Below are 116930 nucleotides of genomic sequence, written 5' to 3' on the forward strand. Positions count from 1 at the left end.
TACAATATTGCTTTACCTCAACTTTTAAAATAAAGTAACTGGTCAATCGTATCGTGACCAATAAGAGGCAGCGACATGAGAAAAAACAAAAAAACATTGGGGGGGGGGGGTGTAAAGTTTTCAGTGTTCCCGTAAAAAACGGGACTCAAGCATGCACACAGGATGGAGGGTGCGTTGCACTGTTTTTTAATTAATAACTGGGGAACTCTCTGCCCCTCACAAAATTTATTATACATATGTTTGTTTGGGTTTCGGAACCACAAAGGTTCCACATACATGAACTAAAAGAATGGAAACCTCAGTACTATAGTCCTATGGCATAAATACCGAATATTATGAGAAGTCAAAATTACACGGAAAAAAAAATTTTTCAGGAATGATTCCAGTACGAAACCAGCGTTGATATATTTTGTGCGGACAAGGTCAATTAATCGCATTCTTATCAAGATTATGTCACCAAAGTATCTGTTTAGCATTAAAGTTTATTTACAAGGATCCGAGAAATTATTTGGTAATGCGATTAGTGAACAAAGAAAAGTCTTCGACATTCCGGAATTGAACTTTAATTTATAATTTACTTTGTAAAATTTTGTTTATTGTAATAGGAGATTATATATGTGATGTAACCGGAAATTAACTACAATGTAGCGTTCAAAAGACAGTAACAATGTACTTTTATTATATTCATTAATTTCATCTTAATTTATAAATTATAATCTAGGCCATCTTTGAAAATACAGATCCTCACTAGCAAGGAAGAAAAAAATGGAAATGATTCCGTACATCATAACACTCTTAACATCCCATAAAAACAGCCCGATGTCAACCATGATAACCGATGGTTAATGATGTTAATTTTTTGTTGTTTATCTCTATGATTTATAGTTCGAGTAAGTTGAGTTTAAAATGAAACGTAAAATTTTCTTCCCGGTGAATCAATATGAAGTATATATCACAACTTTCTTTTTTCGTTGCGATTAAAGGGCTCCAGTTTTGGGCTTTAGTGGCTGATTGTAGATAGATACTACATTTTAAAAACAAAGAAAGGGAAAAAAGAAAGGAAAGTAGAGTTGGTGAGGAAGAATGAGAAAGAAACAAGGAGAGAAATAACACTTTTGGCGGTCGGTCTTGTTGACTACATACGGGAGAAGAAGGGGGTTGTTTCTCTCTCGACTGTAATTCATCACCATTAATCATAACTGCCAGATAAAAATAAATAAATAAATAAATAAAACAACGACATAGAAGTTGGGGGGGATGCGAAAGGGATACGAAATAAAATGAGGCTAAATCACTCCTTTGCCCTCGGCAGTCGCAAAACAACCATCAAGAAGCATATTATGCAGTTCTGTGAAAGAAGAACTGGTCTTACTGCTGCTGCCATTCGGTCTGTATCAGTCAGTCTCCTGATCAGAAAAGGGATCATCTGCAAAATTATTATTTTATGAAAAAGAAAACCTTTTTTTCATTTGAAGTTAAAATAGGAATAGTAATATTGAATTTTGCGAAATGAGTAAATATTTCTAGTGGAAAAAAATGACTTGCATGTCGAGGAAAAACTTATTATTTCAAACATTCATCGAATACGATATTTATATGCAGGGTGATTCATAAAGAAGTACAGTGAGACCTCACTACAACGATACTCTATATAACGATAAATCCCACTACAACGCTATTTCTTCTTGGTACGCAGAATATCGTTATATCGAGGTTTCACTGTATATAAAAACAGCAACAATTGAAAATACAGACCACAACTGTGATCCTTTAGGCAGATTATTCAAAAAGTTTGTGTCCCGCTATTGTGGGAAGTGGTGTGAGGCGGTAGACTAGTTAGTCGTTAGTCAAAATGACTGTGTCTGAAGTGGAGAAAACGTTTTGCTCTCTTGAGCTGAGCAAAACGAAATCTGTAACTGTTGTGTCGCGACATTTTCCATCCAACTGTAGAGTTGCCATGGTCGTCCTTCAACTGTGACATTAAACAAAGACTTAACATATTCAGAAAAGAGACTCCAGCGATAGGTGAAGTCAGGACGAAGTTTAAAGAGTATGCATACTTTTCGGGCTGTTGTGCAGTGTTCGAGGCTTTTTATCAGCAGACGTTTCGTCTACTACTGCGGTGGACATCATCGGTGCTGAAGATCTACTGATTCTTGAGCGTCAGTAGATCACGGTCGTCCGAGGAGGTCGTTTAGTTTCCTTACTTGTCACCTGCATCGATGATCTCCATTGCAGTAGTGGACGAAATTTCTGCTGATGAAAAGCGTCGAACATGGCATAACAGCACAAAAGTATGGATACTCCTTCCAGCGGGAGTTTTCTTTTGAAAAAGAAGAGCTGCACACTTTTTTATGGACACAGCACTATAACAGACTAGTGTTGTCTCTTGTGTTTGTCGCGTGTTTGCCTTTGGCACTTCCTTCAGTAGCGGAACACAAACTTTATACATACATCTACCCAAAGGATCGCAGTTGTGGCCCGAGTCTTCAACTGTTTCTGTTTTACAGCATTTGAAAACTATACACTTTATTAATCATTCTTTACGTTGAATTAATGTATCGAATGTGGTTGTGATTTTCACCGGCATAGAATCCTTTTTGTTCGCTAAAGTTAGATTTTTCGTCCTTTTGCTTCCTTACAAAAGAAATTCAAGAATTTCAAAATGATTAGATACTACTCCCCAACTCGAGATCATGAAATTTCATAAAAGCCCTTGACATTTTAAATATTTTAGAATAAAAAATACTAATAAAATATTAGTTCGACACTCAACACATTTATTAGAAAAAATTAAATTTACAGTATAGTAGTGACTGATTGAAATTACAATCAAAACAACTGTACAAGTTAACTAAAAATACATGAAGAAAGGAAAAAGAGTACGAAGAGTGATTTGCTCTCATATTTGAAATACTGTAGGCCTACTTAAAATTGATATCTGCTTTTTTATTCATTTCTGCATTATAAAACATATTCTCCAAGATATTGCCAATTAAAATGAAAGAGAGGATGATGTTACTCTCCGCTATATATACAAGGTTTTTAACAACTGGCTGTTGCGAAGATGAATTTTTGGAAAGAGAGAAAATTCAACTGCCTTTGCGGGGAATCGAACCCACGTCCTTTCACTTTCCGGGCGTTTCTAGGGCGTTCACCCGGAAAGTGAAAGGACGTGGGTTCGATTCCCCGCAAAAGAAGGTGAATTTTCTCTCTTTTCAAAAATTCATCTTCGCAACAGCCAGTTGTTAAAAATCTTGTAGAATGAAAGCGATGCAAAAATATCGTGTTCATAACTTTCACATGCATTTCTCCTAATTCTGTGCTTTTGGAACTTTTAAAATTATGAAGAAATCACAAGAATTAAAAGTAAGGTACGCCAAAAAAGAAGTTGTGCATATGCAAAAAAAAGAAAAGAGAAAAGAATCGAAAATCTTACTGTGAATCCATCTTAGGTTTCCAAGAGATGTTATTCAAAGAGAGATTTTCTTCACAATATTTTCTCCTAATGTTTTTTTATTAGTAATATATATTTTTTTAATTGAAAGAATTCCTTTTGTTGCTTTTTTTTTCTTTCGAGATATATTTAGATTCGCACAGTGTTCACAAATGGGCAAAATCGAATTAATTAATGAAGCTGCATTCATTCAAATGTGTATTATAAAAGACTGGATATATGAAAGACTGGAACGTTCAAATAGTATATTTGAACGTTCCAATCTTTCATATCAAAATATGAGAAAAGCGTTGTTCAGTATCAACTACAACATTTTTTTTAAATTAAAGCATTGTAAAAAAACACTGAAATCACTGCTCAACCATTTTCTGCGTATGCCAATCAATTACAGTATTCTGGAATGAAATTTGAATTTAAAAAAGACTATTGTCAACAAAGGAGAACAGAACATTTGAAACTATTTATAAAACGAAAAACTAAGCAGACATCTAATGGGGATCTTAGGTATTTTGTATCTTAAAATCCTGATGTATAATTTTTGTTTTTCATACCTTGGGTATTTCATGCACTCTAATGAGCTGAAGAGTCAATCGCAATACACATGGATAAATACATTCATGTTAAAAATCAGGACTTGCATCATACCTGTTAAATATATGACATCCATATTTGTTATGGGCATCTTTTTCTTAGCTACCTCGTTGGATATTTTGCCTGTTGTGGCCTTGTATTTGTATTTGTGAACTGGACTTTTAAATATTTGTATATTTATGATACTTTTAGCAAACATACAGTTTAGTCTGATTGCTTAACTTCGCTTTTTTTTTTGGATTTTATTTTTGTATCTGAAATGTTTCTGAAAAATTGTTAAAAGTCTTTTTTTTTAACCACGAGCAGTAAAATAAACTTGATCTGCAAAATATTCATTGTTCTGATTGAATCGTGACAACACAATACAACCAGTTCACGTTTTCCTCTGATACATGTGCATACTTTTTTTTTAGGAACTGAAAATTCTTACTTGCCTGTGAGAAAATTGGGGCTGATTTGTTCTCAAGTTTAAAGTTATCATTTATTTGCATTACGACACATGACAGCCGAGAAAGATCATCAACCTTTGTTCGGCAAATCTGGGTATACATACCGGTTTTATACCATGCAACTTCAAATTCAGGTCTACTTACTCTCGAATGCATAAAAAATAATAGCTACTTGATTATACAGTATTATTTAAGCTCTATTAGCAATATGTATTTTAAAATTATTTCTTGCAACTACAATATATATTACCCTTGCTACTTCCTCTTTCATTTATATTAACACTAGCAAAAATACCCGGCACTTCCCGAGTTTTCTTCAATTACTGGGAGGTTCGAAAAAAGTGAAAAACCATTGTAAAGGCATGTGCATGTCTGAAACGCATTGTTAGGGAATTCACGGTAATCAAAGTAAACATTCCGAAAGTGATTGCTATGGCCCAAGAACCATTGTTGCCCGACGGTTTTGCCCATTTCGGGCATATTTGCCCTGCTCTGACGAACTTTTAATGTAGCCTATGGTTCAATTCCGGTCCTGTTTGGTATATATGCAAAATTTGGCGACGATCGGTCTAAAATTATAGATTTGTATAAATAACAAACATACATACTTTTACATTTATATATAAGATTGTAAAATTTTATAGTGTACGTGTTTGCTTTATTATGCGCGTGCTGAATTTATTTAATGCGCGTGCTGAATTTATTTAATTCTCGCGCTATATATATTTTTGTTTCTTACCCAGTTTGATTTTTTTGATCTTATCAAAATGATGTGTGTCTTACTCTGAGAGCTAAAATTCTTTTGACTCCTCGTTTCTAATTGGTGCTGAATCGTATCATCACAAGTAAGAATTTGTAACAATTGTAGAAGTAAGACCAGAGGAAGATGACTAAACAAGGGGTTCAGTTAGCCAATGAGCACCTGCCTTTTTGTAGCTTGTTACTTGTGCAACACATTTCTGTCACAATCTTGCTTTCAACTATAGAAAATCGAAAGTATTAAATTGCCTCATTGGCAATAGACAGGGTTACGGTCGGAATAGAAAAAAAAGTAGCATGAGCAGCCGATATTAATGGTCCTTTGCTTCGCCTTTTCTTTTCAAAGTTGCCACAAAAGTTTAATATTGGAAAAAAGTTTTTTAATTTAAAAAAAAAGTAATTCTGATTATATCAATTATCATTTACCTGAATCACACATGCCCAAAAAATCTAATAAAATCATATGTGATGCGATAGTTTAGTGTATAGCTAAATAACATAGCGTATTCAATATGAACAATTAATTCTGTTGTCAAATGTCATGATAGACTTATAAGTTAAAATAATGATGGATTAACTTGACTCTTTGAATTCCGTGGGAACAAAAAGTATCTGTTATTTTTTCCTTCGTAAGTTTAGGATGAACATTCAAAAATAGACGTTTTATACAAACTTCAATAGATTGAATATTTTAACGTGACACGAAACCATCATTATGGACCATATCTTATTTTGCAGGATGTTATTACAAAATCAACGAGTGTTTCATATTACATGTGTTTCGATTTCGGAAAGATATAAAAGCTGTTATATAGTAGATTGTTTTGGTCTCTGCCAAGAAAAAAAAATTCTCCGAATGTTTCTAAAATCTTTGTTAAAATTATTAGAAATTTTTATTATTTGAGAAGGATGCTTCATTGTCCTAGAAAGAAAATAAGAGTTTTATATAATTCGATTGATTATATAAAATGTTTTATATAATGAATTTCGTTGAGTGAAATTTATTGATTTTTCACGTAATGTATCTAGATTTACGTCTACCACAATAAAAATGAATCGTAAATAAATTGCTAAATGAATGATGATATGGGATTTTTAAAATTTCTGTATATACGGCTTCTCGTAAGGACTTGAGATATGAATATTAATTTTTCCTCTTCGTTGTCCTTCCGTTGATTGGACGATTTAAGATACATTTTTCTTGCTGTCTTCTGAAAGAATCAATACTGAGAGTTTTTTTAAAGATTTGAAACTGCTATTACAAAAGACAGTAGGCTACCATATCATTAAAATAATAAAATACCTCTTATTAATTAACCAAAGGTATTCACAGATTAGCTATGTCCTAAATAAAAGAAAACACGGTTGGCACCTATAGTTTTTTTCGGCATATTTAAACACATAGGAACCAACTCTCGGTGAAATTTGGTTTCATTTTCAATTTTCATGTAAAAAAATGGAACATGTTTTTCTTTTGGAAAAATCTTAGCATCCAGAAAAAATATATTTTAAACCAAAAATAGCAATTGAAAATTATCGATCTCTGCTGCACACTCGTCATCTTTATTTCGAAAAAATAAATTTTAAATTTCGTATATGTTTTAAACTAGTTATGTTTGAAGCAGAAAGAGGGAATTTTATGAATCATAAGGAGAGAAGGCAGGGTTGTGTTTCCATTAAAGTAGATGGTAGCATGCTTTCCCGGTTTGCAAGAGGGTCTAGGTTCGAGTCCCGGCGGAGACATGGTGACTTTTCTTTCCGAGTTCAATTCAGCATAATATGCAGAAACTATCTGTTTCCCTGATTTATGAATTTAATTCACATGGATTTTAGGACAGCTAGCTTTTCGAGTGAACTAACTTTAAAAATTTCATAATATGTTCGGGATTTCCAATTTCTTCTGATATTATAAGCATAATTATCTCAAGTAATTTCTCGTTTCGCATTTTGTTCATATCGGGAATAGAGCTTTATTGTTCACGAAATATCAAACATGTTTATGATGAAAGCGTTGAGTTTCATTTTGTGTTTGTTCCCCACTATTGAAAATACCTTGTCCTTTGCCACCAGAAGCGTTTAGAATGCACAACAAGCAAACCTTGCTCTTACTCTCCCCTACACTCTGCTAGTAAATTACCGAAAAGAGAGTTGGTCAGTCCTTTGAAACTAACATTCTTTTTAATACATATAACGTGTAATACATATATTTTATCATTCCGTTTAGTTTCTCGTTCTCTTAGGTCACTGTTACAACAGATCTAAAAACACGTATTTCACATTTGAAGCCAGTTATGTTGGAGAAAACTGTCGGCTCATTATTGAAATTGCAATAATCACCGTTCTAACTTGTCATATCACGGGGAGGGGTCTGTTTCCTCTCTCTCTCTCTCTCTCTCTCTTCTGAACGTTATCCATAATCTTCCTTCATTTCTTGTTTTCTTTCTTTCTTTGGCTTGTCTTGTCTTCGGGTTTTAAATGCTTTTTTTAAGTGTTGTGTGTGTTTCCCCTCCCTCTATTCCAAAATGAATCTTATTGCTGGTTTCTACCCCCCCCCCCCCGACAGTTGCTTTGTTTGTCAGCAGCTGTGAGAGATTGGGCGGATGGCGTGGAAAGGGAATCACGAAATGATAGTCCAGACGAAGCGGGTTAATTGAAGAGATGGCATCCTTTTGGCCAACCGTATGATGATTACGGCTCAATTTGCACGTCTATGATTGCTTGCTGGGCAATAAAAGGCCTTGTCGCGACTCGCACGATTGCAGTAGTGTTCCATACACAACGCAACGCACTGTAAGATCCGAACGAAAGAATTGGAAGACCAGAGAGGAAAAAAACAAAAAACAAAAACCCGACGATAAAAAAATATTATTTGTGATTTAACGGAAGTGCCCATTTAAAAGCGACTGCTGAGCAAAAAGGATATTTTATTACACATTCCATCGAACAAGAATCGGCGATTTGATTAGAGATGCGTTTTTTTTTGCATCCGCTTTTGTCAAGTGAGAGAAGCCTCGATGTTTTAGAATTATCAATGGAAGTGTCAATCGATGGTGAATAGTGTGTCTATGAATAGGGCTTCTTACGGAGGTAGTTCAAACTGATTCAATACTGGATTTGTCTTAGTAGGTTAATCCCATTATTTTTTAAACCGATTCAATGGTTTATAAAGCTTTCGTCGATCTCAACAAAAAAATTATAGAAACTCCTTCACTATATTGATGCCTTGCAAAGTGTTATTGTAAGTTTGAAGTACGTTTTGCCGCATCCGATGTTCCGGTAGCTTTTGTGACATCGAAAGAAAATATGGACCACGTGGATGGAAGGCTGTGTCAGTTGCCTAAGTATAAGCTATTTTTTTTTTCATAATTAAACAGATAGTTCGAAGTTCTATTTTTCCACATCGCACACCTTAATGGATTTAAGGCTTTAAAGTTTGTCTTTTTTATAGTAGGTTGTCAATAGAGAATGTTAATTCAAGTCCAACGTATTGATCAGGTATTAGATAAAGCAAAACTGGGAAATGGAATAATAATTGATACCCTAATACCTCGACGACCATCATTCTGCTATATATAAGAATAGATAATGTTTCAATATAAACTAAAAATAACATTTCAAGTTCAAGCCTGTGTGCCCTGCTTTTTAATTGACTTTGAGTGCAAAAATAGAAAATGGCCAATTTGTAATTGTATTCATTATTAACTGATTTAATTCCCGTTGATTGGTTTAATGTGGAATACACTTAGAGAGGTATCTGATTTCGCTTTTAACGAATCCAGATTCTTCTCGTATCAAGGAAGTTGGAAAAAGTTGATTTTCATGACATTTTTTCAATCATAATCGAAATTTTTGGAAAAAAGTAAATATCACCAGCAGTAAATGATTATCGCTTGAATGTTTATCCCATTATTTACCAATGTCCCTTTTTTGGGACGTTTGCTTTCATTTCTTTGAGCAGTGGAACTTTTAGTTTAGATTGTTGTTCCTAAATTTTGAACTGACTGCTATAAAAGTTACAAACTCGATAAAAATATTTAAAAATTTTTAATAAATAATAATTAATTAATATATATATATATATTAACTGATAAGTTTTTTTAACTTAATATGAAATTTTGGCATCTAGTTTGTAGCTATTCGTTTTTCACAAATTTCCGTGCACAAACATTTTTTGTGAAGCAGTATAATCAGTAATTTTATTTGAAATAAGAGATTCCTATCAATTTTTGAAAACGATTTATTCAACAAATTGGATTCATATCTACCACCAAGGCGTAATATAATACAGAAAATTAGGTTTTTAGACTTTATTCGTTTATACGAAGAAAGTAAAAGAAGTACGAGAATTACCAAAACAGAATTTATGTATAAAAGTATAAAACGGAAGCTGTTATTACTCGGATTATTATAAAAAAGAGAAACATTTGAGATCATTCATTTTTTTTATCTATCTTTTTTTATTTATTTTAAATCAAAGTACATTGATTTTTATCAGTGGGAAATCAAGTAGGGAAAGCTTTAAAATTCTCAAAAATAATTTTTTCGATTCCCATCAAGTTTTTTTTCAATCAATTATTATTAAGTTTAAAACTCGTTATTAAACTTTATTAGTTATGGTAAATTCATTTAAAATATCTACCACCATCTTGAGAGTTTAATGATGAATAGTAATTATTTTTCTGGTAATATATATATATTGCTTCATTCATTTCCATCCGGTCACTCCAAAAAATTCTCCATCGACATTTTTGAGTGTTTCAACTGCTTTAATTTATGTTTTTGTGTAAATGTCGTTGAAATCAGTGAACAAATATGTAATTTTTCCTAGATTAGGCTTACTTATGCGTAATATAATTAGTAATACTTACACGTATTTCATAATTTATAATATGCATTTTTAATATTTCTATGTACATGGATTTAATCAGTACAAAGAAATAGATTAATCTCTCGCAGATTTCTTCTGTAAGATTTTAATTTCAAGAAAGAGGAGAATAATAATGTTAGTATGGTTATGAAATATTTCAAAATATCGTACTGAAACCAGTAAGAGTAACGTTTCATATAAATTAATCAAATTTGTCTACATTGATGAACATGGATTATGAAAACAGAATAAATGTTGAAAGTTGATTATTGAATGCTTTATTTCATTTATAATGAAGCTTAAATAATACATTTTTATGATTATTCCACAAGTAAAAAATTAATTATCAAATTTTTCAAAGTGAAAATAATATTAAGAAGAAATGAATGAATCTATATAAAAAATACATTGTCTTCCTTTTCATGTGAAATGGAGTTATTGTAGTAGCAGCGATGTATGAGCAAGAGAAATGAGCACATATAACACTACAAAGGATGTTACCTCACAGGATGTGTCAGTTAAGATCTATTAAGGAAGGCATTCAAAAGAGAAGCACTACTTGCTGTAGGAGGGAATCTGATGCTCTTGCATGTGAGTCATTCCCTAAATTAGAAAAGTGCCAAACGGGGCCTCTGTGAAACAATAATAAAATAAATAAAATAAATAAAAAAAATAGAGGAGCCACATTACAAGGACGAATGTTACATGCATTTCCCTTAAAAAAATAAATGAACAAAAAAAAACAACAACTTCTGTTTTTGAGTTTTAACCAGTTGCATTTTAATAAAATTCACTTATTTTGGTTGATTTCGTCCGTCAAGAATGCGAGTATACGTATGTTCATATTCACGCGAATAGTCAATCATATGATACTATTCACCGTAGGATAACTTTTATTTCTGTCTTTCAAAAATTTAGAAATCTAATTCAAGCAAATACGAATGGAGGAGAAAAAAGGAGAATTGTCTAAGCTCTGAGGAAATAGAAATTATGAGCACTTTAAAAAAATTGCGACTTTTGAGCTACCATAAAAAAATTGAACGTTTTTTAATAGTTTATCTCTATGATTGATTATTTCCCTAATACATTTCACTGAGCGAATTTTTTTTTATTGGACAGATCACGTAACAAAGTACATAAGAAAGACAGATAACAAAGCAAAAATGCACAAAAATAAATAAACAAAAATGCACAAAAATAAATAAACAAAAATGCACAAAAATAAATAAACAAAAATGCACAAAAATAAATAAACAAAAATGGACATATACATACACCCACTGTGTAGCCTTCAAGGGACTTCTCGTCCTTCCAGAAGGTGAATAATAATATACGATCTTTGTTTTCTTTTCTTCAATTATTTTGTTTTCATCAAGACTTACGATATAGTGTCGATGGCTTGTGGATGATGGTAGCAGTTTTATAGTGTTAAAACCTCGGGCACAGTTTTTTTGATTTGTTTTCATTGAGTATAATACTTTTAAATATGTCAGTTGTGGTGGAATTTATACGTATTCGGAAGGGGGGGGGGGTAAGCTTTGTTTATTTTTTATATTTTTTTAGCTACAATTTCTACAACTCGAGCACATCACAAGAAGCAATTTACGGCCTCCTACCCCCCCCCCCCAGATAGAAAACTGGAAACTGTTTCTTAAAGCTAAAGTAAACAGATCTATTGATAAAAAAAATTCGTATGAAGTTCCATGATCTTGATCTAATTTTGAACTATCGCAATTGAGAGAGACAGAGAGGTGTCGTAATATATCAAAACATGGAATCACAGAGAAAATTGCTTGTGTATCATAACACCAACTATCTAGTTGGTTTTTGTTTCTTTTTGTACTGAAAATTTTGCAAACTTCGATCCTACCTTGCCTAGATTTGCGATTTCACAAAAAAAGAAATCCAAAATTTAAAATCTTTCACTATAGTTTGAAAGTAATATGTGTATCGTCAAGTGCTTTAGTATCGCTTCTCTAAATATCTTTAATCAAGAATTTTCTGCTTTTAAACTGTACGGCAGGTTCCCCTCCCACTTCCTGGAACCGGTGTCGTAAGCTGTGACCTTTGGTGGATCCCGGGCCAGGACTTTTTACTCTAATTTATAATGTTCATCCCGGGTTGGAGCTCTGCCAGCCTTCTCTATGAAAGCCATTCAGCATTGCGTAGGCTAGAACAAACTTGGCCGCAAATAAAGTGAAATCTTTTATTGTTATTTGTAAATGCCGAACATTCAGCATTTAACACGATTTTGTCATTTATTTATATTATTAAATGATTAGCCTTCCAGTGTATTTGATTTTTTAACAATTATAAAATTTTGCATTCTATTATTTCTTTTAACAACTCAGCTACCATGTTCTGAAAATCTGAGCGAAAAAGATACTAGGTCTCAATGCTATAGCAAAGAGAACTTTTGAATCAAGAAAACTACTTCCCCTCTGAAATAACATTGCCATTTAGCCGCTGTGGTGGTCGAGTGGTTATAGTGACGGACTCGCGATGCAAGGTTCCGGGTTCGAACCCCACAGTGGTGGTCGGCTGAAGTTGGTTTTCTGTGGTTCCCAACTTCAAGGCACAAATGCGAGCCGATCTCCCCGTTAAAAAGTCTCGCCACAGAGAGCAACAGTCCTACAACGATAAATCATTCAATCATAACACTTCACTCATAGTTAGAAAAACTGGTGGCAGATAGCAGCACTACACATAACAAGCATTACAGAGAAACAAAAAATAACTTCACGTCAGGTTTCACTACACGTACACGCACATTCCCGCATGTACCGATTCATTGGGGGTTCGGCGGGGTGTGTAGCAGTAGTAGGTAGGGCCTCCAAAAAATGGCTCGGGGATCCATGATGTTCTTAAGTCAGCCACCTCGTTGGGCAATTTGCCTGTTGTGGCGTTGTATTTGTTTGTTTGTTTGTATAATCATATTATTTCAGCTATGACCTATGAAACTGTTTATTAAATTGAAATCTATCTAATATGTAACATCACATTCAACACCTTTGAACGTCTTTTTCCTTTTTACTTATAATGCGAAAGTCGAAATCGTAATAATTTCTTGATTCTTAGGTTTTGAACTACTGATATGAATATATATCTCCTACTGATAAATAAATAAAAAACATCATGAAGTATATGTTCCGCTTCTTGAAAAACTTTAATCGAATGAAAAGATCTCATATAATACGTTGAATTCAGTTTTACTTTTTATGTTTAATTTTCATTCTCATTCTAGTGAAAACTCGATTTTTGTCATCACATGTTATACACTTCGTGGTTATTTTAAATTAAATTTTGACCACAAAAGTAAAAATTTCAATCATCCAACATTGAATCCACATTTGGACTTCACTTGAAGAAAATGGCAGTTCGTGTGTGTGTGTAGCTACTTTTGTTTTGATCTAACCGGTAATTTCTAATCCTTTTGAGTGCATCTGAATTTTTTGTTATATTTCAATAATATTATGACATAATTAGGTGGGTTCTAATGGATTAGAAATTATGTCATTAGTCTGAATAAAATAAATACATATATATGTGGCTGATATATTGATTTATGAGATGGGATAAATTTTTATGAAATCTAAATTTTTTAAAAATAATGATAAATTACTTTCTTTAAAAAAAATTTCAGTAGGTTTTTTGTGTATTTATAGTATTTTTTTGTATAAAATATATTATTATATAGTTCACGCATACATGAATAATTGCATAATGCATACAAACTGATGGTGTAATAAGTTTCACAAATTGTGATGAGTAGCCTATTGACATAAAGAAGCGTTTCTCAACCTGTGGTCCATGAAAATTAGATAGGTGGTCCGCAGGCTGATTTGAAAATTTAATTTTGAGGAAATGAAAGTTGTTAAATTGCATGCAATGAGAGAATATATATATATATATTAATGATATTCTCTCATACAGGCTCGAACAATAAATTCAGCCCACATCCTGTAAATTAGTGTTAGTTAGTTCATCGAATTATTTCAGAAATTTTAGTAATCCTTGGGTTCAGAAAGGTGGAGAAACGCTGACCTAGGGAAATTCTAAAAGTACGTGTAACATCGAGAAAGGGGTTAGTCAGATATTCTCATTGAATATGAATTTACCGATGACTGAAATATTATTTTAAGATGAAATGATAAGATTTCGATTTTACATTAACTGAATTACGAATTCAAAAAAATAATAATAATAAAAGAAATAAATAAAAATTTTAGTTTAGTGTCGGGATGTACGACCAAACCTCAGTGCATGCGAGAATCAAAATTGGTTTGGTTAACTCGTAAATGTACCCAGTACCACTCCCATTAACGGATACACGTTCAAAGTGCTTTCTAGATGAACTGATAATAGCACAGACCTTAATTTCTCGTCAAAACGATTCAGGTTGCCTCGCATCTGCGGATGAAAGAGAGAGAGAGTTCTACACTGGTCAAGATGAGAGTTCAGCTTGTTCATCATATATGTTCACGTTATTCTGCTGCAGTAAAATATAGCCCGTAATTGCCGAGAGAATTTTCTTTTGGAAAGTCATTCATCAACCGCTCCCCAACAGACGTGCTCACCGAATTATCTGCCCTTCTATCCATATTTTTTCCCGACAGTGGTAGGGAAAAAAACTTAAAAAAAAAATCTATATACGTATTTATAAGAAAAAAAAAAAAGAACGCAATCCCACAATGAAAATAAGGCTCTATCAGCCCCTTTGCCTGTATCATTAATTTTTTTCCACTTGTGTTGCGCGCTGTATCGCCTCTTCCGCTCCTGCCCTCGTTGTTTCTCTCTCACTTTCTAAAATACATTTGATCCACGACAGGACCTACTAGTGCAGCATCATCATGTGCTTTAGGGCAAGAAAAGAAAAAAGAAATTCTGCTTCTCGTGCTCTCTGAAATACCCTATCCACCTCTCTGCAACAACAGCCATCAGTATAGATGTAGTAGGGAAAATATTTCAGTAAAAACTTACATAAACGAAACGAGGCAAGGCTCTTTCTTCTTCTCTCTCTTTTTGTCTTTTTATTATTATTATTATTACGGTAACAACCAACAAATACAACAGCTTGGCCTAACTACAACTCAAGAAAGTGGGCTTGGCGCAAAGCAAGTCTTTCATTCGAATTTCACCTTATGATCATATTCAGCAATTATCATCTTATATTCGCGAAGGGGGTGATGCCCAAATTTTTACGTAATTATGAGACGAAATTGCTTTCGCGACCTGATTTGCAAGACAAAGAGCTTAATGGGTAGCGACAAAGTTAAAGGAAAGATATAAAAGACGGGTAAGAAGACCCTAAGAGCAAGTTTTCTTCTCCCCTCCCCCCTCTAGTTTTCTGAGTCGAAAATTTCATTTTTGATGTGGAAAAAAAATTAATTCCAAAAGAAAAGGTGAGGCGGGGGAATGAAATGAATACTTTTAGGAAGCGACGCAACCATGTCATTATTTGAAAAAATATATATTTAATAGATAAAAATTTTATATGTAGCTTTTACACAGACAAACTTTTCCTTGAATCTTAAAAACTTTTCTTCTTTGAACACTCGATGCCTAAAAAAAAGAGCTTTAAATTAATATATAAAAAACAATTTGTTCACCAGTATTTTCAGTGGATACCGCTTATAACGTTTTTTGAGAAAAATCTATGATAAAAACCGCTATAAGCGGGGAAACGTTTCAAACGGGAAATTTCAACGAGTATTAGTGAAAGTTAGAACCACGAAAATAAGTCGTGCTAAGAGGGAAAACGTTCTAAGTGGGAAAATTATAAGCGGGATTCACTGTAATAATATATTTTTGGATATAGAAAATTGAAAATACAAAATATATTTCGTAGAGAAAGTGAAAATGAATATGTAAGGTGCCATTTATACGTTAGCCGAAAACTCTTCTAAACTGTAGGTTGGTCTATCCTTTGCTGATTCAAGAATGGTATATGAAGTCTATGCATTGCAAATAAAAATATTTTTGATAATTCAGAGACACCTAGATTCTACATGGTTAACGATATGAAATAAACATAGAAATGAATTGTAACTTACGTTATAGTAAGATGGTGAATAATATAGATATGCCATCGATACAACTTTAAACCAGAGAAAAAACCATTGAGATCGGTTTTTCATCCTGAAAAGATTTTTTGCAATCAATCAATGGTAATAATAATAAAAAATAATGATTTCATAGAGATAAAGTATTTATAAAAACCTTTCAAAAATTATCAATCAGTACTACAAATAATAACTGAAAAACTTTTTCTCGATCAAATTAATTTAACTAGCATTCTATTTTGGGATTATATTATTATTTTTTCGTTATTTTATTTTTTTTTAATTTAACAAGTTTGTCATAATATAAATATAAATAAATAAATGTAATACTAAGCATTTAGAGAAGAAAATATTTGAAAGCATAAGGCTACTTACAAGGTTTTAAAACTCACAAAATCGTAGAAATCGACTATAACCCGAAGTACTATTGCATTTCTACTGTAGGCCTATTTCTTTCCAAAAATCGACACTTTGATATGGAACAGATACCACTTTACCTAATACATTTTCGATGAACACCGAGAAAGAGGAACTCTTATTAAAAATAGCGTAGTTATGGGAAAGAAAATAAACAAGGAATTATGTATATATATGCGCTAAATTATACTTTCCAGTCCATAAGCTACTGTGTAATTAATTGTCTTATAGCAAGTTCAGTGAAATTTGTTCAAAACGTTGTTAAAAAGTGTTTTTTCCTGCACATCATTTGTTTTTCATGCATGACAGCAATTCATTTTTTTCAGCAGATGTATTTCCAATGTAACCCGCATTTAGTGCCCATTAATTACGTATTGCCAAACAGTGTGCTTGAAGACTAAGCTAGAAATCCCTAGGATCGGTTTCCGCGAGAGATTTATACAATTACAGTTAAATTTTCTTTTTTCTTTGGAGGAATTTACAGTCATTCCAAGTGTAGGTGACCCGATTGATATCCAACATGTGTTTCATATCTATAAAGGATACGTTCAGTAAATTTGACGGTTATTAACAAGCCAAGTAGTTTGAGAGCTACCTTTTCTAAATACGAGGCTTGTGAATTTACGTATCATTTTATGAAGAGGTATGAAGATTCATTTATATGCAAACTAGAGTCTTGGAAGAAGTAGTTTTAACATGGTAGAGGGGTTACTAATCTAATCAATCAAATATAATACAATAAAAATTTGATGTTGACAGAATTAGAGTTTTCTCTGACTTGGCCCCACGGGTCAATGGTTAATTGGGGAATTTCGATAAAGAGAGAAAATCATGTTCGGTTTGAGAGAGAAAAAAAGGAATTTGAATACGATGTAGGCTAGAAAAAAAAAGACGTATAAATATACTGTATTAAATTACACTGTGTTATATTGGCTGATTGAAATTAATGTACGAAACGGATAGGCCTACTGCGTGATATGTGCTCTGAAAATTGTTTGTGGTTTACAGTAAGTACCTACTATACTTATGCGTGCATAATTGCATTGATATTAAACTAAACGGTAGGAAAGAGGAAAAAATACAGAACTTCAAAATTAAATATAAGCTCTCAAATGAAATATACTTTCTTTCAATTTCATTTTTTAGAAGTTTCAGTCATTGAGTGATATTGATTAGTGGGCTACTAACCTCCACCTCTATGATGTTATCACGTTCAATATAGCACAACTTATTTTATCGAAGATCCAATTTGACCAATGAAACAAATTTTTTGTATTTTACTTCTCTATCCCGTTTCGATCGTGGGGAGCGTTGTAAGGATGAAGAATACAGTGATTATAAAAATAAAATAATTTAATCAAATTTTACAATTTTTTTGGATGATTCTATAAGTTTTTTTTTGTACTACGATAATTTTATGCACTCCAATAGGATGACTATAGATATAAATTTAGAGCCAATTCCGAATGGCTGGACAAAGACAACCATATCCAGCTTTGAACCCAGTAACGCACTAACATACTGCGACTAGTTGGTACACACGTAGCGGATTGTCAGAAGCAAAAGGTATTTTTTAATGTTTGCTTTCAGATAAGCTCGTGAATCTACTGTAAAAAAAGATGTGTATGATATATTTTAATTATATAGTGTATCAATGGCACAGTGTTCATACTATGTTCACATCTGAGGACTATTTAAGCATATAGAATGTATAGTTTGAAGCTGTGTCAGTTTCCACAGCTGAAACAATGGTCAATTCAGTAATATTCATTCTAAAACCAAGGTAATTAAGAAGTAATGAAATAGAGATTGGTGGGCAAAGTTCTTGGTTTTCAAGAAATTTGGAATTTTATTTTTCACAACATAAGGCAAGTTGATTTCAACTTGTATTCTATTTTTGCTAATAAAAATTCAGATATTTTATGATGATTATATAAGATCTTTTATGAATATTTTCATGTGTTTGATTCGTCAATATTTGTGTAATAAGTTCAGTATTTACATCTATTTTGCATTTTGGTAGTTTTCAGTAATTGATTTTTTAGCAAAACAGTAATTAGATTAATATGTTTATAACTCGATATTTTTGTAATAATGAACTTGAGAAAATTTGATGCTTTGTTCAGGGCCGTAACTGGGGAAGGGGGGGGGGGCATATATAAAAACTTTCACTTGAAAAGGATGGAAGGTTAATTTTATTCTACGTTACGTTGTGATAATTATTATTATTATTCTGTAGTAGACCTTCATATGACTTCAAGTTACAATATGTCCATACAAAAAAAATTCCGAATGCGTGACAAATTGACAAACACTTTTAAAACACACACAAATAAACAGTTTAACAAATCAAAATATTTTCTCTGAACAAATTCGAAACTGCAATTTGATAAAACAGTTACACTCGGGAAATATTTTTAAATGAAAAAAAATTATATATTTTTGAAAATTTTTAGTTTTTTCTTAGCATTTGTTAATTTCATAAAATAAAATTTAGTCCACTTGACAAACTTATGCAAGTTTTTGAATAATTTTTAAAAGGAAAACTAGTCATGTTAGTTTTTAACAGCTATATCTAATATAGTAATTACAACGCGAATAGATTAATTGTTGCGACTTAAAGTCGAAACACAAAATTTTATTTCACAGTAGGCCTAATGAATTCCTTTATGATATTGGCCTACTAAAGCTAGGTGTGTTTATCATAGAAATTTAATACACGGAAAACTTTCTTTTATCATCGTCTTTTAATAGAAACATTTTTTTTTTAATATATCAGATCACACATATAATACTAGTTCAAATATCGCGTGAATTTTGAAAAAAAATAGTGATAACGAAGTTACTATTTAAATAATTTTGTAAAATTTTCATATACGAACGTAATCTATGTTGGTCTTACTGGAAATATTAAATTAAAATACATGAAGAACAGGCGAAAAATGTTATTGAAAAAAAATTACTTTAATTCAAACTGCAAAATATATTTAAAGCCAATGCATAGATTTAATTTTCCTAGAAGTTACTTATATTCATTAAAAAAATTCAAAAAATTGTTGGTTAAAAAAATATTTTACGGATGTTCACTTACGATGTTTTTTTCTCCTTCAAAAATGTTTTTCCAATTAACTTAATATTGACTTGTACATTATAAATTTTGTATAGAAGGGCCCGTAAAAATCCTGGTCTTGGAGCTCCAGGATGTAGGGGGCCAGGACTAGATGTAACAAATATAATTTCTTAGAGGACATATGGCCTCGCTGTCCATAATGTTACAGTTTGTTCATCTACTTGAAGGTAGGCTTTTCATTCCTATTGATCTACTTCGGACACTTTCGTACGTTTTTAGAAAGATTTTCTGAACTTTAATTAAATAATTTTTTTATTGTTCTTTGTTTTCTTTTATTTCAATATGACATGCCTATAATAATAGACTTTGTCAAGTGGACTAAATTTTATTTTATGAAATTAACAAATGCTAAGAAAACTAAAAATTTTCAAAAACATATAACTTCTTTTTCATTTAAAAATATTTCCCGAGTGTAACTGTTTTATCAAATTGCAGTTTCGAATTTGTTCAGAGAAAATATTTTGATTTGTTAAACTGTTTGTTTATTTGTGTGTGTTTTAAAAGTGTTTGCCAATTTGTTTAAACACGCATTCGGAATTTTTTTTGTATGGACATATTGTAACTTGAAGTCATGTGAAGGCCTACTACAGAATACTAATAATAATTATCACACGTAACGGGGAATAAAATTTGTGAAAATTTATAAATAGATTAATTCTCTCTCTCTCTCTCTCTCTCTCTCAAACCCGGGATGCTTTTTTTTTGTTTCGAACATTTATGAAAGCGGAATTAATCCAAAAGGATATTTCTAGACTTAAAGAAAAAGTTTCATCAAAAATTTAGTATTAAAGGATTTGCAGTTGGTATTAAAGTTATATCCTCGAATCCAAGTTTTTTTAACAATAGAAAAACTTTCTGTTGCATACATTTTTTTGGAGGGGAGGGGTTTGGCATTTAATTCAGTTTTATGACAACCTGTGATTTATCAGAAAAAAAAGTCATTAAATTGATTAATGGTTCTCATACCTTTTTATATGCCTAGAAAGCCTGAAACCTATGATCTAGTAGAAATACCAGTAAAAATGTTAGTTGACCAAAATTGTCACAGATATTTTTTAAATGTCTAAGGCATTGTATCTTTTTTAAATAACTTTATGTCTTCACTAATTTGTTTAAAATGTTTTCCAAATACCAAACAAAATTGTAGACCCACTGTAAAAAATTACATAAACACCTTACGCGCATAATAAAATGATATGACATTAATGTAACTACACCATATTGAATTTAAAAGAAAGAAAAATAATTCATTTCATATAAAATCAGAAAAAAGATTAAAACTACATAGATTCATTCTTATTTAAAATTTAATTTAAAATTTGAGTTTTCAAAACTAAAAAAAAAAATAATTTGTTTATGGATCTGATATCCGTACATAATTTGATTTAATTGTTCTGTTAGTGCAAATAAAACTGCCAATTTTTTTTTAATCGCTTAATTATTTTTTGAGTTATCATGTGCTTGAAGTTGAAAATCGTGGTTTGAGAAATAGCAAAAAACATAAACTTTCACTATTCTGGATTATCTTATATTATTGGTTATTGTAATTTTTAAACATAACTCGCTTTCCAGGTGAAATTTTTGCATGCGGTTTTCAGTGGGTAATGAAAGCCAAAGTTTCCGATACGCAAATAAAAAAAATAGTTTCTTTTGATGGTTTTGAAACAGAGATGGTGTTGGTGGCAACACGCCGATGTAGGTGATTGCATGATTAGCAGCTCCTAGTCTTTATTTTTTCGAAGCCTTATATTTCTTAATCATTTTGAATTACGTTTTGTTAATAAATTTGCCTGTTAACCAGACTTTGCAGAATTTTTCAACCGGTGCGCCCTGAGAGGGTGGGCCTGACGCGAAAAATTCCATAGGACATTATATATGACCACAATTTTTTTCTACTGAAATCCGAAACATAACGAGTTCAAATTCTATAATAGGAGGTGTTAAAAGCTAAACTAGGACATTTATATATGATATCGGTGAATCAAGTATTTAACTGAAAATGTAGAATTCCAAGTAATATCTCACCTGAAAGGTCGAAACACGCTAGCAACATAGATGAATAGCCTAACTTTTAGAATTCAGCAAATCTTTTTGCAAAGATATCATAAAATATTTTTTTACTTTATCGACTAAACAACAGAGAATAAGCAAGATGTTTTCAATTTTATTTATAATTGCTTCGATTTTGATCACTTCCGTCTAGAGATTCTCAATATTGATTATAAAAACGCAATGTTTTTCTGTTCTCAACTTCACATTTGTGCAGAGGCGTTAACTTTTATCCGGCCCAATGAGCCCGAGCTCCCAATGTTTGTCACCATCTACGGAAATACAAAAATAATATCTATAGAAATATCGAACTTGAGCCTTCCCCCCCCCCCCCCGATCGGCAATGTTTCCAATAACTTTATGCCTATGCATTCGAGCGAATTTTTTGTTTTTGTTTTGGATTCACATTATACAATAGTAAAAGATAAAAACCAAAACCGATCATAGCTGGAATACTTGGAGAAGACCAGGGATGTACAGCCAGTCCGTGGACCAAATATGCATGTCGCTCTCGGGTCAGAAACTTGCATACACTCACAAGATGAATCCATATCACCTCTTGTTTACGGTACATTCCCGTAATTTCGCGCGGTAGTCCCAACTTTTTTTATATATATATAAAAAAAGCTCCTTTCTATTCCATTATTTTCAACGATTCAACGAGGATTTGGCCTTCTCGAATTTTTGAAATCAAGGATCAAAATTATTTTCATCACCAATAAATTATATTATGATAATGAAGACAGCCGTAATTAATTATAGTCACATTAATTTATTTATCTCACATATTTTTTAAACATATAGGCCCACCTTTTTTGGTGAATTACACTTTTACCCGTTACGAGAGAGAGAATTTTTGCAGTAACTTTCTATTTCCCACCGTTAGTGATTTTTTGGTAATTTTAGCGATAGTTGGCAACTTTACTTGCCTTTGTCAATTTTTTGCCGATAATATGTGATGTCACGTATCAATCCAGATTTCCCATATTTTTATGAAGGAAATATGATCAGTCTCCAGGTATTTATCGTTTTGTGTGCACTGATACTTTTTACCGGACCACCTTTCGTGGGCTGCATTTGACTTTGCATAAAAGAGGATACTGTACAAAATTATCTTTTAATCACAAAAATAAACATTTAATTGCAATAAATAAAATAAAATTGTGTGTGTAATATTGATTACACTAATAAGATAGATAAATAAAACAGCTCACAACCCCGGACTGATGCAAAGCAACTTACTTTTTCCACTAATAAGATAAATAACGATAATAAGGTGACTTGCTATATTAACTGATTCATTTGTTATTTGATATTAAAAAAAATTAAGTAAAATCAATTCCACATAAATCCATAAGTTAACTAATTTTTGAAAAATGTAAACTTTTGAAAGACGTTTTCCATTTCACTAACAGATAATAGGCTGTTCTTATAGACTTGCTGCAAGGACGCCCAAGTCCAGGAATACTTAACCTTTTTTGCCGTGACCCAAAGTAAACAACGAGATCAGTTTCGTGATCCAGGGAACTGTGAATTAGAGAAATTAGAACTTTTTGCGAAATTAGAGAAATTAGTGATGCAATAAGTGGGTTTATAAAACTACTGTAAGTGGATTTGAGCCACCCATCTGGGAAGGTCCTGCGAATCAAGTTTGGTCGGGATCTATAGCTCGAGCCCCTGGCTGTTAATTTGAACGACCCATCTTGGAAGCCCTGCGACCTAAGTTTGGGTCGCAACCAATAGGTTAAGAACCCCTGCCCTAGTCCGTTGAGGTCACAGAGTGAATGTTCCTAATTTATGTGTATTTTTTGCTGGGGATTTTTTTTTTTTGTGGTTACTGCTTTTTGCTTTTGATCTGACCAGTTTGTCATGGTTTGTGGCGAAATACAAAAATAATAATAAATATATCAAAATAAATAAATTTTAATAATTAAATCGTTAAAACTGTACTTAAAAAAATCTCGATTTAAGTGTGCCGAAGGAAAGTTCAACTGTATGTTCAATTACCGCGAGATAAAAAGTTTCAAAAACATTGCTTTAAAAGGTACATATATGAGGCCCACTTAAAAAAAAATAAATTAAATGCACACGTGTGTTTCGCGGGAAAAGTTTCATTGAGTGTAATATGGGCGATAGTCTCGCAGCATTTCGGTACCTGTGACCTGACTAAGATTAATGGCCGATAAAGAGCTATCAGTGGCAACATTTGGACGTCGCCATGGCGTCTGCTTTTTTCACGTGGTCTGTCAAAGGTCAAGAAGGAAACTCCGCCTTCCAGGTGATATGTAGCCAATGAGGTTCGAGTTTTATGTTTCCACTCTCTTCCTCTACTTTCGCGCAAAGCCACACCTTTCGCAATAACTCAGCCATTGCTCAGGTTGTGGTTTACGGGGAGGGAAGTAATACCGAAAGAGGCGCGGTTCTCTGGTTTACTCTCGTACCTCTGGCAAAGCATCCTACCAATGCCGAAACGCTATGATTGGCGAGCCTAAAAAATGATGTCGGTCGGAACCGCCATCTCACGGATGAAAGCCGTAACGCTATCAGCAAGCGTACGGGAGGGGGGGGGGGGGTAAATGCACATTGAATAGTTTAGCCACTGGTCTCACGTGCCTCAAGTACATGCTGTTGTAGATCACGAACCGTATCAGAAAGGTGACAGACAATACCGTTATCATAGGTTAGTTTCTGTTTGACGTGATCCCTAGAAGCAGCTTGGTGATTGATACATCTAAGCAATCCTTGCGTTCTCAACTAAATGGATATATACAGTGGATTCCGCTTATATTATAATGCTTATCAAAAAACCGTCATGAAAAAACGTTGTAAGTGGCAAAACGCTTTAAACGGGATATATTTATGAGAATCACACTTAGAGTTGAGACCACAGAAATAAGTCGTACTAAGCGGGAAAACGTTATAAGTATAAGTGAGAATGTTATAGGCGGGTAAGCGAGATCGACCGTGTGTATATATATATATATAGGCCCTATAACATTAAAAAAAACAAACGAAACCACTCGAATAAAATATAGCAAAATAGGGAAATAGTCATGATTGTTCAGAAAATGTTACAGCACTGGTTCTCACACTTTTGTCACCCGCAGCTCCCTTACCCAATTCATGTTCATTTTCGGCACACACACACGCACACACACACACACACACTTCTTATAACAGAACCACTTCAGAGCATAAATAGGCACACAAATCAATAACTCCAGCTCGCCATGGCGCCAAAAGGTGACGACGCCCCTAGGAGCTGCGACGCACACTTCGAGAAACACAGCTACGTCATTATTTTGGCTTGATATTTTATTGACCTATCAGTCTTACCATTAACTGAGCAGTGTGATTTGTGCAGCAATTTCCAGCTTAACGGATCTTTGGTCTCAAATCCCGTGAGGGACTTGAATGTTCAAAATCAGATTGAGGCGCTGTATTGCCTTATCTAATCAATCCATTTGAAAACAGAAAATACATTTGATTTGACAAAATGACTAACAACGAAATGACTTGAAAATCAGATATCTCATTTGAAGTTTATCGGCAACATGACTTTAAAACAACTTCACAAGCAGATTCTTTCTATGGGAAAAGTTAAAACAAAATCTAATCGTTTAGATCAGGAGTCGTCAATCTTTCAGACACAGCGGGCCGAAGTTGAAACTTTCCACGAAGCCCGTGGGCTACCAACTCATGTAATTTAGTGTCATCTCAACCCTTTCAGCGGCAATGACAAGATATCTCGCCTCAATAAAAGCCTCTTATTTTAGCATTGACAAGCCCAGATATTTTGTGAAGTTGATTTCTCAACGGAAAACTTTTCCCTATGCGCCTACCCCTTATTTTGCACCTGCTGAAAATCCGAAGAAAGCCTACTTCATTAAAAAACATGACATTTTGAAGGGGTATTTAGTGATTTCTAATTGCCGCTTATATAAAGTGGTTAATAGGCCAACAGATCCCTGAGGACAAAATTGATCGAGACTTTTTTGTTCTGAAATTATTTTTAGTTCTTATCAACAATTTTTATTAGTTCTGATATTATTTTTTTTCATGGAAAAAGTTATTCATTAATTTCTAATTAAATTAATTAATTTCGAGGTTAATTTCAATCTGAAATCACTTTAAATGGTTCTGTAATTATTTATTGCGGTAATTCTGATGTTATTTTCCTTATCAATATATCTTGAAGTCATTTGTTTCAATAATCAAGTAATTATTATTTTATTGATTGTGAAATAGTTTCTACCAGAAATTACGGAATTATTTCTTTCATTGATTTATAAGTTATTTTTCCACTAATTCTGAAATTATTTCTTTCATTGATTTATAAGTTATTTTTCCACTAATTCTGAAATTATTTCTTTCATTAATTCGGAATTTTCATCAATTTTTCCTGGAATTATTTCTTTCATTTATTCTGGAAATATACAGTTAAACCCCTCTGAACGGACGATCCTCAGATGCAGTCACATCTCTTTTACAGTCAAATTATAATTTTTCCCATTGTATAATAAAAGTATGCACTGCAAACCCCCATTTACGGTCACCCTTCTTTAACGGAAAATTTTTTGTCCCATCGGTGTCCGCAAAAGAGAGGTTTTCCGTATTTCTTTCATTTGTTCTAGAATTATTTCTTTTATTAATTCTGAAGTTATTTCTTTTATTAATTCTGAAGTTATTTCTTTTATTAATTCTGAAGTTATTTCTTTAACTAATTCTGAAGTTATTTCTTTAACTAATTCTGAAGTTATTTCTTTAACTAATTCTGAAGTTATTTCTTTAACTAATTCTGAAGTTATTTCTTTAACTAATTCTGAAGTTATTTCTTTAACTAATTCTGAAGTTATTTCTTTAACTAATTCTAAAATTATTTCTTCCATTAATTTTTAAATTATTTCTTTCATTAATTTTTAAATTATTTCTTTCATTAATTCCGAAATTATTTCTTTCATTAATTCCGAAGTTATTTCTTTAAATTAATTCTAGAATTAATAATTTTTCAATGTTTTGAACTATTTTCTGAAAATTACCAACGGGCAGGAAAAAATCTCTTAGGGCCAAATGTGGCCCGCGGGCCATACGTTGAAGATCTCTGGTTTAGATTCACGAAGATTTCATTAAAATATTGCAATCTACAGTATCTCTTGCGAATATTATCGCGACGTTCTGCGATAAAATGGGTCTATAAATTATAGAGAAATGATGATGTTTTGTCGGCTGGAAATATATTCTTAGGCATAGATTTTTGTGTTTGTTATGTCGATTCAAACTTTTGGAAAGAAAAGCCAGTTGTCTCCTCCGGGAATCGGACCCAGGTTCTCTTGCAACCGGACAAATGAGCTCACCTATAGCCTACACCAGAGACACTACCTTTCTTTCCATATAGCACGCATTACTAGAGTGATGTGCTGAGTGAAAACATTGTAGTCTCCCTCATCTACAGCAATTCCGCCCCAGGCAATTTCCGACAGTGTAGACACTTCCCGGAGGAAACAACTGCCTTTTCTTTCCCAAGGCTCAAAAAATCTCGGCATGACAACCAGAAAAATGTATTCTTAAGGTCTATAAATTATAAAAAAAATTTTGTCAAGAATTCAATTTATTTTTTTTCACTTTTATCTTGAACAGTTGAAAATATTTTAATTAATTCAAATCCATGTATTTGATTCTTTTCAATAAAAACTCTGTTGTTGAATTTAAACATTGTTTTAAGAAAAAAGAAGCCTACTCTGTATTATTAGTTATAGTTCCCATTTTACATGATTCTGAACACGTTTACAAGTTGAAGTGTAAAATATGACGTCAGTTGAAAGATTTCGAGTTTTCCCCCCATTTAGCTTTATATATAACGATTTTCCCTTGTATAGCCCTATAGTAGTACCTACATACCGCGGATAAATACATGTACATAGATATATCGACAAAAATTGAATCATTCAGTAAATAATCTGATATTCATATAGTCTACTGTTAAAAATAATCGAAAGCTTACCCTAGGGGAACTGATAAAATCATCGTGAAGTGGGTAGGGGACACAATCGTATTTTTGCAATATGACATTGTCAGTGGGTTGATGTAAACAAAAAGCAAACAAAAGAATGATTTTATAAAAACGTTCGACTGTAGCCTATTTGAAAATTTTGCTATTCAGCTAATACAGCTGAAGATTTTTCAGCTGTTTCAGTTGTTATTTTTAATATTGTAGCATAAACATTGTGTATCTGGTAAGACCCGGCAGTCCTTCAATAAATAAAAAAATTTCATCAATACAACTGCGCCAGAATCAATAAAGTAAAAATCTCTCGCTTATAATAAATAGTACTTTTTTTTTTATCACTATTCATGCTTGTAATGCAAAGAAAAGGTAAATTTTTAAAACAGATTAAAAAACAAACAATTTCTCACTAACAAATGTATGACTAACAAATGCAAACTAATATAAATGAATGACTTCAGTGGTCTCTGTGTGTGAGTCTGATATTTTTTACGCCTACTTCGAATTGGGACTATTTCATCTCCAGTCACATAAATATTTTTGTTCAATTCGAATACACAAACAGCCCTACCGATGATAATAATAATAATGAAGAAGGTCTTGCTTCGGTTTTTTAAGCAAAGAAGAAAGAAATAAAGGAAACCCAAACTTGAAATATTGCTAGCCTGAAAAAGCCGGCAGGAAGTTCTGGAATAAAAACTATTACATACACTTCGCATCTCTTTCACTGTTGGCAGGTATTAAATGTAGGAAAAATAGATGGAAGTAGATCACGTGCGATGACGTGACAAGAGGCCTCACACACACACACATACACAAATATATACGAACATGATAGTGTGTGTTGTGTGCGGTTTTTGTTGTAATGAGCGAGACGGTTGGATGTGGGTGGATGTGGAGACCAGAAAAGATCGGGAAAAGGATAAAAATTCTTTTTTAGTCGCTCGTGCACTAATTAAAATAAACGTGCCGGAGAAATCTCGAGACGTGATTTCACGCATAACAATTAGCAGTCATCTATCTTAGGGGAGTCCGGGTTCATTTATCAGGGCTTTTCTTACCGGTTTCTTGTACAACCAGCCACACATGCAGCAGCTATGGGTCAACCCCTTTTTGCTGGAGTTGTATTCATTTTGAGTAACCCCCCCCCTTCCCTCCTCCTGGGATGGTTAATTGCGGTGAAGGGATCTCCACCCCTCGCATGCGAATTCACCTATAACTAGAGAGAATGTCACGGCAAAGGGCTGGCCTTTTGCAGCTGTTTATCATGGAAAAAACAACAACAACAACAATAACAGAAGCAACGAGATTATGAAAGGCAAGCCTAGTTTCCATAAGAGAGACTCTTTTAACTCTAGTTCCTAAAGTAAAAGAACCCGTGCTCTCATATATAAATGCAGATGAACCCACACCGTGAATGAAGAAAAGAGTAAATTCATTTCGAAGTACATATTCTTTGGCCGTTAAAAAGTTCACTGCTTATGAAAACGGGAAGAACAATTTTTAGTCTCTCATTACCATTTTTTCCCCAAAATTCACAAGAAAAGGTATGTTTGTATTTATGAAACATTTAAGAAAAGAAAGATTTTGCGGTTTTGTTCTTATAAGTGAGATGGGAAATGCATAAATGAATTACAGTAGGCTACATTAAAACAAAACGAAAATAAATATGCTCGCATTTAATATATTTACTTGGCATAATACTTTTTCCTACATTATTTAAAATTGTATAACTTTGAGTTGAGCTCCTATATTTGGGAACATTGAAAAAGGTTTGAAGTATTCTTCGAAAATACAATTATTTACGGTAGGTCTCTGAAGAGCAAGAGTTAATCAAGTCTTTTGTACTGGACCAGAAAGTAGATACATTTGAAAAATGCATTAAGGAAAACCACAAAAAGTTTCGAGAATATTTTCTCCTTGAAAAAATAGCCTACCCCAAGCAAGCCATATTGTATAAATGGGAAAAAATGCTTTTACTCTCATCTAGGCCATCAAGTTTATCTTAAAATGATTTAACTTTGAATCCCTATTTATTTTTCTTTTTATATAGTAGGTCTATTGTCTGATGGATAATATTACAAACTGATAGAGTTGATATGGCAAGGAATATCTCAAAAAGAAAAAAAAGACCCTATACAAATAATATAGTTAAATAAAAATTTACGTCGAATGAAATCTCCTTCACGATAGCAAGCATTATTTATTTCGTGATATTTGGTTGCTGTATTTTGGCTGTATTCGACATCCATATTTTTTAAGGGCATCTTTTCTCAGCCACCTTGGACAATTTGTCTGTTGTAGCTTTGTTTGTATTTGTATTTGCATTATATAATCACCCGGAAAACCATCTGAACGACACACAGTATTTCGAAACATTTTGCATTATTTTACCATTACTTACCATTGGAAGTAAAAAAACACAATACCAGAAAAATTACAATATTAGTGAATTTAACCAATGAATGTACAAACTACTCCTGGGAAAATTTGAAACGTTACAGTTTTTCTAAATTTTGTTTCAACAGCATCTGTATGAGTAGGCTACACTCCCGATCGAATTCCTTTACGGAATATTCAAAATCTTGTATAAAGAAATATATCTTTCGTTTCTAGAAATATGATCCAGCACATGCCCATGACCGTCATTTAAATTTATTCGATATTTCTCTATCAAACGAAATTTCTTTGCCTCACCAATCAGGGCCGTCTTATGAGCATTCATTCGGGGCCCCGGGCTAAGTGATTTTTCTGAGGTCCCAATCGGTGAGACATGTTAACGTTCGAAAATTTTAGCCAGATCTCATTTTCATGAGCCTCCCCCCCCCCCCCCCAGCACTTGAGGCCCTCCGGCCGTGCTCGGGTGGGCCCATGCGTTAAGACGATACTGTCACCACATCACTTAATGAATACATGTATAAGAGAGAATTCATGGTCTGATGAGAAACAGTTGCGCTATACGTTACGGAAAATGAAAATTGAAAAGAATTTCAGTTGCACACACACCAAAGACCGTTCGGCATCAAGAACTAAGTGCTCTTACTTTTTTCCTCGTACCCAAAAAATAAAAAAGGTCTTTGTTTCAGACGCAAAACTAGAGTTCACACAGTTTCAGACAAAGCCTTAGAAAACTCACAGGAAAATTATTTGAATAAAACTCGGATCGAGGTGTTTCCAGCTTTTATCATGCCAGGCTTTCATCATTCAATCTATAAGCATATAAGTTGGAAATAACAGTAGTACAATACTATTCTATATAATAGCAATATTATATAGTATATGCATTTTTTTCGAATCGATAAAGTGAAATCAGGAAAAAAAAAACAAATTTGTTATACATTGAAGTGAAATTCTATTGATGAAAGCAGACTCGGCTGTCAAATCAAAACCAGTCCCAGGTTCAGAATCAGAACAGAATAGGCCTATTATCCAACATCCGATCTTAGTATTCGGTGGCTTTTATTTGACACCCTAAATCAGTGGATCCCAACCTTTCATGCTTCATGGACCATCTGTGACTTGCGTATATTTTAAAATAATTGAAGTTTGCATTTTTAGTTACACTTCACTTGTTTTTCTGCCATCCTGACAACACAAGTCTGCAAAATCAAGTCCTGACGAAATATCAGGAAACTATTAAATATTCTTGATGCGTTTTAGGTCACTGATAAGGATTTTTCACAAAAACGATTTGATTTGAATATTGCTGGGAAACCACTTTAAATTGTAACGAAATTAACCCTTTAAATCCTGGATCAACATATATGTTTGTAACATTGGATATTTTATGACATCGAATTTAGATAATATAAAAAAGAAAAATTAATTTCATAACACACACAATGTAATAGATAAAAATTTCAATAGAACTTGAGTTTTCAAAAATTAACAAAAAATGATAACGAAAAAATCAATGAGAATAATAAACATAGTTATGGAAAATATAGTAAAAATATTCATTAATAAACAAATAAAAATAACTGTCAAAAAATTTTGAGCGAGCCAAAAGTTGTTTTTGGTTACACGCGTGTCGGGTTCTTGGCTTCCGCCTGTCACTAGGGAAAACAAAACGCTTCATAACACAATTAAAATAAAAAACTGGTAAGCATTTTCTTAAAGTTTTCGGGTGTCGTAGTACTTAATTTTATGTACCCCAACAATAACCACCGGATATCGTTGCTACATTCATGTACAAATGCGAATATGGATACAAATTCAAAGGTCACAACAGTCAAAACGCCCAGACTGTTAAAAAAATGCAATAATAAATATAAATAAATATAAACAATAAATGAATAAATAAATAAACAAAAAAAAAAAGAACCCCATAAAAAATGTGGCTGTCAAATACAGTATGTATGATGTATCATGTTGAGATACATGCCAGAGTAGAACATCGAGAGATAACTCGACGAGCGGGTAACTCTACTTCCTCACACACACACACACACACAGTAACTCGTCATTTATTATTCTCATTCATGGTTGGAGCAATACTAAACTCAATGGGGGTGAAACCTCTCCAACTCGACATAAGATGGCTAAACGCCCGCTTAAGTCAACTAAAGTTCGAACTAATTTTCCGAAATTATTCAGTCGTTGGCCAGTTAAAAAATTTTTCCGACATTGTCATAACGACGTGTATTTCAACATTGTTTCGTTGGTCGATGTGTCTCCCTCACACCTTAGGAAAGAGTCAGTTCCCACTGTTTGGAACTGGAAAACTCGATCCGGGAACTACAAAAATCATAGATAGCTGCAATATATCCGTGAATTAATCCGTCTGATTGATGTCTGCAATTTTGAGAGAGTGATGGTTGAATAAGCTGGATTGAATTTTACAAGTTAGAAAATAATTAGAAAATTAGAAAATTTTCTTTCTTTTCGAAAATTGCACACTGCTCATTCACAGCCTGCCCTCAATCCTCAAAAACCCAATCAGAAAGTTGTTGCACTGTCTCTTTTCAGGCCAACAAAAAAATACACTTTTCTAAGCGTGATATTCGCTGGGATATTTGAATTCAAAATCGGAGAAAAGTTGGAGGGGGGAACAACATAAACTAGTAGACAAAGCTTCTTGACCTCATCTATGCTGTTCTTTCCCCAACTTTTCTCCGATTTTTTAATACAAATATCTCAGCACTAGAAACGTGAAATCTTTTTGCTGGCCTCAGGAGAGACAGTGAAACAACTTTCTAATTGCGTTTTTGAGAACAGAGTGTCCGTATAAAATGTCAGTTTTTGTATTTCGATAACTATATACCGTATATACTCGTGTATAAGACGACTCGTATATAAGCCGACCCCCCTACTTCAGGACCACCAAAACCGCAATAAATTGAAAACCCGTGTATAAGCCGACCCCAAAAAATCCGTGCATTTCAGAGTAAAAAAATTCTTATATTTTCATGCAAAATGAATAGCTTACGGAAATTTACAACAGAAAACGATTCAAACTTTTTAAACCGTTTCTTCTGAGTCTCCAAGCTCATCGTAATCCATCAGATCATCATAGGGGGTGTGGCATCGCCCCTATGATGGGTACGCTGTCATCGCCATTGTCACTTTCAAAGAGGATATCATCTTCAGTTCTGTCCATCGCATTGCTGATGCAACATTTTTTGAAGGATCGGATGATAATTTCGGTGGAGACAGAATTCCACGCCTCATGTACCCATTGGCACACTAGGCCAATGTCAGGTTTCTTCAAGGCACCACCTTTTGTGGTTTCTTTATTATCGGAACTCATCCATTCGATCCACAAATTCCTCAAACAGTCTTTGAAAGGCTTGTTGATGCTTACATAAAGCTTTACAATCGACGTTAGCCCACCTGGTATCAAAGTCAATGATGTTTTCGATTTCTTTGCCTCGACTTTGACATTTTCGGGGGTTTCAACATATCCCATACTAATAATGCCGGTTTCTCAAACACTGCTACAAAAATAACTACTGATTGTGCGGGGTCGATATTTTCTCATCAAAAACTGACCCGAGTATAAGCCGACCCTCCCCCCCCCCCCCCACTTGAGGAACGAATTTTTCCACAAAAAAAAACTCGGCTTATACACGAGTATATACGGTATATAACCCTTTGTAACATGGATGACACATCTGAGTGCTATACGTTATTTGGATAGTTTTTTTAATTGGAAGTATGTATGTAGAATCAACGGTTCGTCAGGTAGAGGACAGGTGGGCCGTGTGAAAAATTAAGTTTAGTGTGTCAGTACATTTTTTGAGGACTTTATTAGAAGAATTGACATCTAAATTATGCACGTTATTTGGATACTTTTTCGAATTGAAGGTTTGTTTCTGCCACTAATGGTTCAAAAGATAAAGACTGTATAAAGGTATGACATTATACCCTGCCTAGAAATGTAATCGTTAATAGTCAAAGTTCAATTGAGGTATAAAGAAAACATTATTATGAATGAGACAACAGCAAGTATGTGTTACCTCGGCAAATCATGTTCAAACTATCCACCTGTATGTTTACCTGCGTTCCATTGCCAGCATAAGCTGTCTACTGTTGCGTCAGTCACTGGTCATCTATCTCTCCTTATCTGTTCCTCCCCATCTTTAGAATGAGAAGTTTCGTAAAAGTATATTTACTATAACAATTCCCTTCGATAATATTTATCCCATTAGAACTATAAATAATAAACACATAAATCATAGAGACTAAAAATAAATGCTGTACCTATGTGCTGAATTTCGATCTAAATAAAAAAAAGTATTACACAGCTGATATGCAAAAAGTTCAATTATTTGCTACTGCCTAAATTCGTAATTACGACCAGGTAATGATTATGTGAGACAAAAAATGCAACGTAGTAGGCCTACTTTATAAATATGTTCACTAGGTATTTTTCATCCGTTTATACTGCCAAACGAACGAACTCGACTTCTTAAATTCCTGTTGGTTTTTTTTATATATCAGATTAGAAGCCGTGTCACTCAAGATTTTCTGTATCGGAAAGAGCCTATTTTAATGAAAATTGAGTACGAATGTGGTAAATATGAAAATCTGTCTTACGCTATTGACATAACAGTGGTAATAAAATGAAATCTTACAATTTTCCCCGAAATAATCTTGAATGATTTGAAATTAAACTGAGACAATTTTCCAAAAAAAAAAAAAATATAGGCCTATATGAAATTGTTTTTTTTTTAATTTACAGTGATATCACACCACTGTTATATTAAATTTGAAAAAATGAGGCCATCTATCTTTCATCATTCTATCACGACAGAATAAGAAAAATTTGCTCAACGGCTGGAAATAATATCAACATGGTTTATCATGCTCAGTCTCGTGTCGTAGTCCAATGATTTTCTACTATAGTTAGATACTTATCGGTTCCTTGTAGTATCAACGCATTTAAAATTATTTTTTTTTTTTTTTGGCCTCTAACACTTTTAGAAGATGTCATCTTCATAGTCAAGAGAGTCACTTTTCCTAAAGACGTAGATTTTTTTAAATGACTAACGTCTGCAGATATGATGGATCTGTTATCAGCAAAGTCATTTTATGTCATCGAACTCACCACTAAAGCTTCGCTATTTTGATTTTGTTTGTCAAACAATACATGCTAAACTTTCAAATTTACATTCTGAGTCAAGCTTGAGGTTGCGCACATTTTTAGATAACATTTATTTAGAAATGAACAATGATACAAAAAAATTGCGTGAAATGATTGAGCTGGATTTTTTTACGATGTATACATATATATACCATGTATAATCTACTAGAACTAATCTTCACTTGTCATTAAAAAAGAAAAAAAAAACAGAAGTAATATTGTGTGTTACTTCAACAAAATGTAAGAAATTAATAGTAGATATGATATATAGTATTCATCTCTCGGTTTTTCTCTGATTCAGAACATTTTGAGCGTCATCAGTTTAGTCACTTGAAACCAGTTTGGTATTTACAACTGTATTTACCGGTCTAATTAGACAGTTTTGATGCATAAAATAACAAAAACAGATTGTCATAGAGGACAGAAAAGTTCAAAAGTTAATATACCAAATACTCTTGATTTATGTACAGGAGTATTGCGATTAAGCTAGAGTTTATTTTGTTTATATAGCACCAAATTAAATGAATATCAAACAACATAGGTTTTTTTAATCAAAGAAACATACATTTTTTTTTCATTCCGTGGAAAGGCATAAACTAATAAATAATTAGTAGCCTAATGCATAATAAGTAATGCTAAATAATTTTCTCAATTTTTCAAAATTCAAATATCTCAGTGAATTGTGCACTTAAAAACGTGTATTATTTTTGTTGGCATCAGGAGATCAGCGCAACAACTTTCTAATTGGGTTTTTGAGAACAGGGTGTCCGTATAAAAAGTCATCATGCTTTCTGAAGTTGCTATTATATTTTAACACGTTATCTTAAGTAACCTATGCTGATTTAATATTCTTATATCTTTTATGATGATGATGAGGTCATCAGTTTAGATCTATTGTTAGATCTAATCTGGTCTAACAGGCCTATTGTTAGATTAAGAACGATGCACTTCATGTTAAAACGCTTCATCTCAAGGTAAGTTAGCAATAGTTAATTTATACCACTTCATCTGAACACATTTTTTTCGTAAGTAAGTAAGCATTTACGATTTCTTTGTATCACGACATTGTGCTTCTCTTCTCCAGAGGTAAACGCATTCATTGTACATAGTAACTTCTTATTGAATCGGATCTTGTCAAATATGAATTTGACGTCAAACACACTGAATGCATCTTACTGAAAGGAATGGACATTTTTCTCAATTTTTTCTTCGAAGATAAAAAAAAGAAAACGGATAATTTTGCATAACATCCATTATCTTTTAAGCAATCCATTCATGATGATAATCTTTCATTATGTTACTATTGCAGATTAAGAAAATGGTCTGCGTGAAAAATAGGTAGTCCGTCTAATTATAAATCGGTTACAAATAATGATCCTATCACGTCTGAAAACTGCAATGATTTAATAGTGTGCGTAGAATATGGGTATAACAGAATTGGATTTATTTTATATCAATTTACGTATATGGTTTGAAGTCTGTATTGATTACCGTTACGGGGTAAGTAAGTGACTGAAATTATTTCGCTGACTTCGAATCTGCTATCAATAAATTATTTAATATAGCCTACCCTTCCCATCATTTCGTTCATACTGAAGGGGCAGATTTCCATCGTATTTTACTCCCTTCCCCCTTTTGTTTTTTGTAAAAGTAAAACCCAACCCTTAAAATAGACTTTCTTACAAGTAGGGCAAATGTGAGGGGAAAATCAGAAAGCAATTATTTTGAAAGGTTTCTACATTATTTTTATAGACCTGTTGGATTTTATCAGAGTTGCTAGCATCTTTCGATGACTGCTAACACAAAATTCTCTTCTCATCCTGCCTCAATTCTATTTATTGAGATTGACTATTTTATTGAGATACTATTTGTTGAGCTCGTACGTGCGCAATACTGGAAAATAAACGAGTCAATTCAATTTGTATTTTTTATTTTATTATGCTATGTAATAGTCTTTGGTAGACACACTGAATAGAAATACACTGCTGGCCATTTTAAAAATGCATTAGTAGCCCTGAAATTGGAAGCATGTAATAACCCTGAAATTTGCACTATGCAGATACCGTGGAAAGAAATGCAGATCATTATCATTGCAGGATTTTCTCAAGGTGGAGTGGTTCATCATTTTTTTCTTCCGGGGAGTGGAAGGTCGCTTTTCGCTGCAAAAAAACATTAACACCTCTCCGATCCTTTCGTACGCCAGTGACTATAGTTAATGCGGTTCTTGTTCGTCAGTCACACTTTCTGTAAGAAAATAGGGCCTACTGTGGTATAAAAGAACAGATACAAAGAGCCAGTTTTAATAATCGTTTTGTGTTTTTACCTAGTCCAAAACTATGATAGTCATACGCGTATGGTTATGAATTTGGCAGAGCAAGAATTGAGGATTATCGACTCAGCGGATATTGTGAGAATTCGTTGCTAGTGTTGGGTACAATCAAGTCACACTAATGAGTACATGTAATTGTTGGTTATAATGAGACGACCGATAGCAGCAGCCTCGTTACGTGATCGAACGAGAGGGCAGACATTTTGTGTGCATCATTATTATAAATCCTACTGCAATCATCGGGAACCGTAGCCCAACAGTTTCGGTTTGTGCACAACCTCTGTCAGCAAGTGAAACTCGATGTCGTCTGAAGCCACGGGGAATCTTTTCATTGTGTCCATTGCCATGAACAACGTTGAGTCAACACCACCATTGCAATGGTACATAGAAAATTCCTCGTGTATCTACAAATGGCCTGACATCGTCTTTTCAGATTCCTAATCTGTCTATAGTGTTCCAAAAATGGGCAATATCGCTTTCTGGGAGGCGATCAAATGGTTCAGGAAGGGGAAAGGGATAGAACATATGTGCATAGTATAGGAACTTATGAATTGGCTTGAGTTGAGGGACAATGAGAGGAAAACAGTTTTGAAGAAAGGGGGGGGGGAAAACAAAAATTTTGGGAATCTGATCTATAGCACCACGATGGTCACAACCGAGTATTTCGGGATCTTGTCGACAGAGAATACTTGTTTCTTGCATTATGTGTCACCCCCAAAGTAGAATATGCCGAAATCTGCGACGTACGTTGCAGAACAATAAGTGCTAAAGTAGAACAATCAGGAAAAATTTTAAGAAAAGTGTAGAAAACAGTATTAGGGGGAATTTTTACTGCAGAAAAGTAAGCCGAGGGCTCGTTACAGAATAATGCAAAACATTCTGCTTCGGGGTGTGCCACCATACCAGTCCGTCACCTGACGTTAAGGTATGGAACGTTATTGGATTTTACTCTCGCTTTAGTACGCATTTCTGCATGGCTCCCCATAAAGGTGGGGCTGACAGGGCTTCAGCCAGGGGGCCCCGGGTTGATTCATGTAATTTTTTGGTTTCACATTATATATTCACTATATAAGGACCAGTGAAAATCTGTTCTGGAGGCCTACTAAAGGTAACAGCCCTAGAGCCCCGCTACAGGATGTGGGGGGGGGGGGCATGTATTGCTAGCCACTCAACAGCCACGGGTGTAGTTCGTAAGATTTTACAAATACAAATACAAGTACCTTTTGTCCTCTCTAAATTAAAGGACTTGCTAAAATCCAGTTTCTGATATGAAAATGCACGACAGCACGTGATACTCAACAATATCCAATGCTCACTAGATTTCATTTCCTATAAGGCCGTACATTCACTAGATTTTTCTCCCTTCCTTCATTGATAATTTTTGTCGCACTACGGCCATTTTCTGCACACGAGGGCTAATTAGACCGGGACCTACAATTTATTGCCGATTCCGAACGGCAGGCTTGTTTTTTACACTCATCGAGAGGTTGGTGCGCTAACCCCTCGATGGGGACTCCCTGTGGTAGCAATTTTTTCTGCGGTCATGTCGCCGTTTCTGTTGTGCCCATGTGTCAGGAAAGTTTTCTGACAAGGACGAATCGGGTATCGAATTCGCGGCACCCCTAAACATCCTTTGATACTTTAGACGAGTATCTTGTCGACCTGGACTACCGCGCCCTTCTCCCTTCCAACACGCTTGGTCGATGATCGTCAATAGACTTGCCCATGCCCACCATGGATCAAATGCGACTACGATATAAGAGGAATAAGCTTATGAACTAGGCAACGTGTGGAAGTATATAGACACAAACATCCATATCATTTTTCCCACTTCAACAGCAATTGTTCTCCTTTCCCCGGTGGCTACACAAAATATTGATTTCATCGTTTGATAAGTCGGTCAGAGCAGTAGTATGAATCATTGCATTTTTATGCAATTTTTGTTTTAATTTTATTCTTTTTTACCCATAGCAAGCAGCTGAGGATTTTCACGTGCTTTTTAAGATCCGAATTTTTATGAAAAAATTAAAAGATTAGATACTCTGTAAAAGAGTTTCTCTCAACCTTTCTGAAAACAAGGACCAGTAAAATGTCTAAAACAATTTGACGGACAACTTGTGTCTGGTATTACGGGACATACCTGTAAAATTTTCGTTGTTCTAATTTTTTTATACATTTTATAATTATAAAAATTATTAATTAATTTGCAATAATAATTACTAAAGTCGTAACTAACACATACACGCAGTGTTTTCATAATCGAAATTATATTATGATAATTATGGCAAAATTATAAAATATTCATCTCACATATTTGTCAGGTTTAAAGTTTTTTCCACAATTTTTCAGCAATTTTAATTGCGGTTGGTTGATTGTACCTACTTTTGGCAATGTTTTTTGATGACTATTGGGGATATCCCGTATTTTACGAATTATTATTTAAGATCCCAATTTACCATATTTTTTTTAATGAAATATAGTCATCGTATCATTTGAATATTTCTCGAGAAATATTGTACATTTTTGTTAACTGCGATTTGTAGCAGCCCTTTATTTTTACTCTTGAGCAATTTTAGTAGCAATTCGCAAATTGCATTTAACCCTTTCCGGCACGCTATCCTGTAAAGTTCGAATTAAAAAAAAATTGTAGGCAGCCTATTCAGGCCTAGAGGAGTACGCAGGTATAGTTTTGTAAAGATTGCATTTACCGTTTTCATTTTGTTGTTGTGCCCAAAGAGGGCACACCTTGGATTCGGGACTCAATTTTAGGCAAGCTTGCAATGTATAAAGTTAAAACTTATACAGAATAAACAGATCAGTGTACAGCCAACAAAATAAGTTTTTTTTCCAGAGAAATCCTTTTTATATCCAAAAAACCTTTGAAATTTGAATCCATTTCTTTAAAAAATAAGGGTTTTCAAAAAATAAACGCAGGCCAAAAGTATGGGTGAAGGTTCAAAGTAATCTCTAAACTAATTTTTATTTTATTTATCGTTTATTTTCCGTGCTTGAAAAAGAATTTTTAGGTGTTCCCAGACTGGGCACACTGAGTTGGAATTCTGTTAAAAAGCAATAAATTGTAATTTTTGACAAAATTTAGGGATATCCAGTATTTAATATCGCAATTTACTGCAATCCCCTCGATGATGTCTAGTGAAGGTAAGTACGAAGGTGTGTTATTTTATTTGAACTCATGTGGAAAAGAATAATAACACAATCAATTACAACGGGTGAATAATTTTATCAAGTCTGCCTACGGACCACCTATGCTATCGTCGTGAACCAGAGGTGGTCCGCGGACTATAGGTTGAGAAACGCTGCTCTGTATTAATGTACTTATGCATCTTTATTAATTGCACATAAGCTAACGACAAAATACGAACATTATTTTTGCTTATATATATTATGATCTGGAATTCGCCCAGTTTGTGTGTTCGAATATTATTTTTCTCTTATAATTTCCTTTGGCTTCTCAAAATTCTTTAAAATATTTCGTCCATTGAAACGACACTTTAAAGTAGGCTACATTAGTATCACATTTGTGAGACAATTTATCATTTGTTTGATTTTTCAGAACTTAAGTTTAATGCTTTCAATTTCCAGTATCCGTGGCTCTAAGATTTCCGTAGGCCTACATGCTTTGAGAAACTAATATTTTTCTACCTCTCCGAGGTTCAGTGAATATTCCTCATAATCTTGAATAAAAATTAAATATTAATGCGTGTATAAATTTCACGTTTAATTGTTCTATGGGTGAGTTACCGGATAGTTTTGCTTCTGGAAATGAAATTCGGTAGGAAAAAGTAACAGAACTCTTGACATATTTTATTACTTATACTTCATTATTATAGGCTGAATAAGAAATAAAAAATTCGTGAATATATATAATAATAATCGGAATAAAAATCTTTTTCGTGTTATTTTATCATTTCAGGTAATGTTCACATTGTTTTCTTCCATTCAAATAAGGAAAGACTAAATGAACAGATGAGCAGATTTTCACCCATGACCTTTTGCGATGGTTTAATAAGTTGTTCTGAATTGTGGTGAGGACAGATATGTTTAGTTCATGCTCTGAGTTATTCTGACTTTATATTGGATAAAATAAAACTGTCGAAATCAAATTTGTGATTTTTTCATGTGTGTTTTTTCATATTATTTTTCAAATTATAGAAATCAAAATTAGAAGAACTTTAAAAATTATTCATCCAAAATATAAATATGCTAAAGAAGGAAAAAAAACTTTTTTTAAATGTTTTAATCGATGTATTGAATCACTAAGTAATAACAAAAAGTTTTCTTTGCAGTTTGTAAAACGCATCGGGTTTACGTTTAAATTAGACTCATTAAATCTTGTTTTTTTTATCAATATTCGAATTAATTTTCTTCATTTTGAACCCGATTCATATTACCCGATGAAAATGATTTCTTAAATGCCTTTGTTCTCAGATATAACATTCATTTTTAAATACGATACATTCGATATGCGTACAGGGTGTACAGTTATATTCTTAAACACCCTTTACCTTTCGAACTGTCAGTGATAGAGACATACTTTCAATTAGAAAAAGTATAAAAATAACGTGCCCGTTTTAGATGGACAAACATTTCACCAGAGACCCATAAAAAGACTGAGATACAAAATTTAATTCTTTATATGCTTTTTTCTGTGTCCTCTGGCTACTATTAAGGAAGTTGCTGCCCTGTCTCTCTTGAACTCTCCCCCCCCCCCCAAAAAAAAATAAAAACCCGTTTCCAAGTGCAATATGTGTTGAGATATTTCTGATTGAAAGTTAAGGTTTTAATCTCAGAATTTAGAAAAGTTTTAATATACTGCAACTGGCCAACTGCAAAAGAATATTTCGAATTTTTTCTCGTTTGTTCTTTACTGTATGCGATTCTTTTCATCGTTTTCAGTGATTTTTCAACTCAAATAACTTGAATAATATTGCACTTATACACATTAATTTTTTTGTTGAGCTCAGACAAAACAAGACAATAACTTTTTAACTAAAAGTTAAAGGACAAATAGGCCATTTAAAATTTTAAGCCGTGCATGTTAGTACATGTACGGCCACGTTATTTGAAAACTTTCTCTAATTGAAAGTTTGTTTCTATCAATAACGGTTTAAAAGATGGAATCCGACTACCTTTCTTGTCACTTTTTTATAAAATGGTACTGGAATGTACATTAATAACATTTCTAGATAGAAAATTTTGAAAAATAATGAAAACAATAATAAATTTTGGACTACCTATGTCCTTTTCTATGAAAAGTCATTTTTATTCAAATTTTAAGCAAAATTCATGTAATATTCGAAACATGATTGCCAAAAATTCTATGAATGAATTTTTTTTTCACAGTAAATTTAGCTTGTAATGATGCAGATTTGGTACCAAAATTTGAAGGAATATGGTATGTTCTTTAGTTACACCCAAATCTGTTGATGTACGAGTGAATTTTTTGAAACTTCTTTCCACATATCGTGTATATAAAAACTGTAATTAGACAAATACTATTATATAATATATGATAGACGTTAGATTTTGGTGCGAAACCTTAGGAATATATGCCAAAATATCATTATTAAAATTTTTTTAATGATACAATTAACTGATTTTTAGAAATCATGTTTCAAACTCAAGTAAAATGTAAAAAAAAAACTTTTTCTTAAACACGTTCAAAGTGATTATTCACAGATTACTTGTATGTAAAAACGGAACACTAAAAGGCCGCTGTGGTGGTCGAGTGGTTATAGTGCCGGACTCGTGATGCGAGGATCCGGGTTCGAACCCCACAGTGGTGGTCGGCTGAAGTTGGTTTTCTGTGGTTCCCAACTTCAAGGCGCAAATGCGAGCCGATCTCCCCGTTAAAAAGTCTCGCCACAGAGAGCAACAGTCCTACAACGGTAAATCATTCAACCATAACACTTCACTCATAGTTAGTAAAACTGGGGGCAGATGACAGCACTACACATAACAAGTATTACACAGAAACAAACTTTACGTCAGGTTGCACTACACGTACACGCACATTCCCGCATGTACCGATTCGTTGGGGGGTTCCGCGGGGGGGGGGGGTGCATGTGTGGTGTAGCAGTAGTAGGTAGGGGCTCGGGGATCCATGATGTTCTTAAGTCAGCCACCTCGTTGGGCAATTTGCCTGTTGTGGCGTTGTATTTGTATTTGTATTTGTAACTTGGGTTCTAAACGCCATAGAAAACAAAACAAGGCCTGTCTTGGAATCACAACAAATAGGGCTTTCATAAAAAATGAAAAGGGAAAAAAGAATAAAAATGGATATTTTCTTTCAAAATGGCGTTTTAAACGTAGTCCGATGCCTGAAAAAAGATGTCCTAAAGAAACCTATACGTTTTATTTATTTACTTTTTTCAATAAAAATTTGGTATTTCTTTGAGAGATGACAACAGCCGTTACTTGTTAGCTATACTTTATGACACTTAAGATAGAGAAAGGAAAAAATTCAGTCCAGTGAATTTAGTCTGTAACAGAGGTTTACTATATGATGGCCCTGGGAAGACAGCGACACGCGTGAGAGAAAAAAAATTAAAGGAAATCGCATAATCATACGCAATGATAGCAAATTGATATTTTTAGTAGTTTGGATAATTTTCTTGAAACATTCACGACGGTCACTATTTGATAATTTATCCTACGAAACCAAAAATGAATGAAAGAATAGAATAGTTTATTTAAGGATTCATAAATATTTGATCAACCTGGGAACAGTGATTTCGTATAGGCCCCAGAAACAAAAATTTGATTTTTATGCACGTACATACGTATATGAAACGGCGAATGTGTGTGTTTTCAATGTGATCCAGGAAACGTATATCTCTAGCAACAAATATTTCAAACCAAGTAAATCGTTAATGGTTGCGCTGTCAGTTCTGACTTTAGAAAAGGTTCAAAGTTATTTCGTTCAAGGATGAGAGAGTACGTAATGGAGAGGAACCTTTTTCTTTAAGACGAAACTCCCTTGAGTAGCCTGAAGAAGCCTTCCGCCACCGTCCAACGTATTTAACTGCTGTTTTTTTTATTCCCCCCCCCCCCCATCTGCTCGAATGTATTATTGTTATGACCATTTGATGATCTGTGCGGCTGATGCAGATACATTCTGGTAGGAAAAAAAACGTTTTTCTTCGTTTTTTTCTTCTAGTTCGTACCTTTTTTATGCTTAATGACCTGTGGCAAATAACATTCTTCTGATGACACGAAATATCGGATGGATCTATCGACAAGTGGGAGTACCTTGAAGGACTGGTCTCAGACATGATACCTAAAATTTTCCGTTCGATGGCTCTGTATGTTTGCTGATATGAAATGTGGTGTAAACTAAAACACACATCATTGGGTCTATCTATACAATTTCGTGCTAATTTATTTTTATTATTATAACTTTGAATTATTGTTTTACCGTATACAGGGTGCATAAGTAACAGCAGCACAGCATTTTACTGCGAACCGTTGATCCTAGAGACATACTTCTAATTAGAAAAAGTATTCAAATAACGTGTAGAACTCAGATACGTCATTCACGTTGCAAGTGGTTAAATAGTTATTTAAATTTTAAAAATTAACCTTTTTTATGGATACCCTGTGTCCAAAAACTCCCAATTAGAAAGTTGTCGCGCTGTCTCTTCTGATGCCAACAAAAACAAATTCCACGTTTTTGAGTGAAATATTTGCTGAGGTATACGAAAACGGAGGAAAAATGGGGAAAAAGCATTGGTAAACCGTTTTATATATACCAGCATTTAATGCTGTTTTTACCAAACTTTTATCCGATTTATGAATTCAAATATCTCAGCGAATATCTCAGAAGGGTGACACCCCGGCGCATAAAGCGCAGCAGTTAAATGACACAAAGAACTAGCAGATTTGTTTACGCCATGAGTAATATGGTGGAACACGGGTAATTCAGTTGGTAAACTTCTATCCTGGTCTTAATATTACATCCACTTCTTCATAAACTGGTTCATGAAATTGTTAATCTGGTTAATTCCCAACAAGATGTAATGAATCAAAAATTATAGTTTATTCAGCAAATGATTTCAGCCCATACATTTTGAATTTTACGGACAAAGGGTTTTCAAATTTTTTGGCAATTATTACTTTTTCCTTACCCATAATTTGGCGCCTCTTTTATAGTGGCACCACATGTGGCCACACGCGCGAGTCGAATATACGCGCAAGAAATACGCTGATGTATATCTTGAAAATTCAAGCTGTTGTAGACTTTGGGAGGAGTTTTATTATCGGGATGGAAAAATATATGAGTGCCAAAAACCAGTCGCGTACAATCGTAGACACGGACCAAGGAGTCTGAATGAATGAATGAACTCCAGAACTCTGCGGCTGGACTTATCCCGTTGCTGGGTTGTTTCCACATTAAATTGTGCCACTGAAATCATCTTTCATGCATATATATATATATACACTAAGGAGCCAAAAAAACTGGTACACCTGCCTAATATCGTGTAGGGCCCCCGCGAGCACGCAGAAGTGCCGCAACACGACGTGGCATGGACTCGACTAATGTCTGAAGTTGTGCTGGAGGTAATTGACACCATGAATCCTGCAGGGCTGTCCATAAATCCGTAGGAGTAAGAGGGGGTGGAGATCTCTTCTGAACAGCACGTTGCAAGGCATCCCAGATATGTTCAATAATGTTCATGTCTGGGGATTTAGGTGGCCAGCGGAAGTGTCTAAAGTCAGAAGAGTGTTCCTGGAGCCACTTTGTAGCAATTCTGGACGTGTGGGGTGTCGCATTGTCCTGCTGAAATTGTCCAAGTCCGTCGGAATGCACAATGGACATGAATGGGTGCAGGTGATCAGACAGGATGCTTACGTACCTGTCACCTGTCAGAGTCGTATCTAGACGTATCAGGGGTCTCATATCACGCCAACTGCACACGCCCCATACCATCACAGAGCCTCCACCAGCTTGAACAGTCCCCTGTTGACATGTAGGGTTCATGGATTCATGAGGTTGTCTCCATACCCGTACACGTCCATCAGCTCGAAGCAATTGGAACCGAGACTCGTCAGACCAGGCAACGTGTTTCCAGCGCTCAACAGTCCAATGTCGGTGTTGTCGGGCCCAGGCGAGGCGTAAAGCTTTGTGCAGTGCAGTCATCAAGGGTACACGAGTGGGCCTTCGGCTCCGAAAGCCCATATCGATGATGTTTCGTTGAATGGTTCTCACGCTGACACTTGTTGATGGCCCAGCATTGAAATCTGCAGCAATTTGCGGAAGGGTTGCACGTCTGTCACGTTTGATGATTCTCGTCAGTCGTCGTTGGTCCCGTTCTTGCATGATCTTTTTCCGGCCGCAGCGATGTCGTAGATTTAATTTTTTACCGGATTCCCGATATACTCGTTAAATGGTCGTACGTGAAAATCCAAATTTCATCACTACCTCGGAGATGCTATGTCCCATCTCTCGTGCGCCGACTATAACACCACGTTCAAACTCACTTAAATCTCGATAACCTGCCATTGTAGCAGCAGTAACCGATCTAATAACTATGCCAGACACTTGTTGTGTTATATAGGCGTTGCCGACCACAGCGCCGTACTCTGATTGGTTCCATATCTCTTTATTTGCATACGCATGCCTGTACCAGTTTTTTGGCTCTTCACTTTATATACGGGGTGATTATAAAAAAAACTATCCCGACATATGGGCCCCTAACTATCATACCATTCACAGAAACTGAATGAAATTTTGGCATAAGGTATTTTGAGGTATGCGCTCAAGAATGATATGGAAAACAACAGTGTCACTCTAACAATTACGGTTACAGTGGGAAAATATCAAATGGCAACACCAAGTTTTTTGTATTGGAATGCGATTTCCATACTGAAAAACACTAAATGGCGTTGAAATGGCACCTGTAGCACGAAAATCCCCGGAGCTAGGCAAGGAAAAAGTAAAAAGGACTTTGCCGTGCACGAGAGCATTAATGTTCGTTTCATTCGTCACACCGTTTCTTCGGCTGAGATCCCAGCCTGATTAGTCCTCCACAAGGTCATGTGCAAAATTTGTGAAACACAATAAAATGCTTTATTTTATGCTGCTTCTCTGTCCTTATTGGTTGTCCTCACTTTTAGCCTATCTACCGCCGGTGATTTTCATGCTACAGTTGCCGTTCGAACGCTATTTAGGGTTTTTCACAATGGAGATCACATTCCAATACAAAAAACATGGTGTTGCCAGTTGATATTTTCGAAATTTTCTCACTGTAACCGTAACTGTTAGAGTGACACTGTTGTTTTCCATATCATTCTTGAGCGCATACCTCAAAATACCTTATGCCAAAATTTCATTCAGTTTCTGTGAATGGTATGATAGTTAGGGGCCCATATGTCGGGATAGTTTTTTTATAATCACCCTGTATATATATATGATTGAAATTATGGTTTTTATCATTTTTTCCCATTCCAACTCAACTCATATCTCAACCATATCTCGACTTTAGTTTGATTGGATTTATTCGGTGAATAGCAATCCAAGTGTCCGAATTATGGCTTATGCTTTTCCAACTAATTTTACATAATTTGAAACAAATATATTTAAAAAAAATCTTTAATGGGTGAATACATCATTATTGTATATGCTAAAATACTGACTTCATTTCTTACCAGAACAATAGAAAAAACATCAACTCGCAATGCTTCCTTTTTAAGGCTTGTACAGTAAATGCAGTAAAATATCTTATGACCTTTTTTGTAAGCAGTGTACTACATGAAATTAATGCTTCAATAAAAATTAATTCTTCGTGCTACAAGGAACAATACTGTACACAAAAATGCTGACCATTTTCCTCAATGGAGAAACAGATTCTAAAATTTTTAAAATAGTTCTTTCACTAAGTACGAATTAACACTTTTTTTTGTCATTCTGAGCCAGCCAGGGGAGCACGCATGATCGACCTCTGCAAGAGGTATGGCAGGGGAGCACAAGAAATTTCTCTCTTCCAGAGAAATTTTGAGTTACTAACCTATAAAAAGCATTTTAAAGAAATAGATTAAAATAACATCTAAAGGTATATCTTCTATTGCAAAAATATTTGAAAATATTTTAAATTTTTTATTGTCTTAGATGACACACGAGCCTCTGCCTCCCCTTTTTCTCAAGCTTCTATTTTGATGGTTAACCGTTTTGAGTACCTCAATAATTAATTCAAAAATTAAAAACTTCTATACTAAACATGAGCATCCCCACAGGTCTGAAAAACTTCCGAGGTTCAAACTAACCCGTCTTTATTACCAAAGAGCTCTTTCTTAATTAGATCTTTGGCGTTTAATTTTTCCCGGAATGGTATTTTCAGCAATTTCAAGATTGCTGATGGCAATTCTATTCCGTAACATTGATTTATTGATAGTGAATGAAATGGCATCAATAATACTTGTATATTGTGTCTTATGCAATATTTGACTAGAAAAGTGAAAAACTCATCACTCCGAAACAAACTTGAAATTCTACAACTTATTAAGAACTACAGTGTTTATATAAAGAATCGCATAAGCTAAAAGTCAAGAAAAGAATTATATTATTATTTTATATTGGGGTATTGTAATTATTACAACTAGCCTAATCTCGACTACTGAGAGATTTGCATGTATTAACGCATATATCAATGAACAGTTACATTGAACATTGAAGGACTGGACACACCCTGTTTCACATCTGAGAGAGATATCGAAGCGTTCAAGAAAAATAGGTTTATCCGGAAATTTTATTAAAACAAACAGTGACAACAAAAAAATAAACCTCCACAATAATTTTTCTCACATGTTTATGTTTTGGCTCATCGGCTGAGTAACAATATCCATAGGCGGATGCAAAGGGGGGGGGGTGGTATGGGGCGACTGCCCCCTCTGTTCACCAGAAAATTTGTATTATTAGCATAGGCGGAAGGGTGGAGGTGAATAACCCGCTTCTCCCCCCCCCATTCACTATACACCCCCCTTTCCCGTTCGAATAGCCTGTATGCGCTTACGACAATATCCATAATATCCGTAAAATCACAACTGCATCGTATTAGACGGAAAGGTCAAGGGTCAATGAAAGAACCTATCACATCTCAGGAAATTGATCTCCCGGATGAATTGCTTGCAATGGAAGATGGAACGAATTTTTTATTGGCTGATGACAGTGAAGCTGAGAGAATGCTAGTATTTGCTAGTGAAATGGCCTTCAAAGTTTCAAGAACTTTTTCGCAGATGGGACTTTTACAAGTTGCAGTAAGCAGTTTTATCAGTTGTATACGATTAATGCAGACATGAGTAGGAATGAAGAAGTCACAATTGGGGACATAGTTTTCGCTTTGCTTGAAAATAAAACTGAGGATACTTATGCAAAGCTATTTACTGTTATAAAAAAAGCCGGATGGAATACTCAGTCAGTAACTATAGATTTTTAAATTGCACTAATAAAGGCTGTAAAAAGACTCTTCCCATTAACTAGCATTTTCTATGCAATTTCTATTTCAACCAATGTCTACGGCGGCACTCAGGGCTGATAAATGATCGATGATGAAGTAAGGTTACATGTGCGCATGTATGCAGCATTAGCACTCTTACCATTAGAAGATGTAGATCACTGGTGACTATCCATCCGTCATCCCTCCTGAACACACAAAATTGTAAGAGTTTTAGGTCTACTTTTTGAAAGAGGGGTTCGAAAATTTAGTGTTGAAAATGAATATTTGGAATTGTAACATAAGGAAACCAGAACAAACAACGCCTTAGAACAGGCATCTTCAACTCGTTGCTCACGAGCACCGCAGTGCTCCCTGAAGCATCCAGAGTGCTCTAGGCTTGTGTCCGATTTCGTGCTCGCGAGCACTTGGTCAATGTTACAATTGAACATCTTGTGCAAATTGCATTCAAGGGTTGAAATAATACTGATTTCATGCATTCATATCACAAACTTGCCGTAAGGGTGCTTTTCTTTTGATGATAGATACAGGCAGTGCTCTCGTCTTGAAAAAGGTTGAAGACCCCTGCCTTAGAAGGCGGACATTTAATTACGGTTAACACTCACAAAAGTTAAGAAAAAATAAAAACATAGCCAATATATTGGCGACAGTTTGGTAAACACTAGAAAACCACAAATTTACCAAAAATCATGCATTCGATCGGTAATGCTGGTTTTATTTGTACATAATTGTGTGTATGTGTGTGGACACTTATTTTAATAAAATTTTTACGGCAAAATTACGTGTCTCTCTCTCTCTCGGACGTATTGCAAACTAATAAACTGGTTAAATGAATAAATGAAGAGACAGAAGTGATATTTTTTTCATATTTATCAAATTTACCAACTTCAATTAGGAATTATGGATAATTGCCGGTGAAAGTGATAAACACATTAAAATTCATCGAATTTATCGAGGTGATCGGTGATTATGCATAATCACTAGTTGACCACTTTTCCCGCAGCATTTACGGGTAAAAAATAGTTTTGAGTAAAATATTCACAAAACATTCGACCTTCTAGTGATAAAAAAATAGTTGAACTTTAACAATATGATGTGGATACAGCCCTATACAACTCCTATCCACTTCAGGAAGTGAATAAAAGAAAGTGGAGGTAGAGAAAGCAAAAAAAGAAGAAATTTAAGAAGGGGCTTGGTTATTGCGGAAATGTCCCCAAATTCCCCATGTGCGGAGATGCAACGTGCGAATCTGTCACCAAACCCAACCTGCCAGTTCGAAATTCAGAGAAATCCGGGTACGGAACGTTCTTGGTCAACGGCAGAATAAGAAACCCACAATCAAATATGACACATTTTTTCCCTTTGGAATTGTTAGGGCCTGCGTAGGGTTGAAGTTTCGAGGTGTCATTGTGAGTTAGCAAAAACTTCGGAAAAGTTCGTTACAGTCTCACAGTGAGCAGACATTCAAATCTGCATTCAGATACAAATACAGAGACCAAAACACACAACTTGCTCAACGAAGTGGCGGAAAAAAAACCAATATCTCAAACTTTAGAAATTGAATTTCATACATAGTATTTTTATTTAGTCGGAGCCGCGAAAAATCATCTTGCGGGCCAGTTGTTGGTCACTCCTGATATAGAACATTATCTAAAAATTGAAATTACCTTCACCAGTACTGAACGTAGGAAAGAATGAAGAAAGCATGATGCGTGTGTTAGTGATAGCCATGGCAAAGGTAAACGTTGATAGTGGCTATCACTATGTACGAGCACTATCAAATGAAAAATACTGTTATATATCTTTACAAAGTTTAATCAATTTTAAACTTATCGAAACACGCAAAGTTCTTAATGATTGGTTATCTCTTGTACTTTTTAGAACTAAAATAATGAGAACAAAAGATCAAGGCATTTATTATCCTTTTATCAATTCTTCAAATCATTTTGACTAGTTTTAAAATTCTTATAAGAAGAAATGAATGTATTGCTTCTTGGGAATGTTACGAATTAATTTCTTCTTGCTATAGCAAAAATTTAGCAGTAATTTGATAAACACACAATTGTCGTATAGAACATAAATAAGCTACATGTATTCTGAACTGGAACCAGGTAATGTGGCAAAAAAAAAAAAAAATTTGTACAATTTCCAATATTGGAAATTGAAAAATTCGTCGGAACGTTGTGTTTTTTGATGTTATAATCAGAAATTAAAATTTAAGAGCCATTTTTCATTTTCTTAAAAATAGTAATTTGAAATGAGAAAACTAGGTCTTGAATATATATAGAGAGGAATAAGATAATTGAATATATGCACATATGTACATTAAACTTGAACAGAATCAAAAAGGGATGACAAATTTGTAGCAACAAATCAGATCTTATAAATCAAAAAAACATCTTTAACTTATGGAGACAAAGAAGTTTCTTGTAAATACGAGAATTTCCCCTAAGAGTAAAATTTCTTGCTCCAGACTTGAATCATCCTCCCCCTTTCCTTTTTTGAGAATGATTACGATAGTTTTCCGTTAACAGTACTGTTAAACTGTACGTTCGTGTAAATACACATGTGTGCGTATAACTAGACAGCGCAGGTTGCAATAAGCGCGAGGAAAGGCTGCATGTGAGTAAATCGAATTAGCGACGTAGTTAGCACGCGAGCTATTGTAAAGTGAGAACATGGAACTTAGCATGTGGTAATGATTCTGTAACTGAAGATACGCACTGTTTTTTCGTGCGTTGAAAATGTAAGTTCACAATGCGTTGCGAAAATGTGCGGTCATTAGAGTGTATATTAGAATTAGTAGGACCAGTTTCAGTGCGTCTCGAAATGATAGGTTCATTTTTCAAAAATTAAAATCACGTCAGAAAGACAATTAAAATACTATGCAAAATTATGTAAGTTTTACTTATAATGCTTATGTACAGTAGCGTACGCAGGATTTTCTCTGGAAGGGGGGTTTTCAACTTTTTTTTCTCCCCCCCAAGGGAGGGGTGTCATACATTTTAGATAGGTTTCCGGTTCGGACTACTAGATGGCAAGTTAATGGCATAATGTGGATGCAACTGTCCAAAAATTATTCAAAAATGGTATTTCTAGTAAGCACTGGAGCGTTGTCTTGTTTGAACATGTGAATGGACTCCAATAAATTCTGCATGCGGAAGGAAGTTAATGTTGAAGTAGAGTTTTTTTTGATACCCACAACAGCATTCAAACGATTTTTTGTGAAAAAGGCTATATACAGTATCAGCTTTCATACGCCATCCGAATCTGACTTTCATCATAACATGTCAACCTCAAACTTGCTCTTCTTTTTTTCCAAAGATATCTTTCTCATTGTGCAGATCATGCCAGTAATATTGACATACAATTGGTCGAGTTTACATTTTTTCCGATCACTGAATAACTCTATGATAATCACTTTACCAGATCATCAGAGATGATTTTATTTTGCTACATGAAAAAAAATTTACGATTTCTATACTACTCTATGTATTGTGGATTTGGACAGTAGATGGAGCGGTTGTCATGCCAAAGTGGACAAATTCTCATGCGCGGACTCCTCCTTAAAGATCCCTTCGTTGCCGTGGTTTCATTTTCGATGGCCGTTCACGAGATATTTTTTTTTCGTATGCACTTCCAAATCGTAAGAAGCTGTTTACAACATTGTGAGATCTCATCAAAGTCTTCCGATTTCTCTACCACTCTTAACCTCTTTACGATCACTAGTGCCGTCTTAAGGCATGGGCCCACCCGGGCACGGCCCGGGGGCTCAAGCGAAGAGGGGCCTCACAAAAATGAGATCTGTAGGCCCGGGGGGCCCACGATACTCTTAAGACGGCCCTGACGGGAGTAATATTACGTCCAAACACCAGTGGAATGAATTCAAACAAGTTCTCGGTGTTTTCTTTCTTCTCTCTTCCTCTTCACCATCATGAAGCTTTATAGTAACCCTATTACCTACAGTAGTTGCTTTTCCTTTCCCTCCTATGTATATATATATATATTTATTTATTTATTTATAATGTATCTTTTTATTATATACATGTGAGAGTGAAAGAGAACACTAAAAAGAGAACTCTCTTATCTACACACATTATCTGCTATACTCTCTTTTTCCTTTTATATTTTTTTCCTATTTTTTCCGTCTTCAAACGTGTGATTAGGTTACCATATTTATCGCTGATTCGTTAAATAGAGTTAATCCCAATTTCGTAACTTCTAAAACTTTGTACGTGTAGTGGTTAATAGATACTGTAATTTTTCCCCTGCTCAAGCAGTGAAAGACTGCATTTAAACAAATATCGTTAGTTCTTCTCTAATTTGTCCCAAAAGCATGATATCTCAAACAAACAACGGTTTGAATCCCGTGAAAACTCAACACCACTATATCATGTGAGTTACGACTAATTTACACAAATACACCAACCATTGCTGTGAATAATGAAAGTGCACCCAGCATTCTAGAACGATCATGAAGAAGAAAATAAAAGAGTATTTGTTAATTATTTTTCTTCATTTTAAAATCTATATCCCATATACTTGCAATAATATTTTCACAATTAGCAATGTAAAAAAACCGCTAATACTGAAGAGACTATTCTAAAAGTATCAGTGAACCCCCTCCCCCCCCCCTCAACACACTGTAAATCATGATTGAGGCAAGAGAAGTGGTGAAGAAAACAGAATTGCAGCTAAAAAAAATGAAAAGAATCGTCATATTGCCTCTTCCTATAAGAATAGAGAAATAACTGTAAATGGAGATGGTCCGATATGATGATAAATACTGTATTTTTTGTTTGGATATTCAACCAGACAAATAAATTGGTGTATCATCAATGGGACAGACACTAATTTTTGAAGCTTATTTCTATTTTAGGCAGCCAAGAGACTTCAGTCCATACTGCCTTAAATTATCCCCATTATTTTCCATAAATATAGCTAAATTACTGAAACGTTAAACTAACAGTTACCTGATGATTATTCAAGTTTATTTGATAAATTTAATGGATCGGTTCATTTCATTTCATGAAAAAAAATGAAATTTTCAAATTTGAAACGATATCTGATGTATCGTATTTCACGACAGTCTCATTAAAACGATTGATCACAAAGTAGTGAATTGACGTTGGGGAAAGGTGTATAAGAGTGCCTTGTCGATTTTTGATTATCAAATGAAACTTGAAGAGACTCCCCCCCCCTCCCAAAACTTAAATACACACAGTTTATTGGAACGGATAATTTTGCAAGAAATAATAGCAGTAATCATATAAACAAATGAGTTACAAATTTTCTTTAAAAAATGTCGAATGCGTAGGTTACTTCTTACCGCCTTGTCGGGTAAGAGTGCGCAAGGCGGGTGGCCAAGAGTAGGCCTATGCACCGAAAGGTTCGATGTGTGCAACAAACGCGCGAATGTCCTTTTATATTCGTAACTAGAACTGATCATTCGGGAAAATTAAAATGATGATAAAAATTGAATTTTTCAATTTCTAAAAAAATATGAATCATACCAATATTTTTACGCCTGAGAGCAAGCAGCATGACTTCAGCTCGCAGAAATGTGTCATACGAATTTTGCGTTGTAAAAGTTTCTTTTTCGATTAGCGATCGCACTTGTTTTCCACATTTCGGTTGAGAAAAAATACCATTATTTACTTAAACTATTTCGTGGTTTGTTTACATTGGTACCTGGTGTTAGTAGCATGTTGTGCTTAGATTTGATATTGTTGTGAACACACATGACTCAGGAAAAACGTCAAAAAATTCAGTCAAAGTGTCAAAAAAACATTGATTAATCGTTGTTGGGGCTGAAATAAATAAGTGAAGAACTATTCACGAATTTTTTTTTCTTCCAAATTTTAAAAAATGTCAATAAACAATGCCTTTTTAGTTTCGTTTTTGAATTAATTTTCAAGAAAAGGAATCCAAAATTAAATATTAGCCATGGCCGAAAAGGGTATTAATAAGTAAAAGAATTCATAGAAATTAATTATTGGATAATTAATGTAATCAATTACAGAAAAAACTGAATTTTCTAACAGATAAAAAATGTACTATCCATGGGGGGGGGGAAGGTAAGCTTCATTGCTCTGGGGGTTCGGGAAGGAAAAAAGGGTGGGAACCACTGGCGTAAAGTGAGTTGAATGACAGTAATAGGGGGTTCTTCCGAAGGATAAAAAATGAAACCTATTCAGCAGCAAAATACCGTATTCCCCTGCATTAGCCGACATGGCGGGAAGCATCGAGGGAAACCAGCATGCCGGGAAATTCGGATCACAGATTCTGGAAAATTCTTAAATATCTTTATTATAAAAATCCATTGAATTAGCTGAAAGCATACTGTGATCCTTATTAAATCTCGCTTTTCTCGGCATGCCGGGAACGAACCAGACCCCGACTTTCAAAAATCTGGTGTCTCGAGTTTGACGGCTAGTGTGAGTGTGGATGTTTTCTTTCCTGAACAGCTTACCCCTATTGTGATAGGTTGATAACTTTTCTTTACGAAACAGTAAAGATTCGGCTGACAAGCAGCATATTCTTTGTCTCTTGAAAACTTCTGTAGCAAGAGAATTGTCAGAGAATTTTGTATATTCTTCGCAAATATAACAATACTAGTTTCATTGGGAACTTTTTCTTTGATTGAAATTCTGATAGCATTGTCAATGCTACCAAAAGATGTTGATTTGTGAGGTCTGGAGATTTGTCTCACACACACTTGTCTCAAACAAATCATAAAATCAAGCGAATTTTGTCATTTCAACTATGTCATATCCTTAACCTTGAAACGGTCAATGTTCCCAATTGGCAAAATCAGTTTTATTAATTAAAAAAAAAATATTTATCTAAAAATTCTGAAGTAACTCTATGGACCACTAATTTACATTATTTTTTTTATATTACAGTGCTGAAGCCCTGGGGGCCTTTTTATTCCGATTCTCATATTTTTTGTTTTTGTTTTCACACTATAAATTCACCATTGGGGAGGGGCAATGAAAAATTTGATCAGGGGCCCATCAAAGATTCTGCTGTAGAGAGCCCTGCTGTAGTATGAAGGGGCCACGGCCTTTGAAATAGGATCAGTGATGGGAACCTGGGTGTATCTGGTTCTTCAGGCTCAGTTATAGGGCCGATTTTTTTTATTCGAACCTACAGTGTGTAAACATCATCAATACTAATTACACACAATTGAATAACTTTCACTTTGTTTGAATAAATTTTCAAGTCTGCTTGTGTGCGGACCATCTATCCCATCTCCACAGACCACCTCTGGTCCGCGGACTACAGGTTGAGAAACGCTGCTCTAATCTAAAGTAGTGATGGGCAAACTACGGCTTGCTTAGAGGTTGTATCTGGCCCGCCGCAGATTTCTAAATAATAGTAGGTCTATGGAAATTCTCAGTTTCAGTGTTTTAAAAAAATTCATTCAAGAGGGTGGGGTTTTCTCTTTGCATATGGAAAATATAATTGTGATAATTTGAATAGAAATTGATTTTTATATATAAACTTTTTCATGTGCAAAAAAATGGAACAAATTTGCAATAAATATGCATAAAGTTATTAAAATATACTCATTTGTTTTTGCATAGTTGTAAAGGATAAGCCATTGTCTCTCATTTGCAATGAAATCGTGGCAGTTTTGAAAGTATACAACATGTTCCGCCATTTCATTGCTAAGCATAAAAGTTCTAATTATTAGTCAATGTCCGAATATGTTCGGCCTGCCAAAATTTTATCTTTTTGGTTTCGGCCCGCTCTTAAAAAAGTTTATCCGACACTGATCTAAAGGATCAGAAGGGAAAATAGAAGAAAAAGAAAATCAAAATTCAAATCTCAATTCGGCGAGTAAAAGGCTAATTTGCAAGCCTATTTTCAAGATTAACATCAAACTCCAGACCAAATGTTGGAGCTTACGATTTCTAAAATCAACTTTTCAAAAACGCTTAAAATGAGACCGTTCAAAAGTGAGGGATACCTGTAAATGTAAAAATGCAACAAAACTATATTCTTTGGTAGTTAAAAACTTGGGAAGAGTAAAATATAAGCTCCGGTTTCATTCTCAACTAATATGAATGATAAATGTTGGTTTGGAAAAAAAGGCCAAGAACAAAAAGTAGAAATGGGCTTCCTGTGAGTGTTCTTCTCACCTATCACTAGCGGGGTTCGATTCCCTCCTCTTTTTATAACAGACTCTTCTGGCGACCTCTCGAAACGTAATAATTAGGGGCAATTCTGAGTGGCTTCCTCTCGGCGAACAACGGTTACCAAATTACGGGGTTTTGCCACCTCCCTCAGGAAAGCTCTCAAAAAATTGCCAGAGACGATTTTCTCTCAACTTTCCTACGACGCTTCCCCCCAGTTTCTTATGATGCTTCTCTTAGCCCTAAATTAAACATTTCTACCGTCTTTCTTTTTTCTTTTCATGTTTTTTTCTGCAAGAAGTCAGTTCAAAGTTTAGAAAGTGAACGAGGAACGTGAGTTTATGTACTGTTAACGATTTGCTATATCTCAGCGTTTCTCAACGTCTGCGAAGATGGCATAGGTGGTCCACAGGCAGACTTGATAAAATTATTCACCCGTTGTAACTGATATTAGTAATAGTCATATGGGTTCAAATGATATTTACTTCCATACCTAGGTTCATCATACATCAGCAATGCATCATCAATGAGGAGAATGTAAAAAATTGCGACCCTAAATACGGGATATCACTAAATTTTGCCAAAAATCGCAATTTTTGCGATTTTGGGGCAAATGCTTTAAATGAAATCCGCCAATTACTACTAAAATTGCTGAAGGGTATAGAAATAAAGAGCTGCTACAAATTGCAGTAAACAAAAATGTATTTTGTGAAAAAATATTCAAATTATCTGATGACCCCATATTTCATTGAGAAAAATACAGTAAAATGGGATTTCGAGTGGTAGGCCTAATCCTTAGGCCTAACCCTTAATTCGGAACATCGCCAATTGTCATTCAAAACATTGTCAGAAGTAGTATGCACAATCACCAATCGTAATTAAAATGCCAAAAAAAAAATTGCGGACAAAACGTTAAGCCTGATAAATATGTGAGATGAATATATACAATTTCTTCTATATAATTGTCATAACATAAGTGATATTATGAAAACGTTGTGTGAGTGTGTATCAAAGACTTCAGTAAACATTACAAATTCAAATAAGTATCATTGAAAAAACGGGACAAATGTATACAAAAAATCGGAACAACGAAAATTACCGGAATGTTCCTTAATATGGGACACAGGTGGTCCGTCAAATAATTTCAGACATTTTACCGGCCCTTGTTTTCACAAAGGTTGAGAAAAACTGATATATGTGGTTCCCAAAATCAGTTCACAAAAAACTGCTGGAATAGGAAATGTATTCTTGTTAAGAAATTTAAATGTTGCATTTTGGGATAATCGCGATGTATCGCATGAATGCTCGCTCATATCGTTGAGACTTATCGCACTTTTATGCAGCGGAAAGTGTGATCGTGAGCGCTCAGTGCCTCTTCGACCCATGGTACACGAGGTCAAATGTGGCTCTGGGGTCGTCTGATGTGGCGCGCGACCTCAAAACTATGTTTATGGGAATGAACCAAGTCATTGTTCATTTAAATATTGTTTGGTCTTTTTTTTTATGACGATCATCAAACATTGTTTTCCGAAATTGTGCGCTTTCACCAGGGCTTCCATTATAGATGCCTATGCCCCGCGATTGAAATTGCATGAAAATTTCGCGTAGATAGATTCTCAGTAAACACATGAACCTCTGGGGTTTCTATTTTAAAACTTTCAATATGCTATGTAAAAATGTATAAAAAATTGAAAATCGTGAAACACATTTTATTCGACTGCGGCACGTGTTCGTTTATCAAACCACTCAAGTGGGCCACGGAAGATTACCAAACCACTCAAGTGGCCCTCGAAAGATTATCAAATCAATGAAGTGGCCGCGTCATGCTTACAAACCAATTAAATGGCCAATGCTCTCCAAAACGTTGAGCACCCCTGTCTTAGGGTATGTCCGCACTAATAGACAAAGCCACGCAACTCGTGTCTATAGACGAAGTTCCGCGATTGTTTATATACAAACAGGTCCCCCGTCCTCTAACTTCCAATTAGAAAGTTATTGCTCTGTCTCTCCCGACGGCAAACAAAAAAAAAAAAATCCATGTTTCTAAGTGCAATATTCACAGAGATATTCTCGAATTCGAAAAACGGAGAACGGACAGCATAAATGAGGGAAAGGAGTGTTGCCCGTAAGTTTTTGCTGTTCTTTCATAAATTTTCTCAGTTTTTTGAATTCAACTATCTTAGCGGTTATTGCACTTAGGAACATGGAATTTTTTTCGCTTTCATAAGGAGAGACAGGGCAAAAAAAAAAAAATCCAATACATTTTTGTGGGGGTGAACTATAGAGGGTTAATCAGTTACCGTGGTGCTCCCTGATGCACCGAGAGTTCTCGATGCTTTTTTCCAATTTCGTGATCGAGAGCTTTTATTTGTTATTAAAACTACAGACGTAAAAGCCAGTTGGGGAATTTCAAAAGATAATAGTTTCACAAAAAATAAAACGAATTAAAAATAAATTTAGCGTTAATTGAATAAAAATAAACTATAAAACTCAAAAGGAAGATGATATCCGAAAATAAAAACACATTAAAACAACCTTTCATCTCCCTCTCTCAACACCCTGTTCAAATATCATTCAAAAATGACCGTAGTGCTAGTTTCAGTTTGAGAATACGTATATCAAAGTTGCCACATATGGGTCCTCTTCATATGATGGGCATAGGCAGTGCTCCCGACTCCAAAAAGATTGAAGACCCTTAGTTCAGACATTTGGTGCTTAATATTCAAGAAGGCTGCGTTAGTCACCACTTATTTTCTGTAGGCTCGCCAGATGGAAAAAAAATTAGGTAAAAAAAAAAAAAAAGTAAAGTTACTGTGTGCGCCATCTAGTAATTTCTTTTGTAATCACTATTTTTTTTTCTTTTTTAGATTTCACGAATGGCAGGGGAAGCGATAACGTTTTTTACGATTTTCATACAGTTATACAACACAGTTGCGAAATAAAAGCACCAAACGAGATCGGGAATATACAGTGAGGTGAAATGGGCCAGCATTAAACGGTAAAAAATTATCATACAACGTCGTTTACATACAACTTCTAACCAATTACGTATTTCTTAGAATTTTGGTGATGTATTGATCTATAGTACTATAGAGGTGGAAAACCAAGCCATTCCACAATCAAGATTATTTTCGATGCGTGTGCCACTCTACGAATTTTGAACACATAGATACCATACGTCCCGGTTTAAGGGGCACGAGTATTCTCCACGTTCCTGCAAAATGTTGTTCGACTGTCCTCTTGTTTTCGTAAAAACGTTAATTTTTCTCTCTCTCTAGAACTCCAAATTGTTTTTATTTTGGAGTCATAAATTCGATTATCGCAATGCAGATTATGCGTGTAGGTATATCGGTAGAAGACAAGGGCGTAGCGGGGGGGACTTGGGGGGGATCTGGTCCCCCTCCCCCGAAATGTGAGGAAGTGACCGAAAAAAAGGGAAAAAGATGGCCAAATCTATTGTACTATCACTTTGGCCCCCCACCGAACAAAATTTCTGGCTACGCCCCTGGTATCATCAAACCTAGACCATGCTAGACATCGACACCGGAACCTGAGGACTAAGGGTGCTTGGGCTCCCCCCCCCCCCCCCAACCAATTTAACTTTGTAACAAGTAACCACCCCTTTCCCGAGAATTCATGGATATAGAATGTAATTGTATTATACAGTGTATACACCCCTATGTGGACGACCTTGGATCTCGTATACACGGTATGTCCAGCAATTATGCCCAAAGGTAAAAAACCGAACAGAAACGCATTGAATAGATATAGACGTCTTCAAACTTTTTCTAGTCGTGAGCACTGCCTATACCCATCATCAAAAAAAGAGCACCTTTACGGCAAGTTTGACACACCTAATGCATGAATTCAGTCCTTCAATGTAGTTAGTACAAGGTGCTTACTTGGGAAAATTGATCAAGTGCTCGAGCGAGTATGAAATCGGACACAAACCTGGAACACTCTGGATGCTTCAGAGAGCACCATGGTGCTCTTGAGCAACGAGCTGAAGATGCTTGGAATTGACAGTCATGACTTAATTATTATTTTAAGCGTGCCTAAAATGCTAATCATAGTAGGTCCCGCTTATAACGTTCCCACTTACAACGTTTTCCCGCTTAGTAAGACTTATTTTCGTGGTCCCAACTCTAACAAATATTTTATATTTTTGGCGCAGATGAATGTGACACACATAAAATTTCTATAAATTCTATTTTTTCCTTTGTGCTTATCACTCAAGACGAGTCGCCTAAGAAATTTATGTTGACGGAATTTTATAGTGAAAAAATGTACTGTATCTACACTTTCTCATTAAATATGTAAAAATACTTCCCTTAAAAAAAGGAAAAGGGGTGAAGTTGCAGGACACATTGCATTCACCTCGAAAGGTTTTTTCATTTTTATTACGTGAGGTTGTGTTTTAGAATCTATAAAAAGTATAGTGTTAAAATAATAGTGTTATTAGTAAACTTCTTTCATTTTTTTGAGTTAGGAAGATTTTTTTCTATTGAGGAGCAAAGAAGCTAACCAAGTAGCTTGATCCTATTATTGTCGCGTCAACAAAAGCTGCATGCTGTGTTTTGTATATCATTAAATACAGCACGGTGATGTACGGGGTGGACAAGAAGTCCTGGATAAATTTCAAAAATTAATAATAAATCAACCAATTGACATAAAAAGGTGCACACACACACAGTTTCCACTAAAATACTTATCTTGACCGAGAGTTTTGATAAATTAAAAAAAAAGAATTCAAATTTTTCTCAAAGATGGCGCTGTAAAATGAAAAACTCGACATAACACATGAAATGCAACACAAACAATGAATAATTAATGTGTATGACAATTTGGGTTACATAAAACTACAATATTTTAACATGAGCACCCTTTTTTTGTACCGTTTAGATGTAGACAAAACTAAAGAAATGTGATTTTATGTATATATTAGTTTATAATTATACACTGTTTGTGTTCAGGGCCGCAACTAGACGCGTGGTCAGCCGGGGCCGGGGAAAACGCGCATTTTGGCGCCCTCTTATAGCGCCGAAGAAGAGGTAAAAGGGTGAAATTAGCGCCCCCCCCTTCTTTCTCGGGACACCAAACTCTCCTGCTTCCCCCCCCCCCCAGTTGTGGCCCTGTTTTGTGTTGCATTTTATGTGTAATGCGAATTTCTCGTTTTATAGCACCACCTGTGAGTGAAATTTGAAATATTTTCCTAAATTTTATAAAATAGAAAAAACTAGAAAACACATGATAAGTATTTCAGGGCAAACCGTACCTTTTTATGTTAATTGGTTGATTTTTTTATTAATTTTTAAAATGTGTCCAGGACTTCTCGGCCACCCCGTATGTCATGAACCCTGCTTCTACAGTGACAACTCAAATTAGTCTTCCTCTAGTGATTTTTTCTTGACATTTTTTCGCCCGTAGGCCCCCTTTAGACCATATTTTTTTAATCCACATGGATCCATCAGTCAGGCAGGATGACCCTGATATGATGGGTGGTTCTACTGGATTCTGAAAGTTTTCTCAATTTACCCACCATTCATTTAAAAGCTTTATTCCTTCAAATTAAAGGGTTTTTTTTCAGCTCTCTGATTCCCTCTTAAACACCTGTCATGACTCCTCTTCTACATTGTTTTCTCTCGTAGCCCCCTTAAAATATCCCAGTACAATAAGGTGGGCTATGTAGCCCCTGGTTTAGAACCACTGATCTAGTGCAAGGATTCTCAACCTTTTTGCGTTCGCGGGATCTCGAAACACTTTGGTGGCTACCTAACTGTCACGACACGCTGAATGGAAATCGCAATCGTATTACAACGTTCTATAAAATTTTAACTCTGAAATATCTTGCGGCATCTCCTACCGATCAGAATGTCTTTGGGTACTACGGCATCCATTTGGAGATCACTGATCTAGTGATTTGATAATGTACAAGTTTCTAATAAAAACAACAGTATTTAAAGTGTTTGTATAAAGTATAATGTAAACAGCTATTGTTGGCTTTTGATAATAACAGAAATGCACGCGTTGGAAACGCATCAAAATTATCATACAGCGTGTTTCATGAAGAGTGTCCGAAAAAAAAAAAATTCAATGGGGTTAGTACGAAAACATGAAAAATACGAAAAAAAGAAAGAAAATTCAATGGTTGATACGAAAATTTATACAGTTAAACTTAATTTTATACACATAAAATATGAAAAACGGTCAGCAAAAAAAGGAAAATCCAGCTTTGATAGTAGCATCTCCGTTAAAACAGTAACATCAATTTATTGAAAGAAATATAAAAATTAAAATTATTTTATATATATACATATATATATATATATATATATATATACACACACGGCCTTTTTTTTCTATTCTAACAAAAAAAGATCTACCCCGTAACTTTAGGTTAAAAATTTGTCGAGGTATCGATGATTGAAATTCTTACCGATTCAAATTTAATGATCTAATTTTTTTTGCCGCTTTGAGCATCTTTTCGAATTCTTGAAAATTTTTGCACGAAAAAAAGCGCCAAAAGCCAAGCATTTTAATCATCAATATCTCGGTGAGTTTTCATCCAAGTGTCACGGGGTAATTTTTTTCTTAGTATGATAAACAAAGGTACAAATTTTACTGAAATTGACATGGGTTTAGTTGAGTGGACCACATAAAAATTTAAATCCCCCCCCCCAATAATTATTTAAAGAAAGAACTAGTAGGCCTACAGCAATTGGATTTTTTACTTTTTTGCTGATAATTTTTCATATTGTATTTTAATTTTAGAATAAACTGCAAAATTTCTATACTTTTTGGACGCCCTTCGTGAAACTTCCTGTGAGTGAAACATCGCTACAACGATACTCGATATAACAATAAATCCGTAAATAATTTTACAAATCTTGCTAGGAATTTCAACTAATCTAATGTTACAACTCCTCGCGATACAATTAGTCTATCTTTAAAACTACAGTGAAACTCCTCTAAGACGGCCACTCGGCTTTCCGCAAAAAAGTGGCCGCCTGCGGAGGTGACCGCCGAATGGTTGCATGACAGGAAAAGCACATTTCAGGGGGCGTGTCGAAATAACGGTTTTCAATGTCACAGATACATATACGGTGGAACCTCGCTACAACGGTACTCGATATAACAATAAATCCCTCTACAACGGTATTTTTTCAAATATTGTTTGGAACAGCCAAGATGATAAGAGATATCGTTGTAAGAGATCTCCATAACAATATTTTTTTAGGAGGATTTCGAGAAAAAAAACCGCTACAACTTTTATTATTTTTATTTATTTTTCACTCGAAATATCCTTCAGTATATTTTTTAACTCATGTCACATGTTTCAGTTCTTCTGAGGACGTCTAATAATATCGGTGTGGGGCATCACCTAATCACCGAAAGTGTTCGGTATTGCTACTTTTTGTGCGATACATCAAAGTATATTGTGATAAACCCCTTTACAGGAGCAATACACATCTAAGGGATTTCTTTTATCAGCTAATCAATTAAAATATTTTGCAGCGAATAAATACTCAAAAGCCAGTTTTTTGGTAATACTGAAAACGCCAATTTAGAAAAATTACCAACAGCATCAGCATAAATTGGATGACACGTGATGACAATTTTGACTGTCGATTTTAAGATAATTCCTCTACAAAGATATTTTTTCTTGTTTCGGTATCGTTATGCATATCGAGATTTCACTGTATCTTATGCAGAACTTGAAATATCAGATCATATGATCAATTCCTTAATCTGTATTATCCGGGATCTGTTCTTTTATCAGCCACCTCGTTGGGCATTTTGCCTGTTGTGGCGTTGTATTTGTATTTGTATTTCTTTACAGCAAGTAAGAACAGATGGTCTTTCATCAAATTTCTTTTACTCTCTCACTGTTGTTCTACTGAATCTCTGAAGAATGTATCCTCATAGCCGAAACTTCCACATCCTTTACCTATTCAATAAAGATCATAGATTATATTTATCTAGTGCCCTGTAACCCCGGGAGCAAATTTTTAAACTGTCTCACCAGTTAGCAGCAACCGTATAGCATTAGCCTCTTTATCATCCTATTTACAAATGTTTCCAACCTGATAGTGTCACACATGAACAGAAAATCTGATTGATCCGAAAAGGTATTTATGCTGACGAATAAAGATTATAAGGTTATACAAAAAGAACTACCAGCTCGAATGCACTAGGAAGAAAAAACGCACATAAACTTGTTTTTTTAAACTCTTATCTACAAGAAAGTGGCCGTGGATAGGTTGGCCGCTGACCGCATACAGAGGTGGCCGCGGAATAGGGGGGGGATTTTTGTATTATATCTATGAAGCCTATTGTCCGTTCCGAGGCAAACTGACCACGAACGGGGGGGGGGGGTAGCCGGGGAATAGGGATGGCGGCTGCCTAGGGGAGTTTCACTGTATTTTGAATGATATTTTTGAAGAGATTTTGTAATCACTGCAACAATAAGTTATTTTTTTTCACTCAAAACCACCAAAAATATATTTAAAAAATTCCACACCAGTTTTTGTTCCTTCGAGGGTATCTAATAAAATCGGTATTTTGAGTGAGGGGTCCGCCTTCTAAAAGTGTTAACGAAGTTGCCGTGAAGCTACTTTTTTAGTAGTACACTGAAGTGTAATGCAATAAACTTCTTCACAGGGACAAAAAAGCATTACCGAATGTTAATAATTTACTAATTACAGTAAACCCCACATCGACGGAACAAAAAAATTCGTTCGTAAAAGAGGAGTGAACGTTAATCAGGGGTTTGAAATGCATACTTTTTTATCATACAAGGGAAACTATTAGTCAGCCGTAAAAGAGGGGTGACCGTTGTTTTAATGTAATTATACAGTAAAACAACTTATTTTTTGCTTGGAATAAATATTTATAAGTGCATTTTCTGGTGATACTAACAACGCCAACTTCGAACAGATACCCAGAATAGCATAAATTCGGTGGCGTGCGATAGTATTATGTTACTTCTCGATATAACGATGATCCGTCTACAACGATATTTATCTTGATCCGCTGAGTATTGTTATATCGTACTGTTATATAGTATCTGTATTTTCATGGGTAAGTGAGTGCAAACAAAATATTGATATTATTAAATGAACTTTCGAACGGTGGATAGAAAGTCACGCTTCATATTGAGGACTTTAAATAAACACGCATACAAATACAAATACAAAGGTCACAACCAGCAGAATGCTCAACGAGATGGCTGAAAAAAATTCCCACAAAAAATGTAGATGTCAAATTATAACTGGAATACAGCAACCAAAAATAAAAGCAATTACACCAAAAAAACTAAAACTACGATAAAATATATATTGGAGTTGGGACCACTGCCCATAAAAAATTATGGTTGTCTCTTATTTAAGTATATGGATAGCTTCTCGATTCATCCCAATATTAACATCGTATTTCTTTTTAAAAATGCCAATTGTAGCAGAATTCATGATACCCAAGTGTAAGCTCTTTCATTTATTCACAATCCTGTTAGAGAAAAACTACCTGCGACACCATCACCTGGAGTTGTCCTTTGCCAAACGAGACTGGTGTCTCCTTGTCGAAGCAGTCGATTGACGGTGTATTAATAACTCATAGTCCATCCTATGCATCCCGTTGAAAATTTTAAACATTCACTGTAGATTATATCTTCCTTGCGTTTTTCCAAGGTAAACATATTCAAAAATTGAAGTCACTCTTCATAGCTCAAGCTCCATGTGCCAACAAGAGGAAGTGCGTACCTCTTCTCTGCATCCCTTCAATTAAGTCTATGTCCCTCTGTAGGTATTGTCTCCAATATCTTATGGCATACTCTAGTCCGACAAACCAGTCACGGCCCAGGCTCTGTCCCTCCAGGGATATAAGCCTTTTACCCTTGCGGGTTGTATACACTGTTCCTGCCAGGGCTCGAACCTGGGACCTTTCGCGTGTTAGGCGGGTGTGATAACCACTACACCACAAGAACATGCATACTCTAGTCCAGCACGAACTATAAGCCTGGAATTCGAGAATACCAAGTTTTATTACAATTATCGAGATCCCATCGGTGTCAATATGGACCCAATAACACGAAGGTATAATAATCCGTTTACTATACGCGTTAAAGCCGAGTGAACGCAGCGTTGTTTAGAACAGTGGTTCTCAACCTGTGGTCCGCCTAAAGATGGCGGATTACTGAACAGGTCGAACCAGTGCACGGCCGGATCATTGAGAGTCTGATGTATATTCTTGTTTCTGGTATTACGGTCTTAGGACCTGCCCGTCTCTTCAACATCTTCATTGTCAAGATATGGCTCAAAAGCGTGATGTCATGTGAATTTTAGTTTAGAAAATTTTTACAACATTTGGTGTCCACCTAAAGCAGTGTTTCCAAAGTGGGCAATATCGCCCCCATGGTGGGCGATGGAAAGGTTCAGAAGGGCGATAGAAGCTACGGGTATAACATAGGATCCTATGGGTTCGCTTGATTCGGGAGGCGATGAGAGAAAAAAATTTCTCTGAAAAAGGGGGAGATGGAACAGAAAGTTTGGGAAAGCGTAAGACGCCCTTATCATTTGACCCCATGTGTATTGCACCTCTTGCACCCTCGCGTAAGCCGCCCTTTTCTCGATCAACTTCATTTGCTAAAAAGATGGTAAAGGGGAACACACACACACACCTTGTTTCGACATTGAAGAAGCCGGCTCAAAATGTCGTATAAATGCGTAGGTTGCATAACTGAGACTTCTTTGGGAAAAACTCCCCTTCCAACAGACATACAAAATATCCTTTCAAATAAATTTGAAATTCAATGTGTTTGATTGTATCATGCGTTTTCACTGTCTACAGCGTTAATACTCAACCCATGGCTCGCAGCCAAATGTGGCCCTCGGAGTCATCTAATGTGACCCGCGATCTCAAACCTAATTTTGTAAACTAATAGATATATATATTTGTAAAGTATTTTATGAATCTTAACCGTTTTATTGTAAGTCTATTTCTAGAGATATGTCAAAGAGTTAAATTTGTTTTTAGAAAATAGCACCGAAATTCTTTTGATTCTGTTATTTTCGTTAATGAGCACCTACAAGAAACTGGAAATTAAAAATGCCTGAATAAAAAATATGTAGAAGATATTTGTATATGTGGTACAGGGCCGTCATTTTAACTTTTTCCGGGAGGGGGGGGGGGGCAAAGCACGTGTACTCAATGTATGTATATATATATTTGCATATATATACCATTTTTAGTGTATTTTAAAAAGCCGGGGGGGGACGGGACGGCCCCCCTAAATGACGGGCCTGATGCGGTATATATACGTAGGAATATATTTTTTGTAAATGAAATATATGCACCAAGATATAAATAAAAAAATGCATTTCAAAAACACATCTGCTTATTTTTCACATGATGTTTTTTATATACCTATATTTCCTCATTTTTGGTACATATTTCGGAATTTTTAACTTTTTAAGTGTTTTTGGTGCATATTCTGGGGTTTTTAGTGCATATTTTGGTATTTTAAAGGTATCGATCAACGTTGAAACACCATTTTGGAAGAAAATGTCGATTTTCATTTTTTCATTTTTATTTTTTAGGAAAGCCCTACTTTTTGCTGTTCTAAACCAGGCCATGCTTTGTTTATATGACGCTTAGAATGGAAGTTACGTCAACTTTAGTGTTACATTTTTACATACAAGTGATGTGTGAATAAAAACTTTAAACGTGTTTTTTGCAAAAAATGCGATTTTTGACATTTTACTTATATGAGTTTGAAACATGATTTATAAAAATATATTCATTGTATCATTACGAAATTTTCATATGATATTTTGCTATATAAACTATATACCACATATATTTGTCTTATTGCAGTGTTTTATATATACACGATATATAGAATTAAATTTTAAAAAAATTCACACGTATATTAACAGATTTCAGTGTAACTCATGAGCATGTCGTACAATCCTTCCAATTTTAGTTCATAATCTGCGCTATAACTAGTTAAATGTACTGTGAAAACAACAACGTATTTCATTCTGAGAATTTTTTGCAATCGTGTTTTCGAATATTGCATAAATTTTAACATGAAAATGACTTTTTCCGTAGAAAATGACATAGGTAGAGTACAAAATCTGTTATTGTTTTCATCATTTTGGGACACTTTCCATCAAAAAATGTTATTAAAATTCCCTCCAGTACCATTGTATAGAAAAGTGCTCTCGAACGTAGTCGGATACCTTAAGTGCATATTTTGACATTTTTAAGAGAATATTTGCATATTTTTAGACATATTTCGCCACTTTTTTAGTGAATATAATCCGGGCTCTAGTAATAATAATGAACGATGGAGAGATTTTGGCGTTGTGCGCAAATGGTTGTGAGTTACTAACGACGTACTCAAATGTTTATTATCTGTACAAGACTGAAATGCGGCCGGTATGTTGCACAGAGCCCAAGCATCACCCGTGCTGTAAAAATGTTTAGCGTCGTCGGAACCACGCCCCCCTTTGCTTACTTACACCGTCTGGGAATAAAATCGCGCGCCTCCTTGAGGCCCGACGGCGACGTCCCCTACCTCGAGGGTAAGAGCAATGGCGCCAGCTTTGACCGGACGGACCTTGTCCAAAAAGCTTTTCCGCTATACCTGCGATAAAAAAAAAACGTTTTTTTTTTTTTTTTCCTATTCGCAGTTTTTTTTGGCAAAGAAAGAGGCGTTGTAGCTTTCTCTCGTGCCCTGTTTTTATTTCTCCGAAGAAAATGTTTACATTTGTCCGAATAATATTGTGCTCTGAGGCATCGTCTAGCTCCTCAAATTTTCCCAATAGGCGTGCGTTCAAAAATCGTACCGAAAGTTTTTCCGCAATTTTTGAATTTTGTTAAAAGTTTTCTTTAAACCGAAATTACTTCGAACTTTTGTCTATCTCCGTTATACTTTTGGTTTTCGAAAATACAAATACTAAAAAATATTGTAATGGCAAACGGATGTAATTTTTTACAGTGGATCTCGCTTCTAATGTTTCTCGCAAAACTGTCATGAAAAACGTTGTAAGCTGGAAAGTACTTAAATGAGAAATCTTAATGAGAATTAGTTTGAGTTGGGATCACGAAAACGAGTGGTGCAGAGCGAGAAAACGTTATACGCGGGATCAACTGTATGGGGTTTAGAATAGTATTTCTTAACTTTCTTTTTTGCACATACCTCTCTTTTTGAACCTTATATTCTTCTCGTAGCCACTTATCCTATCCAGTGTCTCTCACCCTCATACAGGAGTGAGACCCTTCCCACTTATTGAATGAATTTTTCCTGTAAATATATAGTGGAAAAATATATATACAGTGAAACCTCGATTACACGTAGCTCAGTTATACGACTTTCACGTTTATATGACGTTTCGCTGTGGTCGCAATTGGTTTTCCCTATACATTTTAATGTTAAAATACTTCATTTATTCGACGTAAAAAACCTGAATTATTCCAGGTTTTCACTTCGACTCGAATTTCGAATAAATGTCACTTATATCCATGATATGCGCACAGTTTTTTATGCAGTGAAAACGCGTCGCTGCAACAGTTCTGCTAGAAGAACTGTGTCACCGCAAAAGCCATAAATTTTAGGGTGATTGCTGACGTTTTCAAAAATAGCCAGCAAGCTGACTGATGGCCATTTAGAGTGAACACTCGTGTGATTTATTTATTGTTTGTTTCGGAGAATACGCAGACGCGGCGAGCACCTAAGAAACGGGTTTCAATTGTTTTAACGGCCATATGTCCTTTTAGAATTTTTTTTCTCCCATCAATGTTTTCAGTGTTTTCCCTAGAAAGTAAGAAGAAAGTGCGTGCCGCTATTGCAGCCTATGAGCGGTATATGCTATAGTAGGCTATAGTGTAGACCAGTGTTTCTTAAACCTTTTTCCCATGGCCCTCCTATCTTATGCAGAGCCCCCCCCCCCCTCTAGGAGTGGAAACCTTTCTACTTGAATTTATTCTTTAAGTAAATGTTTAGGGAGCAAAAACTTTTCAAGTTCGCTGGTCAATCTCCGGACCCCTGGGGCTAGAGTTGATCTTCCATTTAGTGCGGGTTCTACGCATTTTCATCCCAACATCATGGGCCCGCGGTTAAAGTGATGTGCTCGAGGTCCATACTAAGCTGGAAGTAAACAGCTGGAAACTTGAACAGCTTACACATTAAAATACTCACTCTCGAATAGCACCAAATTGCACCTGTTATGCCCCTCATTCGCTTATATCCCTCATGGAACAGAGCCTGTCTTATGTCCATAGGGCTCCCTATGGACATGATACCTCCGGACCATGCAAGGCTGGAACCATTGATAAGATGGAACAGACTCTATGAGCAGTTCTGCTGGATTCTGAAAGTAGTCACACTTTTCTATATGTACGATCATTTTCTGCACACGAGGGATAATTAGACAGTAACCCAAAGTTTATTGTCGATTCCGAATGACAGCGTACGGCGTTTTGCTCTTTTTATACATCTCGAAAGGATGATGTGCTAACCTCTCTCTCGGTGGGGGACTCCTGTCATAGCAATCTTTTCTGTGGTCATGTTCTCGCCGTTTCTGTTGTAACTCTGCGTATGGAAAGATTCTGACAAGAACGAATTGGTATCGAATTTGCGACACCTCTAAACAGCCTTCGGTACTTTAGGTGAGTATCTTATCGATTTGGACTGCCGCACCCTTATCTTTCACAGATCTTTGTGGCCCCCTAAACTACTTGTCAAAGCCCCCTTTTTACTTGATTTTTACCCGTGTTCCTCTTAAAGTAAGCCTATCCCACGACCGCAAGGGGGCCTGGTTGAGAGCCACTGGAGATGAACTTTCTTTGGATAAATTTCTATTTTTCCAGAAAGCGATACTTATACTTACAAATTTACTGAAAAGTTGATAGTTTGACCGTGAACATATTTTACATTCACGCATATTGCATCTGTGTTGAAATGGTACTGATACATGGAAGAATGGAAAAGAATGATTGGTATTTCAAAATGCGGACAATCCGGTTAAAATAAAAAATGTGTATTTACAGAAGAGAGAAAATGAAACTACTTTAGCGATATCAGTTCAGGAACTGTCGCAAAAAAAAATGTGTGTAGATATAGTGTAATCATTTGTAAACAGCAGATTGACATGATAGATTACTGTTTTTGAAGTTGAATGGAATCATGTAATTTGTCAAAATTTTGACAGATTGAAGAAGTTATTATTTGAATTGTGCATTAATAAAATAAATAAAAAAGACTGAATTCCCTCTATACACATGTTAAAAAAACGACTTCATCAAGGGAAAAAAAACCTTGTCGAACCAAATTGTAAGTGATTTGATTCTTATATCTAGATTGGAATAGAATTTAATATAAACCATGAAGCATTGGAAAATCGATTCCACCTACTTTATCAGTCATGAGATGATGTTGATTGCGAGCGATTTGATAATTGCATGCGTCTGATGTCATCAGTCAACGATTTCTCATATTTTGACTCTTCGAAACCTCGAGTTGAATGTATTTTATCTTTTTGAATATGCCGACCAGGTGTACAGGAAAATATCCTCGAATAATTCGCAAACTTGTGATCCTAGAGGCATACTTGCAATTAGTAAAAGTATCCAAATAACGTGAAGATCTCATATACGTCATTCATTTTGCAAGGGGTTATGTATAATTACCAAAACAAAAAAACCTAACGTTTTATTCGGTCACCCTGTCCTAAAAAACACAATAAAATTAGTTGTTGCCCTGCCTCTCTTGAGTCCAACAAAAAAAAAACTGTTTTTAAATGCAATATTTGCCGAGGTATTTGAATTCGAAAAATCGTTGAAAGAGAGGGAGACAACAGCATATAAAGCATAGAATGAGCTTATATATCAGTTACTTTATGCCGTTTTTTCCTCATTTTCAGTTATTTTGAATTCCAATATCTCAGCGAATATTGCATTTAAAAATATGGAATGTTTTTCTTACACTGAGGAAAGACAGGGCAACAATATTATAATTTCGTTTTTTAGGACAGGTTGACCGAACAGAAAATTATTGTTTTTTATTTTAATAACTATGCAACCCCTTGCAGAACGAATCACATATTTGAGGTCTACACGTTATTTGGATAATTTATACAACTAGAAGTATGCTTCTAGGATCAGCCGTTTGCGAGTTACTCCAGGATAAAGGAACTTTCTTATTCACTCTGAAAAGAATTTTTAGTTCTAAGTATTTTTTGTTTTTTTTTAATTCTACTCCCTCTTTCGCCTAATTCACGTGATCCAGACCATGATGTTTTGGTTCATTGATTAATTTCCGGTGGGACCAATAAATGGAATTTCACACGAAGAAATATAACAGGTGTATTTTGATTGCTAAATTCGATCAGTGATGAGTGTTTCCCAAAGTGGGCGATGGAAGGGTCCAGTGGGGCGGCAGAAGATTTAAATTTAGTATAGGATCCTATGGGTTGATTTGAATTAGGAGTGGTAGAAGATAAATTTTCTAAAGAGGGGGGTGATGGAACCATAAGTTTGTTAAACTATGGTTTAGATGATATTACATTAAATTTGATCATTAGAAATGAATAAAAATGTAATTCAAAAATGAATTTTTCGTTTTTTGTAGGACCGGAACTAGAGGGGGCAGAGGGGACACCTGGTCGGCAAAATTTGAAGGTGGCAGTTTTAGGTGGAAACAAAGAAGACCATTCGCGTAAGCAAAGGGGGAGGGGGGTTGGGGTTATAACTTCCCCCCCCCCCCCCGAGCTAGAATTATAGTGTTATTTTGCAGGAAAAAACGTAAACCTCCCCTCAGACGGAAAAAAATCTGGAAACCTCCTTCGCGGAAATTCTGCGTACGCTTTTAAAGTTGTGGGGGCGACAAAATCAGGTTTGCCCCGGCGGCAAAAATTCTGGTCACGGCCCTGGTTTGTTGTAATAGAAAATGGCCTGGAAGTTTAAGCCACTAAGATTGGGATTGAATTTGGGTAGATAAATGATCTCTGCTACATTATTTCGTTATTTTAATACGTATTTCGTTATTTGAATACGTATTTCGTTATTTGAATACGTATTTCGTTATTTGAATACGTATTTCGTTATTTGAATACGTATTTCGTTATTTGAATACGTATTTCGTTTTGAATAGGCCTGTAGCAATTTAAATAATAGTTGTAATTTCTGTAAGTGAAAGTAATATTCTAGGGGAAGATTGCGCTGTTTTGTTATTCGAATGTTTTGTAAGTCCAACCAGTTTGATTCACCGCAGTGACATTATTATTAGAAAAAGAAATTGTGTGGACGAGTGAAATTGCTGGCTGATCTGAATGTCAGAATACTGAAATTATGAAAGTGATATTGTACATAAGAAAAGAATGCAGGTTGTCCTGTAAGTGCTAATGCGCGAGGCCTTTATCGCATCAACCGTCCATCGTAGAGGTATGGTTTCAATTTAAGAAATGCCCAAAATGCGTTCAAAAACTACCCCGTAAAAGTTTTCAGAGTGAGAATACAGTGTGCCACAAAATAAAAAAAAAATCACAAAAATCAAAATTTTTATACGTTCCCCTTGGTGTTTAGCTTTCAATTGGAAAATTATTGCCGTCTTTTCTAAGAACCCAAAAAAAAAAATCCCATCTTTTTAACTGCAAAATATTCACTGAGATATTTGAATTCCAAAATTGGCAAAAAGTTGGGAAATAACAGTAAAATCTAACGGACAAAGCTCCTTTCCCTCATTTATGCTGTCCTTTCGCAATCTTTTCTAATTTCTGAATTCGAATATCTCAGCCAATATTGCAGTTAAAAACATAGGATCGCTTCTGTTGAACTCAGAAAACCGAGGGCAACAACTCTGTCTAATTACAGGTAAAGGAAACGGGGCCGTGTAAAAATTTAGATTTTTTTTTATTTTGTGGCCCACTGTATTCTCCCTCTTAAAACTGGTACGGGGTAGTTTGTAATTTTTGAACACATTTTGGGCATTTCTTAAATGGAAACCATAGCTCTACGAAGGCCGCATTACCGCTTACAGGACACCCTGTATATTACAAGAGTTACAGGAAAATATGGTTATTTTTGAAAATTTAAGTGCAAAAATTTATGCAATATTACTGCAGAAAAATATTCATGTTTGACATTTTCGTTGCTGCTTTTTATGCGTCATACAGCTCGTATTGAAATAGCAATATATAATTTGTTTAATTTTTTTGATCTTTGAAGATAATTTTGTTTTCTGATCAAAAGTTTTTTTTTTTTCCGCCATCGCTTCGTTTGAATTAGTACGCGTATATGTCCGTGAAAAAAAAAAGTGCAAAAGTGCACCCGTAAAGTTTATTGACGAGCACATACATACATACACGTATGTAAAAGAACAAACACGGTGAAGTCGCGAAATAAAACTACAATAAAAATGGTCGGCAGCGAGTCATTACGTATTTTTCGAATGGAAGCTCAAAGTGTGTCTTTCTAAAAGAAGATCCGCTTTGTGGAAACATAGAAAGACGGCGTAATACATGACGGAATGGGAAAGGAACAATTTCCGCAAGGCATTTCACCAAATGCATTAGTTGCAGCACAATACAGATTGAAATAAAGCAAAAACACGGCTATTCCGAGAGTAAAATAAAAAATAAAAATGGTTCTTACTTTGAGTGAGGCTTCTTCCTAAGTTTTACGTTAAAAACCGTCAGATTTTAAGTACACGCTGTTTCAGTTCGAATTTACACAGGGGGCTTTTTTTTACCTCGATTCGGTTCTTTTTTCTTGTTCTTTTCGTTTCTGAGAATGGTGGTGGTGCATCAAAAGGTACCTGTTTCTAGCAGCTCATCTGTCAGCAAAGTTCTACAAAGTGATAGACAACCTTACCACCTCATACCAGTTCCTCCATTGTAAAACTTTTTCTGTTTCGTTTAATTTTTCTTTTGATTGCGGTGCCTTTGACCCCCGCCGCATCTTTCTCAGCAACAACCCCCCCCCCCCTTCTTTTCTTTTCCCGAGCCATCAATTTAAAGGAACATTTGTTGAGAACTTCATGCAGAGCGGCGTGGATGTTAATTTGTTTGGCACCTTCACTTCCGTAGGAACGTCATAGTTTGTATGTACATTGCCACGAGGGGGGGGGGGGCAAGAAAAAAGACAGAGAAGCAAAAAATCTCATTCAAACTATTATTTCTTTTGATTTTTTTTGTTGGAAGAAGACCATTTGGATAAATAGTCTCCAATATCACTTTGAATTGCGCGTGAAAAGAAATTAACTTTATATGTGTAATGAACATAGATGAAGAGAGAGAGAGAGTAAACTGAAAAAAAAGCATCACGCTGTATTATATTCTTCTCTTCTCTCAGTAATTCATTTTTTTACCGCCACCTCACTAATTTAATAAGCATTAGTACCGATGAGAATGTACTGTATTAAATTTAAAAACATTTTTCACTCAACTTTGTACCTTGAATTTCTGTCCGACCTTGAAAAATTCGCCCCTCTAGGAGTCTCATACCTTTTAATCCTCTATGGTTCAGTGTATATTTGAATATACGCACATGGTCAAAAGACCCATTATATCAATTTTTTTTCTCATTTATTTTGTTATTTTACAAAGCACATCTTTTAGTGTCATTTCAGTACAAAATATGCAGGGCTAAATAAAAAGGGCCGTTTCATCCATTTGAAGTCGTACTTGCCGCCTTGGCTCAGTGGGCATGATCTCGGAGCTACTGTGTGAAAAGTCACTGCACAAATATTTTTTTTAACACATCAGCACACGAAACGAGCTGAGGTTTTACATTTTAGTTGCTTATTTTTCTGTTCTAAGTAAGTGATCTCTCGTTCACGGTGTTGTTTTAGTCTCACAGGTATCGCTTGTGGTATTTTTATAATCTTTTTATGACCAATAAGCTAATAAATGGATTAAATGCAAAAGAAATACTGGTAAGTAATAATATCTTTTGGTATTAGCACATTTTATATCAAGATTTTTTAAAATAATTGCTTCCTATGATGTTATTGGTAATAACGAAGTTGAATACATCTAAAAGCTTCACGTAATTCAAATAAAAACAAAAAGATAATCAAAAATATTAGAAAGTTCAAAAGGTAAACGACATTATGTCTGGAGTTGGCTTCAATTAGCACAACAAAAGTAAACTGACGCACGTGATTCAATTGAAATAGATCAGAGGAAAATCTTCTCAGTGGAAGTTACCTCATATGCAAATGCAAAAATTTCTTATTTCAAATGTTTAAATGATCGAACGAAGCAAGCCAATGAAAATATACAAATACTAATGACATAATTGAAAGAATAATTATGGGAAGAATTCAGTAAGATGGGGGGGGGGGGGAGGGGAAAGAGTTGATCCCTTCTCGGTGTCATTTTTTTGGAAGCTGTTGAAATTTTGCGTGTTCAGATATTTATAAAATTGCACGCCAAATTAAGGGAATTGCAAATGAAATTCTAGGTAACAACTATTCAACTTTGTTAAGCAAGATTTTATTAATTTACAGATAAGTAAAATGAAGGAAAATTATATTTTGCTGTTGTATATGGCCATTATATAACTGATCAAAAGATTCACTCTAATTAATTAAATTGCAATGTTGTTTCAATTAAAAATATACCAAAAAGGCACCCATTTACATCCTTAATTGTGAAAAAGAAATTCAAATATGTTTTTCTGGGGTGAACCATAGAGGGTTAACGTGGTTAAAAACTATGTTCTAGTAGAAATGTTATTAAAAATTATTATTTTTACCATAGATTTTCTAAGCCACTTCGTTGGGCATTTTGCCTGTTGGGGCGTTGTATTTGTATTTCAAGTTTGGTACGCATTTTTTCGATCGTATATGCTATGTATCTAGCACAAAATGTTTTACCCCTATACCTATTTTTTTAAATACTTATTTTTGTTCACATTTTCAAACATTAAGAAAAAATGTGTTGTTAACGCCTTGCACGCATGATAAAATAGTATGCCATGAATGTAATTGAATAAAATTGACTCAAAACAAACAAAACAGTTAAGTTCAACAAATTAAGCGAAATATTTGAGATCAAAACATTATTTTGGAAAAAAAAATATTTAAATTTTTAAATTTATTTCAAAATCATGCGCGCAAGGTATTAACACACAGATTAATACATTTTCAAGTTTGAAAATTTGTAAAATGTTAAATATTGAAGATATGCAAAAAATATTATGTAGCATATTTTAGCACATATAATCGAAAATGTGTGTAACAAATTTGAAATAAATCAATGGCTAACTACGTTTTTTAATGATATTTTTACTAGAGCCATGTTGCTTCAGAATTTTTGAGGCTTTTTGATCATGCTAAAAGGTATGAGATCCCTTAAATCTCCAGAAAAAAAGGAAAAAACAAAGTAAGTGATAAATTCATCTATAAAATGGAGTTTTTTTTTTTCAATTTCTGGTATTCACACGTCCATTGTGACTGCCTCATAACTTTTAAACCAGGTTTGAAAATATATATTCTCAATTTACTTTTCAATGAAAAAAATCTTACAAATCAGTTTATTAAAAAAGTGGCTATACACGCCCAAAGATGCTATATATAAAAAAGAAACACCGATATATGCGATGTTTTATAATTCGTAAGAACATATAAATATAACCTGCAAGTTAAACAAAAGACGACATCACAAAAGCTTCGTTAAAAATTTAAAGGCGAATTCTTGGATAAAAAAAAAGACCCTCGGCATGAGTTTTCCGAAGAAAAAGAATCCATTGAAAAAAAAAGGGGGGGGGGTGTATTCACATAGAGTGAAATTCCCTTTTCCCTCATTATAACTTTTTACATTACTATATGATTAATTTATAGCGAGCGAAGTAAGCACAGCCCTGCCCCACACTCTTTTGTTGGCATGAGTGCGGTTTCGTGATGTGATAGAAACGACGGCATTGAAATACATTCATTTCTTTCGGTGAGACACGTAAATCCCACATTAAGCGGCTCTTTCAATCAATTGCGACGAATATTGTCTGACACGAACGTTTATATACGGTCCTGTCAAAGGTAATTTTTTTTCCTTTTATCTAAATTCCATCTTGTGTCATGAGTTATTCAAAATTACTTAGATAAACGAAGAAAATATACAATCTTATTTCGATTTTAATGAAGCTGCGCTTCTGATATTGAAGATTTATTCAACTACGTTCGAATGATTTCACTCTGGTTGCAAAATAGAAAATCATCAATAAAAAGTTTGATAGTTTACGCATTTGGTGAAATCACGCCGATGGGTATAAATTTTACGGTGGACCTATATACGTTAGCGTACACTGTTTTTATTTTTGTTTGGTTTTCAAAACGCATTAACCAATAAATGACGTATAAGAAGATACAGCAATGATTTTTTTCTTGATTAATACTTAGGATAAAATCAAGCTGGAAATTTTCGAGTTATAATTCATAGATTAGGTTTCGGTGCATTTATTCAATCGAATATAGATTATTGTGGTTTTAGTGTTAAGTAAATCGCCTTTTTATTGCAAATAGTTATGTACTGTATCGTACGTTTTTTGAACGCTTCGCCAAATTTTATCATTTTAAATTCAAGCGTAGAAATTGGTATTGATTCGCATATATACACCTCTTATACCTCTGTCACGAACTCCACATCCTGCAGCAGGGCTCCGAGGCTGGGATCTCCACGGTCTCCTCTATAGTGAATTTATAGTGTGGAAAAACAAAAAAAAATATTATTGTCCCGGGCCCCGGGTTGGAGGCAGTCCCACCCTTGTGGGGCCATGACCTCTGTACACAAAATTGTATCCATTTAATTATCAGTTAGCATCAACGGTTCTCAACCTTTCTAAACCCAAGGACCAGTAAAATTTCTGAAACAATTCGATGGATGATTCGCTGGATTTACAGCACAGGATTTATGGAACATCTTGTATGTTTGGTCGTTTTGAATTTTTTCACACGCAACTGTCCCATTTTTTCTACGAAAGGCTCTCTGAATTTTAATCTTTACTAAAGATCATGCAAGAACGAGGACTTTTTTTATTTTCAAAAGGGAACGTTTTCATTTTTTCCCGAAATGCATTTTTAACGGTTTATGAATCTTTGGGATGAGCTCTGCCAGTTTATACAACCGGAATTATTCAAACGAGAATATTTTTGGTAGAAATTACAATGTAAAGTTAGTTGTTTGTATCAAAAGGAAAAACATATATAATCCACCTTTATTTCATCCACTTCGGTATTTTTCATCTTTCGATAACAGACACGCATGGTACCGAAAAGTGTCCGCTAACGAGGAGTGTTTGTTAATGGATAGTAAGATATATTTAGTCACATCAATGTAATTCAAAGTTGTGTCCGTCAGGGGAGGTGTCCGCTTACGGGAGAGTCCGTTCCTCCGTTTTTCGAATTCGAGAGTATCTTAATGAATAGTAGCACTTAGAAGCGTGGAGTTTTTTTAGTTGGCATCAGAAGAGACAGGGCAACAAATTTCTATTTGGATTTTTGGGCACACGGAGACTGTATAAAACGTTGGTTTTTTTATTCTAACAACTACACAACCCCTTGCAACATGACATATCTGAGTAGTACGCGTTATTTGGATACTTTTTCTAATTGGAAGTATGCCTCTAGGACCAACGTTTCGCCAGTGAAATGCCATACGCCCGTTACCTGTGCACCTGTATATTTATTTATTTATTTCATTTTTTTTGTGGAAACATCTCGAAAACGAATTTAAAATTATTTTCTTTCCAGTTTCGTTTAAAGCAGTGTTTCTCAACATTTTTAAATTGAGGGTGGCCTCGTGAAAATGAGGTTAAAATTTTCGAGAGCAGACATTCAAATTAGTAGGTAGATATTTCTAGCCAGGTAAGGGCCTCTGTAAAATCAATTTCCGTTGGCCCATGATGCTCTTAAGACGGTACTGCGTGCCACGAGTCTCATTTTCGCGGAACACAGGTTGAGAAACGTTGGGTGAGAGAAATACTCCTTCGCGTTTCCAGAAATGATAGAAATAATGTTAGAGTGATATTCGTTGTACATCATGTCTGAAGTGTAGCAATTTAATGTCAGCAGCGCAATATGACGGAAGTTGCTCTGAAAAGATCGTCACGCATTAGCTGAGAAGCAGCTACTTTTCGCTTCACTGAAGACGATAAACACTATGAGAGAATAATAATAATAATATAATAATAATAAAAACTATCCTCAACAATACCAAGAAATAAAAAAAATATGATCGCAAAAGATAACTGATTTATTCTATCTTCGGGGGCAACACGTTTTTGCCTCGGGTGCATATCCATCCTTTTCTAAAATAATCTTCTATATAATCAAGATAGTCAAGCATATTATATCAGTCCTTTCCTAATATATTATTCTCCATTCCGCAATGTATTGCTTGATAAAAAAAATCTTTTTTTATCCAGAAATATTTTTTCAAAAAATGAATACATTTTCAAACGTAAAAAAATTGTAGCATAAATTTAATTTCACACAAAAAATGACGTTCTTTGCTTATTAACTTCTGAATGTAATATTTATATATTTTTTTTTTAGTTTGATCGAGAAATTGTTCAAAATTTACTTTATTTCTGGAAAAAATTTACTTTATTTTCTTCGCAAGGCCGGAAGTACACTATAAAAGTTTAATAAAAGTTCTTTTATAAAACTTGAAAATACAACCAACAAGAGTATCGGTTACACTAAAGCGAATGTAACCAATAGGCCTATTGGTTGTATTTTTCAAATTTTATGAAAAACTTTTATAGTGTGATCCCTGTGAGTGGAAGGCTAGTAAAACACGAAAGCTTAGGCTGGGATTACACTATAAAAATTTCATAAAAGTTCTTTCATAAAATTGGAAAAATGTAACCAGTAAGATTATCGGTAGATAGAATTATTTATTGCATTTAACATGTTTAATAAAATAATTTTTATGAAACTTTTATAGAGTAATACCGGCTTTACTTTCACATGCATGGAAAGTTTAAGCAAGTTATGCACAAGTTGGCCCGTTCTCGAGTAGCAGCACATTATTTAAAGCTCAACCATTTGAAGAGGGTGGACCACACGAATGATAAATTAACTGGTTTAGGAACACAATGAAATGAAATAATTTGAAATTTCTCTTTAATTACTATGGAAGATTTTGAACAAAAACGAGATCGCTATTTCCTTGGCGCTGATTCCAGTTAGACTTCGATGCAGTTTTCACGGAAGATTCAATTGAAAAAAAGAAAACTTGATCAGAACAGTTGATCTGTCCTAATTCAATAGTTGAAATACTCACATTTTATTACTTGGCAATCATGTTGGGTTTGGGATCAGCATCGAAAAGTCTCCACAGAAACCAGGGCCGTAACTAGGGTTTTTGCCCCCTCACAACTTTAAAATTAGATAATTTTATAACGGTGTTCTTGTTCCTACCTAAAATTTCTGCCCCTTAAATTATGCCGCCAGGGACAGTTGGCTTCCCATCGCGCCCCTCTAGTTCCGGCCCTGATAGAAACTCCAAAATTTTTAATCGGTTTTAAGATTCCAACCTGACCAGTGCCGTCTCAACACATGGGTCCACTCGGGCACGGCCCGAAGATCTCGAGTTCTGAGGGAGCCTCATGAAAATAAGATGTGGTTAAAATTTTCGAGAGTAAGCATGTGAATTGGTAGACAGGCTAGCTAGTGGGGGCCTCAGAAACATCACTATGCCCGGGGGCCCCACGATGCAATTAAGACGATCCTGAACCGGACCGCGTGTTTCGGACTAATTAATCCATTTTATGCTAAAAGAGAGTTTACTGATTAATTTTTCAATGTTGTGTAGCCTACCTAATACGTACAACATTTTGAGTGATAGAAATAATTTATTTCCCTCCCCGATACATGATTTTTTCCATTTATCTGTTATGGAGCCATTTTTCTCAAAGACAGATTTCCAAAGGAAGTTAAAGATAGTCTCTTCTTTTTGGTATTGCAATAGAATAAAAGAGCTCAAAATTCCAAAAGCTTTTCCAGAAAAAAATTTGTCAAAGTAACGATGCTTGTTATTACGCATTGTCCAAAATCGTGACGATACGTAATACATAAAATTTGCTATTTAGTAGGCTAGTGTTTATCAATATCTGGAATTTTTATAATTTTAGTGTGCAATAATGAAACAAGAAAGAACTAATATAAACTTGAGTAATTAATTATTTCCTCTTTTCTTTCATTTGCAATGGTCAGATCGATAGCCAATTTAGCATTGAGTAGAAAATTCATGATAAATTTAAAAAAGCTTCTTGAGTTCTACTATTTTTAGTGTTTTATAACAAACGTCTATTTATTCCATATTGTGCGACGATTTACTATACGCAGTATGACACCATAAATAGTGTTCATTGTTACTCTCTTTAACAAAAAACTTTTTAAATTAATATTTCATACACAGTGATATTTTCGCTTCTTCAATGACAAAAGTTTCTAGTATGCATAAGCTAACTACCGAAACTTGATATAGAAATATGAAACATTCAGATCTACATCCGAATTACGCAGTAAAAATTAATTGAAATGTCGAAAGTGTGACAACTATTCTTGGCCTGATCACTGTATAAGGAAATATACGCTAAATAAACACTATATTGGAAAAAATCACAATAAAGAAGCTTGAAAGTTTGATTTAACTACTGGTTTGCTAATTAAATTACCGTGGGAATGAAATATTAAATCTGAAAGTTCTCAAATGACACATGATATAAAATAAAAGCAACAATTTTGTTTTTTGGATAGTTTTGTCCGCATATGATACGAACAACTGATTTTGTGCGTAATGTGATTTGGTCATTTGTGATAAGTTCATTCCTATTTCCAAAACTTGCATTATAATCACTACAATCGCTTATTCTTGATTCATGAATTATATAACTGAACCCCATAACGAACTTCTAAGGTATTATTTAATTTATAGTGAATAAAAATTGTCTTCACATGTTTTGCAATTCACTTATAATTTCTGGAAAAAAAAACCATTAAGATATTCATTGAACAGTTTTTTTTTTCAAAATTAATCGAATTCAGAAGTGATTAATAAAACACTTTATATTGTTCATAAGAGCTATCTCCCCTGAAGATGTCCGGGCAAAAAAACTAATAATAAATAAATACAAGAAAAAAGGTGAATGAAATGACTGTAATTGCCAATATTTTATATCCACACCCGTACGAAAGGTTCGCATGAAATCCGGTTTTATTTGGTCCGTCGCACATTGTGACGTAGTTAAACACCTTGTAATCAGGGATGTTCACATAAAAATAATTCGTAAAATATGATACCGAGTCCGTTGATTTCCGCCTTTCATTAGGTGGTGGACGGGTGATTTTTAAAAGTGATGTTTCTCTCACGCAATCGCTGTCGGATTTGCGCGAGCCTCATCGTCGGGTGTCCGTTTCGATGTCCGATGTTGCGTGGTCCGTTCCACCTCGGCGTTTAGCCAGATAAAGAACGCTTGACACTAATTATGATCGGACACTCCTCAACACTAGAATTAATGTCACGCATGCAGCCGCATCAAATATCGTGCAACGTCTCTCTCTCTCTCTCACTCTCTCTCTCTTTCTCTCTTATTTCGTTTCTGACTGTCACGGGCAGTTAAAGGCCTGCCTGCCCAAGGGCTTGAGTGATTTACGGTTTTTCTCGTCTAGCCAACAGTGGGCGAGAGATGATTGGGTCAAAGATTAAACATGGCCGCGTGGGCTAAAAATAACCGGATGCTTTAAGAAAAAAACCGAATGTTTATATTTGGCAAAGCTTGTCAAACACGTGAGCAAATATAACATCTGAGCTATTTGTTTAGACCACGTATCGCAGCTATATGCAGTAGAAAAAAACGTTAATGTTTTATCAAACTATAATTACCAAATTCGATCCAAATCATCGGATATATTGGAATTTTTCTCCTGGGAATGAAAACTCAACAAAATAAAAGAAATATAGAATTAACTTATTCATTGTGTTTTATTTACCTAATTAATCACAAAAATTGAATAAATAGGATTTGCTCGAAAAAAAAAAAAACTCTTTTCTTTCTCTTTTTCAAATTCTTAAGAAACAATGAAATTTCTATCACACGACAAACTTGAACAATGCACGTGCACTTTCTCAAGATTTTTAAAATACAGCAGCCAAGTATACATAGGGTGGCTCAAATAAATAATGAACCGTGTCTTAAAGCACCATGCTTTCAGTTAGAAAAAGTGTTCAAATAACGTACCCATTTAAGATATTTAATTTATTTTATTAAGGGCAGTAGGCACCAAGATACAAAATTTTATGCGTTTTATACAATCCCCCTTTCCTCAAACTTCCAATTATAATTTTTTTGCCCTGTCTTTACTGAGCCCTACAAAAAAAATAATAAAAAATTCCATGCTTCGAAGTGCAACAATAGCCAAGATATTGCTCATCGAAAGTTAAAGGGGAATCTCAGAATTTAGAAAAGTTCTAATAAAATTCACCTTTGAAAATTCTTTCGAATTTCCCCGCTGTTTTTTCTTAAGTTTGTCTCTTGGTATATATGTATGTTCTGTTTTTATCTCTACTCTATTCTTCCCTTCATTTTTTAGGCTCAGTATAGATAGGGAAACAATTTTTTAATCATTAGTTAGAGGGAAAGGGGCAAAGGCCGTAGCGGGGGGAGGGGACTTGAAGGGTCTGGTCCCCCCCGAAATGCGAGAAAATGACCAAAAAAACGGTGAAAGATGGCCAAATCTATTGTTCTTATTTGAATACATTTTTTTTAATTGAAAGTATGTTCCTATAATCAACGGTTCACAAGTTATTCGAGCTGAAACGGACGTAACGTTTCAACCTGTAGGTCTATATATTTAAAACTTTAAACAAATATAAAATTTTTGTCAAAATACATACAATTGTAAAATATTATATCAACTTTTGTTATAATTTAGAACATTAAAAACTCGAACTAATTAGAGTAAATCCTAACTTAATAATTCCATAACAAGCCGATCAAAAATACTTTCGTTCTCATCATAAGATACTACAGTTATATGTACTAACATATGAATTAACAGCTATGCAAAATGAATGCAACAATCTTTTTTTTCGGGAATAGCAGCTTCAAAAGCCATATCAAATTCAATATTTAAGATGATAGAATTTTCATTTGATTAACCGTTCAAACTTATTGTACGCATTTCAAAAAAAATGTCGAATGATTTGTCAACATTAAATGAGTTCAGAAACACTGAAAGATTTTATCAGAGGAGAACTAAACCGGTTTTCACGGCATCAGAGAAAGAAAAATAAGAGCGCCTCTAGTATCAAAAAAATTCAATATACATACGAGTTCTTCCTTCGTCCAACACAAGTCATATCAACAATTACTTACACCGTGTGCAAACATGTAAATTACTATCTCTGGTAATTTGCACAAATCCGAAAGAGAAAGCGATACTCTCATTTTTTTTTTTCAATTTCATCTGTAAGGTGTCATGCATCGTTTAAAAGAAATTCAAACTTATTTCACGCTTCGAATATTTTTCCCGGGTGCTCAGAGAGCACTTAATTATGTTTGTTATAAGTAGAATAAAAAAGAAAGAAAAACTTACCTGATAATCAAGTTGCTGATGCTCCACCGAATAGATATCTTGAATTTCCATATTCGCACTGATAAAATTTGACGAACAATAACGTAAAAATGCTTTGACTCATTAAAGTTTTGTTTTTATTAATTGAAAGAAAAAGCAGTCATATTTTGATAAATATTGCTCAAAACTGGTAATTTGTTTGCCATAGAAATTTCCTTTCAGTTTTCTCCCGATATGAAAGGTGATGAATATTCTTTTACATATTCGTCAGTTTAGAAGATGGTTTAAGTAGGTATAAAGTTGACGAGAGCTTCACTAATAATTCCGGATAACGAAATTGTTTTCTTTGACTTTTAAAAGCTAATCGAACAAAATAATTCTTTCCCTCGGAATTTTTCAGGGTTTCCACATAGCATGTAAAAATATACGCCCCGCCAGAGGCGGATAAACTTTTCTAATTGGTCCCGCTTTCATTGAGCAGGAATATGTAAATGAGAGAAATGCAAACTATTTTCGACTAGAATTAGTTATTTAAACTTTTAGATTGGACATTGATTTCAAAATGAACGCATATTAAAATGCACGAGAAACGCGACATAACCGATCGCACCGAGAAAATGTCTACTATGGTCGTGGACGTCGTCTCTTTTGGTTGGTGTTTCCTCTTCCCGTTACAGAATAAAATTGCCTCCAAAGAGATTTCCCATCAGATTTAAACCTAGTAACGCGAAAAGCAATTTTCTTAAATTGGCGCTTCGATTTTTCTCATTGGCCGATGTTCGTGAGAGCGGAAGAGTGATTTCACACATAATTAGCATAATTCCAAAGATCTCTAACTAAAACAGCCAGACGATAGGACTCGCAATTTTGGCATCGAACGGTGGATTCAATGGAGAGCAGAGTTCAGCAGGCAACCTAATCACAGTCATTGGAGTATTAAATAAGATGAAAGAAAGAGAAATATACTATAATATAAGAAGGGGAGAAAAAAAAAGAGAGAGCGGACGTAAACACACATCGGCCAGATGTTTGACTACCTTAACTGCGTTTAAATAACACCACTCATGTACATTTAACCACTAGTGAGTGGTGAGCTGGCACGATATCTTCCGCACCAATTTCCTCTCCCTCTGTATTTTTCCTAAGGAATCAGAAGGAGAGAGAGAGAGAGTGAATTATGTGATGGAGCTCAACAAAACCGGGTTAAACGTTACGAAGCAGTCGATTGTTCGGACAAGCGCGCAGGAAACGACCCTGGGTAAAATAAGTGTTAAGTGGTTATCGAGATAAAATGGGGAACCAGCGGTGGCATGACGTCACCAGTCTTTACGTCGTTTAAATAAAGCTTAATTTTACGTTCGAGAGATACGAAGGAACAGGTTCGCCCAATTATTTGCTTTGAGAAGAGCATCCAGCCGTTGAATGTGATTCACCAATTCCCAATAATTAACATGCTCTTCCTCTTCGTCTCTGGCACAATGTTATCGCGTCCAGCAATAATTACAGGCATCATTCACAATTCTGTTTTTCTCTCTCTCTCTCTTAGACGTTTATGATCAAAGTAAAAAAAAACAACAAAGATATACGAACTAAACGCAACTAATTGAGAAAAAGTATGTCTTCACGCATTAACTACATACGCCTTTATTACTCAAGATAAAATAAAAAAAGAGAAAAATGCTTTGCAAAATAAAATATTCAGATTCAGTTAAATAGATAAAGGGTGTTTCGTAAAGAATGAAAACTTGACGACTGATTCTAAAGTTAAAATAAGATGTGAGAAAAAAAATATCGCAGTAACAAAGGGAAACCGAGCAAAAATAGTTTAAATCCGGTAAAAATTGAGGGAAATATAACATCTAAAATTATACGGCTCCATTCAAAAAAATTTAATTAATAAATTTATTTAATTAAAATTAAAAATTTAATTTTAAAAATTTAATCTGTTGAATTTTTACTCTTCTTAATTAACCCATTTGTGACCACGAATATTTTTTTTCGAAAAAATTTGCAATTTTGCAATTCATGCGTTTTCTTGCTAAGCTGTACTCAAACGAGTACAGTTCTTTGTTAAGCTGTACTCGGATGACTACAGTGTTACTTGAAAATTTACTTTACAGTGAAAATTTCTCGAGATAGCAATGATTGCAGTTTTTGCTTTTTACCACATTAGCGTTATTTAGAAGTCTTGAAAATTTTTGAGACTTATGTGTTTTAGACTGAGTTATTTTAGCACGTAAAAAGCGGAAAAAATCAGGCATATCAATCAGCGATGTATCGACGAATTTTCATTCCACGAGATGAAGTTTTTTGTCTTATAATAGAGAGAGAAGCAAATACGAGTTATAGACTGAAAGTTCTTGGTTGTGCGATGGAGGTGGGCAAAACCGTAGCGAGAGAGAGGAGACTTGGGCGTCCGATCACTATCGAAATGTGAGAAAAGGTATGAGGAACAGCATGGTTAAATCTATTGTTCTATCACTTTGGTTCCCCCCACCGAAATAAATGTTTGTGGAATAAAAATGTTACAGAAGGTTTTATTTTTTATGATCTGGACAGTCTACGGGAGATAAAATTCAAGAATAACAATATTTATTAACATTCTTGGTAACGGATAAGGTTAAAAATATTCAAGTTATATATATATATAAATTAGAGCGTAAGTAAAAACATGTCAGCAGAATATCAACAACCGGCTAGCAGGAATGTTAAGTTGTGTGTGATGCAGCTCTCTCAGAATCTCGCGTGACTCTCCTTATTTGTAGGAAAGTTAAAGGTAGCGCATGCGTGCTACAATTGACTAGGCTACTTCAGAAAAGTTTAATTTTTACTTTTTCCCCCAATTATCATTTCACGGGACTGAAACTATCAATTCATATTCCGTCCTTTTGCTGATATTTTTTCACATAGTGTACTTCTATTCTTAAAACAACCGGATACTTTTTATTCCTTTCGGATACTCTTCACATGACTAGAAAAAACGCAAACTAACGAATTGCAGTAGAAGTGGATAATGTAAGAACATTACCATTTTTTAAGTGTAGCCTACTGCTCTACTCAGCGAATACCTAATACAATATGCCAAGATGGAGAAAAACACATAGCATATGAACCACCGATAGGTTCGGCTTCGATAGTTACCACCCTGTATATTTTTGTATTATGTGTTTGTTTAATGATTTTATTTTTAACGTGTAAATTTGACGAATTATTATTATTTATTTTACTTTTATATTGTATTTATATATTTTTGGTATTATTTATGTCCTTTTAGTGGTTTCCCATCTCTGTAATAGGGCTCAGCCTGTTGAGATGTGTAAATAAATAAATAAATAAACATATATTCTTATTATAAAATTATCTATCAACTCAGTAACGAAACACTAGTTATATAATATGCATAATATCAAATGGATAAATAATTTATATCAAAGAAGTTATAATAAGAAATACCTTTACAAAAGAAGAAATGATTAATAATGTAATGTAAAATTTCAAATCTATAGAATGATTTAAAAACGTGTTTTGTAATAGAGCCTACCAAAAATGACTTGTTATTATTATTACAAATGATTAATATAGTATTAATTAATATAGGATTAATTTTGATTTAAAATATATATATATATATAGGATCGATTTTGCTCAATGAAGAAAAAAATTTCATGTATTCCCTTTATTTGAGAAAAAATATTTGATCAGTATTTCTCTCTCTCTCACCGCCTTGTAGTTGTGTGGTTAGCTCACAAACCTTCAGCTGTGTAGGTGCAGGATAGAATTTCAGCCGGAACGTGGCTAATCGTTTGGAAGTTGCTTTAAGCTGTCCTGCCTACTTAGGTTGTGAAACTGCATAATACAGCCGTAGAGAAACAAATCATACAAACGTAATAATTCCTTTAAAAGCGCAGCTGACAGCTTTCACCCTTTGCGACATCGGCTCATGAAGCTTTTTACAATCGGTTAAGAGAATTTCACTTTAGCATTTCCTTATTGTATTTCGCAATGCGATAACGTGTATAGATTTTTTTTGGCGATATAATCTTTTTCAGTCAAATAAGTTGAATGATAAGTTGTTATAATGAAAGACATTCCACACTCATTTATAATATAAATTTCTGAAATAAAAAATAATTACCTGGCAGTATATTTATTTTTTACCCTATCACTTGTTGGTTAGCGTGCTAGTGTTCAGTTGTGTAGGTATGGGCTCGAACTATGGTTTGGACATGGATGTGTTAGAAACTAAGTGTTAACAATTTTCTAGACGGATCTCTTGGGAAAACGCTATTAAAGGGGGGGGGGAAAACAGTTCCACGTGTTTTTCAGATGGTTTTCACTATTCTGTGGCGATTGAGTTCAGGCACTGATTCCCAAAGTGTGTGTGCATGGTGGCTTTAAAGGGCACCACTCTGAATCTGAGATGTTGATATGGGGTAGCTTAGGTGTTGTAAGAAATCAAATGTTTACCGGACATACTATGTTAAGATACGTTATCATCTTAAAAAATGAAGTCTTTAAATTTTAAAATCTATGAGAACCACATTCCTCAATGTATAGGTATAAAAAATTTTTTTCTAAAGTGTTCCCATGTAAACTTTGTAGATCACTTATATAACACAATGCATGATGGCAATGCACTTTGTCTCTACATTGTATCCAGTTTCCTAAAACTAACCTAAAATAGCCGATTAAAAAAAACGGTTCGTGCTGTACTGTTACAGATTCCAAGTGAAGAAACTGCTGGATTTGACAAAATATATTCAGCATATCAAATGGATTCAAGCACGCAGCTTTAATTTCTTAATCTATTCCTATATTTGCTTACAGCTGACGAATAGGGGCACGAAATGAATAAAATAGATTTTTCTAGCATCAATTAACATTAGGTAGTTACGAAAAATATTCGATTTAAATTTAATTAATCAATTGATTAATTGATTGAATTTTTTTGATTAACTAGTTAAAAAATTTGATCTATTTCCAGCACTAATTTTAAGTCATTTTCGTTGGATTTTTTACATTTTCTACACTGCGCTCACAAAAGGTATTTTCCTTTATAGAATATCACTCAAGGTATTTTTAAAAGGTCTCTACTAGCTGAATAACTAAATTATATTTGAACACGATACTTTTTTTCCAATTTATTTGTCTAATTTTTAAATAGTATTCGTGTAATGCAATATTCCTTTATGGCGTACCTAACAGATTTAGTATATATTAGTATATCACATACAGAATTTCTTACTGATTTCCCTCTCCCTCGATAAACCGAATTTTCTCTAAATCGGCCCACCCTCGGTCCCTATTAGGCTAGATAAGAGAGGTTTTTCTGTTCTAGGTCTAGATACTTGCTCACGGATTGTGTATGGTCAAAGGGAGAGTTCTTATAAGAAGAACAGATGTATATATCCTGGGTCCTTTTCATTTTATTAGTCAACGGAGATAGTTGGTTGTCAAATTCTAGAATTTTCACGTGCCTATCAATTACAATGCTAGTCTTGTTGATGACAAATTCGCACTCGTGAATTTTTTCTATGAAATTTTCCGTCATGGAAAAAAACGACAAAAAATAGAAAAAAAAAGTCTTTTAAAACAATCTAAACAAATTATTTATCCTGGTACTTTAAAGTGCAGCTGGTAGATAAAAAGTTAATTAACTGATTTTGCGAAGAAAAAGAAAACGAGATTAAAAGCAATTTTTTCAAGTTTCTTTTTCTATTCTTGCTATAGTGGTATTCAAATTTTTGTAGCATCAAATAACAATATATTATATCAATTATCAATTAATATCATATGCCTATTAGTTTGACACGTAAAAATAACAGATTAAAAATTAGATAAATTTGTCGATTAGTCAATTAACAATTTTCGATTAATCAGTTAAAAATTTTAATCGATCCCCGGTTCTAGGCATCATTAAAGTCATTGATGCTAAGCATGATCGCAATCACCCTGCTCACGAAAACTGAAAAAAAACCCCGCTAGAAAGTATGTATTTCGCGGTAACGTTTTGTTACATATTGGAATAATTTCTCTTGACCACGCTTAAAACACACGGTTTGAATAAAATCAATTCAATTGATCATGTGTGAGTGATTGCCGGTAATTTAAAATGATCACAATGTTCCTCGAGAAGCTTACAGAAGAATACCAATAGCGCACCCACACAGTATTAGGTTTTACTTTTTTCTTTCAAATTTTAGTGTTTTGTCTGAGTTTATAATTGTTCTTCCTTCCTTCCTTTCTAACACAGATTTCCGTCTACTTTTTCTTACTTCAGCCATCAAGCATGAAGGACAAATCCCTTGACATTGGACATCATGAATTCGGGAGGAAAAGATACCATATTTCCAACGATGGACAATACTTGGGCGGTGCGACCTTCAGAGAGATCATTTCTAGAACAATAGGAATTGTGCAAAGAAACAATGGAGAACAGCAACTATTAGAGATCTAGAATCGAATGTCACGGGCAATATGTGCCTTCAACTAAGATACAGCCGAGATAAAGGAAAAAAAAGTTTGCTTTCGACCAGAGCGAAAGTAACTCAAGTTGCGTGCTGATTGATCAATGAATGTCTGCTTCTTTTGTCAATGTTCGCTGTACAACCTCGTACACTTGTGGTTCTTGGATAAGACTTCGCTCTCAATCAATTTTTACATACGGTTTAGAATTGTGATTCCTTTAAGTAATTTATTTGAAATTTTTACTGACAAACGTTCTTATTTGGATGAAAACAAAACAACCCGTTCTAGAGGGAAGTTCCTAAAATTTTTTACCCCGTTGCAAATCGTATATATGTATAAATACCATACCATATACCCTTTAACAACATTTTTTTCAGACGAATAGAAGAGCAAGATATTATTCTTAACATTTTTATAAAATGATCGCAAAATTTTTTAACCCTTTAGGCGGCATTGACGAGATATCTCGGCTCCTTAAACGCTGCTTATTTTAACATTGACAAACCCAGATATTTTGTAAATTTTATTTTTCTCAATGAAACACATTCTTCTCTATACCTCTTAATTTGCACCTGCTGAAAATCTAAAGGAAACCAACTTCATTGAAAAAGATGGAATTTTATCGGGGGTTTAGTGATTTCTGCTATGCCACTTGAACAAAATTTTTAAGATTCAATGGAGTTAGTATATTGAACACAAGTGGTTAAAAAAGTCATCCGCACTTACGATGTATCGACAGCCGTTATAATTAATAACTTTTAATTGGATTTAATGTGATAAAATTTCTTATATTTTATGGCACATGAATTTTATGCATTCATTTCATGCAATCGGTTTAGTATTTCTTGGGGTCTATAAAACAAATACGCTTTCAAAAATGCATAGTAAATATTCGTCTTCGTTTTTTTACATACAGGGTGCATAGGTATTTTTATTATTAGCTTATATATATATACATGCATAGGTGCACGGACGGCATTTTACTGGTGAACCGTTGATTCTTGAGGCATATTTCCAATTAGAAAAAGTATCAAAATAACGTATAGAACTCAGATACATCATTAATGTGTCAATTAAATTTTTATATGTGGACCCTGTCTTCCGAAACCCAATTAGAAAGTTGTTGCTCTGTTTTTCCTGATGCCAACAAAAATTTACTTTTCTAAGTGAAATATTCACTGCGATATTTGAGTTCAAAAACAGAGAAAAGTAAAAGTTTGGAAAAAAAGTTTAAATTAGAGTAAAAAGTGTTTCCCATTAGTTTTTGCATCTTTTTCCAGTTTTTCGCAATTTTTTTAATTCAAATATCGCAGCGAATTGCACTTAGAAACGTGGATTTTTTTGTTGGAATCAAGAGAGACAAGGCAATAACTTTCTAATTGAATTTTTAGGCACACGGGGACTGTATAAAAAGTATTTTTTATTTCAATAACTCCTTGAAACATGGGTGACGTATCTGAGTTCTGCACGTTATTTGAATACTTTTTCTAACTGGAGGTATGCCTCTAGAATTAATGGTTTGCCAGTAAATTGGCGTACGTGCTGTTATCTATGCACTCTGTAAAAAAATATACTGAAGAAACTGTTAAAATTTATTACTTTTTTGTTGTTCTTATTTATCTCTTCTTGCACACACACTCGATCTGTTATGATATGTAGGTTACAGTAGGCCTATATTCATTGAGAGACTTGTGTACTCTAGCAAAGTCTGAAATGACTGCTTAGAAACGTTAGGTTTATTACATATTTTTATGAATAAAATATATTTTGATAAAAATGAAGCTTTTTTTCTCCTTGGTATCGTTCCATCCAGATGAAGAGACGTAGCCAGTAGGTGTCCAGGCTGAATCTAGATTCGACACTGAATCGAACTTAAGCCCACCAGAGTTGTATAAAAGGTCTGATGTTCTCTGCACTATGGCTATCGCACAGAGAAGTGATGTGTTCAAAAATAAGCGAACCTTGACTTGAGGGACTTTGCACACTCGAGCAGGGCCGTAACTAGAGGGGGGGGGGGGCAACAGCCACGGGCGGCAGCAAAATTTAGGGGGTGGCAATTTTAGGTGGGAACAAAGAACAGCATTATAAAATTATCGAATTTTAAAGTTGTGGGTCGGCAAAATAATGTTTGCCCTAAATGTTTGGCAAAAATCCTAGTTACGGTCCTGCACTCGGGTAATCATCCTCCAGCAGTGGGGAAAAAAATTATAAAAAGTGCCAAGTGTTGGGATTTTGTGGGGCCCTTTAGAAGTCAAGGCTCAGGGTGCGCTCCCGGTGTGTGCCCCCTATTAAATGCTCCTCTGCCGATCTTCCTTGACCGTCGCTGTTATTGGTCGATTTTGACTAGAACCTCTGGATATGAATCTGATCTCGTGAAACTGTTTCCAAAAATTGTAGATGACACTATGCATGTATATAACAACATGTAGTCCTTTAATTTTGCAACTTTAGCTTGAGATTATCCTGCCTACGATTCTCCATCACATTCCGTCATCTCGACGTTGAGGATTATTTATTCCACAACACTGCGATCAACTGCTCATAAAATTTAACGAAATTTTACAAAGCACACGGTACCACCAACAGCAAAGGGTCACTTTCTTATTTTTCCCATCATTGCAGTGCCACCAACACGTTCGAGTACGATTACGTGTACGAAAAACCAACGTCGTTGTATTATTACTTAACAACAATATTTTACAGCTCGGGGGTCAGTAGTTTTTGAGAAACTCGAATGCTTTTTTTTAATTTTGAACACTAGTGCATGATTTATTAATACATCGTCGATCAACTGCTTCGACAAGAGGACACCAGTATCGATTGGTAAGGGATAATTCTAGGTTGTGCTGTCGCAGGGAGTTTTTATCTAATAGGGTTGTGAATAAATGTAATAGCTTACCTCCGGGGGTCGTGAATTCTAACACAATTGACACGTTTAAAAATAAATAAGATAAAAATATTGGGATAAATCGAGAAGCTATCCATACTTAGATGAGACAACCATAATTTTTTATTGGCGGTATATATTTATATTTTATCATATAATTATTGGCTTCTTATTGTTCTTATGGGTTGCTGTATTTTTGATATAGTTTATATATGTGTGTATTCGACATCCATATTTTTTATGTGGGCATCTTTTTTCAGCCACCTCGTTGGGTATTTTGCCTGTTGTGGCTTTTGTATTTATTCTTGTAAATTGACGTTTCTTTCCCAGTATTTTTGCATGTTGTGCGTGGTTTGAAAGAAAGGAAGTATTTGTGTGAGTAGAAAATTGTGTTCGAGCACAGAAATCCGTTATTTAATGCCCATTCCGAATGAAAATACATTCGGCCCCGCACAAACGGATATAAATGGTTGTATCACAAAACATCCGATTAAGCGGGGAACCATTCAGTTGCTGTTTAACACCGTTAGTTTAGAGCAGCGTCCAAAGTGGGCAATATCGCCCACTAGGGGGGATGGTAGGGTCCAAGGGGGCGGGAGAAGCTATGGATATAACAAGGATCTTATGGGTTGGCTTCAGTTGTGGGTGATAAGAAAAAATTACTGAAGAAAAGGGCAATGGAACAAATATTTTGGGAAACTCTGGTTTAGAGAGATAGACGGTTTTTTTTCTCAGCCCAGTATATCTAGGAAACATATTTTCTGGATATTACATCCAGGACCGGAACTGGGGAAGGGGGGCAACTGCGTCAAAATTTAGGGGCGCAGATTTAGGTGGGAACACACCGGTATAAAATGATCGAATTTTAGGAGGGGGGGGGCAGTGGCAAAAATTATAGTTGCGGCCCTGATTGCAGCATGCTTGTTCGGCTTGCAAGAGGGCCTGGGTTCGAGTCCCGGTGAATACCAGATGACTTTTGTTTCTGAGTTCAGCTCGGCATAATATCTACATAGTATATGTTTCCTTGACCGTTTGTATAGTTTGTAGATTGAAATCTCTTCTGATGAATTATCAATATTAAGAAAACATCTGGAATAAATCAGACGTCAAAATGAAATGATACATATATATTTAAATTTTTACATATATATATTTTTACTTTTCATTGCGAAGGTTGGCGCCCTGCAACAGAGAACAAAAATAAAATAGTTAAACGTAAGTATTGAAGACAACTTGGATACTTTGAGGCCAATACCCACTCTCAAGTCTAGGTTTTTTCCAAATCTCAACTTGGCAACATATTTGCCAATTAAAATTCCGAATGTTCTATTCAATAAAAACATTATATACATAGTGGTTGATGTGTATTAACAATTGTCGTATGAATCGTAATATTCGCTTAAGCGGGGGGGGGGGGGGAGGGAGTTAAAGAAATCAGTGACTCAATTTCACAAACTCACGTCCCATCAGAGCCTCAATAACACGAGGGATTCTTGGACCATTATTACACAATTTTCAAATGAATGATTTTCCTATCGCTCCTATGGTTATTACGATCCTTTACGCAAACGATTCTATCATAATTTCTGTAGACAGGGTGCCCACAAAAGCATTTAGCAACCTTAAAGAAACGCTTCACCGGGTTGAGAATTGGTGTGAAAGCAGTAGAGAGTTGAACTTAATGCTAATAAATCGATCTTCGCTGGCAAAAAGGATTTACCTCCTGACGCTACTATTGAAATGAGTGACACTCGATCTCACCTGTTTCAATACTAGATACTTTGGTGGCATTTTAAATAAGCGTTTATCTTTTAAAGCTCATTGTGAGGAGGCAATCATCAAAGCTAAAAAAGCAAAACACATGTTCAAAATTTGAACAAAATTTTCATTTTCATCACAAAAATATCACATGAACAAAATTTTCCACACTCGATCTACTTTCACTATCTCCAACAAGCTCACTTTGCACAAAATGGTGATTTGACCCATTTTGTTCTACGCCGCTCCGGTCTGAACGTATAAGAGTAAAACCAATCTTTTCAGATTAGAAAGACTTCAATATGTCACTCTCCGTCACTTTCTTAATGCTCCGAGTTTCATTAGAAATAAAGATATAAGAAAGGATACTCGTATCGAAACAATTACACATTACGTTAACAAAAACTTGCTAGAAATTTTTACCAATCATTGGGTTAATCAAAATTTCAACATTTGCTTGAAACCGCTCCATATCTATGTACAAAACTCAAATTCGCGAGAACCAAAATTTTTCTGACAGACTTTTTTTTAGACCTGACATAAAAGGGTTATAATGTGTAAATAAATGTTTGCAAAAATGTTTATGTAAAAATTTCACCATATTGGCATAATACTAGTGTTTTCACATGTAAATATTCATCATGATATTCCAGTTGGTCGTATATATATAGGGTGCATAGTAAATAAGGGTATGACATTTTACTGGCGAACCGTTGATTCTAGAGGTATTCTTCCAATTAGAAAAAATATTCAAATAACGGGTAGTACTCAAATATGTCATTCGTCTTTCAGGGGGTTTTGTATAGTTATTAAAATAAAAAATTTAACTTTTTATACAGACACCCTGTGCTTAAGAACAAAATTACCAAGTTGTTGCCCTGTCTCTCCTGATGCCAACAATAAACTTCCACGTTTCTAAGTACAATACTCACTGAGATATTCGAATTCGAAAAACCGAAGAAAGTTGGAAACAACATCTCTAAACAAGGAAAAACCGTATTCCCCGCATTTATCGCCTTTTTCCACCAAATTTCCTACATTTTTCGAATATCTCAGTGAATACTGAACTTGGAAAAGTGGATTTTTTTCGTTAGCATAAGGAGAGACAGAGCATCAACTTTCTAATTGGGTTTTGGGGCACACGGGGATTGTATAAAAAGTTAATTTTTTTTATTATAATAGCTATACAACCGCTTGAAACATGAATGGTATATCTGAGTACTACACGTTATTTGAAAACCTTTTCTAATTTAAAGTATACGTCTAAGATCAACGATTCACCATAAAAAGCCATACCCTTTGTTTGCTATGCACTCTGTACATATTTCTAATCGGTATAATATCTAATTTTCACAATATTAACAATCACTTTGATTATCACATAATACCATCTCTTCACTCTTCTTATTTTATATATATACATAACCTATGATAATATTACACCTGGTAAGGGCATGGTCCTCCCCTAACGTCTAACTTGATTTTACTGGGTTCATTGTATTTTTCTAGCCCAAAAAGGGGTGTCAGAAATTTAAAGTGTTTTCTATTATACCGTATTAGTCATTTACTTAGAGGATATGGCTATCAGCAGAGCTATCATAGCAAAGGCTATCAGCACAGCCTACACTCAGCGAGGACCCTCGTTCCACTATTCAAGGTTTCAAGGGGAAAAGTTGCTCAACTCATTTGATTAAGGGGAAACATACTTTTTTAAGCGGGTATTCGTTTATCCGTTATCCGATTAACATTACTGTGTGCATAACATGCATACATTCATATACTAACATAAGTTACATTCATCCTTCTTAACGAAATCCCGGAACTTTTCTCCTACTCCCAACCTCATCTCGTCTGTAATCACCGCAAAATTTGTTAATCGCGACAGTACCCAATTGTCCGGAGAAAATATGTTGTAAAAATGGGGTTTTTCCCTTTCTTTTTTGACTCAAAATAAAGTGTTCCGGACTCTGCCACGAAGCTGGGCTGGCTCGGCAACAGGATAAGTCCAGTGCAAAGTTCTGGCGTTCATTCATTCATTCGTTATCCGATTAAGCGGGGCTGACTGTACTTCCATGTCGCACCGAGATTCAAATCAATGAATGTGGAACCATAGGTGGATGTGTCAAGCATTCTCGGTTGTAAAAAGTCAAAAATTAGTGAATATCTTGTTTGTTGCAAACAAAAAAGATATATAGAGCTCATTCGTTATCAAAAAAGATTAGCTACACTAAGCTGGTGATTATCTGATGCCTCTATTGTTTTTGTTTTAATGTGTAATTCGTAGTAATGGCGCGGCATAAAGAGATCACGCGAAATACATTGTATAGTTGTCCTTGCGCGAATTTTTCGTGGTAGTATTTTTCTCACAGCCTTCATTTTCATGCGATATATACAGTGTATAATATCGTTTTTTGATGCGAGAGGAGGACTGGACTGCAACGGGGAAACCAAAACATACATCAAAGGCGGGGAAACTAGTGAAAAACGCTTTTCGTCACCCGGTACTGAGAAGAGATTTCGTGCAGCAAACTGTTAAGGCGCGTTCGCGTGTTGGTGCGGCCCTCACATGAGCGAACTCGAGACAATCTTTGCCATACACAGATTTCTCATGAGTTATTGAATTTGCTCCCCTACCCGATTTTGTCCCTCGTTCACTAACGACATTCCCGAACGACAGCATGAAGAGGCTGATCGCAAATCACTTCCAATGGAGGCCATAACATCACTGGGCAGTGGCCAGAAATCTATTTGCGGTTTCGTTGTGCAATAGTTCTGGCCCAACTCTCTTCTTGTTTCTCTTTCTCTCTCTGTTGTTTAGACCCGAGTGGGTGTTCCGGCACGCAATCAGCCGTTTCGCTCCGTTTTCGGCACAGCAATAAATATATATAGAACAAAACAAAAAAAAAGTCGAAGCATAAATTGCAGTACAAAGCTCTACGACAAATGCGATTAAGCACGAAAGATTCTCTTCCTCGGATTCACGTTTTTTCCACTATAGAAATATAGATAGAAACCACACACACAAGTTCTACTACAACATGAAAAAAAAATATTTTTTTAAAGAAGATTTTCGAACAGAACCCTTGGTGATTATTAATGAGATAATTTGATTTGCTTACGGGATATTTTTAACAGAGAAAAAAGAATGACAATGTACTAAGATATTATTAAAACTTAGCTACTTTCATATGACTTTTTAGAAAATATATACCGCTCACGGTGGTAATTTCATTCTTTTTCCGAAGAGTCCTAATGAAACAAAAGTTACAAAACTGAAAGCAAAATACTTTGTGCTTTATTTTGATTTTTATATTAAACCTCGTATTTAAACACAAAAAATTTCCATAATAGGGCTAAATTTCCATAACATATAGTAGATTGCTTTATTTTTGTATGCTAAAAATCTACAAAAAATAATCTATAGTATGGAGTAATTAATTGATTGAATGTATATTAATTACATAAGTACATTACATTAGTACATTATTAATACATTAATTAGAAGTATAATAAATTAAATTTCGTGAATGTTTATGATCAATTGAAATTTTAATTAAAACAATTATTCAAGTTTAATTAAAACAAAATTTGCTAGAAATGGTGATTTTCATAAATTTTTCAAAGATTTTAAATCAATATTCACTTTTTAATTCATTTCTAAATAATGGAACCATTTTGTCCTGTGATATTAACCAAAATACGGCTGGTAAACGTCGAAAATGACTCATCAATTTAATTTTCATCACTTTCACATGAGAATTCTCGATTTGCTATTTTTCCAAACAAAAGAAGCGAAAACCAAAAAGGAGTCGAGCTTTTAAATAATGGAAAAAAATCGGACAAAAAGAAACACCTGGAATCAATTTCGCTACAAAAAATAAAATAAACAGAAAAAATGCAAATATCTCGGTGTTGGATCAAATTGATCCTATTTCGGGAATGAGAAGGTTTGAAATCAACACGGAGAACATTCTATAAAATTTTTCACACTATAAAAATACACATATACAAATACAAATACAACGCCACAACAGGCAAAATGCCCAACGAGGTGGCTGATGCCCATGTGTGTAAGTAATTTGCAATATTTCTTTATTCTTTGTAATACCAATTTTTTACGAGAAAAATTATGTGTATCATCAGAAATTTACAAATGTGATAGCAAAATGAGCTTAAAACATTTAAATTTCTACCGTAAGAATATTACAACACGGGCAAATACCAATTATTTGTATTGAGCTTACGTACACATAACTTTTCTGAACTTTGAATGTTCTTGAAATGTGATTAATGGCATTTCACGACTGTCCCAACTAAAAATCTTCAAACCAAAACAGTTCCAAAAAAGAAAGTTTAAAATAATTATATTAAATTTAAGTTATTATGCTAGTGAAAAGACGGATGAATCTATTAATGGCATAATTTACTAGTCTGTTATGTCAACGTTGCTGAATGAAACTTTCCAGTCATTGCTGAATGATTGTCGATGAAAACAAAGGGAATAAAATTTGCTTTTAATTTCAATTACCAGTTCCAGCTACAAATATCTTTTATTCAGAATGAAACATTCAATTCATATTGATGTGAAAAACAAGAACAAAAAAGAAAGCACGTTAGACTTCTCTAGTGAATAAAGAGAGGAAAAAGTCCAAGTGTAATCCTATTTTGCCTGAAGGTGTAACTTTTAGATCCAGTTTGAGTTAACCTTTAGGGGAGGGTGTCAAAAGAATGCTGCTGCAGTATACCTTATGCTTTCATCAAGATCATGAGGAAAATATCACAAGCAGGTTAATGTTGCATATGTGCGGTATAAGGTAATCTTTGTTAGATCAGCCTTGCTCTATACGTATTTTCCCATACTCGTAGAAGATAATAAGTATGAAATAATGAGTGTCCAGTCAATTTTTTTCGGAAGTAATTCTTTCACAGTTGAATTTATCTTCTTTGTGAGCCTATCTTTAACATGAGAGTAGTTGGATGAGCAAAAATAGCACTCGGTGAAAAGAGTGCTATGCATTAATACAGTATAATATAGGCTAGTACACTCAGGGCCATAGCCCCGAAATGGGAGAAATGACTGAAAAAAATGGAGAAGATGGACAAATCTGTTGTTCTATCACTTTGCCCCCTCCGAACGAAATTTCTTGCTACAGGCCTGACTGTAGTGTTTCCCAACCTTTAGATGTCGTGGACCCCGCAAAATCCAAACTGAACCTTTCTTTAAGATTTCCATTTCATAAAAGTTGGTGATAAATTGAAATTATATAGCACTAACTGTGTCATTAATACAATCGCAGTAAATGAAAATCACCCCCCGGGTCCATAAAAAGTACCCTCGGGGGTTCGCGGACCACACGTTGAACAACACTGACATACGGTATCATCGAAATAATGTTTTCCGTATATTTCATGCACCTCAGTCGTTATGAACGCGTCAAAACAATTTTAATAAAAGCACCTATCCAATAGCAAACAATTGATAGCGTTTCTTTTTTGAATCGAGTTATTTTTTAACAATATCAATTTTTTTATTGAAATATGGTCTTCAATTGTGATTCAAGGAATTCTATTCTCTTTGCTCTGGTTCATTGGTCACAGAATAAATCAAACTAGGAGGTTAGGTGGGATATAAACTAATGGGGAAAAAGGTAAAATTATTATTTTGTTTTTGGTACACAGTAAGCCTAAGGGAAAAATATATATAAAAACACAATCCCTCCCATATTCATTGGTGTTTGTTTAGTTTTTAAATCTCGAAAAGATGCGGTGAAACATTCAGATTTAAAGGAAAATATTCCCACACACACATTATTCTATGCACTTTCACATCCTTTATTGTTTAAGGTTGGATGGGGGGGGGGGGGTTCCCATACGTTACTGACACATTATTATTTAATTTTTTCCCCCTCTCCATAATTTGAATGAATATCCCGAGTAAATCATATTCTTCAGTTGATTATTTTCGACGAGCAAAACAATATCTTTTTTGCGATAACAGATACTATTTGATTGAAAATTCCGAATTTGAAGGGAAGTCAAAGAAAAATTCAATTTACTGCAGAGTCATGTATTGCGAGTTACTTTATCGTGCAACTTTTGTATATTCGGAATACATCGAAGTTTTTCCTGTAAGCATGATTCACAAGCAATACTGGAAACAATGTTACATACAATATTGTTATGGAAATCGTGAATTTATCTATTCTTTGAACTACTTTTGCGATCACAAATGTAAAAAACAACAAAAAACAACTGGAATTTGATTTTATTTAATTTTAAATAAAAGCAAACCAGTATTTCAAACGAGAACTACTATTTTTTCACTTTTTTTTCTATGTTCAAAGTTTAGATTCTTCAGCCAATGAGAGTCCAGAAAGCGTTGTAATTCGAATCAGCTATAAACTGATGGTCCCAGTTTGGTTTGCATAAAGTGATCGAAGAGCAACAAAAATGACCAAATGGTTCGAAATACGTTATTTGAAGATGTCAGTTTCCGCGCTATTCATACTGGCTGATGCGAAGATGAATTCGGGAAAGAAAACTCGCCATCTGGTGGCGAATTTCAGTTTATGTAAGCTGTTGTCTGAGTTAGATGTGACTGTCCATGCTCGGTCCCGTTCAGTGCGTACAAGCTCTAAGGAGAGAAGTTCTTTGCTTTTATAGCGTAGTAGTCTATCCCGCTCACCCGGCATGTGAGAGGACGTGGGTTTGATTCTCCGTAGAGACCGTCAAATTTTCTTTCCTGAATTCATCTTCGCATCAGCCAATTGTTAAAACCTTCGTACAAATACATTATCTTGTATCAGATCATAAACTGAACGATTTCGAGTGCAGTTCGGATAATAGAGTTGCAAGTATCATTTTTGATTCTCAAACCTCTAAAATGATGCTTTACTTAAAATGTTTATATGCAGATCATAAAAAAAGAAAATACGCGTCTTCCGCATTTGCTGTATTTAAGTAAAAACTGAAAGAAAAAAAAAAATAAAAACGGATCATACTCTCATGGATGAGTTTCTTTAGACCAAGTCCCCCTGTGGCCCCAATCTACTGTAACAGCCGTATTTCTTACAAATGAAGCTGTTCTACTCGGTGTCTTCTCCTCTCCTCTCGTATGAAGGCACATACATAGGCATTCATCTATTCTGCTTCTATGTATTAAAAGTGTGCGTAGACTGTGTGTCTATTTTAGCCTTCCTTCCCCACTTCGTCCCTGCTTATCATTGCATAAATGAGAGGCGGCCGAATCGAGGTCGGTGCCGTTTCTTGGGATTTGACATGTACTATGCCGTCATCATCATCCAGCTCTACTTGGTCCTGCCTGGGGCTTCCTTTTTTTTGCTGTTGCTTTGGGTTTTCGCCGCCTTCAGGCTATGGCCGTTTTCTTCTCTCTCATTCAGTCGTTTTCTTTATCCCGCTTTTTTTTTTTGTTGTGTTTCTTCATTTATCTCTCCCATTAACGTAGTGAACTTCCTCATAAAAATACCCATCCCCCCCCCCCTCTCGCAGTATCCATTCTACTCGTGCAGCAAAAAAGAAAAATGTACTCTCATCTGACAATGTTTTCTCTCTCTACAGAATTCTTGAAAGCGAGTCATCCTGGATGTGTTTTGTTTTGTTCCAGTGTTTCGGCACTATCAAATTTTTTTGCAGTTACTTGGCATGTACTAGCGATCGGCTTTTTTTTTGCAAAGTTTGAATGAAACCACTGTGCGAAAAATATGGAAACAACTCGAACTCAAATCTATTCGTTGAAACAGCGTTTAACTTTTTACATTCTCTCTCCTCCTTTTCTCATATCTGAGCATTTCTCGAAAAATTTGTGAGCATTTCCGAATGTTCAAGTTACCATTGTACCACTTTATACCACTATCCGTTACATGAATACAGTGAACGACAATAGACAAAATCCCAATGAGGTGTGGATTCCCATCCCATTAAGGTAAAACTCCGAATCCCATGTAGAGAAAGATACAGCCTACTGTACCCGTATTAACGTACTATCTAGCTCAGCAACTCGCAAATATCATAAAATTCAAAATGGAAGATGCTTCTGGCAATGAACCTCAGCTGTCAATATTTCTTAATGAGAGGTGATCAATACGCATCACAAGTTGTGTCATTCTCTATAGACCATTTTTTTTCTCGTTCATATTTCAAGCAATGTACATATATCTCTTCCCCATCTCATTCTCAGAAAATGAGCATCCTTTTTTATAGTTTACAGAAACACAATAGAAATGCATCAGACGTACGAGGAAAATACATTAATAAAATTCTTCAAAAACTTCAAACAGCTCTTGGACAGCGTGAGAAACTGAATTTATCGGGAAGTCTTTGATCATTTTATTTTCATTGTCTTTTTTTGCCCCCCCCCCACCGAGTATTACACCGGGATTTATAGTAGGCCTAATAAACGCAGATCTTAGATATCTGCTAATAAATCCAAACAACCTTCTGATATGATATAGTGCTCCAAATACTAAACGCGTACTTAGGCCGGTATTAGACCATAAAAGTTTTCTAAAAGACCTTTTATAAAACTTGAAAAATTCAACCAACAAGATTATCGGTTGCCTTTGCTCGAATGTAACCTATGAGCTTCATTGGTTGGATTTTTAAGTTTTATAAAAGGGATTTTATATCCAACTTTTATAATGTAATACCGGCCTTAAACACAATTTGATAGTGTACAGTTTGACGTTTAACATACAATATCTTTGTTTTACGAGTTTTCATCTATATGTTACAGTAAAAGTGATAAACCTGTAAATATTCGTAATCACCACAAATGTGAGTCTGACAAATTTCACTAAATTTATCACTTTTAGACCGGCTAAATGAAATTGGTAAGTTTGATAAATATAGAAACATTTACCGCCAGTAAATGATATGTACACTACACGTACTTTGCTATAAAAGTTTAATTACCGTATATGAAAATAAGTGTGAAGAAGATAAAAACAAAAACTATTATCAGTTTTGTGATGTTGACTTTCGTCACATTTATCAACATGTGCTAACAAAACCAACATTACCGATCGAATTCATCTGTCTGGTAAATTTGAGTAATTTTTTCATTGACGATTTATCATATCGCCGATGCTATCTGGATGTGGAGATGCACAATCACTGGTAAATATAAATTTTCGGTAGCCTATATGAACAAATTTATCAAACTTACCGCAACTGTCTGTGTGATTATGTGTAATCAGCGGATTTATCACTTTTACCGTAACAAATAAACTTCCTGTTTATACGTATTATACGATATTCTTGTTTATACGTATAAAAAATTTTCATGCATTATCTTTCCTTGAATTTGAAATTCAAATCGATTGCCGAAATGACTATTAAGCTGTTATACAGTGGAACTTCGTTTATACCGCATTCAAGATGCTACGTCAAAACGTCGTACAAATGTGAAAATCGTATAACGTATAACTAATACTTTGAAACTGACCGTTCACCTCACATGTCAAAGAAAATGTTGCAATGATTCAATGGTTTTGATTTCATTCAAAATTTTCTTGTACAGGGTGTTCAAAAAGTCCGTAGAAAATTAAAAAAATCATAAAAACTGGGAAAATGACCGAGTTAGGAGAGTTAGCATCGCTAAGTCACGGCATTTTTTTTAAAGCAGTGAAAAATAACTAAAAAACAGCCGATAGGTGGCGCTGACGTATACAAATCAAAGAAAAGTGTATCGATCCGGTCCATCCAATCTGTCGGAACTGAAAGATGCGATCCGCCGAGAGTGCCATGTATACATCTGGATCTGCTGTACTCTGCCGTTGCTGGATTTGTGACTCGCCTGCACTGTGTTATACCCTGTGGTGTGTTATACCCTGTATCTACTGCTGCAATAAACGATTTGGAGGCATTCTGTTCTTTATTTGCGTTCTCTTGTGTACGTCAGCGCCACCTATCGGCTGTTTTTAGTTATTTTTTTTTCTTATGTGTTAAAAAACGTCCCGTTACCTAGCGATGCTAACCCTGCAAACCGTTACTTATTTCGGTTATTTTTGCGGTTTTTATGAATTTTTAAAGTTTCCACTACGGATTTTTTGCCGACCCTGTAAATTTTCTCTGGTGCCTCAAAAATAGGTTGATTTCAAAAAGCCAGCATTACGATACGCGCGAAGCCCGTACAGAAAACTAACTTTTTTTTCATTCATATCACCATATATAAGGACATACAACATATATAATGGCAATACCCGGTGTTGTCACACCTGTCAACACTTCTTAGGGTACATCTGGTCATGTCCTCAGAAGTGTTGTCTCAATATGCATGAAAAAGTATTTCAGCGATGCGATTTTACAATCTACAAAAATTACGTGGATTAGATGGATTGAAATGTTCTCATTTTTCAAAGATGGAAACGTCGAATAATTGAGGTTGTGAGTCGGATAAATGAAATATTTCAATCAGGGCAACGTTAAAACGGCATTCCTGTTGAAATTTATCGGTAGCAAAAGAACACCATGCATGCAAATGTAACCTGGGGAAGAAGAAGAAACCGTATGCAAATCTGGTTAACAGTGAATAAAAGGCGCGGACTCAGTATTACCAAAGTGCGCCATTATCACGTACGTTACAACTGTTAGAACGGTTGTACGCTGGAATAACGTCACTGGGCTGACATCCGTGACTTTCATTCACTGTGACGCAGATTTGCATACGGTTTCTTCTTCTCCAGGTTACATTTTTATGCATAGTGTTCTTTTTCTCCCGATAAATTCCAACAGGAATGCCGTTTTAACGTTTGCGGACCGGCCGTTTCGCTAAAGCGCTAGCGCGTTTGCGTTTCATGTTAGACCATGCATTCTTTGCATGTTGTAGACAACGCACAATGGCAAATGAGTGACACTTGCACGGATTGCTTTCAAGCTTTCAAGTAAGTCATCTGATCAACACCATACTTTGAGCCGTTGAGTTTTACAACGAAAGTTGTAAAACTCAACGGCTTCAAGGAATTTTTTCTCAGTTCAAGAATATATATTTAAAAATTTCAATGCATTGAACTTTGCAGACGAATATATTCGTTTTTCTCACTCCAGAAAACACTGAATGTAACGTCTTTATGTGTTATGAAACGCGTTTCTTATAAAGGGATCCTTGTTTTGAAATTTCGCGCGAAATTTCTTTTCTATCTTTTGTTATTACACCTTCCAAAGTAGTATTATTCTGTTTCAGTTTTTCAGCGAGTATTGGTGAAGTAAAAAAGTCATCAAGTGGTCACATTTCTACTAGCTTTCCGGTAAGATTCAATGATTCGCATTTCTACATTTTTGGCCAAATTATTATTTTTATATATTTCATCATTAGTCGACCAGTAAAGATAGTTGTAATTAAACGAAGCGAGAACATATGTATTAGAGGAAATTTGATGGTACAATTCGACAAAGTATTTGCTGTGCATGCATTAAAAGTGTTTATAACGTTACCGGTCAGATTGATCGGTCATGGTCTTTCTAGGTATTACTGAAAGTACCTCGGCCGATGTTTTTTCAAACTGATGGTAGTTGGACAGTATAATGTTTCAGTATTTTTAGGAAAAGTCGTAAAATTTTTCAGTAATTTTAAAAAAAAACTGGTTCATTGTGAAAATCGAGCGATAAGATCGAAAATGGTCAAAATGGTCAGCGTGGTCAGTGGTTCTAGTGTTAAAATGTATAGGAATGAGTAGTGACTGGAGCGAAACGTCATATAAATGTAAATGTCTTATAACTGACAGACATATAAACGAGATGCTTCTTCTAGAGTAGCCTATGGTATTATTAGTTATGAAGAAGTCATTTTTGACGAAAAGCTTGGACAGTTGCGTCTGCTGCTAAGGGAAAAATGGCAAGTGCGCTTCCAGAAACATACAAATTGGGAACCACTGGTCTAGATGTGCGATAGGCCCGTTTATTTTGAACAAAACAATTTACTTGAAAACCGATTTTCACAAGTACAGTAATGAATATCCTGGTCCGAGTCCCTGAGCATTTCAACAAGAAACTGTTAAATCAATAACATCTAAATTCATTCGATTGAGAATTTCAACTGAATTTGTATTGATTTTATTGATGGTAAAATGATCAGAATGGTGTTGTGTGTGTATGTGTGGGATCTTGAGTGATAACATTCTTCGTTGATGTTGAGTTTCGACTGATCAATGTCAATAGAATAAGAAAATGGATGTTTCATCACGTTTAGCATCAATGCGAGCGTAGACCTCTTTTTTATTTAAAAAAAAAGTCCTCCCTTTGGTCACGTACTCATGCGGCGGCGGGAGAAATATAACAAAGCCAACGCCCTAAGCTGGGGTGAAAACACTCGATCATGTGGGTGGAAAGCGCAATGATGATCAATAAATTTTAGAAATTGGCAAAATAGCCGAAAAAACTTTTAAATCACGACGAATTTAAAAGCTTTTAAATTACGTCAAATTTATAACAAAAAGAATGTGAATTTAATATCTCGCCTGTACTTTCCAGGATATCTTCAGTAGTTGCATCAAACTAATGTTGAATAATTTTTGGCAAACCGAGATTTTTTTCATGTAGGCCTACACGTAGCTACTTCTTAGAATAAAAATATGGTTTTCTTCTGTTTTTTTGGAGCTGGCCTTGTGCGATGTCTTTCGTTCAGAAATCGTCTTGTATACCTACATAAGCGTATGCAGAATTTTCTCAGGAAGGGGGGTTCACTTTTTTTATTCTCAATAGGGGGGGGGGGTTAGAACCCTAAACCCCCCCCTTTGCGTACGCCAATGTATACGTATATAACTAGTGTACTACAGTCAAACTCGGTTATAACGTCAATCAGTGGTGGAAAAGAGAAATCGTTATAGAGAATGAAATGCAACAACTTCGGATATAACTGCAAAATTTTCAACGTTTTTGGTTTCACTTTCATGGTGCTGTAACAAAACAATTTTAGAATTTTCTCTCAATACATAGAAGAAATGATTGTCTGCCTTTCCTACCGATAACTATCACTATAAAAACAAGATTCGTTGCATAATCATTGTGTGTGGATAATTGTTCAGTTTCCATCCATTGCACATGAAAACATTAGCAGAGATCTTGAAAGCCGTTGGTCCCTATTGTAAATGTTTTCTTTTTTACTATATGTTTAGTTTACATTAAAAGATTTGGATTTCTGATGAAACAACATACTTATATATTGTGCGTTTCATCATAAATTCAAATTTCAAAGATGTGTTATACGTCTCTGTATACAAAGACTCCACCTGTGAGTGGTGAAAATTTATTTTATTTCTGCATCATTTATATTAAAGTGAAATAATAGCGTTAAAACAGCATTCGTGGTAGCATCTCATTATACTCGTATATTTACATTAGCATCCTCACCATCTTAATCTTTATTTTAACGATAACCCGGTTATGATGAAACTCTTACGGTCTCTTGAATGCCATTATGACCGAGTTTCTTTGTATTTAAAACTTCGTCTAGTAGGCCTATACAGCGGTGGAAAAAACTATGGCCAGAAGAAAAATTGCGATTAAAAAAAAGTTCGTCGGAATTTTTTGAAAATTTTTCAAAAATTAAATACTTTTAATGAACTCTGCGTGTGCTCGTAAAGGGTGGTCAGGGCAGCCAATACTTTGTGACACAATGCAGGCAGACTTCTTAATCTTCTATTGAAGGCATTTCTACTGGTACAAGAGAGTTCCAAATCGCTCGCAATTTCCTCTGAAGACATTTTTTGTTTACATATCGAATTATTGCTATTTTTCTCTGCCAATCCGTTAAAGAAGATGGCCTAACAATACTTTAAACCCAGAATAACATTGCCTGTACTTAAAGGAATAGTTGACAGATTGATATTTAATCCCATTTCTCGAGAGATTAATCTGTACTTTTTGAAACAAGGATCTTACCTTGTTCTATAAGAGATAGCCTTTCACCTCGTTTCAGCTTTATGAATCGAGCTTTGCGGAAAACTATCATGCCGAATTATTCCAGAAGTTTCTAAAAATGATGTCTAGTCATAAAGATAAAATAATGTAAAGGACGCGAGAGAAGAGGAGTGGTCTTATAGTTTTTTCCAACTGCATTACACCTATAATCGAAAAAAATTAGTGTAATACTATGGCGAAATTGAAAAAAAAGGATGAATTTTCGAATGAGTTTTTAAAAGTTTTAAAGTTTTCAAGAGTTTTAATTTCTTTTTATCATATTCACATCATTTCTGAAAAAATTTTCGAAAAATTTCGACTAATTTTTCGTTCTCTAGCCCATAGTTTCCCAAACTTTTTGTTCCATCGCCCCCTTCTTCAGAAATTTTTTTCTCTCATCGCCCCCGACTCGTCCCCCTGGACCATTCCATCACCCACCAGGGGGTGATATTGCCCACTTTGGGAAACACTGGCCTAGCATTATAGTTTTTTTCAACCATTGTAGAAGCGTATTTTTTTTGCATATAATCCGCAGCAGCGTACTTCATATTTTGAGAAGAAATGCTATTGTATAATCCGAATATGCAAATTTTTTTCACCAATGATGAAATCTTGAGGAATGGAAAGGATTGTTAGTCACGTTGGTAGAAAAAAATGTCGATCCACTCCGATCCATACGCCATCTATAAATCTATAAAATTATTTTTTATAAATTAATTTTCAATCCAATAGCCATTTTACAACGTTAGAATAGTTTGCATATTTAAAAAACTGATGAAGTATCAAAATTATTGATTTCCTATTTCAATTTCTCAATCTGTAGGCAGGTTAATTATGCTTCTTGTTTATCAAAATAGTAACTAATGAAGAGTGGTTAAATAATAACTTTATATATATATATATATCTGTCTACATAAAAAAGGCATGGATTTCCCCAAACTTTTTACGTTCGTGGCACCCCTTGACCCATCTCAAGGCATGGTGCCGGGGAATCACTGACGTAAGGCAAAAATACGATAAGGACGCAAAGATCTTGTAAAAACATAGAAGATATAGTACAAAATAACCTCACTGACCAGGTGTTATTCGAAATCTCGCTCTGAATTCGATATTAGTTTACCATTGTACAAAGTATGGCGGTTTATCTTTGTAGAAAAACGAAAGATGCACTGCATGGAATTGCGTCATTGCGGTCAGGTTTGTTGTGATGATAAGCCTCCATCCACGTGCGCGTACTAAAGCTTAAATAGAAAGAAAAAGTAACGTTAAGAGCGAAAGTTATGTTCGAACACAAAAGAAAAAGAGAAAGGTCAAGTTAGACTACTATTGATACGTTTGTCTATATCTTGTTTCGTTAATAGCTGACATAAATGGATGGCATTGCTATTTATGGATAGAGCATGGAAGAAATATGTCACAGTATTTGGTTGAAAGGGTCATGGTTGAAGAGCTTCTTTCAAACGCTCCAACTATTGTACCATCGGCAGAGAGGAGAGAGTGAAATGCTTTAATGAGCTCAGTTAGCGATACATCAGTGTCACAGCAAATTATTTATATGTTTTTAGCAGCTCTTCTCCAAATCACTTCTTCACTCATTCATTAGTTTGGCGGCACACTGTTTCGAAAATTAGCTCTTTCTCGCTTTTCACTCTCGCTTTCGATATACGAGCTTGTATCGATCGTTTTTTTAACAGTTGTTGTGTGTACACATAAAACCTCTTGATACTACGAGTCCTTCATCATTACGATGGTAGACTTGCCCGTTGAAATATTCCATTTCGATATGAGGCTGTTTTTCAAATAAAATTCAGTGTTTTTAAATCATTATATATATTTTTTCTTTTTGACGGGACAAAAAACGTATTTATTGGATGTAAAATAATTACTATATCTTCGGAAGGCGGTTATGTATTTATGTCGATACCATTTTGTTAAATTATTCTGCTTCATGTTTATAATTGGAGTTTTTAATCTTCACAAGTGAAATTTATTGAATTCAAGTTTTAAACTGATAAAAATTATTTTTCACATCCATATAAAAACGAAGCGTTGCAGACAACATATGCGCTAAAGTTTTAGAACTGTTAAATTTCCATTTACCATCTTTATTGGATATTTGTAAACAATCGCATTGCAACTCAGAACGTGAAAAATTGAGTCCTCTATATTTTATGTGAGCATTTCTTCAATAGAAACGGAAAATGAAGGGTTTTTTTTTGTAAGTTTAAAATATATACGGTATCTCTTTCTCTGCCATAAAAAGAATAATGATAGCGTTTAAGAAACTATAATTAAAAACAACCGCTGTACTTTTCAAATGCTGAATATTTTGAATAAAATTGAATATTCATCGTCCTGAAATGTTGAAGAATCCAGTTTTTAAGCATGAAACATAAGTTCCGAGTATTTACGAAATATTTCTTTTATAATCATGGTAAACTTAACTCTTTCTTATTCATTTTGTAAATTTCATGTTTTTTTTTAAACCTTTTTAATTATGGTTAGTTAATCAGCAAGTAACATAAATTAAGAATGTCTTTCAGATTTTGACCGAAAATTCTATTTGTTAATAATATTGAGGGAAAATTAAAATTTCTGAATTCTTTATGTTTTGCATAGGCTCAACTTAACATGATGAGTGAATTGATTTATGAGGTATTAATCTCTATATTCTGCAATGTACACGTTATAGTTGACAGGCTCACAAATCTGTGTAAGTTCCCTAATAGAATGTGTTAAAGCGAAATTCCCTCAAATAAGTTTGTAAGTCCATGATAATTTGTCAAAAGGAGAATTATTACATCCAGGCCTACTCATAGAAAGGAATAACACTGATCTCTTGGATCCAAAACATCAACAATCAGACACTTTGCGTGAAGTGACGTGAGGCGAATACCATTTCTGTCTTTTTTGAATTCGGCAACAGTTACTTTCTCAACGCGTCATAGCGTTTGTTCTCTGACAAATATGAAAAACGCGTCTTGCTTCATTTTCACTCAAGTGAAGAAAATCTTTTTTGTCAACTACACACAATACAACAGTTTATTCAACATAATTACGCATCAAATAGTTTTTTGGTTGAGCGCGTGGAAAAAAAACCATTTTTCAGACTTCTATTGATAAGATTTGTTTTCTCGAAATTAATATCTGTGTTTGTTTAAAAGAGTACATTAAGTACAAGCTTTAAGACCCGAATGTATCTAAACTGTAGGCCTACTTGAACACGTGAATTAGAACCAGAAACATGACTCTGTATTTATGCTCAATCAATTTTGTATATGTAAATGATAGTGCTTTTTTTCAAATATAAAAAAATGCCATGTACAGTAGGCCTGTGGTTACCTGTTTGTTGTATTTTTTGTTCAAGAATGAAACTATGATTGAGGTTCTAAAAAAAAATGCATTTCACCAAACATTTAGCGAATCAATAAATTAATAAAAAAATTATTACGATTTTTTTAGTTGCAAATTACTACTTGCAAATCAATTAAGCAAAACAAAGAAAAAATGAAATAACATTATTTTTACCATTTCGATATATATTTTGTGTAATTGATGAAGAATGAGTGAGGCATATCGGGGAGTTTTATGGCCAAGATAGATTAAAATTGTTTAATTTGTTATTAATATTCAAGTGCTACCATATCTAAGTACATGTTCGCATAATTATAGCGTGTTGTTTGAGCATTGTTGTAGCATAGTAGTAGTATAGTATATAGTTGTCCAGCGCTATCAAGAAATATGGAAGATAGCGTATAATAACGAAGTCGTAAAGAAATATATTGTAGATCCTTATGAACCATTACGCATCACTATAGTTGCTTAAATACTGCGTGGATTAACTGAGATTCTGCTTTAACCCCCGTTATGCCCAAGACAATTTTTTTTAAATAAAAGTTTTAGATGGGAAGGCTACAAAACGATTGCTAGTAAACTGAGATGCATAGTTGTGGAAAAACCTCAAGTTCAGGTGAAAAATTACAATAAAGAAAATTAAGCTCATAATTTTTTA

At 34.6% G+C, this 116930-nt stretch overlaps 2 long non-coding RNA genes across 4 annotated transcripts; one reads left to right on the plus strand and one right to left on the minus strand.

The window, feature by feature from the left end:
• Positions 1–7872: 7872 nt before the first annotated feature.
• Positions 7873–41823, plus strand: LOC149080220 (uncharacterized). Its single transcript, XR_016193552.1, has 2 exons — positions 7873–8597; positions 41634–41823. It is a non-coding gene; the product is annotated as an uncharacterized LOC149080220 (long non-coding RNA).
• LOC149080221 (uncharacterized) lies at positions 10542–88994 on the minus strand. 3 transcript variants are annotated; one of them, XR_016193549.1, is made up of 4 exons: positions 87913–88994; positions 34284–34364; positions 16177–16261; positions 15578–15685 (listed from the first exon to the last, which is right to left on the minus strand). It is a non-coding gene; the product is annotated as an uncharacterized LOC149080221 (long non-coding RNA). The 3 variants fall into 3 exon arrangements; XR_016193551.1 differs by lacking the exons at positions 15578–15685; positions 34284–34364 and adding an exon at positions 10542–10755; XR_016193550.1 differs by lacking the exon at positions 34284–34364.
• Positions 88995–116930: the final 27936 nt, after the last annotated feature.

Source organism: Pholcus phalangioides, unplaced genomic scaffold, assembly GCF_987345545.1.
Source record: "Pholcus phalangioides strain wild (caught in Gottingen) unplaced genomic scaffold, Ppha-v1.0 ptg000011l_1, whole genome shotgun sequence".
NCBI lineage: Eukaryota > Metazoa > Arthropoda > Arachnida > Araneae > Pholcidae > Pholcus > Pholcus phalangioides.